The sequence below is a fragment of the Pecten maximus genome, chromosome 5, assembly GCF_902652985.1.
Source record: "Pecten maximus chromosome 5, xPecMax1.1, whole genome shotgun sequence".
NCBI classification, from domain to species: domain Eukaryota; kingdom Metazoa; phylum Mollusca; class Bivalvia; order Pectinida; family Pectinidae; genus Pecten; species Pecten maximus.
In genome coordinates, this window is record NC_047019.1 from 41,502,121 (window position 1) to 41,627,195 (window position 125,075).

Below are 125,075 nucleotides of genomic sequence, written 5' to 3' on the forward strand. Positions count from 1 at the left end.
TCTGATGTGTATAAACGCACTAGACACTGTAGTGTATTTGTCTGATGTGTATAAACGCACTAGACACTGTAATATATTGTCTGATGTTTATAAATGCACTAGACACTGTATTATATTTGTCTGATGTGTATAAACGCACTAGACACTGTAGTATATTTGTCTGAAGTGTATAAACGCACTAGACACTGAAATATATTGTCTGATGTGTATAAACGCACTAGACACTGTTGTATATTTGTCTGATGTGTATAGTTCTGATGAGCATAAATGCACTATCATTTACTTTGTATTTGTGTTTGTATTTATTAATGTTACCTATATTTTATCACTATCAAATTAGGTCGTGCAGGTTGCCATATATAAACTTACTTTACATTTATTAAGAATGTCGATCTCTAAACCATAATTACTCCATATTCTACGGCACTGTTATGCATTTCATTTTCCCTTCACTCGTTTGTATGTTGTCATATCGAATCGCTTCACTTTTCCGATTTTAAAGAAAACTAAAGGTCAAATAGAAATATGGAAACAAATCTTTCACCTATGTTGTCATAATAAGACATTTATCAATATTATATCGATGTTAGGTTAATACTGATACTGGTAATCATCAAAACACACTTAAAACCGAAAGATCACGACCACAACAGGAACAGGGTTATCATTAAAACACACTTAAAACTGGTACATCACGACCACAACAGGAACTGGGTAATCATTAAAACACACTTAAAACTGGTACATCACGACCACAACAGGAACTGGGTTATCATTAAAACACACTTAAAACTGGTACATCACGACCACAACAGGAACTGGGTTATCATTAAAACACACTTAAAACTGGTACATCACTACCACAACAGGAACTGGGTAATCATTAAAACACACTTAAAACTGGTACATCACGACCACAACAGGAACTGGGTAATCATTAAAACACACTTAAAACTGGTACATCACGACCACAACAGGAACTGGGTCATCATTAAAACACACTTAAAACTGGTACATCACGACAACAACAGGAACTGGGTTATCATTAAAACACACTTAAAACTGGTACATCACGACCACAACAGGAACTGGGTAATCATTAAAACAGACTTAAAACTGAACATCACGACCACAACAGGAACTAGGTTATCATTAAAACACACTTAAAACTGGTACATCACGACCACAACAGGAACTGGGTAATCACTAAAACACACTTAAAACTGGTACATCACGACCACAACAGGAACTGGGTAATCATTAAAACAGACTTAAAACTGGTACATCACGACCACAACAGGAACTGGGTAATCATTAAAACACACTTAAAACTGAACATCACGACCACAACAGGAACTGGGTAATCATTAAAACAGACTTAAAACTGGTACATCACGACCACAACAGGAACTGGGTAATCATTAAAACACACTTAAAACTGGTACATCACGACCACAACAGGAACTGGGTAATCATTAAAACACACTTAAAACTGGTACATCACGACCACAACAGGAACTGGGTAATCATTAAAACACACTTAAAACTGGTACATCACGACAACAACAGGAACTGGGTAATCACTAAAACAGACTTAAAACTGGTACATCACGACCACAACAGGAACTGGGTAATAACTAAAACAGACTTAAAACTGGTACATCACGACCACAACAGGAACTGGGTAATCATTAAAACAGACTTAAAACTGGTACATCACGGCCACAACAGGAACTTGGTAATCATTAAAACAGACTTAAAACTGGTACATCACGACCACAACAGGAACTGGGTAATCATTAAAACAGACTTAAAACTGGTACATCACGACCACAACAGGAACTGGGTAATCATTAAAACACACTTAAAACTGGTACATCACGACCACAACAGGAACTGGGTAATCATTAAAACACACTTAAAACTGAACATCACGACCACAACAGGAACTGGGTAATCATTAAAACACACTTAAAACTGGTACATCACGACCACAACAGGAACTGGGTAATCATTAAAACAGACTTAAAACTGGTACATCACGACCACAACAGGAACTGGGTTATCATTAAAACACACTTAAAACTGGTACATCACTACCACAACAGGAACTGGGTAATCATTAAAACACACTTAAAACTGGTACATCACGACCACAACAGGAACTGGGTAATCATTAAAACACACTTAAAACTGGTACATCACGACCACAACAGGAACTGGGTCATCATTAAAACACACTTAAAACTGGTACATCACGACAACAACAGGAACTGGGTTATCATTAAAACACACTTAAAACTGGTACATCACGACCACAACAGGAACTGGGTAATCATTAAAACAGACTTAAAACTGGTACATCACGACCACAACAGGAACTGGGTTATCATTAAAACAGACTTAAAACTGAACATCACGACCACAACAGGAACTAGGTTATCATTAAAACACACTTAAAACTGGTACATCACGACCACAACAGGAACTGGGTAATCACTAAAACACACTTAAAACTGGTACATCACGACCACAACAGGAACTGGGTAATCATTAAAACAGACTTAAAACTGGTACATCACGACCACAACAGGAACTGGGTAATCATTAAAACACACTTAAAACTGAACATCACGACCACAACAGGAACTGGGTAATCATTAAAACAGACTTAAAACTGGTACATCACGACCACAACAGGAACTGGGTAATCATTAAAACACACTTAAAACTGGTACATCACGACCACAACAGGAACTGGGTAATCATTAAAACACACTTAAAACTGGTACATCACGACCACAACAGGAACTGGGTAATCATTAAAACACACTTAAAACTGGTACATCACGACAACAACAGGAACTGGGTAATCACTAAAACAGACTTAAAACTGGTACATCACGACCACAACAGGAACTGGGTAATAACTAAAACAGACTTAAAACTGGTACATCACGACCACAACAGGAACTGGGTAATCATTAAAACAGACTTAAAACTGGTACATCACGACCACAACAGGAACTTGGTAATCATTAAAACAGACTTAAAACTGGTACATCACGACCACAACAGGAACTGGGTAATCATTAAAACAGACTTAAAACTGGTACATCACGACCACAACAGGAACTGGGTAATCATTAAAACACACTTAAAACTGGTACATCACGACCACAACAGGAACTGGGTAATCATTAAAACACACTTAAAACTGAACATCACGACCACAACAGGAACTGGGTAATCATTAAAACACACTTAAAACTGGTACATCACGACCACAACAGGAACTGGGTAATCATTAAAACAGACTTAAAACTGGTACATCACGACCACAACAGGAACTGGGTAATCATTAAAACAGACTTAAAACTGGTACATCACGACCACAACAGGAACTGGGTAATCATTAAAACAGACTTAAAACTGAACATCACGACCACAACAGGAACTGGGTAATCATTAAAACAGACTTAAAACTGGTACATCACGACCACAATAGGAACTGGGTAATCATTAAAACACACTTAAAACTGGTACATCACGACCACAACAGGAACTGGGTAATCATTAAAACAGACTTAAAACTGGTACATCACGACAACAACAGGAACTGGGTAATCATTAAAACAGGCTTAAAACTGGTACATCACGACAACAACAGGAACTGGGTAATCATTAAAACACACTTAAAACTGGAACATCACGACCACAACAGGAACTGGGTAATCATTAAAACAGACTTAAAACTAGTACATCACGACCACAACAGGAACTGGGTTATCATTAAAACAGACTTTAAACTGGTACATCACGACCACAACAGGAACTGGGTAATCATTAAAACAGACTTAAAACTGGTACATCACGACAACAACAGGAACTGGGTAATCATTAAAACAGACTTTAAACTGGTACATCACGACCACAACAGGAAGTGGGTAATCACTAAAACACACTTAAAACTGGAACATCACGACTACAACAGGAACTGGGTAATCATTAAAACAGACTTAAAACTGAACATCACGACCACAACAGGAACTGGGTAATCATTAAAACAGACTTAAAACTGGTACATCACGACCACAACAGGAAGTGGGTAATCACTAAAACAGACTTAAAACTGAACATCACGACCACAACAGGAACTGGGTAATCATTAAAACAGACTTAAAACTGGTACATCACGACCACAACAGGAACTGGGTTATCATTAAAACAGACTTAAAACTGGTACATCACGACCACAACAGGAACTGGGTAATCATTAAAACAGACTTAAAACTGGTACATCACGACCACAACAGGAACTGGGTAATCATTAAAACAGACTTAAAACTGAACATCACGACCACACAGGAACTGGGTAATCATTAAAACAGACTTAAAACTGGTACATCACGACCACAATAGGAACTGGGTAATCATTAAAACAGACTTTAAACTGGTACATCACGACCACAACAGGAACTGGGTAATCACTAAAACACACTTAAAACTGGAACATCACGACTACAACAGGAACTGGGTAATCATTAAAACAGACTTAAAACTGGTACATCACGACCACAACAGGAACTGGGTAATCATTAAAACAGACTTAAAACTGGTACATCACGACCACAACAGGAAGTGGGTAATCACTAAAACAGACTTAAAACTGAACATCACGACCACAACAGGAACTGGGTAATCATTAAAACAGACTTAAAACTGGTACATCACGACCACAACAGGAACTGGGTTATCATTAAAACAGACTTAAAACTGGTACATCACGACCACAACAGGAACTGGGTAATCATTAAAACATACTTAAAACTGGTACATCACGACCACAACAGGAACTGGGTAATCATTAAAACACACTTAAAACTGAACATCACGACCACACAGGAACTGGGTAATCATTAAAACAGACTTAAAACTGGTACATCACGACCACAATAGGAACTGGGTAATCATTAAAACACACTTAAAACTGGTACATCACGACCACAACAGGAACTGGGTAATCATTAAAACACACTTAAAACTGGTACATCACGACAACAACAGGAACTGGGTAATCATTAAAACAGGCTTAAAACTGGTACATCACGACAACAACAGGAACTGGGTAATCATTAAAACACACTTAAAACTGGAACATCACGACCACAACAGGAACAGGGTAATCACTAAAACAGACTTAAAACTGGTACATCACGACCACAACAGGAACTGGGTAGTCATTAAAACACACTTAAAACTGGTACATCACGACCACAACAGGAACTGGGTAATCATTAAAACACACTTAAAACTGGTACATCACGACCACAACAGGAACTGGGTAATCATTAAAACACACTTAAAACTGAACATCACGACCACAACAGGAACTGGGTAATCACTAAAACAGACTTAAAACTGGTACATCACGACCACAACAGGAACTGGGTAATCATTAAAACAGGCTTAAAACTGGTACATCACGACCACAACAGGAACTGGGTAATCATTAAAACAGGCTTAAAACTGGTACATCACGACCACAACAGGAACTGGGTAATCATTAAAACAGACTTAAAACTGAACATCACGACCACAACAGGAACTGGGTAATCATTAAAACACACTTAAAACTGAACATCACGACCACAACAGGAACTGGGTAATCATTAAAACAGACTTAAAACTGGTACATCACGACCACAACAGGAACTGGGTAATCATTAAAACAGACTTAAAACTGGAACATCACGACCACAACAGGAACTGGGTAATCATTAAAACAGACTTAAAACTAGTACATCACGACCACAACAGGAACTGGGTAATCATTAAAACAGACTTAAAACTAGTACATCACGACCACAACAGGAACTGGGTTATCATTAAAACAGACTTAAAACTGGTACATCACGACCACAACAGGAACTGGGTAATCACTAAAACAGACTTAAAACTGAACATCACGACCACAACAGGAACTGGGTAATCATTAAAACACACTTAAAACTGGTACATCACGACCACAACAGGAACTGGGTAATCATTAAAACAGACTTAAAACTGGTACATCACGACCACAACAGGAAGTGGGTAATCACTAAAACAGACTTAAAACTGAACATCACGACTACAACAGGAACTGGGTAATCATTAAAACACACTTAAAACTGGTACATCACGACAACAACAGGAACTGGGTAATCACTAAAACAGACTTAAAACTGAACATCACGACCACAACAGGAACTGGGTAATCACTAAAACAGACTTAAAACTGGTATATCACGACCACAACAGGAACTGGGTAATCATTAAAACAGACTTAAAACTGGTACATCACGACCACAACAGGAACTGGGTAATCATTAAAACAGGCTTAAAACTGGTACAATTTCTAAAACAGACTTAAAACCGAAACATCACTACCAGAACAGGAACTGGGTTATCATTAAAACACACTTAAAACTGGGGCAAGCACTAAAACAGATTTAAAACTGGTACATCACGACCACAACAGAAACTGGGAAGTCACCCTTTAAACTGAAAGATGCCGATAACGACGTTTTGTTTGTTAATCTCGTGCTCCAATGGGGTAACATCTCGTGCTCCAATGGGGTAACATCTCGTGCTCCAATGGGGTAACGCTTTAATGTTGGTATCCTCACAGGGGAAATCACCGATATGAATATATTGAATTGAGGTCAGTCCCATTTCAGCTCTCTCTGATACGATCACTTCCAATGGGATACACAGGCCTATTCACAATTGAATTAGGTATAACTAAATAAGACAAATGCTATTTCGGGCTCCATAAAAGCATGCAGTTTCCTTGCGTATATGAAAATCCCGATGGTCTCATTCTTAACCTGTACACCGCATCTGCTTCGTATGAGTCAAACACACATCGGAATGGCGCAGAGGGAAAACTGTTTTTTTTTATAAACGACTAATAACTCACACTGAGCACTGTACCTAGTTAGTGTAATTAGATAAACTTTACGATCTGACAACTAACAAGTCGCATATATCTGTCTACATGAGAGTACTGTGCACCATGTATTTGCCTTTTGGGAGAAGTAACAGGTATCTTATGAGAAAGACTCGTGGTAAACTTTCACACAGCAAAAAGTTTGGTTGGTATATACCTTATTACGTCACAACAATGAAATAGGTGATTTCATCAAAAACGTGTATCTAATTGATGAGTACGTCACAAATATGTGTCAGATTTATGATTATGTCACACTTATCTGTCATATTTGTGATTATGTCACACTTATTTATCAGATTTGTGATACTGTCACACTTATCTATCAAAGTTGTGATTATGTCAAACTTATTTATCAGATTTATGATTATGTCACACTTTTTGATCAGATTTGTTATTATGTCACACTTATCTATCAGAGTTGTGAATATGTCAAACTTATCTATCAGATTTGTGATTATGTCACTTATCTATCAGATTTGTGATTATGTCACACTTATCTATCAGAGTTGTGATTATGTCAAACTTATCTATCAGATTTGTGATTATGTCACACTTATTTATCAGATTTGTGATACTGTCACACTTTTTTATCGGATTTGTGATTATGGTATGCTTATCTATCAGATTTTTGATTATGGTGCATTTATCGATCAGATTTGTGATTATTTCAAACTTATCTGTCAGATTTGTGATTATGTCATGCTTATCTATCACATTTGTGATACTGTCACACTTATCTATCAGATTTGTGATTATGTCACACTTATTTATCAGATTTGTGATTATGTCACTTATCTATCAGATTTCTGATTATGTCAAACGTATCTATCAGATTTATGATTATGTCAAACTTATCTATTAGATTTGTGATTATGTCACACTTATCTATCAGAGTTGTGATTATGTCAAACTTATCTATCACATTTGTGATACTGTCACACTTATTTATCAGATTTGTGATACTGTCACACTTTTTATCAGATTTGTGATTATGTCATGCTTATCTATCAGATTTTTGATTATGGTGCATTTATCGATCAGATTTGTGATTATTTCAAACTTATCTAACAGATTTGTGATACTGTCACACTTATTTATCAGATTTGTGATACTGTCACACTTATCTATCAGATTTGTGATTATGTCACTTATCTATCAGAGTTGTGATTATGTCAAACTTATCTAACAGATTTGTGATTATGTCACACTTATCTATCAGATTTGTGAATATGTCACACTTTTCTATCAGATTTGTGATTATGTCACTTATCTATCGGAGTTGTGATTATGTCAAACTTATCTATCAGATTTGTGATTATGTCACACTTATCTATCAGATTTGTGATTAAGTCATGCTTATCTATCAGATTTGTGATTATGTCAAACTTATCTATCAGATTTGTGATTATGTCACTTATCTATCAGAGTTGTGATTATGTCAAACTTATCTATCAGATTTGTGATGATTTCAAACTTATCTATCAGATTTGTGATTATGTCACACTTATCTATCAGATTTGTGATTAAGTCACGCTTATCTATCAGGTTTGTGATTATGTCAAACTTATCTATCAGATTTGTGATTATGTCAAACTTATCTATCAGATTTGTGAGTATGTCAAACTTATCTATCAGATTTGTGATTATGTCAAACTTATCTATCAGATTTGTGATTATGTCAAACTTATCTATCAGATTTGTGATTATGTCAAACTTATCTATCAGATTTGTGATTATGTCAAACTTATCTATCAGATTTGTGATTATGTCAAACTTATCTATCAGATTTGTGATTATGTCACACTTATTTATCAGATTTGTGATGATGTCACACTTATTTATCAGATTTGTGATACTGTCACACTTTTTTATCAGATTTGTGATTATGTCATGCTTATCTATCAGATTTTTGATTATGGTGCATTTATCGATCAGATTTGTGATTATTTCAAACTTATCTAACAGATTTGTGATACTGTCACACTTATCTATCAGATTTGTGATTATGTCACTTATCTATCAGAGTTGTGATTATGTCAAACTTATCTAACAGATTTGTGATTATGTCACACTTATCTATCAGATTTGTGATTATGTCACACTTATCTATCAGATTTGTGATTATGTCACACTTTTCTGTCATATTTGTGATTGTGTCAAACTTATCTGTCAGATTTGTGATTATGTCACTTATCTATCAGATTTGTGATTATGTCAAACTTATCTATCAGATTTGTGATTATGTCACACTTATTTATCAGATTTGTGATACTGTCACACTTTTTTATCAGATTTGTGATTATGTCATGCTTATCTATCAGATTTGTGATTATGGTGCATTTATCGATCAGATTTGTGATTATTTCAAACTTATCTAACAGATTTGTGATACTGTCACACTTATCTATCATATTTGTGATTATGTCACTTATCTATCAGATTTGTGATTATGTCAAACTTATCTATTAGATTTGTGATTATGTCAAACTTATCTATCAGATTTGTGATTATGTCACAGTTTTCTGTCATATTTGTGATTGTGTCAAACTTATCTGTCAGATTTGTGATTATGTCACTTATCTATCAGATTTGTGATTATGTCACACTTATCTAACAGATTTGTGATTATGTCAAACTTATCTATCAGATTTGTGATTATGTCACACTTTTCTGTCATATTTGTGATTGTGTCAAACTTATCTGTCAGATTTGTGATTATGTCACTTATCTATCAGATTTGTGATTATGTCACACTTTTCTGTCAGATTTGTGATTATGTCACACTTATCTATCATATTTGTGATTATGTCACACTTTTCTGTCATATTTGTGATTATGTCACACTTATGTATCAGATTTGTGATTATGTCACACTTATCTGTCAGATTTGTGATTGTGTCAAACTTATCTGTCAGATTTGTGATTGTGTCACACTTATCTGTCCGATTTGTGATTATGTCACACTTATCTATCAGATTTGTGATTATGTCACAGAGTTGTGATTATGTCACACTTATTTATCAGATTTGTGATTATGTCATGCTTATCTTTCAGATTTTTTATTATTTCAAACTTATCTATCAGATTTGCGATTGTGTCAAACTTATCTATCAGATTTGCGATTGTGTCAAACTTATCTATCAAATTTGTGATTATGTCACAACAGTGAATCAGAAAAACGATTACGTCGATACAATGTAATCAAATATGCGACTAGGTCATAGCAGAGTATCTCATTTGTGCTTTCGGCATAAATATGTATCAGATATACGATAACTTTAAAACTGTGTGTCAGATTTATCATTACATCACGATTATAAAGATCAGATTTGTAATTGCGTCATAGCTGTATACAGTTATTGTATGGGTGTGAGGGAAATAGCACTTTTACTGTTTCCCGAGACATTAACCATTTATCGAGGCGAAGCCGAGGGAAATAGTTAATGTCAAGGGGGACAATAAAAGTGTTATTTCCAGAAATACCCATACAATTACTGTTTTATTATACCCACATTTAAATTATTCCATTTTGTTCAAGACTAGTAATAAAAGCAAAGTCTGTTTCAATGGTCAATTTTTAATGTAAATTCAAAAAAAATATGTTAGCGTTGTCGTTGTCCTTCAGAAACAATCCTCTCCAACGCTTATTCATCCAGATTATATAATCTTGTAGCTGAAGCCATTTTCCGAAATGTTCCTGTAGCATTCACTCGAACGATTTTAGTAAACAAACTCTTTCTGTTTCGTCTTGGACGCTTACGTTTTCGAAAGAGTTTTCGGACTTTATCCTAATAAAAGAGTAAATAGCACTTTCGACTATTAACCTGGTAAAGCAATTATATTGTCTACCTTTCATATAGTGTAAAATAAGTGTCACGGTGGTAAAATTTTATAATAGTCTGACCAACACCTGTACATGTAAAGTGTATATAGATACTTGCGCTGTGTATTGTGTATAATGTTTGTACAAGTCCCTGTGTCATATAATGTCCTATGTACCTGTGTATATACATGTAGTTGTTATGGTGACGCGCGCGGGTAGTGAAACTCGGGAAAAAATACAGTATCGAAAACTTATTGGAATCTGCCGTCAGACCCACTTATCACACTGTAAACGCCATTAAACTTAAAGTTCAACAAAAAGAAGAAAGTGACTGGTTCGGACAAATTTGGAACGATCGTGGTCTTGTGTACGGTAATAAGTTACGGACTTACCGGAAGTTTAAGAAAGACCGCAAACCAGAACAGTATGCTAAACAGTACATGCCTAGACCTTACCGTAGCGTTCTAACCAAGTTACGTTGTGGAAGTGCTCCTTTAAGGATCGAGACTGGTCGTTTCAGTATACCTCAAACTCCTTTAAACGAACGATTTTGTGTATTTTGTACAAACAATGTAGAAAATGAAATTCACTTTTTGTGTGAATGTCCTATGTACAGCGATCTAAGACTTAATCTTTTTCATTCTATGGAAAGCGTCTGCGAAAATTTTAAAGAATGTGATATCAATAACAAGTTTAATTTATTAATGGATAATTCAGATATTCAGTATTTATTAGGTAAAACAATATTTTCAATGCTTCGTAGAAGAAGAGTGTTTTTAAAATAATGCGTCTTCTTATCTATTCAAATGTACATGTATATTAGTAGTATTCTATGCTTTTAGTCTATGTAATATTTTTAGATGCATGTCCCTGTGTATTTGATGAAATATAGTTTTAATGACACAAAGTGTCTCGTAAGCCAGTAATGGCTGGATGTTGATATAGTTTTATATATTTTGAAAAGTTGTAATTGATATGTGTATATTTTAACATGTGACACTATAATAAAATATTTTATTGATTGATTGATTAGTGACGTATGAGAGGTGAGCGCAAGGATTGGTTGAGTGTGTCACTTTGACCCTGCATGACCCTATACCCGTGCACGTGGAAAACCTTACCTAGGCCTTGCCCAGGTGAGTGCAGCCACAACGGCTATAGACCCTGCACCATACACATTTCCAGTATAAGCCTGTGCGCTTTACGGCCACAGTGCTTCAAGGTAAGTTTATTTAATTTAAAATAATAATATAAATACATTATTTAATGTGTTTTAGCTATTTGATATAGATAAAATACATTGAACTAATATATTTGCATTTTAAATATCTTGCCCGTAATATGTTAAAATATTTAACATATGACATACACGTGGTCGGGCTCCATAGGGTCAAAGCTAGTGTAAAAATAATGTATTCTAATTGTTAATTGTAAAAGTGTAACTATGAAACAAAATAGAATATAATATAAACATATAAAATATACCTAAATGAATATTTAATGCGTTCAGTATTAAATAATGTAATTGTCGGCATCGTTTACACGTGTCCATATGTATTCTAGGTATTGTTCTTTTTATTTCAGGTCACTGTCTCCGTGTCTGTGTTTATGTTCAATAAACTGTGTTTCATTTGAAAATTGTTTGTGCATAATTATAAGGAATACCCACATATCAAAATACTCGTGTGACATAAGGAAGGCTATAAAAATGTATATTATCATACCTCTACTTTATTTACTCTATATAAAAGGTAACTGGTTAAATAGATTGCATTGTACTTCCCTCCTTTTTGTTTAACCTCGCTTTGTTGTGCGCTAGTCCTGTGTGTTAGTCTTGAGAACTAGCGCACCCCTGAGGTAACACACGCCAGCAGTTTCGGGTATTTCCGCCGAGCCAATCAGACGCGAGGTGGGCGGAGCTTGTTTCCGAAGATGACGTTAGTTACTAGCGTAGCCAAGTGGTCGGAGCTTGCTACTGAACGCGCCGCCTACTTGCAGACGACCGGTCAACTGAAAGGGTGCTGTCAAAATTTTCGGAGCTAGATGGTCCCTACTTGAAGAAAAAAGATTCTAAAAGCACTAGGAAAACAGTGAAGGCCTCTGTGGCAGTGTTGGTACATTATTTGGAGGCAAGGGACAAAACAATATTGAGGAGATTGACAGTTGTCAGTCTGCCGAAAGCGATCAGCTGTTTAGAAAATTTTACGCTGAATTTCAGGTGGTATATCCCATGTAGCAGATGATGGCTACCTCAATGAAAATTTGGTTTTGTTATGGGAAATATTTGAAATCATGTTCCCTTGTGCCGGATCGGCGTTCTGATTATTATATTGAATCTTAGTGGTGCGCATACTGGTCAGCGCTAAAGTCATTACCTCCCTTTGGTGACTTTGGTGACGTCACCACTTTTTGCGTAGTTTTTCACAGCGTTGTGTTCTTTAGCAGACGACACGAATTTTACGTCTTTTGTAAGTTTCTGGTGTTAAATACCACACAGTTATAATTATCATTGTATTTGAAAGATAATCCTATATATCGTGGATATTGTATATACGAGATTTAGATGAAAAAAGTTGATAAATGAAGTTTGTTTGTTTAGAAAGTGTCAGATAATCGGATAAGTTCAAAGTCCTATGATTGACAAGTTATACTTTCATGTTAATTATTACCAAGCTCTCGCCAAGTCAATTGTTCATGAGGTGTGTTTATAAAATTACATTGATTAACGTCAATCGTGTCATCAGAATACCATAAATAAACAATTAAATATTAATATTTAATTGCATTTATGTTAAGTGCTTGTGATTGTTGTATATTATGTATATTAACCTTATATGGTAGTTTGACATCACATGACCAGAGTAAGACTGCGCAGTCGTGATCATTGCGAGACTGCGCAGTACAGCTTTTGAGACGTCACTTTAGCGTCAGCCAGAAAAGGGAGTCAAAGGCCAAAGGTAAATGTGTTTTATTTGCATCAGATACTTTGTGTATGTTTACTGATGCCAGCAATTTAGGTTTTGGAGCTATTTTTGGGTCACATTGGTTCAATGGGGAATGGCCAGAAAAATTACAGATATATCACATTAATATCAAGGAACTGTTTCCGATTACAGTCGCTCTTGAAGTGTGGGGTCACAAACTTAGGAACTCTAGTATCCTGTTCTTTTCGGACAATCTGTCTGTAGTCCACATAATAAATAAACAGTCGTCGTCAGATCAAGTCATGATGAATTTAGTTAGAAGGCTCGTTGTTGCAGCCCTAACTTTTAACATTCAATTTAGGGCTCGTCATATTCCTGGCAGGTTGAACGTTGCAGCTGATTTACTGTCTCGTTTACAGGTCCAGGCTTTTCGTCAGCACGTTCCACACATGGACAGTTGTCCCATGCCAGTACCTCAGACGTTGTTACAAATCTGACACAAGAAGTACGCTGCCTGCTAGACAACGCACATACCGAGAGCTCTAAACAATTATACAGGAGGGCTTTTCATTTACTGTTTACATTTTTGCATAACACTATGCAGGTTAGATGTCACTTGCCCATTAGCATTGATCACTTAGCACTGTTCATAGCTCATTTGGTACAATCTGGCTTTGCCACTTCTACTATTTATTCTTATGTATCTGCTATTGGTTATGCACACAAATTGTTGAATCATACAGATCCTACTCAAATTTTTGTTATACGGAAAATGTTAACAGGATTACAGAAGAAAGGTAAAGCTCCTGACACTCGCCTTCCAATTACTCAATCGATTCTTCAAAAGCTTGTTTCTTCTTTGTCAGCAATTGATCTCACCCCTTATGAAATCTTGGCTTTCAAGTCCATGTACTTGTTGGCATTCCATGCATTCTTGAGAATTGGGGAGATTGCTGCGGGCCAAAGTAAACACAACCTTTTACAACTTAGCAACATTCAGTTCTTTAAGGTGGGGTCAGTTGCTTTTCCTACGCGTTTAGAAATCAAATTTGAGTCGTACAAAGGTCATTATCATACTGATCCTATGACTCTTTCCCTACAAGGGCATTCTGATAAGTCGTTTTGTCCAGTATACAATCTGTATTGCTTTCTACAGACAAGGGGCTCAAAACCAGGTCCTCTATACATTTTTCAGTCGGGCAAACCAGTCTCCTATGCATACTTTACAAGAATTATGAAACGTGTTCTGTTAGCTTCTGGTTATAGCACTGACTCATATAAGAGTCATAGTTTCAGAATAGGAGCTGCTAGTTTGGCCGCAACCATGGGGGTACCTGAGGGTGATATTCAAGCAATGGGCAGGTGGCATTCGCGTGCGTTTAAGAAATACATACGTATACCAACTTTTTCTGCAATTTAGTTAGCTAGTGAGTTGGATGCATGGCATCTTCACACTAGGTTAACATTGAACAATAATGGTTTGATTTGCCTGCCTCCCATTTTACATAACTTAATACAAACTATTTAATGTTAGTTGTGTTTATTACATTAGAACCATTCTATTGTTGGCGTCATTTAACATGCAGTGAAATTTATCATGAGCTGATTATGAGTGAAAAAGTGTATTAACTAGCTAGACTGCAAAGTGGAAATAAGGGTCTTGGGGTGATGCACCTCTGCTCCTTTTTTCATTATTTTATACACGGGGTATTACTGTGGTCAGTATACACCAGAAAGTTACATTTGGTTCAGTGCGGTTCTTCCTTAACATTTCCATGATATTCGTTGGACTTATCGTGTATACGTACACTCATATGGGCATGGGGTGATGCACTTCTGCCCTTAGGAGCCAATGGACGTATTTGGAATAACCGCATATAGTAAGCTTACTAGTGACACTTCAGTGTAAGCAATGATATTTGGGATGGCTTATGCCATTCATACGAAACTGTTCAGTTCATGAGACACAATTTTGAACAATGTGCATTTCTTGAAGGGAATTTGGGATGCTTCAGCTCTGCCCTTCTCATGTAGTTAAAGTTATATATGTATGTAAATAATTGTATTACAAAGTTATTCCTGTGTTAATCAGTTTTCAGTCAGACTGCTTCGGGTGGGGGATGCATTTGTAATGTCACTGACCCATGGGTCACTGACATGACACTGCATGGTGGCTGATTTTCCCCCTCACCTACAATAGTCATATATAGAAAGTTATCCTGATTAGGATAAACCGTGTTATGTAATGTTAATTTTCATTACATAAGGTTATGTAATTAAATATTTCATGTCGTTTTAATAAACGGCCATTTCAATCTATCAAAGTGTTTCTGTTCTTTGTGACTATTGGACAAGCTTGCAGTTTGACTGAAAGCGCAGTGTGGTAAAACAAGCAGCTGAGCATAAATAAACAATTAAATATTAATATTTAATTGCATTTATGTTAAGTGCTTGTGATTGTTGTATATTATGTATATTAACCTTATATGGTAATTTGACATCACATGACCAGAGTAAGACTGCGCAGTCAGGCATCACGTGATCATTGCGAGACTGCGCAGTACAGCTTTTGAGACGTCACTTTAGCGTCAGCCAGAAAAGGGAGTCAAAGGCCAAAGGTAAATGTGTTTTATTTGCATTCCCACCTCCTACCCCATCACCGCTATGGTTGTTTGGCCTTTGCATTCTCTTTTCTTACAGTTGACAATTTACTTTTAGAAATCCTGTAAGACGTGTTCATTTTATTTACTTGTTGAGAAATCTTTGTAAGATTTCAATCATTGATTCTTTTTTACTGTTGCGAAATCTTTGTAGATTTCATTCATGTATATATTGTAGAATTATGAGGATATCTGTTTCATTTGGTTAGGCAATCTTGGTAGGATTTTGTTCATTTTAAGATTGTTTTTCAAACTTATGTTTAATTTTAATGTTTTTCTATATTGCATTTACTGCTTTATTCAATTTAGTATGTACATGTCCATACACACCTCAAGTGGTATTCGGTTATAATTGAGTGAGTAAACACTTACCAGCTGGCCTAGAGCACGGATAAATCCTACCTCCCTCTTCCCTAGAAAGGGGAGAGGTTGGGGCAGCCCGCTCGCAGCACACTTGAGGTGTTACATGTTAAGTTTTTTACAATTTTTAGGTTTGGGCTGATTTTCCCCCTCACCTACAATAGTCATATATAGAAAGTTATCCTGATTAGGATAAACCGTGTTATGTAATGTTAATTTTCATTACATAAGGTTATGTAATTAAATATTTCGTGTCGTTTTAATAAACGGCCATTTCAATCTATCAAAGTGTTTCTGTTCTTTGTGACTATTGGACAAGCTTGCAGTTTGACTGAAAGCGCAGTGTGGTAAAACAAGCAGCTGAGCATCAATATTATTTTACGTGCTAGTTAGTCATTTTTATTGTGAAATGTTGTTCATAAGTTTTTCGTGATTGAAATCATATTTACATCTGTGTCAGACACCCGGTACAATATATAGCAACAATGTGATTTGTATGGTATAAATCCAGTATTGTTATTTCGTGCAGAATATGGTTCCATCGTTCTGTATGGTACAAATCTAGCACTGTCAGGTTATAGAGAATATGGTTTTATCGTTCTGTACGTAACTGATAGTAAGTTTTTGTGTTCTTGCAGTGAATCTCGTTGAGAATATAATATATCCAGTCTTATGTTACGTGTGTCGTGAGAGCATGAATGCCCAGCTGGGTGTCCCTACAGCGTAAGTTTATACAGTAAATTCTGTTTAAATGCATATATGCTAATATGCTATTCATGAATTTCATTGAAGTATGTCTGTATAATTAAGTAACTACAGTTTAGTGTTATTGTCAGGTTATTCGACAGTATTTCATGTATTTAGGCAGTATTAACTGTATTGACCAATAATTCGGTTAAGGAAAGAATGATGCAGAGACCTTTTACATTTTAAAATAATTCTAATAATTGTATGTCGATATTTTCATGATGATCTTGATGTATGAACTTATATCGACAACAATAGTCCATGAAATAAGATGATATGCTACAGAAATGATACTATTCAATGTATCTAATTGCAGGTTCATAGAACAGTTTTGTATGATATTAATGTACATGTAGGGTTATCACATTTTATGTACTATATTTGTAAGAACTGTTTTGCTTGTATCATTGCAGTTCTTACGGTGCTACGGTTGATGGTTAAAATAAACATTGATGGTACCCGTTTTCTGTCTGCCAGTCTTATTCGTAACGCACAAGAGATGAGGGGCAGAACATCCCTGCTTTGAATAAAAAAGAAATATTATCACTTGGCCCATTTGCTACGTAACAGTGTATCAAAATGGTGGCTGGGACAATCACATGGAAGCTTGTTTCACAGATTATGGTTTTAAAAAAACCTGCTAAATAATTTCTCCAGTTTGTATCGGTATAATAAAACGGTTAAAGTATGAGGTTGAGGGATATTTTCGCCTCGGGAAATAGACATGGTCTCGGGACACCAGAAACTTGCTATATTCCTCAACCCCATGGTCTCGGGACACCAGAAACTTGCTATATTCCTCAACCCCATGGTCTCGGGACACCAGAAACTTGCTATATTCCTCAACCCCATGGTCTCGGGACACCAGAAACTTGCTATATTCCTCAACCCCATGGTCTCGGGACACCAGAAACTTGCTATATTCTTCAACCCCATACTTTAACTTTGCATTTAAGTCGACTGACAAAATATCAAAACATTATTAAGACTACATGAAACAAGTGAAGGAAGGGAAACTGAAACGTCATGGACCCTACAACACCCATGAAGGAAGGAAACTGAAACATCATGGATCCTACGAAACTAGTCAAGGAAGGAAACTAACACATCATGGATCCTACGAAACCAGTCAAGGAAGGGAAACTGAAACGTCATGGACCCTACGACACCCGTGAAGGAAGGGAAACTGAAACGTCATGGATCCTACGAAACTAGTCAAGGAAGGAAACTGAAACGTCATGGACCCTACGACACCCGTGAAGGAAGGAAACTAACACATCGTGGATCCTACGAAACCAGTCAAGGAAGGAAACTGAAACATCATGGACCCTACGACACCCGTGAAGGAAGGGAAACTGAAACGTCATGGACCCTACGACACCCATGAAGGAAGGAAACTGAAACATCATGGATCCTACGAAACTAGTCAAGGAAGGAAACTAACACATCATGGATCCTACGAAACCAGTCAAGGAAGGGAAACTGAAACGTCATGGATCCTACGACACCCGTGAAGGAAGGAAACTAACACAGCATGGATCCTACGAAATCAGTCAAGGAAGGAAACTGAAACATCATGGACCCTACGACACCCGTGAAGGAAGGAAACTGAAACGTCATGGACCCTACGACACCCGTGAAGGAAGGAAACTAACACATCATGGATCCTACGAAATCAGTCAAGGAAGGAAACTGAAACATCATGGACCCTACGAAATCAGTCAAGGAAGGAAACTAACACATCATGGATCCTACGAAACAAGGGGCAAATCACGCTTAATGTTCCTTGTGTGGCATCTAAAGAATCGCTGTCGAATCGCAGTTTTCTAATCATTCTTCGATGCATGCTTTATTAATTATTTAACCAAGCCCAGGGGTGATATTTTCATATTTGTTCAAGTTTTACATTCGATTGCTTCCAATTATAATACAACTTTGTAAATAGTATGTACATTCAATTGTGTCTACAAAAAGATAGACTGACGACAATGTCAAAACATTCAAGCATATTATGTTTGATTGAATTATTTTATTGTCAGAACGAAGAGTACACAAAGTCAATGAGACTAGTATTTCTTTGAAACACATGGACAGCGCAAACATTTCAGGATGTTGTTTAAACAAATTGTTATTTACCGCAAATGTAGTTAAATATTCCATGTTAAATATAAAAATGTTAAAGAGGATGACGATTTTTGTCGTTGCCATATGCTGCACTGTAACGCCGAGTGAACGTCGACAAAAGTAAAGTTAATTCACTGCTAGTTGGAAGAGTCTAAGCTCCGACAGGAGACTGTCTAATTGGAGGATTTACTGTGGAAACATTTTATCTTCTGTTCCTAGTGCCTAACAGAGGTTTAACTCGATATTCACAGATATTCCTGGTGTAACTGACTCTGGTTCATGATTAACGCTTATTATTAAAAAAAAAAAAAAAAAAAAAAGTAAATTAAAAAGTTTTGTAATTCAAACTAGGTACAGTAAGAATAATGTGTATTAGCTATATCTCTCGGTTATTTAATCACTTCAATATCAAATATTATATCTACTATTGTATGTTTAAATCAATAGTTTACTTTCTTCTGTATCTCTGATGACTTTATTCCAAGTACACGCCATACACTGAAGTCACAGCTACTAGTGAGTCGTTCTTGTATGTATATGTAGAAAAGTTGTCAGTGGAATCGTCCCAGACACACCGACTGGCCATCTGCATACTTTGGTCGTTAGACTGACCGATAAAGACATGGACCACAAGCCTATAACGCGCCATGTTCAGACCCCTAACTTTGTTTTTAATCATCTGAGAAATGTCACACACCAATCTATTGCAAAGGCTTGAATTATATTTAACATTGTCTAGTGTTTCCTCCATCACTTCTTTACTTATGGCTTCAATCATCTTTGTCTGAAATGTTTGTCCAGGATCGGGCTGTATTTTGTACGTGTTTTCCATTTTCAGTTTTGGTGTTTTAGGTTCCTCAGATCCAGAGACGCTCAATCGAGCTTTGGTTCCTCTTCGAACTTGTAGCAATGTATTTATAGAGGTTGCGATTCCTTTGAATGTGGACCGTCTACGATTGGAAACGACTGGTTTCGATTCATCATTTTGAATCCCCGATGATTCCTTGGAAATAATGGACATCCGTCGCTGTTTCCACTGGGTCACCATCTCGCCTTCTGCGGGTTGGAGTTTAGAATCGGCGGTGGCCGTACTGACCTGCGTTTAAATCAAACATAATTATCAGTAAATACGAATAATGCGTTTGTAATATTAATAATGAAGCTTTCTATTAGACAATAATTATAATTAGGTTTGACCTTAATTTCATAATTAATGCAAATAGATGTCATTTTTATAAAAACGCGACAGCAATAAGGATCCATCAAAATATTGATAAAACATCAACGTTTGTTTGGTTTGTTTGGTTTGTTTGTTGTTTTTTGTTGTTGTTTGTTTGTTTGTTATTTTATTTCTTATTTTATTTTTATGTTTTTCATTCATGCATAACAATTCGCAGGAGTTATCAAATCGCAAATTAACCATTATTTATATATTTATTTATCTAATTATGATTCTAAATCTTATTTTTGAGGTATAAAATAATCGATGGATTGGTTGGTTGGTTGATTGGTTGATTGGTTGATTGGTTGGTTGATTGGTTGGTTGGTTCGTTGGTTCGTTGGTTGGTTAGGTGGTTAGTTGGTTGCTTGATTGATTGATTTGCAGAAAATGTCTATCTTGTCAAAATCCACGAACAAACTAATCAGGCAAAGTTTTTATAGTTTCGCTGTCCAAAGAAAATAGGAATAGAAACATGTAACAACTTTTCAATTCATACAAAAACATCTTGATGAAGACACATAATCAGAAGCGCCACTAGGACGCTGTTATCTTACAGAAAGTACAAAAAAAAGTATTTAATTTTGTTGCCGTCTTTTACCTGATGCACTAAAAACACATACACGGTATCACCGGTCAGTCTCTCTTTACAGGTACCCCACTATACACACATACACGGTATCACCGGTCAGTCTCTCTTTACAGGTACCCCACTATAAACACATACACGGTATCACCGGTCAGTCTCTCTTTACAGGTACCCCACTATACACACATACACGGTATCACCGGTCAGTCTCTCTTTACAGGTACCTCACTATTAACACATACACGGTATCACCGGTTAGTCTCTCTTTACAGGTACCCCACTATACACACATACACGGTATCACCGGTTAGTCTCTCTTTACAGGTACCCCACTATACACACATACACGGTATCACCGGTTAGTCTCTCTTTACAGGTACCCCACTATACACAAATACACGGTATGACAAGTCAGTCTCTCTTTACAGGTACCCCACTATACACACATACACGGTATCACCGGTTAGTCTCTCTTTACAGGTACCCCACTATACACACATACACGGTATCACCGGTTAGTCTCTCTTTACAGGTACCCCACTATTAACACATACACGGTATCACCGGTTAGTCTCTCTTTACAGGTACCCCACTATACACACATACACGGTATCACCGGTTAGTCTCTCTTTACAGGTACCCCACTATACACACATACACGGTATCACCGGTTAGTCTCTCTTTACAGGTACCCCACTATACACACATACACGGTATAACCGGTCAGTCTCTCTTTACAGGTACCCCACTATACACACATACACGGTATCACCGGTTAGTCTCTCTTTACAGGTACCCCACTATAACACACATACACGGTATCACCGGTTAGTCTCTCTTTACAGGTACCCCACTATACACACATACACGGTATCACCGGTTAGTCTCTCTTTACAGGTACCCCACTATTAACACATACACGGTATAACCGGTCAGTCTCTCTTTACAGGTACCCCACTATACACACATACACGGTATCGCCGGCTAGTATTCAGTCTCTCTTTACAGGTACCCCACTATAAACACATACACGGTATCACCGGTTAGTCTCTCTTTACAGGTACCCCACTATAAACACATACACGGTATCACCGGTTAGTCTCTCTTTACAGGTACCCCACTATACACACATACACGGTATCACCGGTCAGTCTCTCTTTACAGGTACCCCACTATACACACATACACGGTATAACCGGTCAGTCTCTCTTTACAGATACCCCACTATACACACATACACGGTATAACTGGTCAGTCTCTCTTTACAGGTACCCCACTATACACACATACACGGTATCACCGGTCAGTCTCTCTTCACAGGTACCCCACTATACACACATACACGGTATAACCGGTCAGTCTCTCTTTACAGGTACCCCACTATAAACACATACACGGTATAACCGGTTAGTCTCTCTTTACAGGTACCCCACTATCAACACATACACGGTATAACAGGTTAGTCTCTCTTTACAGGTACCCCACTATACACACATACACGGTATCGCCGGCTAGTATTCAGTCTCCCTTTACAGGTACCCCACTATACACACATACACGGTATCACCGATTAGTCTCTCTTTACAGGTACCCCACTATACACACATACACGGTATCACCGGTTAGTCTCTCTTTACGGGTACCCCACTATACACACATACACGATATCACCGGTTAATCTCTCTTTACAGGTACCCCACTATACACACATACACGGTATCACCGGTTAGCCTCTCTTTAAAGGTACCCCACTATACACACATACACGGTATCGCCGGCTAGTATTCAGTCTCTCTTTACAGGTACCCCACTATACACATATACACGGTATCACCGATTAGTCTCTCTTTACAGGTACCCCACTATATACACATACACGGTATCACCGGTTAGTCTCTCTTTACGGGTACCCCACTATACACACATACACGGTATCACCGGTTAGCCTCTCTTTAAAGGTACCCCACTATAAACACATACACTGTATCACCGGTTAGTCTCTCTTTACATGTACCCCCCTATACACACATACACGGTATCACCAGTCAGTTTCTCTTTACAGGTACCCCACTATACACACATACACGGTATCATCGGTTAGTCTCTCTTTACAGGTACCCCACTATTAACACATACACGGTATCACCGGTTAGTCTCTCTTTACGGGTACCCCACTATAAACACATACACGGTATAACCGGCCAGTCTCTCTTTACAGGTACCCCACTATAAACACATGCACGGTATCACCGGCCAGTCTCTCTTTACAGGTACCCCACTATACATACACGGTATCGCCGGCTAGTATTCAGTCTCTCTTTACAGGTACCCCACTATTAACACATACACGGTATCACCGGTTAGTCTCTCTTTACAGGTACCCCACTATACACACATACACGGTATCACCGGTTAGTCTCTCTTTACAGGTACCCCACTAAACACACATACACGGTATCACCGATTAGTCTCTCTTTACAGGTACCCCACTATACACACATACACGGTATCACCGGTTAGTCTCTCTTTACAGGTACCCCACTATTAACACATACACGGTATCACCGGTCAGTCTCTCTTTACAGGTACCCCACTATACACACATACACGGTATCGCCGGCTAGTATTCAGTCTCTCTTTACAGGTACCCCACTATAAACACATACACGGTATCACCGGTCAGTCTCTCTTTACAGGTACCCCACTATACACACATACACGGTATCACCGGTCAGTCTCTCTTTACAGGTACCCCACTATACACACATACACGGTATAACCGGTCAGTCTCTCTTTACAGGTACCCCACTATACACACATACACGGTATCACCGGTCAGTCTCTCTTTACAGGTACCCCACTATACACACATACACGGTATAACCGGTCAGTCTCTCTTTACAGGTACCCCACTATAAACACATACACGGTATAACCGGTTAGTCTCTCTTTACAGGTACCCCACTATAAACACATACACGGTATAACCGGTTAGTCTCTCTTTACAGGTACCCCACTATACACACATACACGGTATCGCCGGCTAGTATTCAGTCTCTCTTTACAGGTACCCCACTATACACACATACACGGTATCACCGGTTAGTCTCTCTTTACAGGTACCCCACTATAAACACATACACGGTATCACCGGTTAGTCTCTCTTTACATGTACCCCCCTATACACACATACACGGTATCACCAGTCAGTCTCTCTTTACAGGTACCCCACTATACACACATACACGGTATCATCGGTCAGTCTCTCTTTACAGGTACCCCACTATTAACACATACACGGTATCACCGGTTAGTCTCTCTTTACGGGTACCCCACTATAAACACATACACGGTATAACCGGCCAGTCTCTCTTTACAGGTACCCCACTATAAACACATGCACGGTATCACCGGTTAGTCTCTCTTTACAGGTACCCCACTATACACACATATACGGTATAACCGGCCAGTCTCTCTTTACAGGTACCCCACTATACATACACGGTATCGCCGGCTAGTATTCAGTCTCTCTTTACAGGTACCCCACTATAAACACATACACGGTATCACCGGTTAGTCTCTCTTTACAGGTACCCCACTATAAACACATACACGGTATCACCGGTTAGTCTCTCTTTACAGGTACCCCACTATACACACATACACGGTATCACCGGTCAGTCTCTCTTTACAGGTACCCCACTATACACACATACACGGTATAACCGGTCAGTCTCTCTTTACAGATACCCCACTATACACACATACACGGTATAACTGGTCAGTCTCTCTTTACAGGTACCCCACTATACACACATACACGGTATCACCGGTCAGTCTCTCTTTACAGGTACCCCACTATACACACATACACGGTATAACCGGTCAGTCTCTCTTTACAGGTACCCCACTATAAACATATACACGGTATAACCGGTTAGTCTCTCTTTACAGGTACCCCACTATAAACACATACACGGTATAACAGGTTAGTCTCTCTTTACAGGTACCCCACTATACACACATACACGGTATCGCCGGCTAGTATTCAGTCTCCCTTTACAGGTACCCCACTATACACACATACACGGTATCACCGATTAGTCTCTCTTTACAGGTACCCCACTATACACACATACACGGTATCACCGGTTAGTCTCTCTTTACGGGTACCCCACTATACACACATACACGATATCACCGGTTAATCTCTCTTTACAGGTACCCCACTATACACACATACACGGTATCACCGGTTAGCCTCTCTTTAAAGGTACCCCACTATACACACATACACGGTATCGCCGGCTAGTATTCAGTCTCTCTTTACAGGTACCCCACTATACACACATACACGGTATCACCGATTAGTCTCTCTTTACAGGTACCCCACTATACACACATACACAGTATCACCGGTTAGTCTCTCTTTACGGGTACCCCACTATACACACATACACGGTATCACCGGTTAGCCTCTCTTTAAAGGTACCCCACTATAAACACATACACTGTATCACCGGTTAGTCTCTCTTTACATGTACCCCCCTATACACACATACACGGTATCACCAGTCAGTTTCTCTTTACAGGTACCCCACTATACACACATACACGGTATCATCGGTCAGTCTCTCTTTACAGGTACCCCACTATTAACACATACACGGTATCACCGGTTAGTCTCTCTTTACGGGTACCCCACTATAAACACATACACGGTATAACCGGCCAGTCTCTCTTTACAGGTACCCCACTATAAACACATGCACGGTATCACCGGCCAGTCTCTCTTTACAGGTACCCCACTATACATACACGGTATCGCCGGCTAGTATTCAGTCTCTCTTTACAGGTACCCCACTATTAACACATACACGGTATCACCGGTTAGTCTCTCTTTACGGGTACCCCACTATAAACACATACACGGTATAACCGGCCAGTCTCTCTTTACAGGTACCCCACTATAAACACATGCACGGTATCACCGGTCAGTCTCTCTTTACAGGTACCCCCACTATACATACACGGTATCGCCGGCTAGTATTCAGTCTCTCTTTACAGGTACCCCACTATTAACACATACACGGTATCACCGGTTAGTCTCTCTTTACAGGTACCCCACTATACACACATACACGGTATCACCGGTTAGTCTCTCTTTACAGGTACCCCACTAACACACATACACGGTATCACCGATTAGTCTCTCTTTACAGGTACCCCACTATACACACATACACGGTATCACCGGTTAGTCTCTCTTTACAGGTACCCCACTATTAACACATACACGGTATCACCGGTCAGTCTCTCTTTACAGGTACCCCACTATACACACATACACGGTATCGCCGGCTAGTATTCAGTCTCTCTTTACAGGTACCCCACTATAAACACATACACGGTATCACCGGTCAGTCTCTCTTTACAGGTACCCCACTATACACACATACACGGTATCACCGGTCAGTCTCTCTTTACAGGTACCCCACTATACACACATACACGGTATAACCGGTCAGTCTCTCTTTACAGGTACCCCACTATACACACATACACGGTATCACCGGTCAGTCTCTCTTTACAGGTACCCCACTATACACACATACACGGTATAACCGGTCAGTCTCTCTTTACAGGTACCCCACTATACACACATACACGGTATAACCGGTTAGTCTCTCTTTACAGGTACCCCACTATAAACACATACACGGTATAACCGGTTAGTCTCTCTTTACAGGTACCCCACTATACACATATACACGGTATCGCCGGCTAGTATTCAGTCTCTCTTTACAGGTACCCCACTATACACACATACACGGTATCACCGATTAGTCTCTCTTTACAGGTACCCCACTATAAACACATACACTGTATCACCGGTTAGTCTCTCTTTACATGTACCCCCCTATACACACATACACGGTATCACCAGTCAGTCTCTCTTTACAGGTACCCCACTATACACACATACACGGTATCATCGGTCAGTCTCTCTTTACAGGTACCCCACTATTAACACATACACGGTATCACCGGTTAGTCTCTCTTTACGGGTACCCCACTATAAACACATACACGGTATAACCGGCCAGTCTCTCTTTACAGGTACCCCACTATAAACACATGCACGGTATCACCGGTTAGTCTCTCTTTACAGGTACCCCACTATACACACATATACGGTATAACCGGCCAGTCTCTCTTTACAGGTACCCCACTATACATACACGGTATCGCCGGCTAGTATTCAGTCTCTCTTTACAGGTACCCCACTATACACACATACACGGTATCACCGGTTAGTCTCTCTTTACAGGTACCCCACTATAAACACATACACGGTATCACCGGTTAGTCTCTCTTTACAGGTACCCCACTATACACACATACACGGTATCACCGGTCAGTCTCTCTTTACAGGTACCCCACTATACACACATACACGGTATAACCGGTCAGTCTCTCTTTACAGGTACCCCACTATACACACATACACGGTATAACCGGTCAGTCTCTCTTTACAGGTACCCCACTATACACACATACACGGTATCACCGGTCAGTCTCTCTTTACAGGTACCCCACTATACACACATACACGGTATAACCGGTCAGTCTCTCTTTACAGGTACCCCACTATAAACACATACACGGTATAACCGGTTAGTCTCTCTTTACAGGTACCCCACTATTAACACATACACGGTATAACCGGTTAGTCTCTCTTTACAGGTACCCCACTATACACACATACACGGTATCGCCGGCTAGTATTCAGTCTCTCTTTACAGGTACCCCACTATACACACATACACGGTATCACCGATTAGTCTCTCTTTACAGGTACCCCACTATACACACATACACGGTATCACCGGTTAGTCTCTCTTTACGGGTACCCCACTATACACACATACACGGTATCACCGGTTAGTCTCTCTTTACAGGTACCCCACTATACACACATACACGGTATCACCGGTTAGCCTCTCTTTAAAGGTACCCCACTATACACACATACACGGTATCGCCGGCTAGTATTCAGTCTCTCTTTACAGGTACCCCACTATACACACATACACGGTATCACCGATTAGTCTCTCTTTACAGGTACCCCACTATACACACATACACGGTATCACCGGTTAGTCTCTCTTTACGGGTACCCCACTATACACACATACACGGTATCACCGGTTAGCCTCTCTTTAAAGGTACCCCACTATAAACACATACACTGTATCACCGGTTAGTCTCTCTTTACATGTACCCCCCTATACACACATACACGGTATCACCAGTCAGTCTCTCTTTACAGGTACCCCACTATACACACATACACGGTATCATCGGTTAGTCTCTCTTTACAGGTACCCCACTATTAACACATACACGGTATCACCGGTTAGTCTCTCTTTACGGGTACCCCACTATAAACACATACACGGTATAACCGGTCAGTCTCTCTTTACAGGTACCCCACTATAAACACATACACGGTATCACCGGTCAGTCTCTCTTTACAGGTACCCCACTATACATACACGGTATCGCCGGCTAGTATTCAGTCTCTCTTTACAGGTACCCCACTATACACACATACACGGTATCACCGGTTAGTCTCTCTTTACAGGTACCCCACTATACACACATACACGGTATCACCGGTTAGTCTCTCTTTACAGGTACCCCACTATACACACATACACGGTATCACCGGTTAGTCTCTCTTTACAGGTACCCCACTATACACACATACACGGTATCACCGGTTAGTCTCTCTTTACAGGTACCCCACTATAAACACATACACGGTATCACCGGTCAGTCTCTCTTTACAGGTACCCCACTATACACACATACACGGTATCGCCGGCTAGTATTCAGTCTCTCTTTACAGGTACCCCACTATAAACACATACACGGTATCACCGGTCAGTCTCTCTTTACAGGTACCCCACTATACACACATACACGGTATCACCGGTCAGTCTCTCTTTACAGGTACCCCACTATACACACATACACGGTATAACCGGTCAGTCTCTCTTTACAGGTACCCCACTATACACACATACACGGTATCACCGGTCAGTCTCTCTTTACAGGTACCCCACTATACACACATACACGGTATAACCGGTCAGTCTCTCTTTACAGGTACCCCACTATAAACACATACACGGTATAACCGGTTAGTCTCTCTTTACAGGTACCCCACTATAAACACATACACGGTATAACCGGTTAGTCTCTCTTTACAGGTACCCCACTATACACATATACACGGTATCGCCGGCTAGTATTCAGTCTCTCTTTACAGGTACCCCACTATACACACATACACGGTATCACCGATTAGTCTCTCTTTACAGGTACCCCACTATAAACACATACACTGTATCACCGGTTAGTCTCTCTTTACAGGTACCCCACTATACACACATACACGGTATCACCGGTCAGTCTCTCTTTACAGGTACCCCACTATACACACATACACGGTATCACCGGTTAGTCTCTCTTTACAGGTACCCCACTATAAACACATACACGGTATCACCGGTTAGTCTCTCTTTACAGGTACCCCACTATACACACATACACGGTATCACCGGTCAGTCTCTCTTTACAGGTACCCCACTATACACACATACACGGTATCACCGGTTAGTCTCTCTTTACAGGTACCCCACTATACACACATACACGGTATAACCGGTCAGTCTCTCTTTACAGGTACCCCACTATACACACATACACGGTATCACCGGTTAGTCTCTCTTTACAGGTACCCCACTATACACACATACACGGTATCACCGGTTAGTCTCTCTTTACAGGTACCCCACTATACACACATACACGGTATCACCGGTCAGTCTCTCTTTACAGGTACCCCACTATACACACATACACGGTATAACCGGTTAGTCTCTCTTTACAGGTACCCCACTATAAACACATACACGGTATAACCGGTCAGTCTCTCTTTACAGGTACCCCACTATAAACACATACACGGTATCACCGGTTAGTCTCTCTTTACAGGTACCCCACTATACACACATACACGGTATCACCGGTTAGTCTCTCTTTACAGGTACCCCACTATACACACATACACGGTATCACCGGCTAGTCTCTCTTTACAGGTACCCCACTATAAACACATACACGGTATAACCGGTTAGTCTCTCTTTACAGGTACCCCACTATACACACATACACGGTATCACCGGTTAGTCTCTCTTTACAGGTACCCCACTATACACACATACACGGTATCACCGGTTAGTCTCTCTTTACAGGTACCCCACTATAAACACATACACGGTATCACCGGTTAGTCTCTCTTTACAGGTACCCCACTATAAACACATACACGGTATCACCGGTTAGTCTCTCTTTACAGGTACCCCACTATACACACATACACGGTATCACCGGTTAGTCTCTCTTTACAGGTACCCCACTATACACACATACACGGTATCACCGGTCAGTCTCTCTTTACAGGTACCCCACTATACACACATACACGGTATAACCGGTCAGTCTCTCTTTACAGGTACCCCACTATACACAAATACACGGTATCACCGGTCAGTCTCTCTTTACAGGTACCCCACTATACACACATACACGGTATCACCGGTTAGTCTCTCTTTACGGGTACCCCACTATAAACACATACACGGTATCACCGGTTAGTCTCTCTTTACAGGTACCCCACTATACACACATACACGGTATAACCGGCTAGTATTCAGTCTCTCTTTACACGACTTTTCCAGTATTGATAGCAACATTTGGTTGATACCCGCATACAAACAACGAACAGAAAATGAACACGTGATTGTAGACGTCACCTAAGATAAGGGGAGATAATTCGATATCTAGGTTTTATGTAAGGGTAACAACTTACCTGTGACGGTGATTCAGACTGCGCCATATTTTCCTAGAAAATAGTAAAACAAGATAATTGTGAATAATGACATCTTAAATGGTAGGTTCCCGTGTATCTCCGGTTTCTGTCCTCCATCTTAGCACAATATTTATGATAGGAGGCTAAAAGATTATCAACTTACTTCGGAGAATCGTCACTTGATTACGTCAGAGATTTATAGATCTCTTGTTACGTTTATCCCCATATGTTTACACCGTTACACACAATGGAATGTCACGTAATCGTTCGGATCCAGTCAGGATAGGAATTATATCCGAGTAAATGTCGTTCCATTGAGATTTTTATACAGCGAAGTTCTGTACGTTATTAACACAAAGTCAACTAAAAATTACTTAATACGTTTACCATGGACAAAGCTTGAGCGAAAATACGCGGGAACCCATTTTAAGTATAACTATATAACTGGCGACAGCAAAACGGCATCGTTATCGGCATTATAAGGACATCGTATGTGGACACTGCCTTAATAAAATGATTTTACCCGCGTGAACATCATAGTAACAGCAAGTCTTAAATACAAATATCCATTATCATTCAACCTTATAATCGTTATCAACAAAACTTATCATGATTAAGAGATTACTTTTTAGCAAATTATCCATAACATTATCACAAAACTACATTAAATGCCGTTATTACAGTTACTTGTAATACGATAGAATTTGGATCACCTTACAAAGGAGTGTGTAACGAACATTCCTAGAACGGTCTGGTACAGACAAACAGTCTAGTGGTACAGACAAACAATCTAGTGGTACAGACAGACAAACAGTCTAGTGGTACAGACAGACAGTCTAGTGGTACAGACAGACAGTCTAGTGGTACAGACAGGCAAACAGTCTAGTGATACAGACAGACAAACAGTCTAGTGGTACAGACAGACAAACAGTCTAGTGGTACAGACAAACAGTCTAGTGGTACAGACAGACAAACAGTCTAGTGGTACAGACAGACAGTCTAGTGGTACAGACAGACAGTCTAGTGGTACAGACAAACAATCTAATGGTACAGACAGACAAACAGTCTAGTAGTACAGACAGACAATCTAATGGTACAGACAGACAAACAGTCTAGTGGTACAGACAAACAGTCTAGTGGTACAGACAGACAGTCTAGTGGTACAGACAGGCAAACAGTCTAGTGGTACAGACAGACAAACAGTCTAGTGGTACAGACAGACAGACAGTCTAGTGGTACAGACAAACAGTCTAGTGGTACAGACAACAGTCTAGTGGTACAGACAAACAGTCTAGTGGTACAGACAGACAGTCTAGTGGTACAGACAGACAGACAAACGGTCTAGTGGTACAGACAGACAGTCTAGTGGTACAGACAGACAATCTAGTGGTACAGACAGACAAACAGTCTGGTGGTACATACAAACAGTCTAGTGGTACAGACAAACAGTGTAGTGGTACAGACAGACAAACAGTCTAGTGGTACAGACAGACAAACGGTCTAGTGGTACAGACAGACAGTCTAGTGGTACAGACAGACAAACAGTCTGGTGGTACATACAAACAGTCTAGTGGTATAGACAGACAGTATAGTGGTATAGACAGACAAACAGTCTACTGATACAGACAAACAGTCTAGTGGTACAGACAGACAATCTAGTGGTACAGACAGACAAACAGTCTACTGATACAGACAAACAGTCTAGTGGTACAGACAGACAAAAAGTCTAGTGGTACAGACAAACAGTCTAGTGGTACAGACAGACAGTCTAGTGGTACAGACAAACAGTCTAGTGGTACAGACTAACAGTCTAGTGGTACAGATCATTATACCGCGTTACCACTAAAATGACATGGAGTTGCAGTGGTTTGAAAAAAAGTACACCAAGTTCCATGGTATATGGCGAACTGGGTACAAAACCACTTGTAATTGACATAAAAATAAAGATGATTAATTATTGGTCAAATATGATTATATCAAAAGAAAGTAAATTGAATGTTGTAATGTATAATATGTTATATCATGTATTTATTAATGAAAATAAAGTTGTTCCATACCTAAGTTTTATACAAAATATTTTAAATGATTGTGGTCTGATGTATATATGGAATTCTCAATTCCATAATAATTTGAACCCACAATGGGTTAAAGCTCAAGTTAAGCAGATATTGTGTGATCAATTTTTACAAAAATGGAATAATGACATTTTTAATTCATCGATGTCAATCTGTTATAGAATATATAAAAAAAAAAGTGTAATTTTGAAAAATATTTTGATATATTAAGTGACAACGACAGAATTTTGATTTGTAGATTTAGAACAAGTAATCATAAACTCGTTGTGGAAACTGGTAGATGGAATAATGTAAATTATCAAAATAGAATTTGTCCTTATTGTGATACCAATGACATCGGTGATGAATTTCATTATCTATTAAAATGCCCATTTTTGACTTTGGAAAGAAAATTATATATTAATAAATACTATTATGCGATACCAAATATTATACAATTTTCACAGCTTATGAACTCTACAAATATCAAAACATTAAGAAATTTATGTAAATTTATCAAAGTTCTGTTTAAAAAAGTTAAATAATTTGTCCTCCGTATATATTGTATTTGTTGAATGTTGTAAATATGTTTCTCTATACATTGAACTTTTGTAAAGAGATTGAATAAAGAAAGTTGAATAAAGAAAGTTGAAAGGGAATGAGGTGACTAGACAGAATTCAAACATAATTGTCTATTATATAAGATCTTATGTCACTGTAACACTATTAACGGCTCAGTCTGTTATATACACGGTTTTATTACAACAAAAGTTTTTATTGTCTGATTCAATTACGCCGGCAGTAGTCATATCCAAGCTTTACCTTTTATACGGGTTATCGAGACCATTGTTAAATCCTATTATGTGTGTTGATATTTCACTGGGATGCAATACAGTTGTCAATTAAGTCTTAAATGGCTGTTTAGACGTCTACCCTAACGTTTGTATTAAATAATAACATCAATAATGTCTCCGAATGAAATTATTAAAGGTGAATAGGTAAACAAAGAAAATATTAAAATCATAAAACGATTTATATTTTTTATATTTTCAAATAAAGGAAATATTAACTAAAAGGGGTGAATATTTAAAACAAAGAATAAAAGGCCTCTGGATGAAAGGTTAACCTACACAAAAACACCGGTGTTTATCGTGGAACACTGGAGAATAATTTACCACGATGCAGGGCAATACATAAGACAGTGTCTAATATCAAACTCTAGGTGTTTATCGTGGAAGACGGGAATAATTTACCACGATGCAGGGCAATCCATAAGACAGTGTCTAATATCAAACTCTAGGTGTTTATCGTGGAAGACGGGAATAATTTACCACGATGCAGGGCAATCCATAAGACAGGGTCTAATATCAAACTCTAGGTGTTTATCGTGGAAGACGGGAATAATTTACCACGATGCAGGGCAATCCATAAGACTGTCTAATATCAAACTCTAGGTGTTTATCGTGGAAGACGGGAATAATTTACCACGATGCAGGGCAATCCATAAGACAGGGTCTAATATCAAACTCTAGGTGTTTATCGTGGAAGACGGGAATAATTTACCACGATGCAGGGCAATCCATAAGACAGTGTCTAATATCAAACTCTAGGTGTTTATCGTGGAAGACGGGAATAATTTACCACGATGCAGGGCAATCCATAAGACAGGGTCTAATATCAAACCCCAGTTGTTTATCGTGGAACATTGGAGAATAATTTACCACGATACAGGGAAAGGCATAAGACAGTGTCTAATATCAAACTCTAGGTGTTTATCGTGGAACATTGGAGAATAATTTACCACGATACAGGGAAATACATAAGACAGGGTCTAATATCAAACCCCAGTTGTTTATCGTGGAACATTGGAGAATAATTTACCACGATACAGGGAAAGGCATAAGACAGTGTCTAATATCAAACTCTAGGTGTTTATCGTGGAACATTGGAGAATAATTTACCACGATACAGGGAAATACATAAGACAGGGTCTAATATCAAACCCCAGGTGTTTATCGTGGAACATTGGAGAATAATTTACCACGATACAGGGAAATGCATAAGACAGTGTCTAATATCAAACTCTAGGTGTTTATCGTGGAACATTGGAGAATAATTTACCACGATACAGGGAAATGCATAAGACAGTGTCTAATATCAAACTCTAGGTGTTTATAGTGGAACATTGGAGAATAATTTACCACGATACAGGGAAATACATAAGACAGGGTCTAATATCTAACCCCAGGTGTTTATCGTGGAACATTGGAGAATAATTTACCACGATACAGGGAAATGCATAAGACAGTGTCTAATATCAAACTCTAGGTGTTTATCGTGGAACATTGGAGAATAATTTACCACGATACAGGGAAAGGCATAAGACAGTGTCTAATATCAAACTCTAGGTGTTTATCGTGGAACATTGGAGAATAATTTACCACGATACAGGGAAATGCATAAGACAGTGTCTAATATCAAACTCTAGGTGTTTATAGTGGAACATTGGAGAATAATTTACCACGATACAGGGAAATACATAAGACAGGGTCTAATATCAAACCCCAGGTGTTTATTATAGACATGCTATAGAGGATAATGCGCCGCGAAAAGAAAAATCAAAAAGATTAATAGCTGTGTGTAAGTATGGAAATGAAGAAACCTCTCCTTTTTCGGAAATATGTTATTATCAAATCATGGATTATATTTCAGGTATGCTATGAAATAGACAATTGTAGCATACTAAATTCCGCGAAATGTTCTCCAGTCCCAAAAATCGAATTAGGGAATATAATGTATGTTATTATTTTTACACTGAGAAAATAAAATCGTTATACAAAGTTATGGAAACTGACACAACTACGTGGAATGCAATAGGAAATCACTGATTGCATTCATTACAAATCTTCAGAAATCAGTTCTATATATCTCAATATCGCAATTTTATAGAAATATTTTAACAGCATGGTCGAAATTCTGAAGAATCGATAAACCAAAATATATTTGAGAGATCTTTTAATGTAAACAAGAAATGTTTGGCAATCATATGATTCTTTTCAACAGAATCATTGTTTTCTCGTTCTCTTACAAAACGTGGAATACACAAGAAAGAAGACGTATGAGATCCGACACAGAGAGAGTTTAAAACGATCGAGTTATCCGTGGTAGATTAGTAGAATTCACATGACTTAAATCTGCTTTACTCGGAAATGAAAAAGAGTATTAAGAGAGGAAGAAATAGTTAATGAGGATACTGTTTACCCACATTTCCAAACAATAAACCTGTCGATTATAAAATACTAAAACCAATGATGATAACCATGAAATAAAACCATAACAATGTACCAAAATTCCAAAGAATGTGGGAAGGTATTTATTTACCAAAAGCAATTTCCATGGAATGATGTCTAGCAAAGCTGTTTTCACATATTGACAGGTCTAAAAAAAAATAAGGAATTTGTAAACGGAAGTGACAGTGTTTACATCAACTGTATATACAGAAATGAAACCCCGAATGTAAATACTATTTCTGTAAAACAGAAAGCGAAACTTCAAATTTATTCTATAGATGTGAAAACACTAAAACTATTTTGAATTGAGCAGATATCCGGGGAATGATGATTTTGCCTTTTTACTACTGTCGTTTATGTTATGAAATTGATAATATGGAAAGGAATAAGTGACATGATACATAACACACAAACATGCAGCTAACAAAATTACAATTTAAGAGGCAATTAAAATGTAGTTTTGGTCTTATTGTAAAACAAAACAAACGAAAACAATTTCCATTGATATTGTAACTTAAATATGTGAAAATAAACACTGAAGGGGATTTAAATACATATGTAGTCATAATATAAATGGTGACTTCTGATTAGAAAAATAATACACCAATTAGCACTAACTGCAATTATGTGCAGTTGACATGTGTATGATAGGAAGACAGAAAACATGCGCCTCGTACTCTATATACAACAAAGATGTTTAATCATTTAACTTTTTAATCCATGATAAACGTATTTTCATTTTAAAACAAATTAGACTATCAAGTTCTATGGTGAGTCATTACGAGGTTAAAAACACCTCAGCATCCATAAAGGGACATTTCTTCATTTGAATAAAGTTTAGGTCGTCAAAATTAAACTTAATTTTTTTTTTTTTTTTTTTTTTTCAAATAGTAAAAGTTATAATCTTTACATTAATAAGGCAGTTTTACTCTCCAGATAAACCAAAGTTCTTCGAGTATTAAGTCCTTAAAATTCTAAATTCGACCAGAAGTTTCATAAACTACCGCAAAAACATACGGTATTTGTATAAGGTACGACTTTCCCTGTACATTTCGGCGTTGAATGCATTACTTGTAGGCACAAACATTCATATAATCATCGTTCTGATAAAGATTTCATCAATAGAAAATGTTTCTGATGTGCTAACGAATGAATGCCCCTTTCAACAAAGAAAAATAATTGTCTGCACTTAGATATTCTTTCGTATATTTGGGATTAGTTGTCTGTCTGAATGTCCGTACCTTACTCTGTGTATTGTGTATGTATGTGATCGGCCGTCTGTCTGAATGTCCGTACCTTACTCTGTGTATTGTGTATGTATGTGATCGGCCGTCTGTCTAAATGTCCGTACCTAACTGTGTATATTGTGTATGTGTGTGATCGGCCGTCTGTCTAAATGTCCGTACCTAACTGTGTATATTGTGTATGTATGTGATCGGCCGTCTGTCTAAATGTCCGTACCTTACTGTATTGTGTATGTATGTGATCGGCCATCTGTCTGTACGTCTGTACCTTACTGTGTGTATTGTGTATGTATGTGATCGGCTGTCTGTCTGTGCGTCTATACCTTACTGTGTATATTGTGTATGTATGTGAACGGCCGTCTGTCTAAATGTCCGTACCTTACTGTGTATATTGTGTATGTATGTGATCGGCCGTCTGTCTGTACGTCTGTACCTTACTGTATTGTGTATGTATGTGATCGGCCATCTGTCTGTACGTCTGTACCTTACTGTGTATATTGTGTATGTATGTGATCGGCCGTCTGTCTAAATGTCCGTACCTTACTGTGTATATTGTGCATGTATGTGATCGGCCGTCTGTCTAAATGTCCGTACCTTACTGTGTATAGTGTATATGTATGTGATCGGCCGTCTGTCTGTACGTCTGTACCTTACTGTGTATATTATGTATGTGTGTGATCGGCCATCTGTCTGTACGTCTGTACCTTACTGCGTATATTGTGTATGTATGTGAACGGCCGTCTGTCTGTACGTCTGTACCTTACTGTATTGTGTATGTATGTGATCGGCCGTCTGTCTGTACGTCTGTACCTTACTGTGTATATTGTGTATGTATGTGATCGGCCGTCTGTCTGTACGTCTGTACCTTACTGTATTGTGTATGTATGTGATCGGCCGTCTGTCTGTACGTCTGTACCTTACTGTATTGTTTATGTGTGTGATCGACCGTCTGTCTGTACGTCTGTACCTTACTGTGTATATTGTGTATGTATGTGATCGGCCGTCTGTCTGTACGTCTGTACCTTACTGTATTGTGTATGTGTGTGATCGACCGTCTGTCTGTACGTCTGTACCTTACTGTGTATATTGTGTATGTATGTGATCGGCCGTCCGTCTGTTCGTCTGTACCTTACTGTGTATATTGTGTATGTATGTGATCGGCCGTCTGTCTGAATGTCCGTACCTTACTGTGTATACCGTGTATGTATGTGATCGACCGTCTGTCTGTACGTCTGTACCTTACTGTATTGTTTATGTGTGTGATCGACCGTCTGTCTGTACGTCTGTACCTTACTGTGTATATTGTGTATGTATGTGATCGGCCGTCTGTCTGAATGTCCGTACCTTACTGTGTATATCGTGTATGTATGTGATCGGCCGTCTGTCTGTTCGTCTGTACCTTACTGTATTGTGTATGTGTGTGATCGGCCGTCTGTCTGTACGTCTGTACCTTACTGTGTATATTGTGTATGTATGTGATCGGCCGTCTGTCTAAATGTCCGTACCTAACTGTGTATATTGTGTATGTATGTGATCGGCCGTCTGTCTGTACGTCTGTACCTTACTGAATTGTGTATGTATGTGATCGACCGTCTGTCTGTACGTCTGTACCTTACTGTGTATATTGTGTATGTATGTGATCGGCCGTCTGTCTGTACGTCTGTACCTTACTGTGTATATCGTGTATGTATGTGATCGGCCGTCTGTCTGTACGTCTGTACCTTACTGTGTATATCGTGTATGTATGTGATCGGCCGTCTGTCTGTACGTCTGTACCTTACTGAATTGTGTATGTATGTGATCGACCGTCTGTCTGTACGTCTGTACCTTACTGTGTATATTGTGTATGTATGTGATCGGCCGTCTGTCTGTTCGTCTGTACCTTACTGTATTGTGTATGTGTGTGATCGGCCGTCTGTCTGTACGTCTGTACCTTACTGTGTATATTGTGTATGTATGTGATCGGCCGTCTGTCTAAATGTCCGTACCTTACTGTGTATATTGTGTATGTATGTGATCGGCCGTCTGTCTGTACGTCTGTACCTTACTGAATTGTGTATGTATGTGATCGACCGTCTGTCTGTACGTCTGTACCTTACTGTGTATATTGTGTATGTATGTGATCGGCCGTCTGTCTGTACGTCTGTACCTTACTGTGTATATCGTGTATGTATGTGATCGGCCGTCTGTCTGTACGTCTGTACCTTACTGTGTATAGTGTATATGTATGTGATCGGCCGTCTGTCTGTACGTCTGTACCTTACTGTGTATATCGTGTATGTATGTGATCGGCCGTCTGTCTGTACGTCTGTACCTTACTGTGTATATTGTGTATGTATGTGATCGGCCGTCTGTCTGTTCGTCTGTACCTTACTGTATTGTGTGTGTGACCGGTCGTCTGTCTGTACGTCTGTACCTTACTGTATTGTGTATGTATGTGATCGGCCGTCTGTCTGTACGTCTGTACCTTACTGTATTGTTTATGTGTGTGATCGACCGTCTGTCTGTACGTCTGTACCTTACTGTGTATATTGTGTATGTATGTGATCGGCCGTCTGTCTGAATGTCCGTACTTTACTGTGTATATCGTGTATGTATGTGATCGGCCGTCTGTCTGTTCGTCTGTACCTTACTGTATTGTGTATGTATGTGATCGGCCGTCTGTCTGTACGTCTGTACCTTACTGTGTATATCGTGTATGTATGTGATCGGCCGTCTGTCTGTTCGTCTGTACCTTACTGTATTGTGTATGTGTGTGATCGGCCGTCTGTCTGTACGTCTGTACCTTACTGTGTATATCGTGTATGTATGTGATCGGCCGTCTGTCTGTACGTCTGTACCTTACTGTATTGTGTATGTATGTGATCGGCCGTCTGTCTGTACGTCTGTACCTTACTGTATTGTTTATGTGTGTGATCGACCGTCTGTCTGTACGTCTGTACCTTACTGTGTATATTGTGTATGTATGTGATCGGCCGTCTGTCTGAATGTCCGTACTTTACTGTGTATATCGTGTATGTATGTGATCGGCCGTCTGTCTGTTCGTCTGTACCTTACTGTATTGTGTATGTATGTGATCGGCCGTCTGTCTGTACGTCTGTACCTTACTGTGTATATCGTGTATGTATATGATCGGCCGTCTGTCTGTACGTCTGTACCTTACTGTATTGTGTATGTATGTGATCGGCCGTCTGTCTGTACGTCTGTACCTTACTGTATTGTTTATGTGTGTGATCGACCGTCTGTCTGTACGTCTGTACCTTACTGTGTATATTGTGTATGTATGTGATCGGCCGTCTGTCTGAATGTCCGTACTTTACTGTGTATATCGTGTATGTATGTGATCGGCCGTCTGTCTGTTCGTCTGTACCTTACTGTATTGTGTATGTATGTGATCGGCCGTCTGTCTGTACGTCTGTACCTTACTGTATTGTTTATGTGTGTGATCGGCCGTCTGTCTGTACGTCTGTACCTTACTGTGTATATTGTGTATGTATGTGATCGGCCGTCTGTCTGTACGTCTGTACCTTACTGTATTGTGTATGTATGTGATCGGCCGTCTGTCTGTACGTCTGTACCTTACTGTATTGTTTATGTGTGTGATCGACCGTCTGTCTGTTCGTCTGTACCTTACTGTGTATATCGTGTATGTGTGTGATCGGCCGTCTGTCTGAATGTCCGTACTTTACTGTGTATATCGTGTATGTATGTGATCGGCCGTCTGTCTGTTCGTCTGTACCTTACTGTATTGTGTATGTGTGTGATCGGCCGTCTGTCTGTACGTCTGTACCTTACTGTGTATATCGTGTATGTATGTGATCGGCCGTCTGTCTGTTCGTCTGTACCTTACTGTATTGTGTGTGTGACCGGTCGTCTGTCTGTACGTCTGTACCTTACTGTATTGTGTATGTATGTGATCGGCCGTCTGTCTGTACGTCTGTACCTTACTGTATTGTTTATGTGTGTGATCGACCGTCTGTCTGTACGTCTGTACCTTACTGTGTATATTGTGTATGTATGTGATCGGCCGTCTGTCTGAATGTCCGTACTTTACTGTGTATATCGTGTATGTATGTGATCGGCCGTCTGTCTGTTCGTCTGTACCTTACTGTATTGTGTATGTATGTGATCGGCCGTCTGTCTGTACGTCTGTACCTTACTGTGTATATCGTGTATGTATGTGATCGGCCGTCTGTCTGTACGTCTGTACCTTACTGTATTGTGTATGTATGTGATCGGCCGTCTGTCTGTACGTCTGTACCTTACTGTATTGTTTATGTGTGTGATCGACCGTCTGTCTGTACGTCTGTACCTTACTGTGTATATTGTGTATGTATGTGATCGGCCGTCTGTCTGAATGTCCGTACTTTACTGTGTATATCGTGTATGTATGTGATCGGCCGTCTGTCTGTTCGTCTGTACCTTACTGTATTGTGTATGTGTGTGATCGGCCGTCTGTCTGTACGTCTGTACCTTACTGTGTATATTGTGTATGTATGTGATCGGCCGTCTGTCTTAATGTCCATACCTTACTGTATTGTGTATGTATGTGATCGGCTGTCTGTCTGTTCGTCTGTACCTTACTGTGTATATTATGTATGTATGTGATCGGCCGTCTGTCTGTACGTCTGTACCTTACTGTATTGTGTATGTATGTGATCGGCCGTCTGTCTAAATGTCCGTACCTTACTGTATTGTGTATGTATGTGATCGGCTGTCTGTCTGTTCGTCTGTACCTTACTGTGTATATTATGTATGTATGTGATCGGCCGTCTGTCTGTACGTCTGTACCTTACTGTATTGTTTATGTGTGTGATCGGCCGTCTGTCTGTACGTCTGTACCTTACTGTGTATATTGTGTATGTATGTGATCGGTCATCTGTCTGTACGTCTGTACCTTACTGTATTGTTTATGTATGTGATCGGCCGTCTGTCTGTACGTCTGTACCTTACTGTGTATATTGTGTATGTATGTGATCGGCCGTCTCTATGAATGTCCGTACCTTACTGTATCCTGTATGTATGTGATCGGCTGTCTGTCTGTTCGTCTGTACCTTACTGTGTATGTATGTGATCGGCTGTCTGTCTGTACGTCTGTACCTTACTGTATTGTGTATGTACAGTATGTAATCGGCTGTCTGTCTGTACGTCTGTACCATACTCTATGTATTGTGTATCCAGGTATATGTGTTTGTTCGGGGGTTTTCTAAACGCCAACAGTTTTTAACAATAGGAAGGTAATTATATACTGCTTCATATAAGCTGTCTTTTTTTTTTACCTGTACAGTCACCTGAGATTTACCTGTGTTTCACACAGCATACAGAATTGTATTTTCCCCCATTTTCTTACAACATACATGCATTCAACAAAATGAGCAATAAAGTAATACAGAACATAGTTTTTTTTAAATCTGGCAACAAATATGTTATACCATGTAATAACAGAATTTGGTCATAATTGTACTTATATATGCCATAGAGAAAGTTTAAATATCTGAAATAAAAACCACATAGAGAAAGTTAAAAATGAATAGACACACCTGTACATGCACCTCTCAACAAAGGCAATATAGGAAGTTTGAAGGCGATATGCTGGAGCACTTACAGAAAACCAATATTATTTTTACAAAAAAATATAATAGTCATAAAATAAAAATGCAAGAGCGAAACCCCATTCATCAACTTTTGAAGATTTTTATAAACACTTACAATCCGCAACTGACCCTGACCCGTCTAATAATGTCCAGCAGCATACTGATTTACATGTTGATATGGACTCTAGATCGATATTTTTTGGAGTTTGACCGCGATCTACGGATGAAATTATAAGTGCTATAAAGCGTCTAAAACACGACAAGACACACGGCATTTTAAATGAATATTTCACCAAAAGCTAGCGACATTTTAATTCAAGCTTTACATACTATTTTTAACAATGAATTTAACTCTTGATTTCCTGAACTGGAAGCCGGTTACGAAAGGCGTTTTCTGACAGAAACTAGAAGTTGTGGAACAGTGTACATTGTACTTAACTTGGAATTATTTGTAAATCTATTGATCAATTCAATATTGTTCCAAAACAACAATCAGTGCAAGTTGGAAAGACAAGTTATAAAAGTAAGAATTTAAACTGTCATACTTTCATAAGATTTTGACACCTATGATTCTAGTATACTGTGTTACGCATCCAAAGTATGGGGTTCGTGCAAAGGTCAGGATGAAGAAAAAGTTCACTTGGAATTTTGTAAAAAGATTTTATGTGTAATGAAATCCACATGTAATTTTGAATTGGGTAAATTTCTGAGACCAAGGTTTGTTTACGTTATTAGAGAATTCCTCAAAATGTTATCTGTACAGACATTTAGTAGATGATATATCTCTATAACATTATTTATGTAAATATATATCAAAACGTAATAGAATTGCTTTGAGTAGAATACGTTTATTAGCATATGCCCTGAATAATGAAGAGAATAAAATGAATTTGAACTTGAATTTGAATTTTAGAAGGTGAATATCACTTTTTGTAATTTTTCAAACTTTTCAAGTCCTATAGTGAGAGAAACTATCAGTAGTTTAAAGTGTACCTGGTTGAACATGCAATATAATATGCAAGTTATGTGAAATTATATTTACACGTATAATGCTGTCTGTACACACTTTTATCTATGCAGTTGCATATATTAAACCATTTTATTTATCTAAATGAATATCAATATTGTAAATCAGTTCAAATGATTTTTTTTAAATCGTTAAAAGATAAAATAAAATAATAATTTCGGACATAAAATAATTTTCATACATATGATATTATCGTTTATAAATTAGATATTATATTAAATAAATATATTAGATATACATATAAATACATTTTACCTACAGGTAAGTATCAACAGGTAACTTTTACAGGTAAATTTACAAGTTCAATCAAGTTCAATTATTTATTAGAGTGTCAAACAACTTACAACATATAAAATACATCATAAAATATTTCTCTTTCAAAGTAAGATATGTCCAGCCATTTATGACTTATTTAGACACTATAAAACAAAATAATAGTATAAGATATTGCATGCTAAAAGTTAATAAGGTAAGGTTATCCCAAGCTATTAAAAATGGTACAGTACGTAGCCACGTTATGTTACATGAATAAAAAGCTACGAAAAGTTGCTTCTTCTCCTCCTCCACATAGCATAAAGTTGATTGGCGAGAAGATTTGGGGGAGATTTATCTACAAGATATTTAAACTGATTAAAACTGTCCATACTATTAAAATCAACATATTTGTTAGCATCAACTAAAAGAGGCCAGCGTAAATCATCATAAAAATTACATCGATTTAAAAAAAGAACTTCGTCTTCAACCTCATTTGATAAACAATATTTACAGATTCTTTGTTTTATGGGTAAAATCGGCTTGGCATGCCGTCCCTTTTCAATTTCTAGGGAAAGTGACCCACATCTGAAGTTGCACAGCATACCTCTTCTCTCTCTAAATTTGACAAATTTCACATAATCACTTGTAGGGTCATACTTATAGGTTCTATATAGACGTAATTTATTACCATTAACATTTCCATCATCATTCCACAATAAATTTTGCCAACTGTCAGCATCAACATTTTGTAATTTTTCTTTGATATTTCTCAATTTTCAGTTTAATGATTTTTGTGCTAAAATAATATCCACTAAATTAGACTTTACTATTAGATTGTGAACCCGCGAATCCCAAGAATTACGGAGAGACTTAGACCATTTATGAATTTTACTCAATATCCTATCACTTTCCGTATTTTGTATTCTTAAATACAATAATTTTCATACATATGATATTGTCGTTTATAAATTAGATATTATATTAAATAAATATATTAGATATACATATAAATACATTTTACCTACAGGTAAGTATCAACAGGTAACTTTTACAGGTAAATTTACATGTTGGCAATAAGATTCCTTTTTGGAAAAAGACTATAATCATTATCAAAACAAACTGCCCTACAGGTAAATTCAAAAAGTTGGCGTTCAGAGATACACCCGTTTGTTCATGTCCTAGTCTATCTTGCTGGCGTCCTTTGTCTCTGATTTGAGTAGAATACCTACCAACCTATATACTATAGACATGTCACCTGTATTTTATAATTTTTGTGTGGTTCAGTAATAGTCAGAATTAGTTCTCCGCCATTTTGTATGCATGAATTGTTATATGATATATTTGTATCTTGGAATCCTATATACTGTGTAGCATTTGGAAAGAAATTGAATTGAATTGAATATGTCGTACGGGTTTTCCTATCCAACGCTTTATCCCTAAACTCTCTGTCTCTGTATTTTGATTCTTGAGGTCAATTGACATGTTTGTTTCTTATATAGCGGACAATCTACTTGGTCTATTGTAAAAAGTGAGTAATTCACGTTAAGGCTGGGAAATGGACAGAATTCCGAACTCCCAGGAAAAACATAATAAAACAGTGAATTGCTAAAAAAAACTAATACGAAGCTATTGACAGCGTGAATCGGTAAAACTTTTAAATGTCAAATCTAAAACAGACCACATCAATCCTAACACAACAGACCACATCAATACTAACACAACAGACCACATCAATCCTAACACAATAAATAGGTAAAACAGACCACATCAATCCTAACACAATAAATAGGTAAAACAGACCACATCAATCCTAACACAACAGACCACATCAATCCTAACACAATAAATAGGTCAAACAGACCACATCAATCCTAACACAACAGACCACATCAATCCTAACACAATAAATAGGTCAAACAGACCACATCAATCCTAACACAACAGACCACATCAATCCTAACACAATAAATAGGTCAAACAGACCACATCAATCCTAACACAACAGACCACATCAATCCTAACACAACAGACCACATCAATCCTAACACAGTAAATAGGTAAAACAGACCACATCAATCCTAACACAACAGACCACATCAATCCTAACACAATAAATAGGTAAAACAGACCACATCAATCCTAACACAATAAATAGGTAAAACAGACCACATCAATACTAACACAATAAATAGGTAAAATAGACCACATCAATCCTAACACAATAAATAGGTAAAACAGACCACATCAATCCTAACACAATAAATAGGTAAAACAGATCACATCAATCCTAACACAACAGACCACATCAATCCTAACACAACAGACCACATCAATCCTAACACAACAGACCACATCAATCCTAACACAATAAATAGGTAAAACAGACCACATCAATCCTAACACAATAAATAGGTAAAACAGACCACATCAATCCTAACACAACAGACCACATCAATCCTAACACAACAGACCACATCAATCCTAACACAATAAATAGGTCAAACAGACCACATCAATCCTAACACAATAAATAGGTAAAACAGACCACATCAATCCTAACACAATAAATAGGTAAAACAGACCACATCAATCCTAACACAACAGACCACATCAATCCTAACACAATAAATAGGTAAAACAGACCACATCAATCCTAACACAACAGACCACATCAATCCTAACACAACAGACCACATCAATCCTAACACAATAAATAGGTAAAACAGACCACATCAATCCTAACACAATAAATAGGTAAAACAGACCACATCAATCCTAACACAACAGACCACATCAATCCTAACACAATAAATAGGTAAAACAGACCACATCAATCCTAACACAATAAATAGGTAAAACAGACCACATCAATCCTAACACAATAAATAGGTAAAACAGACCACATCAATCCTAACACAACAGACCACATCAATCCTAACACAACAGACCACATCAATCCTAACACAATAAATAGGTAAAACAGACCACATCAATCCTAACACAACAGACCACATCAATCCTAACACAATAAATAGGTAAACAGACCACATCAATCCTAACACAACAGACCACATCAATCCTAACACAATAAATAGGTCAAACAGACCACATCAATCCTAACACAATAAATAGGTCAAACAGACCACATCAATCCTAACACAACAGACCACATCAATCCTAACACAACAGACCACATCAATCCTAACACAATAAATAGGTCAAACAGACCACATCAATCCTAACACAATAAATAGGTAAAACAGACCACATCAATCCTAACACAATAAATAGGTAAAACAGACCACATCAATCCTAACACAATAAATAGGTAAAACAGACCACATCAATCCTAACACAACAGACCACATCAATCCTAACACAATAAATAGGTAAAACAGACCACATCAATCCTAACACAACAGACCACATCAATCCTAACACAATAAATAGGTAAACAGACCACATCAATCCTAACACAACAGACCACATCAATCCTAACACAACAGACCACATCAATCCTAACACAACAGACCACATCAATCCTAACACAACAGACCACATCAATCCTAACACAATAAATAGGTAAAACAGACCACATCAATCCTAACACAATAAATAGGTAAAACAGACCACATCAATCCTAACACAATAAATAGGTAAAACAGACCACATCAATCCTAACACAATAAATAGGTAAAACAGACCACATCAATCCTAACACAATAAATAGGTAAAACAGACCACATCAATCCTAACACAATAAATAGGTAAAACAGACCACATCAATCCTAACACAGTAAATAGGTAAAATAGACCACATCAATCCTAACACAACAGACCACATCAATCCTAACACAGTAAATAGGTAAAACAGACCACATCAATCCTAACACAATAAATAGGTCAAACAGACCACATCAATCCTAACACAATAAATAGGTCAAACAGACCACATCAATCCTAACACAATAAATAGGTCAAACAGACCACATCAATCCTAACACAATAAATAGGTCAAACAGACCACATCAATCCTAACACAATAAATAGGTCAAACAGACCACATCAATCCTAACACAACAGACCACATCAATCCTAACACAATAAATAGGTAAAACAGACCACATCAATCCTAACACAATAAATAGGTAAAACAGACCACATCAATCCTAACACAACAGACCACATCAATCCTAACACAACAGACCACATCAATCCTAACACAATAAATAGGTAAAACAGACCACATCAATCCTAACACAACAGACCACATCAATCCTAACACAATAAATAGGTAAAACAGACCACATCAATCCTAACACAATAAATAGGTAAAACAGACCACATCAATCCTAACACAATAAATAGGTAAACAGACCACATCAATCCTAACACAACAGACCACATCAATCCTAACACAATAAATAGGTAAAACAGACCACATCAATCCTAACACAACAGACCACATCAATCCTAACACAACAGACCACATCAATCCTAACACAACAGACCACATGAAGTCCTACACAACAGACACATCAATCACTAACACAGTTAAAGGAGGTAAACAGACCACATCACAATCCTAACACAATAAATAGGTAAAACAAACCACAGCAATCCTAACACAATAAATAGGTCAAACAGACCACATCAATCCTAACACAATAAATAGGTCAAAAACATACCACATGCCGATGGTCCTAACACAACAGAACCACATCAATTCCCCTTAACACAATAAATGAGGTCAACAAGACCACCATCAATCAGAACACAATAAATAGGTCAAACAGACCACAATCAATCCTAACACAATAAATATGTCAAACAGACCACATCAATCCTAACACAATAAATAGGTAAAACAGACCACATCAATCCTAACACAATAAATAGGTAAACAGACCACATCAATCCTAACACAACAGACCACATCAATCCTAACACAACAGACCACATCAATCCTAACACAACAGACCACATCAATCCTAACACAGTAAATAGGTAAAACAGACCACATCAATCCTAACACAATAAATAGGTAAAACAGACCACATCAATCCTAACACAGTAAATAGGTAAAACAGACCACATCAATCCTAACACAACAGACCACATCAATCCTAACACAACAGACCACATCAATCCTAACACAGTAAATAGGTAAAACAGACCACATCAATCCTAACACAATAAATAGGTAAAACAGACCACATCAATCCTAACACAATAAATAGGTAAAACAGACCACATCAATCCTAACACAATAAATAGGTAAAACAGACCACATCAATCCTAACACAATAAATAGGTAAAACAGACCACATCAATCCTAACACAATAAATAGGTAAAACAGACCACATCAATCCTAAGGTACACAGGTCTGACTTCCTAAGTTCCCTGTAATATTGGACCAGACTTAACTCGTTGTGAACGTCTATCCTGTCAGAACCTGAATGTCGTAAGAGTGCGCATTTCAAACATAGATTATAAGATTATTACAGAACTTTGAATAATTAAACCTATTAGATATGCTCTCCATGTTATTTCAGATCAACTCCTAAATCCCACTTAAGTATTTAAATGGTCTACCACGAACAATATAAAAGGACTTAAGAGATTCGTTTACATTACATCATCAACAGTTAAATACAACTTATAATTTGAATGGATCTAAATAAAGATCTTTCGTGTGGAGTTGTCACCAATAAACAGATGCCGAGTTAAAAACTCGTACTTATTACATGAAGCAGTAAACTATAGCCCAGCCACGTACAGTGTATATATACCGGTATACAAGTTTACATGTGTCGCCAGAGTGTCGGAGTGGAGCCATGACGTTTGGTTTTGTACCAGTCCGTCTAGTAATAAGCCATGCAATAGTACAACTGCAGTTTGACTTCATCAAAATATATATATATTTTTTTTTTTTTTTTAAATATAAATGACATGTTACAGTACACACCTATAAAGCTGTGTAATAATGTGTAATAATGTATTTTCATATATTGTACGTTAAGTCAAATTAGGATGGATATATCGCAATGACATGTATAGTTATAATGCCCAGAGACATATATCTGTATATATGTCTCTGTAATGCCTGAGTAATAAGTCACCATCATTACAACCATATCTGGTAAACTTGATGAAGAGTTTTAAATACCTCTAGTGTTTTAAGTATGTGTTCTTACTTACTACATATGTACCAAGAAAAGCTTTTAAAATTGTTACTGTCAATCATATAATTGTGATATTGTTGACCTCTTATTGCACACAATACAATGTGCCTGAGTGGTAAAAAATGTCTGAAATCTCTGAGACTTTATGATTTAATTTAGAAAGAGATTACTTCCTTGTAATCATCACCCTCCATGTGAGATAGTGATCCTGATTTGACCTAGTTTCGGATGGCCAAGCAAAAAACGCTCGTCTTTTATGATCGCATGGTCTATTCCCCCTTTTATCAGTGGCCTCCGTGTATCTATATCTTGTTCATATTTTATCCTCCTTTTTATCAATTCTGAATTAGAATCGCATTATTCATACATTAGAAATAAGTTTTGAAATGCTTGAGGTTTCTCGACGTGTTTATGAGTAACTTTAAAGTTACATTTTGCCTACGTGCTTACCAACAACTTGCATGTAACTTATACAGAACTTGACCATTACTTAATGTTCATCAGCGCATTCGCCATTTTCCGTACGTCGGTTTACGCTGGCTAACTCGTCTATGTGTGACGAGAAATCAGAGTCTCTTACTGATTATTGATTGTTTACATGCTATTAAGAGCAAATATAGTATTGATTTATCTAAATATATGTTGTTTTTTTCACACAGATAACTCATTCCTATAAGATACAATAGACTTTTAAACAAAAACACACAGAAACGATGAAGCTTGATGTGTCAACATAACACCAAGGCTAGCGATGTATACAATAACGAGAAACGTTATCATTTAGATACAAGTTTATTTTTATTCTAGTTAATATTTTCATTAATTATCACATTAGATTTTATCTAATCGTGGATATTCAAACGTGGCCAACAATGTTTACTTATTAAAAGGACTGAATCACACTGTTAGTGATTTTAGTCTGAACTCTTCTTTCTTTACTTCATTGACTATACAAACATTTCAATTATACGTAAATAATACTCGATACTTTTATTTGAATCAATACACTTATTTTTAGGAAGCTGAAGGATTTTTTTCTGATTTTATTCAGGTATGAAAATGTGAGAAAAATGCCCAATACGTAATTACCGGTAGCGAGATGTATTTGATGTCTACACTTAATGTCGGTCTGATTTTTAGTTAAAATTCTCGCCGCAAAACATATGCGAACTTTTCTTGGTGGAAATTGTATATCATGCATGCTACATTGCTGTTGGATGGTATTCCTGCTGAGTTTGCTGAAATCAAATTTCGGTCTTTTAAGACGGATCATAACGTTTACTAGAAAGCCACCCAGAACTTTATAGAAGGGCCACGTATACCCAATGTCGAATAAATGAGTCTTTGAAATATGCTTCAGTGGTTATGAAAGAAATGGATATATTACGATTGTATAATAAAAGTCGTGAAAATATTGATAACATCGCCACATAACTTATAATACAAAGTCAAGCGCGCCATAATTTAAATATTAGTGAATGGAAATTCATCTCACGGTTATACATATATTTATTAGTAAAAACCAAAAGCGGGCAATAAAAGCGAGGGGCACAGTTAGATGATATTGAGATCTGACCTCTTTCTCTTTTCTATGACTCAAAACCGCAAACCTGGAATAAATTTCATTTAGATAATATAAACTCACGAGACCAGCATTTATTACTGTACTGGTTGTTGACAGGTTGTAACCGTGGACTTGTCCCATAGTGCCGTGTTAATGAATTATAATAGTTGACTGGCGGTGCGAGTGGTTGAACTCCCGACAGGTACGATAGAGATAGATAGCGGCGGCGTGAAGAAGGTACTACGGTGGCTGATTTGTGCCATTTCGTCCTTTCGTCATTTCGCGCGGAAAAGACGAAAATCAAAGACGAAAATTAAGGTTTGTTAATTTTCGTCTTTTCGGGATGAAATGACGAAAATAATGAACCCGAAAAGACGAGAACTAAAGTCGCTTATTTGCGTGCATTTATTTCGTCTTTTCGCGTATGACGTAAGACGAAAGGACGAAATGGCACAAATCAGCCACCGTACAGTACAGATATACAATCATGTTTTACGTTCACACTACACGTCAAATATTACAGGTCAAACTAAACTGTGCATGACATACCATACACAACTTTAGAATGGTTGACAAAAGTGTCTTATCATAATAAGTTTTATCTCTGTCATGTATAAATTAGAGCACCTTTTTTCACACTGGTATACACAGTGCTATTTTTTCCTCAATACATTTTGGGGAACATCTACATTATTAGCTCATCCGACCCGAAATCTACATTATTAGCTCATCAGACCCGAAGTCTACATTATTAGCTCATCCGACCCGAAATCTACATTAGCTCATCAGACCCGAAATCTTCATCATTAGCTCATCAGACGCGAAATCTACATTATTAGCTCATCAGACCCGAAATCTACATTATTAGCTCATCAGACCCGAAATCTACATTATTAGCTCATCAGACCCGAAATCTTCATTAGCTCATCCGACCCGAAATCTACATCATCAGCTCATCAGACCCGAAATCTACATCATTAGCTCATCAGACGCGAAATCTACATCATTTAGCTAATCAGACCCGAAATCTACATCATTTAGCTCATTAGACCCGAAATCTACATTATTAGCTCATCAGACCCGAAATCTACATTATTAGCTCATCAGACCCGAAATCTTCGTCATTAGCTCATCCGACCCGAAATCTACATTATTAGCTCATCAGACGCGAAATCTACATCATTAGCTCATCAGACGCGAAATCTACATCAATTAGCTCATAAGACAGGAAATCTACATTATTAGCTCATCAGACCCGAAATCTACATTATTAGCTCATCAGACCCGAAATCTACATTATTAGCTCATCAGACCCAAATTCGCTTCGGGGCATCATCCAGTTCAAGTTTTCTATCAACTTTGAGTCTTCAGACTCATCAGTATCCTACATCATCAAACGGTGCGATTTGATAAGCGATGTAGGAGTCGTACCCCATTCAGTGATCTTGGAGTCGGACCCCATTACGTGACTTAGGAGTCGGGCCCCATTAAGTGACTTAGGAGTCGGACCCCATTAAGTGATCTTGGAGTCGTACCCCATTAAGTGATCTAGGAGTCGGGCCCTATTAAGTGATCTAGGAGTCGGACCCCATTAAGTGATCTAGGAGTCCAACCCCATTAATGATCTAGGAGTCGGGCCCCATTAATTGATCTAGGAGTCGGACCCCATTAAGTGATCTAGGAGTCGGACCACATTAAGTGATCTAGGAGTCGGACCCAATTAAGTGATCCAGGAGTCGGACCCAATTAAGTGATCTAGGAGTCGGACCCAATTAAGTGATCTAGGAGTCGGACCCAATTAAGTGATCTAGGAGTCGGGCCCCATTAAGTGATCTAGGAGTCGGACCCAATTAAGTGATGTAGGAGTCGGACCCAATTAAGTGATCTAGGAGTCGGGCCCCATTAAGTGATATAGGAGTCCGACCCCATTAAGTGATCTAGGAGTCCGACCCCATTAAGTGATCAGGTTTTGAAGGTGGAGGAAAGCCGGAGTACCCGGAACAAGAAATATCTTTAAAAAAGATAAACGGCATAGTTTTAATGCTGGTAGTTATAATGTAAAACTGATGGTGAAATAAATTAACAAAAAAAAAGCGTTTTAGCACGAATAACAAAATTATATCAGTTTGAATCATTTTTGGTAATAATAAGACTGCATTTGAATCAGGAATATGATTTTATTAATGTGTTATTTGAAAAGATAATCTACTTATTCAGCTTGCATTCAATCTTATCTTTGTTTCGTTTTTAACTGCATATCTGCATTTTGCATTGACCGCTACATTGACCAATCACATACTTCATCTTGACCAGTAATGCCACCTGTCGCGTCATATCCGGGGCCAAAAGAAAATTATACGGCTATGTAGAACAAGAGGTGGAGGACTTGTAATAAAGTATCGGGACAACTCAACCACTCGGTCCCCGTGACGCCAGGTGTCAACAATCCCAAGACACAGATGACTTGTCCCTAAAGACACAGGATTGGGACTTCATAAAAAAAAATCTCAAGAATCACCCTCTTCCAGTACATATAAACGTCTTAGATGTTATTTGTAGGACCCAATAAGGCAAATATAGATGGCATGGAAATTCGCTCCAAAAGTATATATACTTATGTACATGTATGTATATTCTGCTAATGTGAACTTTGTGGGCGGATTATATCAATTGTCGAAGAAAAATCGAGTAGTGCGATGCATCTCGTTTAGTGTTTAGTGTTTGCGTGACCCTCGATAATCCGAACACCTTCGTTCCCAGCCCAAATCGTCCGGATTACGAGTTTTCCGGACTGCCGGATTTCGTCTACCAGGTCAAAACAAATGTCGTGTAAGAGTTATCTCCCTTGACCATATACGCTGTGGGACGTTTAAATGTTAGTCAAGCTCTCTCGTTCTGTCTCGATGTTAGCATAGGAGTAAATCAATCATGGGTCTGACCAACTTCTGTCTATCCACCTGAGTGTCCCACTCGATCTTTTAAGGAAAAGAGAAAATTCTGTAACCTCTAGAGTAGGCAGTATATATATATGATATGTATATACATGATGTACCCGTATATTTCCCGGAATGCGGCGCATCATTGCAGACGAAAGATGTGTAAAAATGATCGGCTAATTAAGTTTGTGCATCTGTCGGATCCTATTGTTTTGGGTGAACAAGTCCTTATAATATCCGTTGTACATTATCTGTCGTATTTTATCAATACGCGAGACCAGCAGAAAGAATGTTTCTGTACATACATGCCAAGTTAGATTATTTAAGTCTTCTTGATGCCCTGTATATATAGATGTAACCTGACATTTAAAGTTTGGCTTTTGTAATAAATTTTACATAAAATCGAAACATAACAGTATCTACACGGGTAATAACTTCTCATAGGCGTGGAAACTAACAAAACAACTGTTCGTAGGTCAAACACCTTTACACGTCTCGGCGCTTGAGGATTTTTTTCTATGTTGACTTTATTTAATGCGATGGTACCGAAAACGCCGTTAGTCTCATAGTGAGAATTTTTCGAAGCCATACAAAAACACCTTTATCTCCATGGACACTCTTACCAATCTCGAATGATCCTTTAAACTACGATATACCGAGAAAATTTCCAACATTACGCGTATTAGCAAACAGGACACTTAACAAGGAATTTAGGATCCTATAAGAAGGAACAATATCAATGTATCTAGAGTAAAATCTCATTAACATTTAGTATTGTTGCGGATGATGGTATATTAAAACGATGAGTATATATTAAAAAAGGTGTCTTGTAAGTAGGTAAAGATACTAATGTTACTTGTAACAAACCTATTTCTTACATACTTAACAGAGTTGTCCTGCTAGTGAGAAGGAAAAGAATAATAGAATCTTTCACCCTTGGGAGTGAGACTTGGGAGTGAGACGGGGAATGGAAGAAGGAGGGAAGAGGAGAAGATAATGTAGACACACATTCCAAGGAGCATTGTAGATGCCGCAATGAAAAACTTTCATAAAAACTGACATTTGCTTGGAAGTATGTGAGAAAAAAGACTGGCCAAACAATACACGTAAGTTGAGATGCTATTGTTCGAATGTCCTGTAGGTGGGTTAGGGTACTGAGGTACCGGTAACACACCTATATCTACTGTCCTGTAGGTGAGTTAGGGTACTGAAGTATATATAACACACATATATCTACTGTCCTGTCGGTGCGTTATGGTACTGAGGTACAGATAACACACCTATATCTACTGTCCTGTAGGTGAGTTAGGGTACTGAGGTATCTATAACACACCTATATCTACTGCCCTGTAGGTGAGTTAGGGTACTGAGGTACAGATAACACACCTATATCTACTGTCCGGTAGGTGAATTAGGTACTGAGGTATCTATAACACACCTATATCTACTGTCCTGTAGCTGAGTTAGGGTACTGAGGTATATATAACACACCTATATCTACTGTCCTGTAGGTGAGTTAGGGTACTGAGGTACCGGTAACACACCTATATCTACTGTCCTGTAGGTGAGTTAGGGTACTGAGGTATATATAACACACCTATATATACTGTCCTGTAGGTGAGTTAGGGTACTGAGGTACAGATAACACAATTATATCTACTGTCCTGTAGGTGGGTTAGGGTACTGAGGTATCTGTAACACACCTATATCTACTGTCCTGTAGGTGTGTTAGGGTACTGAGGTATCTATAACACACCTATATCTACTGGCCTGTAGGTGAGTTAGGGTACTGAGGTACAGATAACACACCTATATCTACTGTCCGGTAGGTGGGTTAGGGTACTGAGGTACCGGTAACACACCTATATCTACTGTCCTGTAGGTGAGTTAGGGTACTGAGGTACAGATAACACACCTATATCTACTGTCCTGTAGGTGGGTTAGGGTACTGAGGTACAGATAACACACCTTTATCTACTGTCCTGTAGGTGAGTTATGGTACTGAGGTACAGATAACACACCTATATCTACTGTCCTGTAGGTGAGTTAGGGTACTGAGGTATCTGTAACACACCTATATCTACTGTCCTGTAGGTGAGTTAGGGTACTGAGGTACAGATAACACACCTATATCTACTGTCCTGTAGGTGGGTTAGGGTACTGAAGTATATATAACACACCTATATCTACTGTCCTGTAGGTGGGTTAGGGTACTGAGGTATCTATAACACACCTATATCTACTGTCCTGTAGGTGAGTTAGGGTACTGAGGTACAGGTAACACACCTATATCTACTGTCCTGTAGGTGAGTTAGGGTACTGAGGTATCTATAACACACCTATATCTACTGTCCTGTAGGTGGGTTAGGGTACTGAGGTACCGGTAACACACCTATATCTACTGTCCTGTAGGTGGGTTATGGTACTCAGGTACCGGTAACACACCTATATCTACTGTCCTGTAGGTGAGTTATGGTACTGAGGTACAGATAACACACCTATATCTACTGTCCTGTAGGTGAGTTAGGGTACTGAGGTATCTATAACACACCTATATCTACTGTCCTGTAGGTGAGTTAGGTACTGAGGTATCTATAACACACCTATATCTACTGTCCTGAAGGTGAGTTAGGTACTGAGTTATCTATAACACACCTATATCTACTGTCCTGTAGGTGGGTTAGGTCCTGAGGTACAGATAACACACCTATATCTACTGTCCTGTAGGTGAGTTAGGGTACTGAGGTACAGATAACACACCTATATCTACTGTCCTGTAGGTGAGTTAGGGTACTGAGGTACAGATAACACACCTATATCTACTGTCCTGTAGGTGAGTTAGGGTACTGAGGTATCTAGAACACACCTATATCTACTGTCCTGTAGATGAGTTAGGTACTGAGGTATCTAGAACACACCTATATCTACTGTCCTGTAGGTGAGTTAGGTACTGAGGTATCTATAACATACCTGTTTCTACTGCCAAGTATAGGAGAATATTGCTTTTGTAATAGATTTAGAAGGAACAAAATATTTGACGGTACCTGCTATTTCGATATTGAATTTTGTATAGATTCATATTCAATTACTGCCCTACAGAAGCATAGCGGACATTTAATACTGAGTTAAGTTTACAATTAAACTTACATTTTTCATGGAAATTACTCAAAAAATGTTGAAAATACTGAAAAATTCTTAAGTAATGACTTACCGTGCCGCTGTGTATTATTTCCGTCAGAGTCACCTCTATCGTTGCATGTGTTTACTCGTCAACGCCAAAACCTTTCTAACAGATTATCCGTTAATGAGTCTACCTGAGATGTAAAGATTATCTCCCTGTACAGCAGGTCCTATTTGTATATTATGTTAATCCGTATTTACGTGTGGTAACAGTATTTCATCTAGTCACGTGATGATAACGTGATATACATGTAAACATGGCCCAATTAGTGACCATTCTGTAAAATAACAACATTAACTGGTAAAGTATTCTACCGTAGGTAACAGGCATATACTTGTAAAATGTCTTATTAAAACATAATGTAAATGCATTGTTCAAGGAACGAGTTTAAATTTTCATCTTTGGGCCAATTCGTTATATTCGTCACTTAAATGTGTTTTCGCGTAGATTTTGGAAACATCCTGAAATAAACGTCCTCTGGACCATGCACTCCTTAATTAGGCCATATATAATTAGTTTCCGAGAGAAATAAAATGCAAAAATGAAATATGTTACTATGGCAACCGTATAATTTACTGTTGAAAAGGAATTATTCAAAAATAAGAAACACTTTATTTGAGTTTTGGTGGATTTTGTGCCATACGCGTCATCAAACCAGCAAGTAGTTACTGAAAATATCTGTTAATGTTCGTTGTTTTAATTATTTTCAGGATGAAAATGAAAAATAACATTTATTAAAAGATTCCAACAAACAACATAAGCTATATGAAGAGCTGAAGAATAAATGAAATTAAAATAAGATTAGGCAAGTTTTATTCTCATTCGGGACAATTTAAAGTACCAGACCTACAATAGATTCGTACTAAATGAAATATATTCGATACTGTACTTTATCCGGTTACTTGTAGATTTATAACTGAAATAAAAGTTCTTGATTTTCCAGTGATTGTGCAATTCATTTTTGAAAATATTTGATATTTATTGCTGACACTATATGTTCCGGCAGTTCATTTCAGATTGTTACTGTTAGGGAATAATCTTTTTGAGTGTCATCGGATGCATCTTTCCAGTGATATGACATTAAAATATTTCTTATTTCCTTATCGTAAATCTGACTTGTTATTTTGTATAGTTCAAGCACACCTCCTCTGAAAATGTACTCCTTGTTTTTATTTGCGTGTTGAAACTACTCTATGTACAGTTTCATGCAGTGTACTGTGAACAGGACTATCCGGAATTTGTCTAACGTCTCCGTTTCTAGAAAATTATTTTTAGCATATTACTTCCTGTCCTCCCTGCAAACCCACGTGTAGACCCCTACGTACTTCCTTTTTTCCACCATGGGTTTACAGAACAAGGTGCTTGTGATAACCATGTTGCCGAAGTTGTATATTTTACATAGTTTTAGTTACAGAAATTGGTTATTAAACTGTTAAAAAGCAATCATTTTCACTTTCCAAGAATAAGATATCTAAAAAATGGATACATTATAATCAAACTCGCCAAATATTTAGCTGAGTAGATTTCACCCGCCAGTGAGTGAACCAATCGAATGAATATTCTGGGTCGTGAATGTTTTCAAGAAATCTTAATTCGAAAATGACTGATATTTTTTATTGCTAACCGTCAAATTTGCGATGAAAAAAAAATTATAAACATGTTGAGGAAAGTTTGGACAGTCCCTGGGTTTGCTAGTAGCTTTTTATTTTACGATTGAGATCTAAATGAAATGGGACAGTTCTTCAATTATGTATCTTGGATTGATATTTGTATTCTGTTTTTGTTATTGTACAATACCTAAAAACAGTGTTCGTTTTGACGTTTTAATGTAGGTGTTGGGACGGCCGAGTCTATGTATGAGCCATTAACCACTTAAAAAACAACCCATATGTGCCATTTGCTTTTTTTTTAACACTTCAAAACTTCTAATATTTGCATTTAGTTATATGAATTTTATGTGCCCATGGTCGTTGTCCTTTCCAACCCGTTTTCTGGCTCATTTTTCAAAAAGCAATATTAACCATATAATATGTTGAAACCCTTAAACTAGTATGTAATAGGCCTATAATGTAACCCATTAACCGAGATCATATTAAGTGTACTTAAATGCCTTCACAAGAAACCTTGATTTCTGGCTTATTAGTCTGATGCTCTACTGAAGTTTGGTGAGAAAAATTATATTTTCTCAAATTCGAGACGGGGAATAGTGATGCTGAGGGTTTTTGTGGCAGAACACAACATTCAGATTGGGAAACTTGGGTCAGGAACGTAAAAATAAGGATGTGATAAAAAAAAATGGAGCTGAATGGAATGTTACCAATCGCAATGCCAAGAAAGACTCGCAAAAGGACTAATTAAAACTACAATGTCAACGTAGAAAGAATTTTTGTGTGAAATGTCTGTAAATGGATGATTTTAACCAAATAACCAAATGGTTTTGCCTGTTGAGTAGGATAAATGTAAAGAATTTCCTCAGGAGAATTTGAAATAGACAAAATATGCGAAATGATTTTGATTCAGCCTATGATGTAGTGATAGAAGTTAAGGATGGGATCAAGAGGGAGAAAAATATTATTTTGTTTGTTATGAAAAAAACAAACACCAGAATAGGTTATGGATGAAAATGAAATAAAGAAGATGCTGTCTGTATCAGCAAAGTAAAGAAAATGGAAATAGATAAAGTTTTCTAATTATAAAATCTTAGGGAAATAAAACAATTAGAAGAAAAACCCAAGACCAATTGTGGTGTCTTTTGATAACCTACTGCTACAAGATGAATTGAAGACTTTCATAAATAATAGGCAACTGAATATTGACAATGTTAAATTCAAACCGGTAAATATAAATGATGAAAGAGAAAAGCTTAAACAAAATTAGAGAAGGAAGCAACAAAAGGTCCTCCATGGGGAATTACAATTATACGTTCATGTTTGTCAAGACAAGACATGCTAAAAATGATAACTATGAATTCTCTGTTTGAATTGTCTGGTTTATGCCTGCACTATATTAGTGGTTGAACAATTAATTATGTTTATGTTTTGGACTATGCTAGAAGCCACTATATCAAGAAGCTTGGTAAAGAGGGCATAACTAAGGTCTTTTATTGTTATTATTTAAGATAAGTATATAGAGGCTAATCCCAGATTTCATACTCAAGTTTCCAGGTGTTACTTCAATGCTTCTGAAAGTGACACTTGTGTTAATCCCAGAGTCCCTACATTGTTGATATTTTTTATCTATTTTCAATGCCTTGGGTATCTCGACCCAAATACCTCAGACTTGCTGATCTTGCAATTAAGTTAAAGAGAAATTTGTGAGCGTTTATTTTCTGCTGGTATTGATTACAAAGGTTAAATATTAAGTGGATAAATAAGGCACACTCAATCGTAATATACACTGCAAAGTCTAGTCACCTAGCAAACCCCAACACCAGTACAATCTAGATAAAAGGAGCAAGTAAACTAACTGGTATTTAGGGGGGAAAATATGTAAATATGACAATGCAAGAAAGAAATAACTTGTTGGGATGCTTTAATTGCCTGATAATTTACCTGGGATGTAATGTAACATGATGTAGCCCATACCAAATGTGAATTATTTCCAATATTTCTTATGACAATATATGTTATCTTGCCGTAGCTGGAAGAAGGATATACCACTAGATATAGGCATCCAGTAGACTGACCCCCTCAAGACTTGGGGGGGAAAGAGTGGAATACATAGGAATTTTTTTTGTAATTCAAATATTTTTTTTCTGTTTCAGCCCATCATCATTGATGCCAGGGGCCATTTATTGGGTCGACTGGCAGCCTTAGTAGCAAAGACCATTTTGCAAGGTAAAGATTTAAATTCTGGATGACTTATTTTTCAATGCCATCATGCAAAGATGAAAATAAATTATCGTTGTTTTTTAGTTTTATATAAAATGGATCCAGTGATGGATATTATCCATAAATGTCTGAACTTCTGAAATAAATTTGAAGTGAATTATGATACTGAGGATCCCATTTGAAAGGTGTTGCTACATAATAATTACACTGATTAATAAATGATTATGCATTAAATACACATTGTAATATATTCTATTATGTAATAAAGCCTCCATGTTTTCATAACATAAATTATGACAAAGTACAAAAATGTGTTGCATGATAAAATATATATCCTAATGATGATAAAATTTGAGCATCAAAACTTTGTTCTTTATAATTGGGAAGTACCCTCTGATTACGTGGAATCTCTAATGCAGCGCTCCACTCTATATGTAAATGAGTCGCGGAAAGTATGTCATTCAAGCATGTGCAAAATGGATGTGACAAAAGCCATTATTTATATTTATATATATTTTGTTAAGAGTTTTATAACTTAAAATATACTTAAAGTATACAGTTCCTAGTTATTTGCCCCTTGTGATTTTAATTCTGAAAAAAAAAAAATTAATGACTTGCTTTTTCATGCCATCATGCATGAACTTGAAGAATAAAGCTATTTGATTATTATTAGTTTTAGTTTTAGATTAAATGGATCCAGTGATGAATATCAATAAATGTCTGAACTTCTGAAATAAATTTGAAGTGAATTATGATACTGAGGATCCCATTTGAAAAGTGTTGCTACATAGTATTTTCACTGGTAAACAAAAGATTATGAATTAGATACAGTGTAATGTATCTTCTTGTGTATCAAATGTTTGAATACAAGTTAGATCAAAATGATAACCACTGATGGATGTGACTGAAGCCATCATTTATATATATGTTATTATAACAGAGTTTAAAAACTACACATATTTACCTCAAGTATGTATTGTTCCTAGTAAATATCTTACTTCTTGCCCTTTAATATTTCTGATTTGTATTCTGAAAAAGATGTCAAGCATCAATTATTGTCTGAATTTGTTACACATAACAACAATTGTTATAAGTTTTAACTTATTGCCACAAAATAGCATTGATTTATTTTAAGTTCTTTGAAAATACCAGTAAATTTCGCTATTTGTAAAAGAAAACTTGTTCCAAATAAAAATTAAATTGAATTGATCAGCTGACCCATGATGTTGAAAATATCTGAGAGCTTGGAGAGTATCTCTGCTAAATATTTTTATAATTAAGATTTTTTTTCCTCTCTGATTTAGGATTGGGACTTTTTAAGGTGACTCTGAGTTAACTACCCGGCTGAGATATGAAATAATTTCAGTTGGTAATGGGGCCCATTATCATCCCCAAAACGCCCTTTAATAAAGCCTGGTATGCTTTCAGTGTTTTTAGAGTATTTTCTGTAAACATTTTCAAACTTTGTCTTTTATAGTTGTACACAGCAACAAATATTCCTGGTGTTGATATTATGTGTTTGTTTTGATTAGTTTTGCAATGGAAATATCTTGAAAAATGTTTTAAGGAAAAAAATTATCAAGTTATTCATTCCTTCACGAGCTCAATGATGTGTATTACCTACATTGTCTGACATAATATGATGTAAAAAATATCTGAGAGCTTGAAGAGTACTGCTTATTGGTTAGGTGTTGGTGAAATCAGTGCTGCTTCCATAGATAGAATATTATCTAACTCAGTTTGCTGTATTAATTACTAAAAGAAAATGTAACTTAATATTTATGTGATCACAATTTTGTAGGTATAAAATTAAAGTAAGAATTCATTGATGTGCCATCACTATCTTAATCTGCCAGTCAATTAGAAGTATCAATAATGATGTATTATTATTATGTAAATGTCCACTAGTCCAGATAATCTATGTCCTAAAATGTTACAAGCATATTCTAAACTCAATCGCTTCAGTGTAAAATGTCATGTCATAAATTTGTCACCTGACAATGACATGTTATCTTTTATGATAAATTGTACAATTTTCAATGAAGTCATACAGTATGAGATGCTGGTGTACCATAAGGTTCATCATCGAATTCAGTAATCTTCTTTTGACAATGTTTTACTTTGTTGGGCTGGTAAAAATCTAATGGAACTTTCGCAGAACCATTTCATTCAGAAGGTACCCATTGAGAAGTTTTCACTTCATGCTACCCAAAGTCACTCATGCCTTATACTTGAATATGTATAAAGAAATATAGGGTACTAAGTTGGAAACTGTTGTATCTCTTTTTCACAAAATATTGCACAAGAAAGAACTACTACCGTATTTGACCTAATAAGGGCGCCCCTACCTTTTTTTCAAGGAAATAAATCTTTGACTGAGTGTCAAAAAGGTGTTCAAAAGTAATAATTCATGTGAAATATTTTGCTACTTTATGTGTTCAATTTTCTTTAGCAAATTAAGTAACTGGAACACATGTTTTCGCCACATTTTGTGTATTCCTACAGGCTACGGATGACATGTCAGTGCAAAGAGCACCCAAAACTAAACACACATACAAATAATAACTTACCATCTTTATTTGAAGATAAAGTAAATACTTCATTCTTGTTGATAAATAACTTTTGTTCAGAACAGAAAGCTAGTAAAAGACATTGTAAATCAATTATTAGGTCAAAGAAAACGATGTCTGATATGATCTGGGAAATCACCTGTTTCTATAAATAGAACACAAAAGAGTTCCATTTGAACATAAATGGTGGAACACACATTCTCTGGTCTAAAGATCAGCTGGCATGGTTTACAAGTTTACAGGAGTATTCAAGTGATGTTTAAGCTTAATATATGATAATGAATAGATATCTTCATCTGGAATATTTTTGTGACTGAATATTTTACCGTTTCCACAACCTTGGGTATTCTGCTATAAGGTATAGTCTGTTTCATATAACTTCAGAATAACTAATCTTAATAAGGGCGCCCCCACTGTCAATTACCCGCGCCCTGCGCCCTTATTAGGTCAAATACGGTATATCCAATATTCTCTTGTCAACTGATTTACTGCAATGCGAATTAAAATCAGTTATCTGTTAAGTGTTTTGTCTGGCCCTGTATTAAAAAGTGGTACTAGTAAAATGAGCTACTACCATACATGCCATACCTCCCAGCGTGAGACAAAATCTCCCTTATTTTCAAGTCATTTATTTCCTCCCGGCAGGAGAGCCAAAATTCCCGTATTTTGTAATTCCCTCCAGTATTTTTGCCAACGCCATTTTTGTTTACAATTCAGTGTTTTTCTCGCGAGATTTGGCTAAATTTAGCGATCACGTGATCCATCTGTTCACGTGATCACTCAATCAAAATGGCGCCTGTTGGACATGGCTTTCACACGAAGCTCTGGCTAGTGTAATGTTTGCGCTAGAATATCTATCACCATGAAATAAAGGCAAGTCGCTTACAAACAATTTTAACCTCCTTAGCTAACAGACTTGAATTATGGTTTGTTTTCTTTTAGGACCATACTTTGATGATGGTAATTGATACAGAGTCTGGTCAGACGCAAAATCACACATGTTTTTCATTTACCATGTGTATCGTTGATCAGTGATAGCAAGATAAAATCCGATAATTTCTTTTAGAAAACTATCAAAATTAGCACATCTGTTGGTCGTTACAAAGTGGTCAATCATGGTGTTTACAATGAATGTACAGTCCATGACAGAGACAATATACAAAATCTAGAATGATCGTGATAAGATTTACTGCAGTCTCCTAACATTAACATCTTCCGTTCTCATAATTTCATGTATACACTTGCACACTTGGAATATTTTTATATCTAAATGGTCCAACATAAGGTATCCCACAGGACATTTCATGGTGATTTTTACAACTGATGTGTTCCCTCGGAGTGGATCAAGCTTTCTAATTTTAAGAAAATCCAAACTGATAAATGAATAACTTGCTTGTCTTAATCTTTAGCTACATGTAATTATAATATACCCTTTTCAAATGCTGTTATGCAATATGCGTAAAGCTGTGAAACTTTTTGTGTTGCATAAAAAAAATCGGAAAAAAAATTCATATCATCAGAATCTGAATGTATACTTATTGCATTTTTAGCTCACCTGGACCGAAGGTCCGGTGAGCTTATGTCATGGCGCAGCGTCCGTCGTCCGTCCGTCCGTCGTCCGTCCGTCTGTCAACATTTGCTTCAAATCGCTACTAGTCTAAAAGTTCTTATTGGATTTTGACCAAATTTGGCCAGAAACATCCTTGGCAGAAGGGGGACATATTTTGCATAAATGGTGACTCTGACCCCAAAGGGGCCAAAGGGGCGGGGCCCATAAGGGGAAATAGAGGTAATTTCTTTAAATCGCTACTTGTCATAAAGTTATGAATGGATTTGAACCCAATTTAGTCAGAAACATCCTTGGGGGAAGGGGAACAGATTTTGCATAAATGGTGACTCTGACCCCCAAGGGGCCAAAGGGGCGGGGCCCAATAGGGGAAATAGAGGTAATTCCTTTAAATCGCTACTAGTCATAAAGTTATGAATGGATTTGTACCCAATTTAGTCAGAAACATCCTTGGGGGAAGGGGAACAGATTTTGCATAAATGGTGACTCTGACCCCAAAGGGGCCAAAGGGGCGGGCCCATAAGGGGAAATAGAGGTAATTCCTTTAAATCGCTACTTGTCATAAAGTTATGAATGGATTTGAACCCAATTTAGTCGGAAACATCCTTGGGGGAAGCGGAACAGATTTTGCATAAATAGTGGCTCTGACCCCAAAGGAGCCAAAGGGGCGGGGCCCAATAGGGGAAATAGAGGTAATTCCTTTAAATCGCTACTAGTCATAAAGTTAAGAATGGATTTAAACCCAATTTGGTCAGAAACATCCATGGGGGAATGAGAACAGATTTTGCATAAATGGTGACTCTGATCCCAAAGGGGCCAAAGGGGCAGGGCCCAATAGGGGAAATAGAGGTAATTCCTTTAAATTGCTAGTCATAAAGTTATGAATGCATGTTCTAAAAACAATTCTTGAGGTCATTCAGACCTTAGAGAGTGGACTTCATTAATCTTTAAAGCAGTTCGGATTCCCACACTATAACCATATATAGCATTGTTAGAGATTTACAAATAAAACAAATTGAATATGAACAATATTTTGACATTTGGTCTAATCCAACCAGGTGAGCGATACAGGCCCCATGGGCCTCTTGTTTACCTTATACAACTTTTTGTTGTTTGCATATATACAATATGATTAATATATAAAATAAATACAAATATTCTTTATCACTTTCAAAATTAGTTAATTGCTAAAAAATTGAGTAAAAATGTCGATATTTATGTCGCGCACAAATCTCCCTTATTTTAGGCAAAATTCCCTTAAAATAATCATCAATTTCCCTTATTGGTCTCCCAAAAATATGGCATGTATGTACTACATTGACATCCGACTTTTTTCTCTGCAGGGCAAAGAGTTGTTGTTTTGAGATGTGAAGGTATCAACATCTCCGGTAACTTCTACAGGAACAAGCGTAAGTAGCAACGTTGTATAATGTGTCTGGGTTTATAGGCCTGTCATGTCCCTCCTTTAACTTTTCCTTGCTAGTGCTCTCTAGTCTTAATTTATCGACAGATTTTCATGAAACATGCTACAAATATTCTATGACACATTATAGCTTAAGCGGGTTTGTATACAGAATTTCGCGATTATTTTTAGCAGAGTTCTGCCCTTTCTATTGCCAAATATGGGCATTGTGTAGAATATGCAAGAAGTTTTCTATTTTTTATTCAATTTCTTTTAAGATTTTACACAATACAACTAGAAGCAATTATGTTTAACATATATATAACAGGTTTTTGGCTCGTGTACATGTCTCAACTAATTATATAATGGCATAACAGCATTGTATATTCATTAACAATTCTTTGATAGGACTCTCTTAGCCTTATTTGTCAACATATTTATAGGAAGCTCGCTACAAATATTCCATACCACATACAGCTCAAACAAGTTTGTGTTATGGAATTTTGTGATTATTTTTATCAGATTTATGCCTCTTTTATTGCCAAATGTAGGCATTGTGTAGAAAATGTTCTCATTCAATTCCTCTTAAGATTTTGTTCACTACAACAAGAAGCAATTATGTTCAACTATATTAGGGGGTTTTATGCGCCCATCAATAATGCTACATTTTCTTGTGGTAGCTTTTCCAGTGACTGGCGTATCATGCTCCCGCTTGCAGAAGCTCATGTTTTTTTGTTGTTGTTTTTTTCATGCATCAGGTATTTGTTTAATAAAACTTTCGGTTTCTTATTCTTTATAATAGTGGACAATTCTTTATGCATATAGTTGTCTTCAACCGAAGCCTAGATATTGATTTGTTAAGGAGAACGGAACAAAATCCAAGTAAAGCACAAATATGATGACCAGAACTTACCTACATTGTCTGAAAAAAATGAAGACACATTGAGTCTGATTGTGCTTGTTACTAGTTTGCGAATGATCAAGGGACAGATGGTAGCAACACCTGAAAAAGATGGATAGCCTACTTTAAGTTGTTCAACAGTTGATGCAACGTCACATGACAAAATGATAACAAGCCTTATTCAAGGATTATAAAAGCATGTGTGCATTTGATATTTTAGTCAGATTAGATTTAACTGAAAATCAAAGTGAATCGAAGATCCATCATCGTCCCCACCCAGTTACACTTTGTTGATAAGTGGAGTAGGGACTAATATTTCCGTTCTATACACTAGCCAAATGCAGACACCTATGATGTTCTAAAGCTATGAGATAACGTTTGTAACATATAATGTGTATTTACACAAGGGCAGCTTGCCTCCTTTGACAGTTTACTTGTCTGTACTTTTACTGTTGCTTCACCAACCTCCCCGCTGATGGTCATATTCTGTCTACATTGGTCAGTAGGTAGGGTCTCGTGCCTTTTTTATTCATCCAACTCTTGAGATATTGTTTGTGGATGTCTTCATATAATTCTTGTTTATATGGTTGTCTTTAAATTACATTGTACTGTTTGAAATATTATCTCTTCCGAGGATCAAAATGAGTCACCATTACTATTATACAAGAAGATCATATTATAGATGCTTTTTCCTTAAATCAGGGTTCTGAAATTTCAGATGACACGTATATATATGATGATCAAAACTTACCTACATTGTCTGAGAAACACTGACGATAAGTTTTTCTGAATGTACTCATCTTAAACTTATTAAGATTATGATATTGTTTTTAACATTGTTAATTACATTTCTTTAGATTTGTTATATTTATTTCTTTTTAGTGAAGGTATTGAAATACCTGAAGCTGAGGTGTAATGTAAAGCCTACAAGAGGACCTTACCATTTTAGGGCTCCAAGCAAGATGTTCTACAAGGCCGTGAAAGGTATTGAAAAAATAGATATTGTCATAAAAACCTTAAGCAGTGATCACAGGAATAGTGGGCAAATATGTGATGATACATCCTTACCTACATTGATTTTATTATGAAATCAATTTATCTTCTCTGATATTTGTCCTTAGAGTATCGGTTAATTTCTGTTTGGAAGTGACAGGGGGGGGGAGAAATTCAGGACATCTGAAAATTTGTACATTCATCAGCTGAATGAGTAAACAGAAAACTCTTTTTAAGTAAATTCTGTTAGGTCACATCAGTTGTAATACATAATGTGTTTGGGACTTTGTTGCTATGACTTTATATTTATTTTGTATAAGAGAACAAAATTTCAACAGGAATATTAGGAAGATAATTGGTATTTAATGTTTCATGATGTTATGAAATAAGGTCTTTCATTACTTTTTGATTTTACTATTAATCATACAGATGTTTGTTAGGTGATTTCATAATAGCGACAAGTTCAGATATCCTAATTAAAAGATATGACAGTGTTTGAATATGCAATGTTGAACATACAAAAAAGATGAAAAGATAGGAAAGTAGAATAATCAAGAACTGCTTATCAGACAAATAAGTGATGATGAAACCTTACCTACCCTGATTTTTAAATGAAATCATTTTTGGATCTGATGTTTGTCTGATAAAGCTATCAAAGTTTAGTTTGGTTTAGTTTTGTTTAGTTTTGTTGAACATCCTATCAACAGCTAAGGTTATTTAAGGTCGGCAGCTATTAATGTAATTGTCATATACCTTGTAATACTTTTTAGTATGCCCAACATCACTTGTTTTGTAGGTATGTTACCACACAAACTTGCTAGAGGAAAGGAAGCCCTTGCCAGACTGAAGGTTTATGAAGGTATTCCTGCTCCTTATGACAAACAAAAGAGGATGGTTGTTCCTTCTGCACTTAAAGTCCTAAGGATCCACCCATGCAGAAAGGTAATAAATGTTATTTATTCCAGATCAGATTGAAGGCTCGTCTTCCAGCAGTGTCATACTCTAGAGAGCATTATTTATTTATTTGTTTTTATCTTTATTTTTTCTCTTCCATGGTGGATAGCAGCTTACTGAAATCAGGCAATTTTTAGTTAGCTCACCTATGTTACCAAACTTTTTAAAATCTTTCAATGCTTATTTTCATTATCTTTAACGGATTTCTTAAATAACAATATCATAACTGTTACCATCCTTTGACAAGGGGGAGGGGGGCTTAAAATTTCTTTAGTGAAAAAGTATGCGTTTAACAAAAGCTTGTTTATGATGAATGAACTCACCGATTCATTTTGAATGAAAATGTGATCATTGTCTTCTACCACCAACTGAGACAAGCACTTGCAAACTGAAATGTGGGATTTACGTAAAGGGCAATTTTTGATAGCTTATTGGAACTTAATTAAGCAATTCAATGTTCTTTTATGATATACAAGTTTGTTGACAGAATTTCATGTTAGAAAACAGTCTTCCTCAGCATTTCACCCAAGCTATCACATTAATAACTGAAAAATGATGCATTGTTTACTATGGTTGAGAGCATTTAGTTTAAACTTTCATTGGGTCATTCTAAAAGTGTTCCAAACCTCTCCTTGATTATGGATGGGGCATTTGTATCACCCCTTTTGTTTTTTGTTTTTTTTTACCATTTATCGTTAAGATGCCATCTTGGCAAGAATTTTGCTTTCATTTACAAAATTAATTGGTATACCAAATATCGAGTTCAAATAAAGTAATTGGTAAACAGAACTTTTCATGAGGTGGAGCAAAATTCCTGTAGTTATATTCTTGTGTGACTGTTAATGATGAGAAACCATGTCACCGAATCATATTGACATGCCATGAAAACAATATCATGTACCACCAACTGAGACAGACACAGAAATTCTATTGGTCCTCCAGGCTCCCGTCATCTAAACTATGTGGCAGTGAAACTTCATACTTTGGGTATGGGTTCATCATGGCAACGCAGCATGTCTTGTATCAAAAATATATTGCTGATATTTATGTGTATCTATGACCACCAAATTTAACATTAGTGCATTCCTTGCATACAATTTCACATCTGGAGGGGAAATGCTTACTCGCTCAAAGTCATGAGGTTTCCACAATAATTTAAAGAAATTTGATATCAGGTTTTGACAACATTATGCACACCTGACCATTGGTGTCCAATTTGAAATGTTATCGGACGTTTTTGAAACCTCTTTGCGTATTGATAGCAATGAAATCAATTAATATACTGGTAATGCCTGTGATTTGGTCGCAAAATATTCATCAGTTAATGTTGGAAGAAAGATCAATGCCAAAAGTAAAAAATAACCTATAGATATTGCCATATTTGAGAATCGTGTTAAAAAAAATATATACTTCATGCATCACTTTTGGTGAGGAAAATTCTCATTGCCCTCATATTTGTATAGATTGTCTATTGGATTTTTAATGTCCGTATATAGAGACAGTTAAAGATTACTTATAAAAACAATGAATGGTCCATATCAGTGCCTGTTAATGATGAGAAACCATGTCACCGAATCACATTGACATGCCATGAAAACAATATCATGTACCACCAACTGAGACAGGCACTGAATGTCCCCATTGTGTATTAATTGGAAATATTGGAATTTAGAGTATATTAGAGAGAATAGTATGATTTAATTCCTGCAAAAACAGCTCTGAAGATATTGGCATATCTAGTGTTGCTTTATTTAAGATAAGTTATTCATGATTCATGACTTCCTTAGACTGTTAGAAAATTTAACATTGACTTTGAAGTGAAAGGTAAGATTTATAGCATGTCCGATAACAAGTCTTGAGGCGATGCAAATGTTATTTTCATGCAAGATGGTATGTAACACTATACTTATAATATAAGGCATTGGATAGATATTTAGTGTATTGTTCCTCCACATGGTACTCTTTGTTATTTATATAGTGTTATTTGCTCAAAATGTAAAAGAAGGTTTTAATTGAAAATCTTTTATTTCCATAACTAATTAACAAAAATAAGTGATGACTGAATGTGCTTGTAAATGATGAATGAACTCACCGATTCATTTTACGATGAATATGTGGTCATGGTCTTCTACCACCAACTGAAGCAAGCTAATTATTATATAAAGGGTCACAAGCCATGTTCTTCTTTTAAAAATGTGCAACAGCAAATGTTTTCCATGTCCTGATCACATTTTTTTGTATTTTTTTCTGTCGACTTCCATTTTGATTGGCTTTCAACATGTTCAGTTGAGTTAAGAGTCTCTCCTTGGCCAACTCTGTTTTGAATGAATAGGGTTTATTATTAAGCAGAAGTAGAAATTAAGTATGAAATGAGGCTAGATGCTTGTTAATGATGAGAGACCATGTCACCGAATCATATTGACATGACATGAAAACAATATCATGTACCACCAACTGAGACAGGCACTGAATGTCCCCATGTCGTATTTATTGATAATATTTATAACCAATGTCTTAGTCTAAAAAGAAGGGGGGGGGGGGATTCAAAATGTAAAAAGGTTTTTCATCAAGTCTTCGTCAACATATCTTAATTAGTAAAAAAATAAGTTATGACTGAATGTGCTTGTAAATGATGAATGAACTCACCGATTCATTTTACGATGAATATGTGGTCATGGTCTTCTACCACCAACTGAAGCAAGCTTATTATAATATGAGGGGTCACAAGCCATATTTGTCTTGTAAACATATGCAACAGCAATTTTTCCATGTCCCAATTAACTAAATATTAACTATTTTAGTATTTTTCTGTTGACTTTCATTTTGATCGGCTTTCAACATGTCCAGTGACAGGGTTTATTGCTAAGCAGAATTAGAAATTAAGTATGAAATGAGGCTAGATGCTTGTTAATGATGAGAGACCATGTCACCGAATCATATTGACATGACATGAAAACAATATCATGTACCACCAACTGAGACAGGCACTGAATGTCCCAATGTTTTATTTATTGGAAATGTAAAAATTTTAAATGTAAAAAGGGGAAAAAATCAAAATGTAAAAAGCGTTTTTCATCAAGTCTTTAAATGGTGACTGAACTCACCCATTCATTTATGATGAATATATGTGGTCATTGTCTTCTACCACCAACTGAGGAAATTGCAAGCTAATTACAATTAAAGAGTCACAAGACATGTTTTTCTTTTCAACATAAGCAACAGCATTTTTTTCCATGTCCCAATCATCTCTTTTAATATTTTTCTGTTGACTTTCATTTTGATCTGCTTTCAACATGTCAAGTGACAGAGTTTATTGCTTATAGCAGAAAAAGAATTTCAGTATGAAATGAGGCAGGATGCTTGTTAATGATGAGAAACCATGTCACCGAATCATATTGACATGACATGAAAACAATATCATGTACCACCAACTGAGACGAGCACTAAATGTCCCTATGTTTTATTTCTTGGAAATCTTTATATGTTTTATATAATTTTAAGTGTTTAAAAAAAAAGGGGGGGGGGGGTCAAAAGGTAAAAAGAATTTTTCATCAAGTCTTTAAATGATGACTGAACTCACCCATTCATTTATGATGACAATGTGGTCATTGTTTTCTACCACTAACTGAGGCAAGCTAATTATGATATAAAGGGTCACAAGCCATGTTTGTCTTTTAAACATACTCAACAGTTTCAACTTTTTGTTTTGGTCAACTTTCATTCTGATCCATATTCAGTTGGTTTAATAAGTCGTTTCTCCTTGACCAATTCTATTGGAATGGACAGGGTTAACGTTTATGGTCAGGAAATGTGGAAATAAACTAAGAAATAAGGCAAGGTGCTTGTTAATGATGAGAGACCATGTCACCGAATCATATTGACATGACATGAAAACAATATCATGTACCACCAACTGAGACAGGCATCTTTCAGTTAATTAAGTAGGGCCTGACATCATCTACAGTCTACACTATTTGTCACTAGAATTTCACACTTGGAGAATGGGTTCATGCTGGTGAGATGGTTGTGGTATGTCAATAATAGGTCACTAAATTTTGATTTTTGATGTGGGCTCTTATCTCCTACTTTACTTGACATCCTACTTTACTTGACACTAGAACTTGTTACTTGGGACATGGCATGGGTTCAACTTTATGAAGTGGTGTGTCGTGTGTAAAATTAGGCCACTCAAGTCTACATTTTGACCTTAGATCTACATGAAAGAAAAAACTTGAGCTCTTATGAGTTATGACATACATATTCACACATATATTTTGACCATGACCGAATTGTCTTCTTGTAATTGCCATACTTTCCACCTAGCAATAGTTCCATTTCCAGAAATCACATTTATATTTATTGCCAAATCTTTCCATAAAGTTTTCATAATATGGAAAAATTCTTTAAATTTCCAATGTTTATAAAGGTTGACTTATGGTGATACATTGTTTGAGACAATGTTATAAATTTAAAGGAATTAAAAATGATATATATATATGTATGTATTCATGATTGTTTTATATGGAATATGGGATTCAAATACAGGTTAATGTATTACTGCTATTAGGGGGATACTAGCCTTGTAGAGATTCTTGACAAAAAACCTGAAGTGTTTTGGTGACAGGAGTGGTCCTTGTTTTTACACAATCCTTTTTCCTTTTCAGTTCTGTGACTTGAATCGTCTGGCACATGAAGTTGGATGGAAGTACCAAACTGTGATCGCTACCTTGGAAGCTAGGAGGAAGGTCAAATCAAAGCAGTTTTACCAGAAGAAGAAGGAAGCTGCTGTAAGTTAACATTTCAGTAGGATAGGTACTAGAGTGTTAAAAATCATATTTCCAAAAGAAAAAAAAGGCTGGAGTTGTAAACAGAACAGAACACGCACAAATCTAAAATCGTGTAATGAAGAATGTTTTTTTTTTTTTTTTTTTCTTCAAGTTGTACCATTTTGGCTTTCAGCCAAAGAATAGTATTGAAATACAAGTTAAACATAAAATCTTTGAATCCTATGTTAAAAAATGAAATCGTTACCCGTTATGTAACTAACCCCTTCATGGGACCATGAACATTATAGGTTTACAAAAAAATATTATGGAATTGACTTTCATGGAAAGCAGGACCTTGGTGTTTTGTCTGTGAAGTATGTCATTACACAAACTTCAGTTACAGTTAAGATGATATTACAGATATACATGGTTTAATTACCAAATGTCTTAAATGTTCTTGTTTTATATTTGTAGGTGTTGAGGGCCAAGGCGACAAAGAATGTTGCATCAAAAATTGCACCATACCAGAAAGTGATTGAGGCCTATGGTTTCAGTTAAGCATTGTATTGTACAATAATAAAGCCTGTGGACAGTGATACTTGTTGTTTATGTTGATTACACAAGTTTTATAAAGTATCTGGAATCAGATTGAGCAACTGTAGACAACGATCTGCCGACTACTCCAAAACTACTGAGGAGATTTCAGTAAAACTTGCTAGCAATATTTCTTATACATTGTAGATGTCGATTGCTCATCAAACGTGGTCCCACGGCGTCTTATATTTGTAGAAATTTAGATGAAGTCCAATTTTGATAAATTCTGTAAGCTGAGCACTGTTCGGTTCATTTCGACAACCCAGTTTTACATTTTAGCTCACCGGTTACGAGTTACCAAGAGCTAATGCTGTTATCCCGGCGTCCGCGTCCCATCGTAAGTTTTTGGAAAGCTTGTATGTCCAAAAGTATAGACCTCATGCCCTTCTTAGTTGGTTTATACATTCATTAGAGGTCTAGGAGGGATGTTATGGCAAAATTATGCAGAAAAAAAATTGATTTTTTCGCATTTTACCATTTTGTGGACTTAACTTTTTTGGCACCAAAACCCACTTTTAAAGTTTTTGGGGTCAGTTTTTGGAAAGTTTGTAAGTCCAAAAGTATACATCTCATGCCCTTCTAAATAAGTCCACACCCTTCTTATTTGGTTTATACATCCATTAGAGGTCTAGGAGCGATATTATGTGACATACAATTTCAAAATGACATGCTTATACATACATAAAAAATGATTGAATAGTGTCATTGCTACAGCAGGTGAGCTTTCACAATCATTGATTGCACTTGTAAGAAAAAAGCTGCGATTGACTTGCTTCTGATTGGCCAAATTTACATATGGTTGCTTTTCAATGAAAATGGTTTATTAGGGGTAGCTAATTAGCGGTATTAGGGGACTGAATTCAACTGCATGGTTTCAGTTGCCATAGTAATAGCTTTGAGACTTCTGATTGGTCAAAATTAAGGTATTGTCAAATACAGATGAAAGTTAGTTTATAATGGTATTAGGGGACTGCAAATTCAACCGTATGGGTTTGGCAGACATAGTAACCACATGGAAGCTTCTGATTGGTCGATATTTAGATATTGTTCGAGTTCTATGAAAATTGCATTTTTAGCTCACCTGGACAGAGTCCTTCAACATTTGCTTTAAATCACTACTACTAGTCATAAAATACTTAATGGATTTTAACCAATTTGGTCAAGAAGATCTTTGGGGGAAGGGGAGGTGTTAGCATAAATGATGATTCTGACCCCAAAGGGGTGGAGCCCAATAGGGTCAATAGAAGTAATTCCTTTAAATCTACTAGTCATAAAGTTATAAATGGTTATGAATCCTACTCATTCGGAAGCACCCTTTGGGGAAAGGGGGGAAAACATTTTGCATGAATGGTAACCATGGGGTCTTTTCACCTCCGAGAAAGTCTGGACTTTGTTTCTGGGTTATTTCTTTAAAGCAGGTGATATCCCCACGCTGTAACCATAAATAGCATTCTTCGAGATCGACAAATAAAGCTATTAAACAAATTGAACATGAACATTGTTTTGACATTTGGTCAAATCCAACTAGGTGAGTAATACAGGCCCCAAGTGCCTTTTGTTTTGATACTGCAAATTCAACTGCATGGGTTTCACTCCCATTGAGACCACATTTGCATCTTTGGGAGACTTCAGTAATGGGGTTGGTAGTCTGCACATAGAAGAAATGGAGATAATTTATCTCAATCGCGTCTACTCTAGAAAACTGAACAGTTTTTAGCTCACCTGGTCCAAAGGACCAACGTGAGCTTGTGCCATACCGTGGCGTCCGTGCGTCGGTCCGTCAACAATTGACTTCTTCATAACCGCTGATCAGAATTTGATCAAATTTGGTCAGAAGCATCCCTATGGGTGGGGGACTCAAAATTGTACAAATGATGGGACTGCCCCCCCCCCCCCCCCCCAGGGGCCTAAGGGGCAGGGCCAGAAGGGGTCAATTTTGCTATATTGATATAAACGACTTCTTCACTGAAACCGAGCAATGGATATCGCTCATATTTGCCTGGTAGCATCACTATGGGGTGAGGATTCAAAATTGTACAAATGATGGGGCTGGCCCCCCAGGGGCCTGAGGGGCGGGGCCAAAACGGGTAAATTGGTCTATATTGATATAAACGACTTCTCTTCTGAAACCAAGCAATGGATATCGCTCATATTTGCCTGGTAGCATCACTATGGGGTGAGGATTCAAAATTGTACAAATGATGGGGCTGTTCCTCCAGGGGCCTGAGGGGCGGGGCCGAATATGGTCAATTTAGCCATATTGATATAAACGACTTTTTCTCTGAAACCGAGCAATGGATATCGCTCATATTTGCCTGGTAGCATCACTATGGGGTGAGGATTCAAAATTGTTGGGGCTGGGCCTGAGGGGCAGGGCCAAAAGGGGTCAATTTGGCTATATTGATATAAACAACTTCTTTTCTGAAACCGAGCAATGGATATTGCTCATATTTGCCTGGTAGCATCACTATGGAGTGAGGATTCAAAATTGTACAAATGATGGGGCCTGAGGGGTGGGGCCAAATGTGGTCTATTTGGCTATATTGATATAAACGACTTCTGCTCTTAAACTAAGCAATGGATATTGCTCACATTTGTACAGTAGCATGGTTATGGGGTGGGGATTCAAAATTGTACAAATGTTTGGGTTGACCCAGGGGGCTGAAGGGTGGGGCCAAGAGGGGTCTATTTGGCTAAATTGATTTAAACAAATTATTCTCAGAAACTTATCAATGGTTTGACTTGTAGTATCCTATAGGGGTAGGGATTCAAAATTGTATAAAGGAAGGAGCTGACCCCCAGGGGGCAGAGGGCAGGGTCAAAAGGGGTCAATAAGTCTTAACAAGATCTTCTCTGACATCCCTATGGGGTCGCGCCAAAAGTCAATTTCATTTCATGGATTAATGCACTTTTTGGCATTTTTAGCATTAAAATAAAACCAATGTACATGTGCCCATATAAAATGCTTATGATATATATTGACATAGCAATACCAGCGACAAATATACCGAAGCATCATTCTTGTTTCATATCTCATGAAACCAGGTGAGCGATACAGGCCCTCTTTTATACAGCTTTTCTTTTTTCTAGTTCGCCGTGGAAGATTTTTTATTGGACTGGGAACAGAAGAGACGGAAAGAAATGAAAAACACGAACGCCTACAAAAAAGCGCAAACGACTTAACTGTGCTACTGTTTTATTGAGTGAAATAATGCATGCAAATTCTAGATACAAAATGTACGGTCATATAAAATAAAATATAACTAAAAAATTATTAAAAAAAATGGTTCATGCAAATATGGCTATATATGATTTTAATTGGACATTTAAATGATCAAATTAATTGTTACATAACATAAACTTGATTAGTACATTAATAGTTGCCATTGGAAATTATTGAACTTGGATGCTACACAAGATTCACTATTTCTATTGACTGGTCCCCAAGTCGGATACAGTATAATTGTTACTGTTGATTAGAAAGGTCTAAATATCAAACAAATTGATAACAAGAGAAGATAGAATTACAAAAATAACAATTGAAAGTATCAACAGAACTCTACAATCATTAACATCGACAGACAGGTTCCATATTCTCGTACTCTCTTTGACCGAATTACGTACCGGGAGCTCAGACTTGATATGAGACTGGATGTTTTCATGACTTGCACTTAACAGTCATCATTATGATGAACATCAATATGTTTAAAATATAGATCATTTAAATGGGATTATTGCACTTACTATCTAAATTTTAACATTTCCTTGCACGTATTTTGTATTTCATCAACGCTTTAGGAAAGTTATCACTGACATGTCCTGGATGGACAAAATAATCTAATTCGGTTAAATCCAATTTTAGCTCACCCGCTGTTGAGCTTGTGCCACGGTACTCCGTCCGTCATCTGTCAACATACTTTTGTAATCGTTACTAGTCCTACAGGGACTTGATGGATTTGGACCAAATTGGGGGTGGGGGGCAAAGATCGCGTAAAATAGGACTTTGTGATGGAGGGGTAGTCCGCACATAGAAGAAATGGAGGTAATTCATCTCAATCGCGTCTACTCAAGAAAACTGAACAGTTTTTGATACAGGGTCTCTAGTTGACTGTTTTATACAGCTTTCAATTTGAAGTTGCGGACACCGTTTGTGTCCTGTGCTATTCACAATGCTATCAAGCTCGCAATGGAAGATTTTTTTTAATGGACTGGGAACAGAGCGACTAAACTGTGCTACTGTTTTATTGAGTGAAATAATGCATGCAAATTCTAGATACAAAATGTACGGTCATATAAAATAAAATCTAACTAAAAAATTAACAAATGGTTCATGCAAATATGGATATATATATGATTGTAATTGGACATTTAAATGATCAAATTAACTGTTACATAACATAATATTGATTAGCACAGTAATAGTTGCCATTAAAAATTATTGAACTTGGATGCTACACAAGATTCACTGTTTCTATTGTCTGGTCACCGTTTGTGTCCTGTACTATTCACAATGCTATAAAGCTCGCAATGGAAGATTTTTTTTAATGGACTGGGAACAGAGCGACTAAACTGTGCTACTGTTTTATTGAGTGAAATAATGCATGCAAATTCTAGATACAAAATGTACGGTCATATAAGATAAAATATAACTAAAAAATTTAAAAAATGGTTCATGCAAATATGGATATATATGATTTTAATTGGACATTTAAATGATCAAATTAATTGTTACATAACATAAACTTGATTAGTACATTAATAGTTGCCATTGGAAATTATTGAACTTGGATGCTACACAAGATTCACTGTTTCTATTGACTGGTCCCCAAGTCGGATACAGTATAATTGTTACTGTTGATTAGAAAGGTCTAAATATCAAACAAATTGATAATAAGAGAAGATAGAATTACAAAAATAACAATTGAAAGTATCAACAGAATTCTACAATCATTAACATCGACAGACAGGTTCCATATTCTCGTACTCTCTTTGACCGAATTACGTACCGGGAGCTCAGACTTGATATGAGACTGGATGTTTTCATGACTTGCACTTAACAGTCATCATTATGATGAACATCAATATGTTTAAAATATAGATCATTTAAATGGGATTATTGCACTTACTATCTAAATTTTAACATTTCCTTTCACGTATTTTGTATTTCATCAACGCTTTAGGAAAGTTATCACTGACATGTCCTGGATGGACAAAATAATCTAATTCGGTTAAATCCAATTTTAGCTCACCCGCTGTTGAGCTTGTGCCACGGTACTCCGTCCGTCATCTGTCAACATACTTTTGTAATCGTTACTAGTCCTACAGGGACTTGATGGATTTGGACCAAATTGGGGGTGGGGGGCAAAGATCGCGTAAAATAGGACTTTGTGATGGAGGGGTAGTCCGCACATAGAAGAAATGGAGGTAATTCATCTCAATCGCGTCTACTCAAGAAAACTGAACGGTTTTTGATACAGGGTCTCTAGTTGACTGTTTTATACAGCTTTCAATTTGAAGTTGCGAACACCGTTTGTGTCCTGTGCTATTCACAATGCTATCAAGCTCGCAATGGAAGATTTTTTTTAATGGACTGGGAACAGAGCGACTAAACTGTGCTACTGTTTTACTGAGTGAAATAATGCATGCAAATTATAGATACAAAATGTACGGTCATATAAAATAAAATATAACTAAAAAATTAAAAAATGGTTCATGCAAATATGGATATATATATGATTTTAATTGGACATTTAAATGATCAAATTAACTGTTACATAACATAATATTGATTAGCACAGTAATAGTTGCCATTGAAAATTATTGAACTTGGATGCTACACAAGATTCACTGTTTCTATTGTCTGGTCACCGTTTGTGTCCTGTACTATTCACAATGCTATAAAGCTCGCAATGGAAGATTTTTTTTAATGGACTGGGAACAGAGCGACTAAACTGTGCGATAAAATATAACTAAAAAATTTAAAAAATGGTTCATGCAAATATGGATATATATGATTTTAATTGGACATTTAAATGATCAAATTAATTGTTACATAACATAAACTTGATTAGTACATTAATAGTTGCCATTGGAAATTATTGAACTTGGATGCTACACAAGATTCACTGTTTCTATTGTCTGGTCACCGTTTGTGTCCTGTACTATTCACAATGCTATAAAGTTCGCAGTGGAAGTTTTTTTATTGGACTGGGAACAGAGCGACTAAACTGTGCTACTGTTTTATTGAGTGAAATAATGCATGCAAATTCTACAGTGTTCGAAAGTGAAGGTGGTCCAATGGCAAGAGGCTATTGAAAACCTGGAAGGTCTATGTAAAATTTCAAAGTGTTTGCCCCATTGGCTATGAAAAGTTTGAGTCCTGACATACATTACAATTCATGCATTTTCTAACAAATGATCATATGAAATCAGAGCTTACAATAGAGTTTGTTTTACCCATATGATAATTTACTTGATGATGCAAGTGTTTGCATGACAGTTATGCTACTTTCAACAAGATGTTTACAAAATGGGTCTATGGAAAAATAACTTCGGCTATGGGATTTCAATTTTCTGTAGACATTGTCTAAGGAATTTTCATATATACTTTCATACACTAATTCTACAGATTCAAAATGTACGGTCATATTAAATAAAATATAACTAAAAAATTAAGAAATGGTTCATGCAAATATGGATATACATGTATATGATGATTTTAATTGGACATTTAAATGATCAAATTAATTGTTACATAACATAATCTTGATTAGTACATTAATAGCTGCCAATGGAAAGTATTGAACTTCGGATGCTACACAAGATTCACTATTTCTATTGACTGGTCCCCAAGTCGGATACAGTATAATCGTTACTCTTGATTAGAAAGGTCTATACATATCAAACAATTGATTACAAGAGAAGATAGAATTACAAAAATAACAATTGAAAGTATCAACAAAATTCAACAATCATTAACATTAACATCAACAGACATGTTCCATATCCTCGTACTCTCTTTGGCCGAATTACGTACCGGGAGCTCAGACTTTATATGACACGGCAGAGGGACCCTGTACATCATCGTTAAACAAGTGTTGATGTTACTGAAGATGTGGTAACGTGTTTAAATGCCACGGTGCTTTTTGGCGATGTCGTCTCAATGTGAGGTTCTCATTCAATTGACTGACTAAAAAAAGCGAAAATTCCTATATCTTTTTGCGATATTTACTTCTGATTTGCAAATCTGTCTCAAACTATGACCGCCTATTTGTTCTTAAAATGGTTTTAAAATTCAATAAGCAAAGTGGCCGACTAAGGAAACCCCACATATAGGGTGTTCCCGGTGCACGCACACACTCACCACAAGCATGTATTTCACAACTAATAGCTGTTGATAGGACGTTAGACAATACATAAGCAAACCAAGCACCCGGAATTTAGGTGATAAATATAAATCTCAATGTTAGAATAAATTGTACTCTATTCAAAATCCATTTCACTTTTGCAGTTCCGCTAAAAAGTATGTACGAAACGTATTTAAAACTGTTGCCGTGAAAAGATACAAAAGATGCAGGTTCGGGCTATAAAAAGAGCGAAATCATATAACTGAATCGACAGTTTCTGATAAACTTCGTGGTCAGTCTGCTGCAATTTTTTTTCAATTCTTTTAATGCCATCTTGCTCTTTGTTATGCACGTTTACTTCTGGTGCTGAAAAAAGCCGGTTTGGATTTTCAAATTTAAAGTTGATTATTTCTCTAAACCTTGTGAGCGGAGTTTCTTTTACCTTTAAGGTTAGATTTACAGTTTGCATACAAAATTTTGAGAGTGAAAGAAGGAACAGTAGGCAATCAACTTGAATTTTAGATTAATGTCAGTAATTATCATTTTGATTATCAATCTCGATTTCATATACCGTTGTACAAAATTGACATTCTTTTTTTTTTTGGTTAAATGACTAAAATAGCTAACAGACAATCTTTTGAATTTGACCAATACAACGAGTCTTATCGTTAACCCATGATAGACAGACCTTAGGGATGCCTCTAACCTGTTGCGGTATCGTCTTTTTTGTCCCCGGTTGATTGTGCGGAACTGATGTCAACACTATAGAGCTACATCACATATGCAGGTATAGTGGAGAGAGAGCCTCAACTGTTCCGAGAATATAAGGCCCCTAGACATAACGATTAAAATCCAAATATCGCATTGCATGTTACGATCCAATGAGGAATATTTACAAATTTCTATGCAATATTTATGTTATCCTGGTATCAGTTACATGTATATAAATGTTAATCCTCATTCCATGAAATAATAAGTAGACAAATCAGTGTGGTTGATCATCATGAATAATTGCAGTTAATAGGTGTTCCACGTCATCCTCTGTACCAATATCACCGTTGGTATTTCTTTGCATGAACGTATATACATTCCTTCTAAATTCTCCTAACCGTCTTTCTAGACGATTTGCTCTTGCCAATTCCTCCTGAAATTTGTTGATAGCAAGCACTTTCTTTCTTTCTTTATGTTCTACGTTTTTCAATGACTCTTGTTCTTTTTTATTAGCCTCTTCCAGTTTTCCATCAGCTTCTCTCATTTTTCTGTTCACCTCTAACATCATTTTGTCAGCTTCTTCCATTTTTTTATCAGCGTCCTTTGCCTTTCTATCAGCAAGATCAAGTTTTCTAGCATTTAGAGCTACCTCCTTTAGCTTTCTTTCGGCGTCATCTGCTCTCCTCACCTCATTCTGCATTTTCCTATGTAATTCTTCATCTACTTTTGTTTTAGACGCGTTCATTTTTCTGTAATCCTCCATCATTTTGGTCGCCTCTTCCATCTGCTTTTTTGCCTCCTTCAAATTAGCATCAGCTGATGCATTTTGGGTTACATATGTCTCCAACTTTCTTTCGGCGAACACTGCTCTCTTCTTCTCGTTCTCTATCCTCCTATACAGTTCTTCGCCGTTCGTCATACATTCTCTATTACACATTCGGATCACTTCGATGGTCTGTGTTCCTGCATCAAGAGGCATAATGTTTTTCTTTTGTGGCTCCCCAAAAAGCTTGCTCTTTGAAGAGGTCCTTTGTCGTTTCGGCGGCGGGTCTATTTCGCTGGTGCTTGCTTCCTGATCAGAACTGATAAAAGAATGAAGTGATGTAAATGTTAATTGATTTATAATTTATATCTTTCATTGGATATAAATAATATTGCTAACCTCGTCAATTGTTGATATTCGGAAGGTAAAAAAATCTCAGTAAAATTATGACTAAAATAACGAAATTATTTTCTGCAATTTAGTCTATTCATTATTACAGAAAAACAGCATGAGTAGAGCAGAAGACACGAATGACTGTGTTTACTTTAAAGAGACAACTTACCTTGCAAAAGAAGTTGCTACTGGGGACAAGTCCATCATATCCTACGAATAAACATAAATGTTTGAAATATACTACAGACAGTACCGCTTTTTCACATGTTGGTATACAATGCTAAATTGCATTCAAAATTTATATTAAGAAGTAGCAATATATTAACACGGACATCGTGAAGCGGCCTTCAAGTGTTAGCCAATCAAATTACATGGAACCGCGTGATTAAAAGTAGGTCATCGTGTCAACCAATCAAGACGCATTAAAAAAATTTCAGCGTGAGGTATAAACAGGATCTTATTCAACAGTTGTAAAGATTATTCCATGCGTTGGGAGTTGAATATCACCCACCTATTGTGGTAGAAACAAGCATTGAAAATGAACTGACTCGCACAAGCAAAGAGATTATTTCCATGAGATCATAATGTCGAAGCCAATAGGTATATCCGTAAAAAAAAATGGAGAGTATGTTTCACTTTATTGCTCAGGCTAGTGGGGATTTCCCTTTAGCCTAGTTGTAGAATGTTTGTGTTGATATATAGAGATCTCTTGCTCGAAGCCGGGCACTGGCACTGTGTGTTTCCTTACTCATTCCTGTTACATTTATGGTACCGTTGACCACTCTGAGTGAACGCTTCCTTGCAGCTAAATAAATTGGATGTGGTTGTCGTCGAGGAGCGAAGACATTGTGAAGGAGAGATTAGTGGGAAAGTGGAGATTAGCGAGTTCGCAGGGTGTTGGCTTTGAGGTATTTTTCATTGCTCATTCCTGCACATTTACATATCTACAGGGACCGGACACGTCGGAGTTCGTAAAGGAAATACAATATTATGATGTTATGATAATGGGAACATGTTTGAATACGGAATCAACTGGGATATCATTACGCTCGTCATACAGCTTTGCTGTAAACTCTCCCTTCTGGCTACAAAAATAGAGGTAAGCCGCTGATGCTGAGTCTTTAGTGCCCTGCTTATAAGTTCGAGTATATTCTATCAGCATAGTCAGCACATCGTCCATAGTAAAACGTGATGTTTTAGGACTTTGCAAGGCTTCTGTTATCACCTTTATTACTGAGAAGATTTTTATTATGAAAAACCTTGTATGAAAGCAAAAACAAATTGGAAAACAGAGGTCACGCTATATTGGAATAATATGCATCAGATTACAGTCTAATGATATAAACATTGTGATCCTGAGCCACATCCACGAGGTTAAGGGTTAGGACATTTGTTTTTATAAATCAGTTGAAATCGGATTCTTTTTCAGACCCAGACATGCTAGATCCAAATACTTTTCAATCTTGAATCTGATATTAGGTAGACGATAAGACAGTGTTATGGCTTTAGACAATTTGCCGCTGTATAGAATGTAAATGTAGTTGCCATTATGTTGACAAATTAACAGTTGCTACATTTCTTTAACGTCGACTATAGATCTCCCTATGGTAATATCATAACTTCCATGCCAGGTGACAACTATTGTTACATCAGATTTTTACGTTACGACTAATGGGCTTGTTATTGCTTGAATTAAACTATCACAACCAAATATCTTATTCAAATTGCAAAGGAGGTAATTGTTATATAATTGTTTTTACATTACTTACATCTTGAGTAAAACCTTATTGTAGATAAGGGGAGAGACTGACTCCGTTAACATTTTCACTCATGAAGAGTAATACCTTTACTTGTGGTGATACTCTGACGTTCTTATTGGCATTCCGTTTTCTGGTAATATTCCTCAAATGTGGCTGATTTTCTGTTCCTGGCATCTGTGAATAATGTTATTTCGTTTCAGAATTATTGTTCAGATCTAAGCTACAAAGAGAATAAGGCTACAGACAAAATCCTTCACATCAGTCATAAACAATTAGTATATACATGCATATAACATAAATATTGACTAATTAAACAAGAAATACATTGAATAATAAGGATCAAGTATAATTAATTGTATTAAAGATTATCACAATTATAGGCTCTAAAAGGATGTATATCATAAGGCTACAGGCGTACACGTCAGTACAAATTGCCAGAGATATCCTACCATGTAATGATAATGTCATCATATCATAACGGTTGTAATTATATCTCATTGTATGAACTATTCTGGACCAGCTCAGGGCTGCTCATCTGTGTCGTCTTCTACATAATTTTACAGACGATTTTGTATAAAACACAGAGTTAAACAGGGAATCGACACACAATCCTGGCCGCAGAGCCGTCCATCAGTATGCTATATAGAATAAAACCATTGCTAAACTTTCTACGAATCAAAGAGAAAACTTTGAAAGTTTCATTGCATTATTTTTAAGTATTGTTAGTATGACTATTAAACAAACAATAATAAAAGGGGAAAAGGGAAGCTGATAAAATTATCATTCATGTATTGCATCGGTATGATGCAGCTTATTAGAAACGTCTTGCGTCAGTCATGAATCTCTGAGGATAGAAGTTTGCACCAACCGCGCTGCATCCAATATCTGCTTATTCAGTAAATAGAGCCATTCCGGGCAAAAATGGGATGTCAGGTGAGTTTTAAATGATCTAATGGGTGTGATTGAGGGATACAGAAAGGTCCGTGTCAGTATGTGATATAGCTCGGACATTTGTTTTTCTTTGATGAGGTCACAGGTCAAAATGTAGGATAGAATGACATAATTTTGACACATGACATACCGTCTCAACTAGGCGAACCCCTGCCCCAAGTATAAAATGTAGGAGATAGACCCTTAACAAGATAATGTGCGGAAGGACGGAAGGACACAATGTAAATCTATAGTGCCTCCAGATCCTGGTGGGGGCAATTAGGGTGAGGAAACAGTTTGGAACAAAGTTAGCTTAATGAGAATGATAAACGATAATACAGCTAAATGTGGTATTAGGACCTAGAATTCTATTGATTCTATCAACTGAATATAAAATAATCGAGATCTGTTACGGGCATTAAGTAATGGTCACGCGTTTTCTTTGCAAACCGTATGGAAATTAAACATCGGAGTAACATGGATACTTTCAATGATTAAATTTTGACCAGTCATAGTCTATTTATGGAATAATGATTTGTAAAAACGTTTTTGTTTTGATAACCATGACATCAATCAAGAAAATAAAAATGATGCAAAAGAACACATAGTATACGGACCGTAAGTTTTGCTGTAATTGATCGCGTATTTTAGTTGTATGTTAAAAAATTGGTTTGATTTTTTCACCTGTTTTTGTACCTGCTGTCATTAAATGCCCATGGCTGTTGATACGGCATTAAACAACGCAATATCAAAACCATACTACATGTATATTGACCCAGCATTTCTCCCGGTACAATTTATAAATACCAGCAATGGTCAGTTCAAGCACGGTGTAGCTAATGCTATTTTTAGATCACTATTATTGTTTGCGCTATTTCTAGAAAAAACACTTGATCGATTACTGTCAAATTGTATATGTAGGTCAGATGGCGACAGGCGACCATCATGTATTTTGACAGTTGAAGTTTGTTATCAATGGTGCTGTGATATATGTAAACAAAATTAGCGTACATGTCTGTTTCACTTGCAAGCTTAGTTTGCTCGATGTGATACCTGTTAAATCTATTAGCAGGGCGTTCCTGATTAAATATACATTATTATTAGAGTATTTTAATGAATATTCTTCATCAGCAATATTAATTGTTGTCACGAGATTCACAAATCACACTCAAATCATAGTTTGAAGTTGTGGTTGAATTAATAAAAACAGGGAATTCTCTATTTGTTGAATGGGAAAGCTGCCAAAGTTGTTTCAATATCTGCAACGGGATCGCCCACTTGAACACATTGTATTAAATTGTTGAATTATATATATTAGATAATTCACATTGACGTTAAGGTAGCACTTGATTATATATTCATGTTAAAGGCTAATCGTTAATAATGTATGTCTTGTTTTCCGTAAGACTGTAATCCATATGAATGTGAACATCGAGTTTGTTTCAATTTTCATATCTATCAATGAATAACTTTTAAACAATCATAGACCTTCGTTCTATTTACCATGGCAAAGGAATGTGGTATATCCATTTTAATAAGCTTTCGAATTACATGAATTAATGCAGGACGAACTAAACATGCACTTGAGCCGATCCGAAATAAATTTTCTTACCTGTCTGTCTGATTCAAGTTTGTTCGTAGGCGAGTGTATATTTTCTTCGTGTGCTTGATTTCCGACGGATTGTCGAATTGGTTCTATTAAAGTCTGAAAACGGAAAAAAATAGGTATACATACTAGGAACAAACGGATTCTACCGAAGCCACTTTCCTTCTAACCTGCTTTCAACTAGCAAGGATTTTTTTCTTCCCCTATGATTCAAATAGCATATATGTGGTTAAAGCCCATACGCAAAGGAACAGAAGCAAACACTAGGAAAAAAACAACAGAGAATACAGACATATTAACAGAAATTATTAAAAATATTAACAACAAGAGATCCCAGAGGGATCCTAGCGCCCACCATTGCATGATCTTCATAGGTTCCATGTCAGATTGATCTTTTCTCTACTTTTCTCTTCCTCTAAGTCTTACTAATCTGTGTCAATTCAGAAACAGCCATCTAGTACTATTCAAACAAGGGGAACCTTTATATACAATTTAAGATTTAGCGATATTGGCTGTCTGTCGGCCATGTTGTTTTCGGATTGGTCCCAAAATGCAATACCAGGGACCAAGGGGAACCTACATATGAAATTTGAGAAAGATCCCTTTCAGTACTATCTAAGAAATAGCGAAAACAAACTTCAACTATCAAAATCCAAGATGGCTGTTTGTCGGCCATGTTGTTTTCCGATTGGTCTCAAAATGCAATATGCATAACGAGGCACCAAGGGGAACCTACATATGATATTTGAGAAAGATCCCTTCTGTACATTCTCAGAAATAGCGGTAACAAACTTCAACTATCAAAATCCAAGATGGCTGCCTGTCGGCCATGTTGTTTTCCGATTGGTCCCAAAATGTAATATGCATAACTAGGCACCAAGGCCAACCTACAAATCAAATTTGAGAAGATCCCTTCAGTACTTTCCGAGAAATAGCGATAACAAACTTCCAATTGTCAAAATCCAAGAGGGCTGTCTGTCGGCCATGTTGTTTTTCAATTGGTCTCAAAATACAAGCTGCATAACGAGGCACCGAGGGGAACCTACATATGAAATTTGAAAAAGATCTCTTCAGTACATTCTCAGAAATAGCGGTAACAAACTTCAATTGTCAAAATCCAAGATGGCTGCCTGTTGGCCATGTTGTTTTCCAATTGGTCTCAAAATGCAATATGCATAACTAGGCACCTAGGAGAAACTACATATGAAATTTGAGACAGATCACGTCTGTACTTTCTCAGAAATAGCGGTAACAAACTTCAACTATCAAAATCCAAGAGGGCTGTTTGTCGGCCATGTTGTTTTCCAATTGGTCTCAAAATACAAGCTGCATAACGAGGCACCGAGGGGAACCTACATATGAAATTTGAAAAAGATCTCTTCAGTACATTCTCAGAAATAGCGGTAACAAACTTCAATTGCCAAAAATCCAAGATGGCTGCCAGTTGGCCATATTGTTTTCCGATTGGTCCCAAAATGCAATATGCATAACTAGGCACCTAGGAGAAACTACATATGAAATTTGAGACAGATCACGTCTGTACTTTCTCAGAAATAGCGGTAACAAGAATTGTTAACGGACGGACGGAGCACTGACCACGGACGAAAGGCGATTTGAATAAAAAAAAATATAGATTTGCATGGAAACTCTTGAACAAAGTACAATTTCATAAGACCAGGTGTCACGGAAAGGTGCATCGACGACACCCGGAATAAAAAAAAAACAAGAAGTTTCTCAAACATAAAATGATTACATTGACATCTTGTTGACGAGTTTGGTATACCATTGTAAAAACAAAAGTGATTAAAAGGAGGATTAGCAAGAAAAAAAGGTCAGAGCTGAAGAGATTAGATTCCACTCTTCCAAAGCATACCTTAGGGACATGAGGCATAATTATAAAGGCAAAGCTACAGGGCACCTGTTAAAATGATCCGAATGAAAAACAGGCAGATGCACAACGTAAGCTTGCTGTTATAATATTTTCATTGACATCAACTCACAAGTTTAGGAAGACTTAACTAGACAAGATGTTCTGTACGCAGACTGACAAACAGACAGTCTGATTCCAATATACTCTCTTACGTTGTCGGGTGTTGGTGTTATTACAAGTCTGTAATATCAATGGATTTGCAAGGTGGGAAAAAATGTGTTTGGGAAATGTAGTTATAGCAGGAATTATTTGTCTTCACCGGCACGTAGTTGTAATTGTATTCACTGAGGTTATAAGACAGGTCTATCTGTGATGGGGGCTAGTGCATATATGGAGCGTCTGGGAAGCTCGTGCGTATGGATGCGGAACGTGTGAATTAGTGAATTAGGGACGTTTGTTTCACGTCTGCCAAAATGGGGATGGAGTCTTTTATATACACAAATGACGAAGGAAGACAACTTTTTGACTTGTGTCCTGACCGGGCCTCGAACTCACGATCTACGGCACCCAATCGCCTAGCCAGAAAAACCCATAGCTTAAAAAGTACGTTTCAATGGAGTAGTGATGGTCGGCCTGACATGATCCCTAACATGATCATTGTGGAAGTCGTCTATTAGTTGATATGAATACCTGGATCGCAATGTATTTACATGGATACGAATTGTACCTATTATCATAAATATTTCTTCATAGTATATATGATGCATTTTGCTAATAAATAGATATATAACATAGCACACAATTTTTATTCGTGCCCTGACCGGTCCTTGAACTCACGATCTACGGCACCCTATCGCCAATATAAATGCATAAGTGTATGGGGGGGGGGGGGGGGGGAGGGGTGAGAGTGAGGGTGTGCGTGTATATTCGTCTTGTGTACATCGTAAATTGTTTGTTGAAACATGCAATTTGCAATGTTTTAAATGAATCAATTATTAATATGTAACAATGTTATATACACCTGATTACCTTTTTTCACAAATAAATATTTGCTATATGACACGACTGAATGTAGAAATGCTTGCATAATAAATCTATTAACATACTTGCTCTTCTGATTCTGGTACGCTCTCTGGTGGGTGAATTCTTTCTTCAGTTACTTGATTTCCTGTATTGTTGTCTGTGAATGACTGTCGACTTTGTTGTCTTAAGGTCTGTAAACAGGAAACAGCTTTTTTACACTCGGAACAAACCGAAATAAGATGTTTATTCATAACGCAGTAATCTAGACAATAAGTCACAGGATCTTAAATATGCATGTGTAATAATTATGTTCATGTTTCAGGGAAAACAATCTAGGGTTGAATAAATAAAGGAATAAGAATACATTACAACTATGTATTTCACTGATATTATTGTTATTGAGATATTGACGATAGTTATCAGTCGAATAAAAATCGAAGCTAATTTATTATGCATCGATGATATACCAGAGGCCAAAGCTCTGACCTTAAATTGCTAGCTAGACAGTTTATACTGAAGTGTGCTTCTGAACGGAAGGCATCGAGGTGTTCCGGATATTGTGATTTCTCCTTTACTTAAATGTTCACGTGTACACACGAGAATAATATAAAAGGCATTCGGTTTCAAGACATATCCCTTGTACGGGTTGATTTTTCTTCTGCGGCATTTCAGTTAAATTATTTTTATTTATCATTGATATTTAAACGAAAAGTTGGAGAGGTGTATGACAGAGAGAGAGCTTTGTCAACGACGGTAATTGTCAATCATAGTTTGGTCCTCCATTGCCTGCTTCGACCATGGCCTTGTGGGGTTTTTTTTCGCCGACATCTTTGCCTGACATTTACCAGGTGCGCTAGTGCAGCTATTGGGTCAGTTCAAGTTCACATGAATGCGAACGGAGTTTCCTTCGATTTTTTCGTAGCGATAATAATTACGTACGAATTTTAATTAACAAACGAAATTCTATTTTTCTTGAAATATTTGAGGTTATATTAAGTTTCATGTGCTTTTGCATTGCATATAATATAGTAATATCAATTAAAATGGACGATGTTTTTCTGAAGAAATATCTTTATTTCGTTCCTGTACTTCTAATTCAAGGGTTTTCCCCGGTTGTTGTACGCTTTCCTGGACTGTTTCATGATTTCTGCAACCCAACGATTTTTTGGCCCTTGGGTCTTAAAATGATGACAAGTACCTGCGTATATGTATTTGTTAATGCAATCTTGTGTGTAAATTGTTGTAATCAAGGGGGTTTCAGTATTTCAAATGATTCTATCTGATTGCTAACTAGATGACGAGGTAGCATATTCAAGTTGAACGTCCGGGTACAGGATCTTGACTTTATCAAATAAACACTAATACAAAAAATAATTACCGCCAGTTTCAGTCGAAGTTTGTTCTTCCTGAAAAAAAAAGGAAGTTCAGAAATAAGACAGCTGAAGGTTACTGATTGATTCTACTGTTAGGACTTCACAGTTGAGACTTCGGTGGAGTCACTGTCAGCAATAACACATAATACAGGGTTTTCAATATTTGTTATTTAATTCATCTTTACTTATGACCAATTCCTATAATGAAGGCAATTAAGTTTCAGTATTGTGCAACTGATAACTTTGGATGACCTCGCATGGTTACACTCAATATAAATTAAACAAAGATGTGTTATTTCTTTGAATACAGCAAACATACCGATACCTTACACTGTATCACCAAAGAAATACCGTGGTTATCAAATGAACATCATAACAAGGATGCTTAATAACAAATAAATGAAAATATTTGTGCGTTACATCCTAACAGAATTCAGACTATTCAACAATATAGAAGATTTATTTTGTTAATGCATAATACAAAGTAGTTTAAAATAGCAAAAATACTTACGATTCCTTGTACTTTCGCGATTCCTCCTTGTCGTTTTCTTCAGTCTCATCTTCTTCCCCAATTTCGCAGCGACTGAGAATTGTATAAAGAAAGTTGACGCCACAGTTACCGAACTTCACACATAACATATTTTGCGCTATTTGAACGAATTCAATGGTCTTATCATTGATATTTCACTTGAAATAGAAAAATACTCTCATAACTTACTTGTGCTGAGGGTCTTCATTTAAGCGACAATACCATTTCTCGGAATCTTTCACTTGTACTGCTCTGATCATTTTCCGCCATTTATTGCAGTTATCACACTGAATCCAATTGAAGAATGCATCATCAGAATCCTGTTCCTCGACCCTACAACACCATCACGAGCAACCCTTTATAGTACAATATGTGATGCAGCTCCTTAGATAAATTTTTTAAATAGTTTGATTATAAGAGACAGTTTAGTGTGGATACTCAAGCACTCAATTTTAAATTGCACAGGGATAACATGAGATTCGTGCAGTCATTTGCACCTGGGATCAAATGAGATTCGTGAACAGTCATAACAGTCATTGCGTGCTCTTTTAGCGACAGGTATTTTTTATTGTATACGTGTACCATATTTAAACCGCCCGCGAGCCTCTCATCGTTTTTTTTGCGTTTTGATTGTCGCATGCAAACGCATTTTTCCGTATTGATAATCCCTTTGCTGTTTGGCAGTATCACCAAGGGTAGGCACCTTGTTTGACATATTGAAGCGTCAGTCATTCTACAAAGAATTCTTAACAGTGAAGTGTCCAAAGGGCATTACAATGTAACATACATATGTGGAAATGACTAAAATTCCTTTCTGTTTACGTCCAAAGGCCATTACAAGGTAACATAAATATGAGGAAATTACTAAAATTCATTTCTGTTTTAAAAATATTTGCTGTTCAGTACATGGCATTTGAATGTTCAAAACTTCGCTTCCAATTCCATTTCTTGACAATAGCTTATTTCCTCATCATCTTCGGACGTAACAAAACTAATCTCATGTATTGTTTCATTACATTTTTTTCATGTCTAATGTATTTATTACTTCGTCATTTGTTCATTTATGTCAAAATTACTTACATGTCGTCAGTAGTCTCCGTTTTAATGTTCCAATATTCTTTCAGCTTCTTGGAAATATTTTGTAATAAGGTACTGAAAAATAATTCACAAACAATATCATTTATGATATCATAGGACATAAAAAAAGATTTCACAGGATCTTGGCGCCTACCAACATAGGATTATTACTGGATCTCTGATAGACTTATCTTTTCTCTTCTTTTCTCTTCTTGCTCTAATCATTTGAAAACAACCTATATATCATATTTGAGAAACATTCATAAAGAACTCTCCGCGAAACAGGGCTAGCAAACTTCAAGGAATACGAAAGAAATCTAAATGAAATTCAAGAAATATCCATGAAGAACTTTTTGATAAATAGTGATAAAAACTTTAACTTTACATAATTAAAAACAACCGCCTGTTAAACATCTTATTTTCCGATCAATCTCTAAATGGAATATAGTAAACTGGGGACTAAGGAAAACCTACATGTGAATAAGTCAAAATTCCAAATGGTCGCCTGTTGACCATCTAATTTTCATATCAGTCTCAAAACTCAATACTGAAAAGTTCAGACCATGCAGAATCAATATTTTAATTCAATTCAAGGAAGACCCATACAGAACAGTAACAATCTTCAACCTGTTTAAGTTCAAAATAGCTGTCGATCGGTCATCTTGTTTTCAAATCAGTCTTAAAATGCATTAAGCGCAAGCAGGGTCCTTTCTGATAAATAGCAGTTACAAACTTTAACCCGTCAAAAATCAAAAAGCCGCCAGATGGCCATTATGTCTCCGGTCATAATCAAAGTTTAATATTTCTTATAAAATAAAAGTGTCCTTAAAGTGCTTTCTGGGAAATAGCGACAGCAAACCCGGCAAGATTCCAAAAGGCCGCCTGTCGGCTATTTTGTTCCCGATAAGTTTACATGAGGAGCATATCATTAAAATTTAAGGATGATCCTTACAGTAATTTATATTCAGAAATAGCGGTAACAAGAGCCGGTTGCGGACGCCCGCTCGAACGACGGACCATAGACAAAATGCGATTTAATCTAAAAACTGCCGATAGAGACCGTACATATTAGAGACATTCTTTCAAAATGATTTGTGTGTACATGCTTTACTGTATCTTTCTGAATTTGAAGTAAAATGATGATATACATTTATCTAATGTGCTTAACATTAAGTGTACACTAAACATTTCAGTGTTCCACAATGCACTGAACAGCTGTAACACAAGAATTAAAATATTATATATCATAACTAAATGCCAATGTAACAATTTATAGCAGCATTCTTTTTTTCCGGGGGAAATTTCCATGCTATACTTGTCAGGTAAATTGTGTTGCTAGATTTAACTGTGCGGTTGCTTGTCGAATACAGCACAGTCCCGTTAAAAATAATTGAGAAATGACGATTGTATTCATTTCCGTTCCCGAAAACGTCTTTTATCTAAATTGTTTCAGATAATGTCCGAATCGTAGACATGGACTTCCGTTATTTTATTGTATGAACATTTTTTGATAGAGGTTATCGACAACATTATATTCCGAACTCGGACAGCGGGCTTGTACACAGTTGATATCATCAGCACCGCGTTCAGGTATATTCCTAAAACAAATAAAACAAAAGTACAGTATGGTAACTGTTTCTTCAGAAATACAATTGTAATAGAAACGTTAAACCTGTAGGCTGCATCCTCCTCAAACTCCTGTTTGGTGTGTTTGAGTCTAAGATGGTTAGCCTCCGCCACCGCAATCACACCCTGTCCGATATCGGACTGTAAAATAATGACAATGATAACAAATATATTATGCCCGTGTATATCTATCATTGATAAAAACGCATATAATGCAACATAATCACATGAAAGCAAATGGAAGTGTATTATTGTATTATTCCTTCATTCATTGTAATATTGTGCCACAGGTGAGTGTCCGATTACAAAGGAACACGTCACATATTCTATATAAGGTTAGAAAAACATAAGCGGTTAAATACAGGGTAAACTGATATGAGTATATATTATAATTAGAAATATATAGTCTTTCATATAAAATATATTTTAAAAACAATGTGAATTTCCTAAATCTAATAAAGTTCCATAGCAGTAATGATTAATACAAAAAATCAATAGAGTGCATTGTTATTTCATGTAACTAAATTGTACAACATTTCATATTTTGTAATTTCAAATACAGGTATGGCTTGCATTGTCAATGTCTATGGCTATGTCTGTAGTGCGTTCCATTTAACTGGTGATAATTGTTTACAGAAAATCCGTTTTGCTGTTTGCTGTTTAGGACCTACTGCTTTGTTGTAGGCTTTAAAAAAAACCTTCCAAAACCGAATGCGAAAGGACGATCAAACCTCTATCTACCTACACCCAGTATAGTTAACGGGTTGTTATATTTCCCCACGTTTTAGGGAACAATTAGATGAAGGTGTTGATATAGTATTGTAATACTGTTGTAATACTTTTCAAATAATTAACTAACCGAACAAGTCTGTAATCAAAGATTTCCGCTAACAGTTAACCTTAGTAGATGCTCGATTCTTTACGAGTCTCAAAAAATAACATTACGATAGACCGCTTCAGTAGATCTATACGTATACGCATGTTTTTTTTTTTTTTTTTTTTATGAATGGATAAAGAATAGGATGCATCGTGTGTTTAAGCGATTGTTAATTTTCTATTTAACCGTCTTTCCCCATGTGACAGCTTTCCTAATGGTATGTAAAGAAAATGTTTACATGTACATTGTATAGAAGATATCACTTTTGTGGGGTTTTTTTTTCCATTCTACCTGACAACTTGTATTTTTCAGTGTTCTAAGATAACGACATCTATTCTATAGTACGTTGTTCATAATGATTACAAAAAATTCTTAACAGATTTTTTTTCGAAAAATACTATTTTCAGATTTTTTTTTCTAGTTCCACACGCTAAAGAGTTAACAGAATACGTAATCGTAGATCAGCCTTTAATGTCGGTGTTTATTTTGCACTGTACCTTAGTCTGGCATCCTATTTTCTGGTATGCTGTTATCAGGCGGTTGGTATGGTACAACATTAATCCATAATCGTCAAGACGTTTAGCAGCAAACCCAAATGTTATCTTAATGGCACGTGGCTTTGTGGAACTAAGGAAATCTGTCAGTAAAAATGTATTACTCTTTAGGGAAATTATTTTCATTTTATAGGCAAGTCAATTTGTCCCACTACGTTGTACATATGATTAACTATTTTTGTCTGGCGTAGGTAAGCCAATTTCTGAATAGCAAAAAAGAATATCAACTCTTTATTGGCTTCATCATTGGAAGGATTTAACACTGACAACAACAGTGCTAACATTGTCGGGAGTAGTATTATGATTATCGGGAGTAGTATCATGGTTATCGGGAGTAATATCATGATTATCGGGAGTAGTATCATGGCCAGCTTTATTATTGCCGGGACTAGCTTTATTATTGCCGGGGCCAGCTTTATTATTGCCGGGACTAGCTTTATTATTGCCAGGACCAGCTTTATTATTTTGCATGGCCAGCTTTATTATTGCCGGGACTAGCTTTATTATTGCCAGGACCAGCTTTATTATTTTGCATGGCCAGCTTTATTATTGCCGGGACTAGCTTTATTATTGCCGAGGCCAGCTTTATTATTGCCAGGACCAGCTTTATTATTGCCGGGACCAGCTTTATTATTGCCGGGGCCAGCTTTATTATTGCCGGGGCCAGCTTTATTATTGCCGGGACCAGCTTTATTATTGCCGGGGCCAGCTTTATTATTGCCGGGGCCAGCTTTATTATTGCCGGGACCAGCTTTATTATTGCCGGGGCCAGCTTTATTATTGCTGGGACCAGCTTTATTATTGCCGGGGCCAGCTTTATTATTGCCGAGGCCAGCTTTATTATTGACGGGACCAGCTTTATTATTGCCGGGACCAGCTTTATTATTGCCGGGGCCAGCTTTATTATTGCCGGGGCAAGCTTTATTATTGCCGGCACTAGCTTTATGATTTGTGGGGCCAGCTTTATTATTGCCGGGACCAGCTTTATTATTGCCAGGACCAGCTTTATTATTGCCGGGACCAGCTTTATTATTGCCGGGACTAGCTTTATTATTGCCGGGTCAGCTTTATGACTGTCAAGAGTATTATCAATGGCGGGACCAGCTTTATATTATTGTCGGGAGTAGTATTATTGTCGGGAGTAGTATTTTTATTTTCGTGAGTAGTAATACTATTGTCGGAAGTAGTATTTTTATTGTCGGGAGTAGTAATTTTATTGTCGGGAGTAGTAATACTATTGTCGGGAGCAGTATAACCACTGGCGGTTACAATGCTATCACTTGCGGCAACAGTGTTATCATTGCCGGAACCAGCTTTATATTATTGTCGGGAGCAGTGTTATGATTGGCGGGAACAACCTTATCATTGCCGGGAACAGCTTTATGATTGGCGGGAACAACCTTATCATTGCCGGGAACAGCTTTATGATTGGCGGGAAAAACCTTATCATTGCCGGGAACAGCTTTATGATTGGCGGGAACAACCTTATCATTGCCGGGAACAGCTTTATGATTGGCGGGAAAAACCTTATCATTGCCGGGAACAGCTTTATGATTGGCGGGAAAAACCTTATCATTGCCGGGAACAGCTTTATGATTGGCGGGAAAAACCTTATCATTACCGGGAACAGCTTTATGATTGGCGGGAAAAACCTTATCATTGCCGGGAACAGCTTTATGGTTGTCGGGAGCAGTGTTATGATCTGCAGGAACAGCTTTATGATTGTCGGGAGCAGTGTTATGATCTGCAGGAACAGCTTTATCACTGTCAGTATAAACTTTCTAAACGCTTTGAGTTATTAGCGTTACCAGAAATTATATGAATGCATTCGAAAGGATACGATTGTCGTCGGCTTGTATTTCTCTTCATGCGATCTCGTAAGGTATTTTCGGATAAGCAGTGTCTTCACATTCTTGCCACGTATCCATATCCTCAGCTTTGGCTTCAGGTATAATATTTTGCAATATTCCTGAAAAAGGTAAAAATATCCCTTCATTGGAACTTTTTAAGGAACACTTAATCACCGTAGCAATAAATGGACAGGCAGACAACTTGCTTGCTTATGTCTTTTGGCCGATGATTGACCACGATAATTCAACGCTGAACATTGTAGAACACATCTTCTATAGTTTATTATGTTTTCATTTCAGCAATTCTACATGGAACGTGTCGTACTACTACTACAGAAATTACCTAACCGCGTCCAGAAAACTCATGGACAGAATAATGGACAAACCTTGAGTGACACCATATGCCGAGATTTCTGGTGTAAAGCAACAGTCGCGGCTTCTTCTTTCAAATGTGTCTCTGGATCTCGAATATCGAACGGGTCGCTTTCAAAATCCAACTCCAACAAACCATCAGACCTTGAAACGAAATGTTACATAAAGCATAAATGACGGAATCACGTTCGGGAATTTAGCTGACGAGCTCAGGACCCAAATTGTCAAACCTAGAAGTATCCATAGCTAAAGCCCTTGGCCTCAAAAATAATGCATACAAAAAAGACAGTGCGAACGAAGAAACCATGCCCTTTCTCAAGAATCAAGAGTACCACTGGGAGGAACAATATACGCCCGTCGATCGAATGTCATATAGTGTTATATACAATCATATTAAGATGACAATTGAATCACCTTAACTTTTCACTACAAAGCCAATGTTGGATTTTCTGTTTAAGGAAAAAACAGTGATCAAAAGTCTTCAAATCATTCAACACAGCTTGATGTCATATTCATACAGACTACCAAGTTTCAGGAAATAGAAAAATAAAGATATCCGTACAATACCGTACAAAATACATCTTTTGAGATTGATCGAAAAATATACAAGGAGATTGCCGGACCAGGACTGTTGATGCCATACTGTGCTTTGTCGTCTTCATTGACTGGCAATACGATGCCTCCCTTATAAATTACAGCAAAATTTCAGCAAAGTTCCCCTTTTGGTACCCTGTCCTCTGTCCCGAGGGGCCAAACCTGCCTCAATTATATGAAATACGATTACCCTCTCCCAATGTCTCAATGACGTCTCGCACCAAATTTGGTAGAAACACACTCGAAGGTCTAGGAGGAGTAGGGTTTTAAAGCAAAATTACTGCAAAGTTCCCCATTTGGTGTCCCGCCACTTGGGTCCCATGGGTCACAATAGCTACAGTCCCCCATTTATGTTTAACATTAAACTTTTGAAATTTTAGCAAAGGTCCCCTTTTGGAGCCCAACCCCACTGGCTCCAGGGGTCAAACCAGCCTAATTTGTATAAGATGTGATTGGATGATTAGGCTACTCTATACAGTTTTATCTTCGGACCGAACGAATACTTTATGATCGGATCCAAGGGTTTCTCTGAGTATTTCGGTCTCCTCTCGTATCAATTTAGCTGAATGGATTAATCTTTTAAAAAAGACTTACTGTTCCGAACAGTCCACTACTCTCATGTTTCGTGTATTAATGTCTAGAAGTAATTCGCGTCTAACAAAAATCGCTTTGTTGGGATGTAAACTTTATTTATTAGCCCTATACAGCTATGATATCATAACGTGATTTATATTTACCTTGATTTCAAGTTGTATATCATAATTGTTGTCCCCGTCTTTTCGATAGCAGCCAATTCTTTCAATAAATCGTCTTCATTTTTGAATATTGAATGTTGTAGGATGGCTGCTAGGCTTGCGGCCATACTTGGATCAGGATGTTTGGTCTCTGCAGTATGTAAAGGATTTGTACCAGCTTCAACGGACACACTTTGTAACAATGGTAGCCTGACTTGGACAATAAAATCAGAGTCAGTAATGTCTGATGGCCCATTGTGAACTTCATCAGGTCGATGTCCTCATGTAGAGATCGACATAACCTGTTGATCACAACTCTATGGAGTCTGATGTTTTAATACAATGTTGCAGGTCATGTTTATAAGAAACGTGCAGTACTGTTAACCTTATAATAAAACGCCACATTTCGCTGGTTATTTACCATGCTTTAACAGAAAATAAACAATGCACGTACACATTTTCCAATAATCTCCTTTAATATACGCAAATAATTTCTATACTTGATTAATCGTACGAAGCTCTAAAAAGGATACTCTCCGGTAGGTTCCATGTAATGATGGGCACAAGAATAACCTCTGCATTGGTGTTTTTGAGAAAGGTCTGTGACAGTAGGCCAACACTCATAGTATCCAAACGACGGGTAAACACTATGGCGTCTTTACCAAGTCGCATTGAACCAGACTTGAAACCATTACCATATCGTCCAACAGCCTTGTGACGCGGGGTTTCAAACTTATCTTTGTCAGAAAATCCAAAGCTACGCAAAACAAAAATAAGAAATGAATTTTATTTTTTTTTCTTAATTATTACTTCATTACAGTATTACACGGGAAACAAAAAAAATGAAAAAAATGAAGAACATCATTTAGTATAAAGACAAACAGAAAATCAAAAGTTTGGTACTATAAAGTAATTCTACATGATATTACACGAGTTTTAGATTAGATTTAATACATGTTATTACCTTGACCGATGATATAATAGCATTAGAGAACGGCAAGACGATGACGGCATTGTTTAATATTTTTGACATTATAAATCAAACAAGCTCAACTTAAACAATCGCATGTTCGTTAGTTGTTTCCCATTTACCCATACATTATTGTTATTATCTTGGAAACACTATGCGAGCAAAATGTTAATCCATCATAGGCATGGATACAACTCTAATTTCTCTTTCAACAAATACCCTTCAGTTCATAAATGTTAACCAATTGATATTCTTTTGTAGTTTCTCTCTCCCTCACACTACTAAACATATTCTTTATATCGGAAGCATGCCCTTAAAGATAAAAATGATCAACTCATGATATTCCTGTATAACCTTGGTAACATGTCTCCCTTACGCTGAATATTCATATCATTTTATTTTTGTTTTAAGGGGCATCTAAACAGAAAATCAAGTTAAAACACTGTTATTTTACATGCATATAAATTCCTACTATGTTATATTTTCACAGAAGTAACATGCTGCACTTTTAGTATTTATCATTGTAAACCGTGGGACTTGCTGTTGACATGTAATTTGTTAAGCTGTTTGTAGATTTCAAGAAAATATGCGGAAAATGCAGGTTTCAGGGGGTATAACAGCAAACTACCTCATCATATTGTGTAAAGTCTCTGGGTCCATGCCATTCCCGTCATCTACGAAGGTGAGACACGTTACGCCATCAATCTGGCGTTTGTCAATATGCAGTTTTTTGGCATTCACGTCGGGGTCATATGCATTGTCTGAAAATGATACGCCTTTTATCAAAGTTTCTATACCGAATGAGTATGTATGCAAGTCACATTGATCAAATATTTGACATATTTGTTCCAAAGACATAGTTTTTGAACCTGCAATGTAACTTCCTTTTTTTGTAGTAGCATGACACACTAATTAAGTCACCATGAATAGCTTTAAATAACACTAAGTAATCTTTTATCAATACAATGGTAGGTTACACTTATCAACAATACATTCATCAAATGTGGAACTAAAAACAGAGCATGAATGCAAACTATATGGAACCCTGAAGTGCGTATGGCTGAAGGGAAATGTAAATGGGTATGGAACCATTGTTAAACTATGAACCGATTAAACTGTACCCTGAGTATGGAAATATAAACTGTATATGGCTGTAAACTAAGTATTGAGATATAAACTTCATATGGAGATAGATACTAGGTATGGAGTTGTAAACTTGGTATGGAGCTGCAGACTTGGTTTGGAGAAAACAAACTTGGTAAGGAGATTAAAAAAAAGGTTATTTGAATTAAACAGGGCATAGAAACATTACCTAACAGTAAAGAAATAATTCGGCTCGAGCTGTGAACTTGGTATGTACTATAAACTGGCTATGGAGAAAGAAAACTGGATGTGGAGCTTTAAACTAGCTATGGAGAATTGATATTAAAAGTTTGGAGCGGTAAACTGTCTATGGACATGGAAACTGGGTATAACGCTAAAATGTAGATATGGATTTGTCAGCTGGCTATTGAGATACAATCTGATTATGGTGATGTGAACTGGGTATGGAAATAAAACATGATTATGGTGATGTGAACTGGGTATGGAGATATAACGTGATTATGGAGATGTGAACTAGGTATGGAGATATAACGTGATTATGGTGATGTGAACTAGGTATGGAGATATAACGTGATTATGGTGATGTGAACTGGGTATGGAGATATAACGTGATTATGGATATGTGAACTGGGTATGGAGATATAACGTGATTATGGTGATGTGAACTGGGTATGGAGATATAACGTGATTATGGAGATGTGAACTGGGTATGGAGATATAACATGATTATGGTGATGTGAACTGGGTATGGAGATATAACGTGATTATGGAGATGTGAACTGGGTATGGAGATATAACATGATTATGGTGATGTGAACTGGGTATGGAGATATAACGTGATTATGGAGATGTGAACTGGGTATGGAGATATAACATGATTATGGTGATGTGAACTGGGTATGGAGATATAACATGATTATGGTGATGTGAACTGGGTATGGAGATATAACGTGATTATGGTGATGTGAACTGGGTATGGAGATATAACGTGATTATGGAGATGTGAACTGGGTATGGAGATATAACGTGATTATGGTGATGTGAACTGGGTATGGAGATATAACGTGATTATGGTGATGTGAACTGGGTATGGAGATATAACGTGATTATGGTGATGTGAACTGGGTATGGAGATATAACGTGATTATGGAGATGTGAACTGGGTATGGAGATATAACATGATTATGGTGATGTGAACTGGGTATGGAGATATAACGTGATTATGGAGATGTGAACTGGGTATGGAGATATAACATGATTATGGATATGTGAACTGGTATGGAGATATAACATGATTATGGTGATGTGAACTGGGTATGGAGATATAACGTGATTATGGAGATGTGAACTGGGTATGGAGATATAACATGATTATGGTGATGTGAACTGGGTATGGAGATATAACGTGATTATGGTGATGTGAACTGGGTATGGAGATATAACGTGATTATGGTGATGTGAACTGGGTATGGAGATATAACGTGATTATGGAGATGTGAACTGGGTATGGAGATATAACGTGATTATGGTGATGTGAACTGGGTATGGAGATATAACGTGATTATGGATATGTGAACTGGGTATGGAGATATAACGTGATTATGGTGATGTGAACTGGGTATGGAGATATAACGTGATTATGGATATGTGAACTGGGTATGGAGATATAACGTGATTATGGTGATGTGAACTGGGTATGGAGATATAACGTGATTATGGAGATGTGAACTGGGTATGGAGATATAACGGGATTATGGATATGTGAACTGGGTATGGAGATATAACGTGATTATGGAGATGTGAACTGGGTATGGAGATATAACGTGATTATGGAGATGTGAACTGGGTATGGAGATATAACGTGATTATGGAGATGTGAACTGGGTATGGAGATATAACGTGATTATGGAGATGTGAACTGGGTATGGAGATATAACGTGATTATGGAGATGTGAACTGGATATCGAGATTTAACGTGATTATGGTGATTATGGAGATATAATCTGGGTATTGAGATATAGTCAAGGTCTAGAGACATAATCTGGGTATTGAGATAGAGTCAAGGTCTAGAGACATAATCTGGGTATGGAGATATAGCCAAGGTCTAGAGATATAATCTGGGTATTGAGATAGAGTCAAGGTCTAGAGATATAATCTGGGTATTGAGATATAGCCAAGGTCTAGAGATATAATCTGGGTATTGAGATATAGTCAAGGTCTAGAGATATAATCTGGGTATGGAGATTTACCCAAGGTCTAGAGATATAATCTGGGTATGGAGATTTACCCAAGGTCTAGAGATATAATCTGGGTATTGAGATATAGTCAAGGTCTAGAGATATAATCTGGGTATTGAGATATAGTCAAGGTCTAGAGATATAATCTGGGTATGGAGATTTACCCAAGGTCTAGAGATATAATCTGGGTATTGAGATATAGTCAAGGTCTAGAGATATAATCTGGGTATGGAGATATAGTCAAGGTCTAGAGATATAATCTGGGTATTGAGATATAGTCAAGGTCTAGAGACATAATCTGGGTATGGAGATTTACCCAAGGTCTAGAGATATAATCTGGGTATGCAGATATAACTTGAATATTGAAACACGTGTATAAACGGGATGTAAACAGGGTATGTAGACATAAATTTGGCATGGATATATATATACTTTTTTTGTAATTGTTTTCCAAGTATTTTTTACAAGAATAAGAAAATTGAAACATTTTCTTTCATCTTTATCAATCATACAAACTCAACATTCTTCATTATATCAATATTATCTATCATTATCTTTCTTCATTATCATTGTATATATATAGTATATCATATTCATTTGATTGTCATAACATGATATTTTCACTTCACTCGAACAAATGGTACCTAATATATATTCACACAAATATTTTACATGCATACTATGTACATGTTCATACACACAACATATGGATATATAAACTTGGTATGGACCTGTAAACAGGGTATGGAGATATAAACCAAGTATGATGATATAAATCATTAACATTGTTGAAGCAGTTATTTGTTGGGATTTTAATACCTACCAATTAGTTCAGCAAAAGCGCTCAAAGCTAACGTATGACTTGTTGAGTTTGAGTTGAGATAGGCAGGGCTGAGCTGAAAAAGTGATGTACATATAATTACAAAACAAACATCTACCACAACAACTACAACATTTTGATACGCAAAATCTCTACAACTATGACAACAGACCAAGTATTAAGACTAATAGCATCAACCTTGGGTGTGGGACAGGGAGATATCAACCCGAGAGGAATCTAATAGGTCAAGGTCATGTATTTGAATAAACTCAAGCATGCTACATGTCTAATGTCAAGTATCTTGGCCTCACGGTTATACCGAAGTTGTTTCAACATTTCATCCTATTTGACTCCTGTGACCTTGAATGTAGATCAATGTCATTTAATTAAGCAAATTAGCCCTTTACCCAAACATGCCAGACCTAATTTCGATTCCCTGGACATCTTGTTTATTGAGAAGTTATTTAAACAGTTTAGCCCGTTTGACCCCTGTGACCTCAAATTCTGTCAATTTCATTAATTTGAACAAAAGTAGGGTCAACATTTGGCCCCCATTTCAAGTTTTTTCACAACTTGTTGAGGCATGAAAATGAACTATAACCAGAATGATTAGTCATTATTACTGTTAGTAATCGTAGTCATTACTCCCTCACTTTTAAACTTTTAAGTTTAACAGGGAAAATTGTGCTCATTGGACATGTTTGACATGCTAAAAAGGTAATTTAATAGTTTTAAAGTTTCCTTCGATTGATTCTATAGTATTTATATATGCATAAGAAGTTATTCTAACAGTGTGGACATAAAAAATGTCAAATTTTCGAGGCAATTCACCCCTTTGTCAAGACACAGAGAATACAAATACAATCACATATCATATTAACAGTACTAGAAAATACAATAAGATACAATAAGACTAGTATTTTTGGTAGTGGTTGAACTATACATGGAAATCTTTTGAAGAAGTATAAAAAAGACTGTGGTTACAACTATACTAATAAGTTGACATTGTTGGACACATATTTTAAATTTTGTGAAAATTTTGCACGTTTTTTTATAAATAAATGCATCATCTATTTAAATCTACGTAAGCCTGTGAAAATTATTAACCATTTTGCTAGGGTACCCCTCCACTCTACTTGGTGTTATGCAAGGAATATCATGAATCTACCTATGGTGAAAAAGAAATTGGAGTGGGGGTAGGCGCTAATAGATCTCTATAGGCGTTGACCCCTGCATGCTACAAACCCAGTATTACGTCTCTTGGGGCCTCTTGGGTATTGGGAAGAAGTCAATGCAAGATTTTAGTCAATATGACCCCTTTGACCTTTAATGTAGGTCAAGTACATTATTTGTACAACTTATTTGGCTCTGGGTCTCTTTTTTATTGTTTAAATGAAAAGGTTGATACCGGACGATGGACGCCGTGCCCTTCGTGCATGTGAGCTAAAAACGGAAGAAGCAACGCCCAGTTGGAGAGCTACCGGCATTATCACAGCGGAACTGTCAAGTGTCTAACAGTAATAATTCTATTGCTTATCACTTACCTTGCCCATCGGAATCCCTGCGGTGTTGATGGACATGATTCCAGAGAGAGCACTGTCACTAAAAACATAGATTGTGTTTCCGTGTTAGTTCTTAACGTCGTCACTACAGCAATAATCATAAAATATCAATATTTCTAGTAAGAAGGCGGGCTCGAATTTTACGGTAAACGTAAAACGGAGATAACATTTAACCCCAACAGTCTGCTATTTACGATCGATAGCCCATATACCCCATTATACACTAATAGGCAACTCATTTTTAAGCAATTTTTTTAAAAGTTTGATTTTAGTAAGTATATGATAATTTTTGTTGTTTTTTTTAGTCGAAATCTGCTTTCTCTTGGGTTTTTTTACGGTAAAAAATACCGTTCATAGCTGTGCGAGCAGTTTTCTTCCCCCAATCGGGCCTAATCCCCTATGATATATATAAAATCAAAGTACTGGAAGTACTGTAAACGAACATTATTGTTTAATGCAAAATCAGTAATCTTCTTAGTTTTAAGTTGATAGATTTACTGATATCGGTTTAGGAATTAGGAAATGTTTGCAGCTGTTCTGATTTGATTGTACACATGCATGTTTCTGTAAGGTCCTAATTGAAATTGGAAGTTTGTTGATCTATCTTGGATCGATGAAAATAAAATATGTCTTCTTTCTTTCGGGAAGGCATCATCAGTTATAATACAGACAGGACTCTGTGACCTTCATGATGCCAACTTCTAATATGCACTAAATTTAGGCTAGTTCCATCGTTAGTTTGGCATACATAGTTGTATTTCAACTAAATATGATGAAACACACATAAAGAATTACTGAAAACCAAAACCAGAGCTGCTAATCAAGGCCCGAATTAGGAATGTATCTTATTGAAACTGTACTCAAGCATTTATGGTACTTCAAAAAAAAAAAAAAACTGACTCCTTTTGTTCAGGAATCATTTGATGTTAATAAATCTGTATATGAGAAGATAAACTTCTGTTATAATTACAGTATTGTAAACAATGTGATAAAGAATAACAACCAGATAAAGACTATCTTCATCGAATAATTCAGCAAACAGGAAAAGAAAACTTCAAGATTCATTTTCAACTTCAAACTTGATCACAAAGATTACAGTCCATTCGATTGGACGACACATTCCCTATTTATTGTCCTTTTCCAATGTTGATCATCCAATCATACTGAACCACACAATTCAGCAATGTAATTGCACAAATCACACCTTTATGTGGTGAGAACATTTTTGGGGGTGTTAAAAGATTCCATAACTGTATGCAAATTGTGAAGCATTCCATATCTATAACTATATATATAACAGTACGTGTATATATTTACACATATCAAAATTGGAATGACACAGGAGATTTGCAAGTTTAAGTTCACCATCAGTCATGGGAGGTTTATGTAAAATGTTATATTTACCGGGGTAATTAGTAATTTTGAGAATATATCTATGAAGCTCTATTCTGTACATTCTACCAGTGCTTAGAGAATGGACACAATTTTATGTTCTCCAATGTCAAAATTAATCATATGTAAAATATTAGGGGTTTATTCGCCATTCTAGGCCTGATTGCCGTCATAGTAAAATTACCAAAATGGACTTGAAATCAATATTTTTAAGAGAATGATATATGACTTGAATATTTCATAAAAATAATGTAATACATCGTTTATTGACTTCATTCAGATCTTCAGACACCACATAATTTGTGAAGTCATATATAGAAATATATTAACCATTTTGTTACTATTTATAGTTCACACAAGTAAGCACTAGATGTAAGCAGTAAGTATATGTACCGCTATCTACTGGCAAGACTTTGAGTACAGTAAACTACACTCGCTTTGTGGATATTGACAGGATAACATATATTTACATACTAATTCAATTTTAGAATTGTAACTGAAATCTTGTAACAGCATGGCACAAATAGTCATCTGAACACGTGTTGTATATTGAAAAATTATTTAAGGTAAATTTTCAGTTTATCAATTCATTGATTACTCCGTGTTTGAAGTATGGTGTAGTGAGAATTTCAAGTCTTGATCATGACTTGATGAAAATTTTAAATCAACAAATTATTAAAATGAATTTGTTTGAAAAATAACACAAGTTCCACAGCAATATTATATAGAGAATCAATCACAATATATCAAAAGTTATAAAACTACAAATAACAATTAACGGCTGAATATCAAATAAAGTGAATATCACAAGTTTTTTTGCATTTGTTTTTAGATAATCCGGATTTCGGTTTTCCGGCTTTAAAAAAAAACGAGAAGTATTTTAATTGCCGTTATAGTTGAATTACCAAAATGTACCTAAAATCAGTATTTCTAAAAAAAAAAATCTATGACTTGAATATTTCATAAAAATAATTTAATACATCGTTTATTCACTTCATTCAGATCTTCAGACACCGCATAATTTGTGAAGTCATATATAGAAATATATGAACCATTTTTGTTATTGATTTATAGTTCACACAAGTAGGCACGAGATGTAAGCAGTACGTATATGTACCGCTATCTACCGGCATGACTGAGTACAGTAGACAACACTCGCTTTGTGGATATTGACAGTATAACATATATTTACATACTAATTCAATTTTAGAATTATAACTGAAATCTTGTAACAGCATGACACAAATAGTCATCTGAACATGTGTTGTATATTGAAAAATTATTTAGGTAAATATTAACTCATTTGCTTGACTTTTAGAATTGTAACTGAAATCTTGTAACAGCATGGCACAAATAGTCATCTGAACATGTTATGTATATATATAATTGAAAAATTATTTAGGTAAATATTAACTCATTTGCTTGACTTCAATTTTCAATTATCAATTCATTGATTACTGTGTTTGAAGTATTGTGTAGCGAGAATTTCAAGTCTTGATCATGACTTGATGAACGTTCTAAATTAACAAATTTTCAAAATGAATTTGTTTGAAAAATAACACAAGTTCCACAGCAATATTATATAGAGAATCGATCACACTATTTCAGAAGTTATAAAACTAGATCTACAAATAATAATTAATGGCTGAATGTCAAATTAAGTGAATATCACAAGTCTTTTTGCACTTGTTTTTAGATAATCCGGATTTCCGTTTTCCGTCTTTGAAAAAAAATTACATAGGCGTATTGCATTGTAAACGTAGCCATGTGTACATATGTAACAGCTGATTTCAATCAGATTGACTTAACATGAACTTAACACCGTCTCAGTAGTTCGTCCCAATCGAAAATTTGATCGTGAATTCGGTATTTTGCAAATTCTTTCAAAATACTTTCAGGTAAAGAAAAAAAAAGCATATTGTCTCTATACACACACCAAAGATTAATAGATCCTATATTGGGTCCATTCTCTCGTAAAAATATCGATTTGGGTCCACTATCGGCCATTTCGGTAATTCAACTCTAACGACAATCGGGCCGCGATTCGCAAATGAAAAATTAATTTAAAATTCGTAAACCTCTAATATTTTATATATGATACAATTAGGCATTGAAAAACATATATGTGGGTCAATTCTCTGAAAATAATGCCAATTTATATTATAATTAAGCCCAATTTTTCTTCGTTTCGGTATTTCCAAGTCTGCTTCACCTGTGGTCCGTTTCAGTAAATATTCTCGACTTTGCCGAAATAAAAACAAGCTATATAATTGTTCATTTTAAACATGACAACTGCCAACCACACGTATCTAAAAGTGTTATTGTTGATATCATCTGAATATTGCCGTAGTTATCTGTCACTTCGATTGTAAACCCATTGCAAAAGTCATGGAAGAATCGACCAATCAAATTGGTTTAACGTTTGATTTCCGTAATCTTGCAGTTACCTCCCTTACAACAGTAAATACGTTCTTAGTATCGCCTACAACAACCAATCCCGTGCACATGGCAACAAGATATTATCATTTGCATTTGATTTATTGGTCGTTTCGTCAAAGGAAAATGGAATATGGAAATCGATGACAATGTTAACGCTATGACCAGTCACCCTGACCACAAATGCCACCTAGTATCTACCCTTTCTCGCAAACATGTACTGTACAGTAACCTATACTGGTATGATACAATGTATCGTCTCGTATGCCGTTATTGATATATTTCTTTCTCTAAATTATATAAATACTCATCTAGTTGATAATGATGTAACATTCTAGAATGTATATAATACACATTTAAGTAAATCGCGGACATATTTGCAGACCGATGCTATAATGTCAGCCGTTTTGGAATGAACACGGAAGAGCAAAACTTTCTAAACATCCGGAGACGAATGCGCCTGCGCAATATTTGTTTACATAAATATATTGACCTGGAGTTATTCGCAAAGTTCAGGTTCATTTAGTCTTCACATTTCGCTAGCGTTATGCATTTCTCAAATCGTATGCATCTTGAAAACATCTACTGAATACATTTCAACATTTTCGGTAAAACTACTACATAAAACGAAGATAATTTTGCAAGTAAATTATTTGAAGCGTAAGGCAATGGGGGCAGCCATATTTCATTGAAACAGACAGTAGATGGCGTATTGGTGAATGTGGCTACCAAATATGGTCATATTTCTCAGTCCAGTTCTTGATGGCAATAACCGAACATTAATGTTCGTTTAAAAAAAGGCACAGTCGGAACACCTCGACTCCTTCTGCCAACGTAGCTTTTGTAGAAAATGACGAGGGGTTCCGATTTCGACAAGGTAGTGGTGAATTGCTTCTGCATGACACAATTTTATTGCACCTTCTATCTCACTGCATGTGTTTATCATAACAATTTGTTGACATGAACTTATCCCTATATTGTAGAGTAAATGTATTTGTTTAAAGGGAAGCAACTCTTATTATTAAGACATATCTGTATGTATATCTCTGATTACGGGCAAGATATAAACATATTAATATACAATGTAGGTCTCTGGCTGACCGAATTAAATAGTTTTTTTTATGTGGTTTAGTATCTTACCTAGGTCATAAAGGTAACAGCGAGGACGTGTACTCCAAGCGTATTAGGTCAAATCCGTCAACCACAGTTGTAAGTGTTGTGATACAATGTCTCGTACGGTACGCATATAACGTACTACTTCAAACATGTAAAATTCCAAGGGCCGTGTTTACACCAGAGGGAAAAATGAAGATAAAAAAACGAGAAAAAACTGTTTATAATCTACATTCAGAAGGACTCTCATATTCAGCCATCAGTGATAAGACCGGTTTGTCTAATCAGGATGTCGCAAAATTATGAAGATTTTTTATGCGACTAAGTCTTTAGCGCCCATCGTCAAACGGAAACCACTGAAAAGTAAAAAGGTGACTCAAGATGTTATGGAATTCATCGAATTCAAAAAGAAATGTAAGCCAAGTATTTAAGATGCTCTGGATTTCCCTGCTTCGTTCATGTCTGGATTTTTCCGACAGTGTGGATATGTATAATCACGGAAGGTATCATATAAGTTGTTCATAACAACATGGCATATATATGTGTGTAACAACCCATGTGTTCAACGAGTACCAGATCTTTATTAAATGCTTAAAACTTAACGTAAAAGTTGTCGTTGTTTTGCATAGTCATGTAATTATATATAATCGCACACGTGTGTATACACAGCCACGGTCCTGGTACAGTACATACTCCGTGTTCGCCCCGCCCCTTTCGGCACAGAACCAATCAGGAAGGTCGATACATTGTTTCAAGCTTATCGGTTGGCGATTCAATACAATCAACAGTTGCTGTACTACTATTGAAAAAGTACCGTACTCACTTCAGCGCGCAGCGCTGTAAGTGTTGTGATACAATGTCTCTAATTACCTGGGCCCCGGTACCGGAAAGGATTTCACGGTTATGTAGTCGTGCTGCTCTCGACCAGAGACGTATATACCAGATATAAAGTCTCTGTCTCGACCAATACTAAGTATAATCTCTCATACCATCAACAACTAATACCAGATAAAACGACATTGACTGATACATACAGTAGGCTTGTACAATTATTACACAGCGCAGATATCAACACAAATTAAGGTACATGTCCACACTTCTGACATAAAATCTCCGTTCAGATTTATTTTACCTGCAAACCCCAGGCTTCCTGGTCGTATTGCCCATGGCTATTTAAACAACACTCTCAGTGACACCGTCATGCTTGACCGCAGACACCACACTGGCTTCCAAAAAAAGGGGGTTCAACCTAAAGTGTAGGACACCGTCTTACAGCGCTGCGCGCTGAAGTGTGTACGGTCAAAGTGTAACACAAGTACCGACAGGTATTGGTACTACATTACTGTGTATCGACAGTACTCTAACAAAGTCGATCGCGCTGAGTAAGCGTTGATTTGATTGGTCGAACTGAATGCACACACCTTTCTCAGCACTCGTGTGCACATGAGTAAACTTGCGAGAATGGCGGGTTATGAAAATGTTCTTCGAGTGAAATATTCAGTGACAAGTTTATAAATGAAGGTCCATATATGAATTTATCCTGCAACTGCCACCGCATTGTCGGAATACACCCATCGTATATATATTTTTGCTGTATATACGCAGAGACCTATATAGCCTACTAGGGATTCGCAACAAGCTCTTTGGCTTACCAAACGTCACCGCCGAGCGGAAGTTCGGGTAATTTATCCCATAGTGCATTGCTGCTCCTACTGTTTAGACGCCATATTGAAGGTACGCCTGAAACACGGTCAGCTTTATGACAGCTCATAGAAGACTATTGTCCGATAACAAATCACGGGAATCAAACGTAAGTGCAATTATTTTTATGTAAACTGGCGTTTCAAACGTATTCAGTCGTACTTTATGTTCGGAAGACTGCACATGTGACCGTTCTTTTCACGGCGATTACCACGCTGGTTAGCTTATGTCTGGTGTTTAAGACGATGCTACATGGTTTCAGGTTATATAATTTACTCCTTTTTTATTTATTGACCAATTTCAAAATGGTCTTCAAATAATTGTTGCTCGGTAGTTACTCTATCGCGTTTAGTCAAATTTGTTGTGTAATTCATTGTGAATATTTAGTTATTGCCAAGTGAAAATAAGTAAACAAAACAAATTATGGTTATACTGTGAATGGCTGGTGTTAAGGACAGTGCTACATGGTTTCAGTTTATATAATTAACTCCTTTTTTATTTATTGACCAATTTCAAAATGGTTTTCAAATAATTGTTGCTCGGTAGTTACTCTATCGCGTTTAGTCAAATTTGTTGTGTAATTCATTGTGAATATTTAGTTATTGCCCAGTGAAAATAAGTAAACAAAACAAATTATGGTTATACTATGAATGGCTGGTGTTAGGGACAGTGCTACATGGTTTCAGTTTAACTCCTTTTTTTATTTATTGACCAATTTCAAAATGGTTTTCAAATAATTGTTGCTCGATAGTTACCGTATCGCGTTTAGTCAAATTTGTTGTGTAATTCATTGTCTTTAATATCATATTTATAATTAGATTAGTGATTTGATAGCTATGATCTGTAGAATTTTATATAGTATAAGCATGACTTCTGTTAACATTGATCTCATGAATAATAAAGCCATTATTGAAAGAAATGCATTAATTGAAACTAATTGAAAAAAACATTAATCAGTCTAATGTAAATTAAATTAAATATTATACTTTTTGTAAATTATTTAGTGTTTCAAAACAGATATTTGATACAGAATTGCAGGGATTGATCGAGGAATGAGTGTGTTGGAATATAATAGCTATGATATCTTTTGCACATAGCAAAACATTAAATACTGCGGTATATATTTTATTGTATTGTGTGGGAAATTAATAAAATCAAAAGGTTGTATATATATTTTTTCCCCATTATGACCGATATATATACACACCCTCCCCCCACCCACCCTTTGGGGCATTGATCACACCTCACCTTTGATAAAAACATTAACACCTGGTCATGGGGCATCTCCTAATAAACTCAAAGGGGGGTCCATTCAGAATATATGTAGAGTATATACCTGTATGTACCTGTACTTCTGGGTCTACAGAAAAAAAATATTGTCATGGTGATCACCTGGGCTCCCCCACTCCATCCAAACCATAGGGACATTGACCACACCTTTATTACCTTTGAGATATACATGAATCAACAGGTGTGTCTCATTGTCAACACCTGTCCTGAGGCTGGCCATGTCCATCTCCCCAAAATACTAGAGTTCACTAAAGGCATGCTGTACATGTGCAGTATACAATCTAAATATTTACCTGTACTCTGGAAGACAAAAATAGGTGTGTCCTCATTCCCTAATTAAACTTAAATGGGTCCATTCATATTTAGATATATATGTTTTTAGGTTAATTTTGAATTTACGAATCTGTTTAATCAACATTTGGGGTATATGAATTTACTGCAGGGTATTTGAAATTTGAATGTTTCAAATTTAAATCTTATAGAAGCTTCTCTGCCTATTCTATACCATAATGTATCAATACTTATCAAACTTGATTTTTTTTTCAGAAAGCCAAAGAAGAAAAGATCTACCATTGGTACATGACCTAAGCACTATCAAAGTTTTCAATACTAAATAATATTATCAATCATCAAACATGACAGTGTTTTTTTTTTTTTTTTTCATTTTACTTAAGACTTTTGCTATAGCATTTGTCTAATAAACAAGAAATATCTCCAAAAAAACATAAAGGCATAGTTTTAATGCTGGTTTTTATACTGTAAAACTGCTGGTGAAATAAATCAACGAATCACTGGTCTAGTGGTGGGTGCAGATGAGCTCTAAGGCCTATAGGTATATAAGATATATAACATTAAACAACTACAGATGTGTACAGGAGAGTGTTACATACATGTACATGAAAACTGTTCAATATAAAATTATCTACACTAATAAATTTTGTCTTTTGCAAGCCAAGTATAGATATTAACCTAAATTTGACAACTCTCTAATATTATTAACAGATAATAGTTGGATTAATTTAAAAACAGAATGTCTTTTGTAGTAATATTGTTTTATACATTTTACCCTCAGACCTGTATATAATGGACATATCAAAATAAAATGAAACTCATCCTCGATGTCACACAAATCACAATTGTTACAGGTTATATTTCTTTGGGTAATATTATTATGTCTACCTATTTCTATATTTAATTTGTGTGAGGATGCTCCACATACATTTATATTTAGTTTCTATAGGTTTAAAACTACACAGTGGCTATCTATCAGATATCGATATATAATCTACCTTTCGACGAACTAGATATCTGTTAACATGTTTTGTTTTGTAACATCGGTCAATCTCTGCTCAATGCTTTTAAAAGCATAGTCTACTGGTGAATAAGAATAAAACATGTACTCAATACCTAAAGTGGCTAATTCATTCTTAATGTCACATATCCACACGTCATTCTCATTTACCATTTCATCAAGACATGTTTTCAATACCAGATTATCCGACTGTTTCACCAATATTTGAACACTCTTAATTTTCTCATAATAGTTAATGGTAATCTACCCAATTCACAGTAAACGAAGTCAATTGCAAGTTGATTTAGGCACCTTATTAAGTTAAGTACTTTTTTTTACAGAATTTCTAATGTACGCTTTCGACATCCGGTGCTTTATGAAATCCCCATATTTCCGATGCATAACGTAAAATACTATTTACATACGAATCAAAAATAGAACAATAAGTTTCTACATTCAAGCAATGATTTCTAAGAGAGTTTTTGTGTTTTGTAAAACTTCCCATTGTAGTTGAACAGCATAACCAAGTATTTAAAACTGTCAACAATTTCTATATTGTCATTATTATTCATTATTATATTTCCATGGCTCATTATTTCTTATTTGTCCACAATTTCTAAACACCATGATTTTAGTTATATCAACATTGACCTCCAGATTCCATTTTATGGTATATGCATATAAAGAATCCAACATAACTTGTAAATCTTCTGGGCAGTTAACAAATAAAGCCATGTCGTCGGTATACATTAGCAAGAAAAGATCAAGCATCTGTAATTCAATACTTGGACAGTTGTCATTAATAAAGTGTATTTAGATACAAAGAAAATAACACAGGTGATTATATTTCCCCTTGTAAGAGTCCGGTATAATTAGGGAAGCACTGACTGAAGTCAGTATCACTATCGAAAATATAAGAATCGTCGTCAGTAAATTTCTCTATACATCTAAATTTAGATCATCGTCTAATGGCAGAAAATCGGACGACATTTTCCATATGTTTCTATATGAATCTTTAACGGAAAAATGGTGCTTTTTTCGGTTAGACACTACTTAAATATCGTTGTTCCCATCTGCCGATATACATTACAGTGCATAGGTATAACTATCGCCAGTGTGAAGTTATCTCGGCCAAACGCGGTGACACATGTGCACAGACAGTCGTCGCCATCTCTTGGCACGGCACATGTCACTAATATAAACAACTCCGATATCCACCTATTGCGCAGCCGCAGCGCTTGGTCTCGCTAGATCTCGTGCTAAATATACCTCCGGTTATGAGAACAATAGGTGAGGTCGTGACTCTGCGAGAAAAGCGGTTGTTGCGAATCCCTAGTATATAGGTCTCTGATATACGGCAGTGACGAAAAACAGCTGTATTTTGAAATCTTAGCACGTGCGTCAGTTCGACTGACCTACTTCAAAGTGAAACTACGTTTAAAAGACGAACATATTTCTGTGATATTTGACACCGTTTCACATAAAAATGATTATTTTTGATGATTATTTTCATGACTGTTGGAGGATAAATAGAATACATAGTCAGTGTTTTAAAATATAAGCTGTATTTCTGGCTCGGGACAGAAAGACAAAAGTGGCGATTTCTTTACCCTCGCCAAAATACAGCTTATATTTTAAGACACTGACCATGTATTCTTTATGTATATACTATACATACATATATGGAACGTCATCACCATCGTGCCAAGCCCCTGTGCTCCGGAACCCAGTTTTGTCTGATGTTTGACCCTTCCAAATTACATGTAAACTGAATCGCTATCGTGACCCAGATAGTTTAGCTTGTACACGAGGTGTGAAAGGAAGTGCAAATGCTATCTACCCTATACAATGGACTTTCCCACTCTCAAATCAGTGTATTGGGAAAATATATCCCCGAACTGAAGGGTCGACCTGGTCAGCTGGTGACAAAGTTCGAAGGGCTGGTTAGCTTGACGATCATCAATCAATACGTGCGTAATTTTCAAAATACACTGACTGTGTTGTCCATATTGAAAGAACATCTGCATAATAAACATTTAAATGTATAAAAATTAGATATATTGTAAATTAAGCTGGTTAAACATTGCAAGTTGCAGTTATACACATGTAGTTGTGAGCTTATACATGTAATGCAAATCACCTTGGTTACTTACATGTCTGACAAAAAAACAGGGAAACTATAGGTCTAGACGGTGTACACGACGGTACGCATATAACGTACTACTTCAAACATGTAAAATTCCAAGGGCCGTGTTTACACCAGAGGGAAAAATGAAGATAAAAAAACGAGAAAAAACTGTTTATAATCTACATTCAGAAGGACTCTCATATTCAGCCATCAGTGATAAGACCGGTTTGTCTAATCAGGATGTCGCAAAATTATGAAGATTTTTTATGCGACTAAGTCTTTAGCGCCCATCGTCAAACGGAAACCACTGAAAAGTAAAAAGGTGACTCAAGATGTTATGGAATTCATCGAATTCAAAAAGAAATGTAAGCCAAGTATTTAAGATGCTCTGGATTTCCCTGCTTCGTTCATGTCTGGATTTTTCCGACAGTGTGGATATGTATAATCACGGAAGGTATCATATAAGTTGTTCATAACAACATGGCATATATATGTGTGTAACAACCCATGTGTTCAACGAGTACCAGATCTTTATTAAATGCTTAAAACTTAACGTAAAAGTTGTCGTTGTTTTGCATAGTCATGTAATTATATATAATCGCACACGTGTATACACAGCCACGGTCCTGGTACAGTACATACTCCGTGTTCGCCCCGCCCCTTTCGGCACAGAACCAATCAGGAAGGTCGATACATTGTTTCAAGCTTATCGGTTGGCGATTCAATACAATCAACAGTTGCTGTACTACTATTGAAAAAGTACCGTACTCACTTCAGCGCGCAGCGCTGTAAGTGTTGTGATACAATGTCTCTAATTACCTGGGCCCCGGTACCGGAAAGGATTTCACGGTTATGTAGTCGTGCTGCTCTCGACCAGAGACGTATATACCAGATATAAAGTCTCTGTCTCGACCAATACTAAGTATAATCTCTCATACCATCAACAACTAATACCAGATAAAACGACATTGACTGATACATACAGTAGGCTTGTACAATTATTACACAGCGCAGATATCAACACAAATTAAGGTACATGTCCACACTTCTGACATAAAATCTCCGTTCAGATTTATTTTACCTGCAAACCCCAGGCTTCCTGGTCGTATTGCCCATGGCTATTTAAACAACACTCTCAGTGACACCGTCATGCTTGACCGCAGACACCACACTGGCTTCCAAAAAAAGGGGGTTCAACCTAAAGTGTAGGACACCGTCTTAAACTGGGTATAACACACCCAAGATGGCGGATACGACACGCTTCGGTGTTTGACGGTGAGTAAACATTAGTTGGTATTTGGTATTTCATGAAGTTTTATGACTTAAATATCACGGCCATTCGGATCTAGAATAGATACACTATACGTCTGCACATTTCATGTCAATTCATGTACAACAGGATATTGAAGAAAAACCTGCCGATTCAGGTGGTCAAAACTAGTCGTGTCAGAGATTCTCAGTTTGTTTTGGTGTACAATGGCTATATTACGATACTTTCACACATGCAGAATCAAAACTAAGTTCCATTAAGGCAAAATGTACAAACAAAATATATGACGGCCTCGTAATAATTACGCACGCGGAATTTCTATGCAGGTTTAGGCACAGTGGTGTATAACATAGTAAGTTTAAGACAAATTTGGGTTTACCCCAACATTTCAACGAAAGTTTTTGTTTTCAGAAATCATGGGGCGTTATAAAAAGAGACCAGTTAGACTAAGCTTGTATCAGACGCGTAAAAGAAAAGATCTTCATTTGACACTGAGATCGACAACAAAACGTTCCTGTCATCGACCGACGCCAATCGTTGTCCTATCTGACAATAAAACCCAGCGTTCACCCACAAATACTTCTAAAAATTGCGAAATACGCTACATGTATACGTACATTATTAAATATCCATTATTTTTTAAATTGGCAAAAAGTTTTTTAAAAGTATTAATATTGCTCCGATAACTCCCGTGTCGTGTTTTGAAAATGATAAATCAACTCTCGTCGAACGGCGAAGTTCCTATAAGGCCTCTATGTTGATAAATGAACATTTGTGAGGATCGAACAACATTTGATGACGTCAATGTCTTGTGTTTCGCCTACAGGTTCGCATCCTACCGCAGTGAATTCAAAATCCTCCTCCTCATTACACTCAGAAAACGGAAGTCGTTTCTTGAAGCGTATTTCGCAATTTTTAGAAGTATTTGTGGGTGAACGCTGGGTTTTATTGTCAGATAGGACAACGATTGGCGTCGATCGATGACAAGAACGTTTTGTTGTCGATCTCGGTGTCAAATGAAGATCTTTTCTTTAACGCGTCTGATACAAGCTTAGTCTAACTGGTCTCTTTTTATAACGCCCCATGATTTCTGAAAACAAAAACTTTCGTTGAAATGTTGGGGTAAACCCAAATTTGTCTTAAACTTACTATGTTATACACCACTGTGCCTAAACCTGCATAAAAATTCCGCGTGCGTAATTATTACGAGGTCGTCATATATTTTGTTTGTACATTTTGCCTTAATGGAACTTAGTTTTGATTCTGCATGTGTGAAAGTATCTTAATATAGCCATTGTACACCAAAACAAACTGAGAATCTCTGACACGACTAGTTTTGACCAACTGAATCGGCAGGTTTTTCTTCAATAGCTTTTTTCCTGTTGTACATGAATTGACATGAAATGTGCAGACGTATAGTGTATCTATTCTAGATCCGAATGGCCGTGATATTTAAGTCATAAAACTTCATGAAATACCAAATACCAACTAATGTTTACTCACCGTCAAACACCAAAGCGTGTCGTATCCGCCATCTTGGGTGTGTTATACCCAGTTTAAGACGGTGTCCTACACTTTAGGTTGAACCCCCTGCAAACAGGTTAAATACTTAATTTCAATTCATTTATTACTTTTGGCTTGACAGCAAATCAGTGGTGTACAAAACATATTACATAATATTACATGTTGTATAGAATACAAAGGATAACATATGAAGATGAACATTAACATTATGATATACATGTACATATTACATAAGGTACATTATAATATTCACGATTAATCTATATATCTATTTATCAATACATTTGCAACATAATTAAACACATATTACATCATCCTCTGTTTGTTTGCGTGTGTAATGAATTTACCTAATCTGTGTAGTTCCTTTATTCTATTTGAATTCAGTAAATTTAAAACTTTAAAGACAGATGGTTTATACCAGTAATATTTTTTGATAAATTTCTTCCTTATCTCTGAATATTTAGGACATATAAGTAAAATGTGAAATTCATCCTCAACCTCGTTTTGAGTACAGTTTATACAAAGTCTATTTTTCCTATCAATATTTCTACTTCTACCAACTTCTATAGCAAGATTGTGTGTAGACAAGCGTAACTTAGTTATTGCAATTCTATGTTGTTTATGTAATGACTTGAAGTGACATTGTCTACTAGATACTTATATAAGTCACACTTACTAGAAATACTTAAAGAATTAAATATGGTCTGCTTAGCCTGATCCTCTAGACGCTGTTTAATTAAAGGTAATAATCTGAAGTCGGAAGGAGTATGCCTCACCCATATAAAACCCAATCCAAGTTCAAAAAGTTTCTGTTTTTTACAAATACTAACCAATTAGATTTCGGATAAACTTTTTCAGTTTCTAGTAACAAAAAACTGTAAACTTCATTCAAGATACAATTATCATGACTTAATAACTTAAACCAATATTTTATCATCCTAAATATGTGCTCGTTTGCCAGTGGCAATCGACCTAATTCAACATAAACCATAGCATTACAGATAGATTTCTTAACACCAAGTATATTTTTACAAAATTCCAAATGAATCTTTTCTATTACTGTACAATTATACCTCCCCCATATTTCACAAGAGTAATTTAAAACACTTCCAACAAATGTATCAAAAAGATTTAACAATGTCTTAATATATAATTGAAAGCGGTTGCATTTGGACCGTGAAGCAAAAAGTGCTTTACGACCCTGATCAGCCACATGCTTAACCATATGGGTAAAGTTATTATTAAATCTGAACAGGGCACCGAGATCACAAAAATTGTCTACTATATCAATGTTAAAGCCATTATATTTCCAGAATTCATTGTCTTTTATACAGCCACCATTTCTGAAAACAACTATCTTGGTTTTATCCGTATTCAATTCTAGTTTCCATTTATCGGAGTATTCATAAAAGTTATCTAAAAGATTTTGAAGACCATCTATTGTTTCAGAGATTAATACTAAATCATCTGCATACAGTAGTAGGAATAAACTCAGTTCTCCAAAGTCGTAATTGGTGCCACCGTTTTCAATAAAACTATTTTCAAAATCATTAACAAATAAAGAAAAAAGTAATGGGGACAATATTTCGCCTTGCATCAATACTTAATGCAGTACCTCACCAGCAAGGTTTGTTCCCCTTTCACCCACTTTTTGGAGTTCAAAAGAATTATATAAACACTTGCGAACAATGGCCCACCAATTATAGGGTGTGTTCTCCTTTCGCCCACTTTTTAAAAATAACCTTGGGGTAGGTATGTTGTGACAGTCATTATAGTCTGATCCATATATACCTTACCTGGATCTTACCTGTGTTCTTCCACATTACCTGTATTTTACCTGTATTCTCCCACTTTACATGGTTTTACCTGTATTTTACACAAACTTTAAATTCATCTCATTTCATCATTATTTAACTAATTTTTACATACCTTTACCATTTTCATCAGCTAAATTG

At 36.6% G+C, this 125,075-nt stretch overlaps 3 protein-coding genes, 1 long non-coding RNA gene and 1 other non-coding gene across 8 annotated transcripts; 3 read left to right on the forward strand and 2 right to left on the reverse strand.

The window, feature by feature from the left end:
* Positions 1-19,510: 19,510 nt before the first annotated feature.
* LOC117328059 (tctex1 domain-containing protein 1-A-like) lies at positions 19,511-58,849 on the reverse strand. The gene is made up of 3 exons (XM_033885395.1): positions 58,748-58,849; positions 31,387-31,419; positions 19,511-20,731 (listed from the first exon to the last, which is right to left on the reverse strand). The coding sequence occupies exons 2-3, from the start codon at positions 31,411-31,413 to the stop codon at positions 20,111-20,113; spliced, it is 648 nt and encodes a 215-aa protein (XP_033741286.1). The 5' UTR covers positions 31,414-31,419; positions 58,748-58,849; the 3' UTR covers positions 19,511-20,110.
* A 1,145-nt stretch (positions 58,850-59,994) lies between these two features.
* On the forward strand, positions 59,995-76,298 carry LOC117328062 (60S ribosomal protein L13a-like). Its single transcript, XM_033885401.1, has 7 exons — positions 59,995-60,075; positions 62,481-62,553; positions 68,028-68,093; positions 69,870-69,971; positions 70,777-70,922; positions 75,599-75,721; positions 76,175-76,298. Exons 1-7 carry the CDS (start codon positions 60,058-60,060, stop codon positions 76,256-76,258), a joined length of 612 nt encoding a protein of 203 aa, XP_033741292.1. The 5' UTR covers positions 59,995-60,057; the 3' UTR covers positions 76,259-76,298.
* Positions 64,146-64,213, forward strand: LOC117328573. The gene has a single exon (XR_004532991.1). It is a non-coding gene; the product is annotated as a small nucleolar RNA SNORD34 (small nucleolar RNA).
* Positions 76,299-82,519: 6,221 nt separating the features above from the next.
* On the reverse strand, positions 82,520-119,969 carry LOC117328061 (MORC family CW-type zinc finger protein 3-like). 4 transcript variants are annotated; one of them, XM_033885396.1, is made up of 19 exons: positions 115,049-115,484; positions 108,958-109,015; positions 107,417-107,489; positions 103,881-104,013; positions 102,816-103,039; positions 102,286-102,433; positions 100,969-101,098; positions 100,573-100,701; positions 98,676-98,795; positions 97,348-97,442; positions 95,679-95,750; positions 94,788-94,931; positions 94,581-94,652; positions 94,075-94,102; positions 92,780-92,887; positions 89,810-89,902; positions 87,352-87,441; positions 85,677-85,717; positions 82,520-85,433 (listed from the first exon to the last, which is right to left on the reverse strand). In XM_033885396.1, exons 1-19 carry the CDS (start codon positions 115,081-115,083, stop codon positions 84,626-84,628), a joined length of 2,601 nt encoding a protein of 866 aa, XP_033741287.1. In that variant the 5' UTR covers positions 115,084-115,484; the 3' UTR covers positions 82,520-84,625. The 4 variants fall into 4 exon arrangements, with proteins under 4 accessions (XP_033741287.1, XP_033741288.1, XP_033741290.1 ...); XM_033885397.1 differs by lacking the exon at positions 115,049-115,484 and adding an exon at positions 113,944-114,750; XM_033885398.1 differs by lacking the exon at positions 115,049-115,484 and adding an exon at positions 119,877-119,969 and having other exon boundaries at positions 82,522-85,433.
* Positions 119,901-120,886, forward strand: LOC117328063. The gene is made up of 2 exons (XR_004532790.1): positions 119,901-120,009; positions 120,566-120,886. It is a non-coding gene; the product is annotated as an uncharacterized LOC117328063 (long non-coding RNA).
* The last annotated feature ends 4,189 nt before the right edge of the window (positions 120,887-125,075 follow it).

Coding starts and splice junctions, on each gene's coding strand:
- LOC117328059 (XM_033885395.1), bottom strand. CDS start 31,413: ATGGCGCAGTCTGAATCACCGTCACAG. Junction 20,732..31,386: donor AGTCTGAATCACCGTCACAG/GTAAGTTGTTAC, acceptor ATTTAAACGCAG/GTCAGTACGGCCACCGCCGA.
- LOC117328062 (XM_033885401.1), top strand. Junction 70,923..75,598: donor GGATCCACCCATGCAGAAAG/GTAATAAATGTT, acceptor TTTCCTTTTCAG/TTCTGTGACTTGAATCGTCT. Junction 75,722..76,174: donor AGAAGAAGAAGGAAGCTGCT/GTAAGTTAACAT, acceptor TTATATTTGTAG/GTGTTGAGGGCCAAGGCGAC.
- LOC117328061 (XM_033885396.1), bottom strand. CDS start 115,083: ATGGGCAATACGACCAGGAAGCCTGGGGTTTGCAG. Junction 98,796..100,572: donor AATACAAGCCGACGACAATC/GTATCCTTTCGA, acceptor AGTTCCACAAAG/CCACGTGCCATTAAGATAAC. Junction 87,442..89,809: donor AACTTGAATCAGACAGACAG/GTAAGAAAATTT, acceptor CATTATTCACAG/ATGCCAGGAACAGAAAATCA.